The sequence below is a fragment of the Citrus clementina genome, unplaced genomic scaffold, assembly GCF_000493195.1.
Source record: "Citrus clementina cultivar Clemenules unplaced genomic scaffold, Citrus_clementina_v1.0 scaffold_5, whole genome shotgun sequence".
NCBI classification, from domain to species: Eukaryota; Viridiplantae; Streptophyta; class Magnoliopsida; order Sapindales; family Rutaceae; genus Citrus; species Citrus x clementina.
In genome coordinates, this window is record NW_006262201.1 from 4,932,836 (window position 1) to 5,077,014 (window position 144,179).

A 144,179-nucleotide genomic window follows, 5' to 3' on the forward strand; every position below is an offset into this window, starting at 1 on the left:
AGAATGTATTTTGGGCAGATCCGAGGAGTAAGGTAGCTTACAAATATTTTGGGGGATGTTGTCACATTTGACACCATGTGTCTTACAAAGAAGTATGACATGCCGTTCACCCCTTTTGTCAGAGTTAATCGTCACGAGCAGTCTATTTTATTAGGATGCGGATTGATTTCTCACGAGGATACAAAGACATTTACGTGGCTATTTGAGGCGTGGCTATCATGCATGTTCGGTTCTCCTCCCATTGGTATTATTACAGACCAAGATAAAGCAATGCAAAAGGCAATTGAGAATGTTTTTCCTACGACTAGGCATCAATGGTGTTTTTGGCATATAATGAAGAAGGTACCTAAGAAGTTAGGGGCTTTTAAAGAAAGTGAATGTATTATTTCTTTGCTACTTTCTGTTGTTTATGATTCGTTGAGCCCTGTTGCATTTGAGGAAGCTTGACATGACATGATTACAACATATGATTTATGGGATAATGATTAGTTAAATGGTTTATATGATGAGAGGCATCGTTGGGTTCCATGCTATTTGAAAGGCAATTTTTGGGCGGGAATGTGAACAACTCAGCGAAGTGAAAGTATGAATGCATTTTTTGATGGGTTTGTTAACCCAAAAAAAATTTAAAGCAGTTTGTGAAGTAATATGAAAATGCATTGTGAAGGAAAGTTGAATTGGAATGGCAAGCATATGCCAAGTGTTTTAATAAAAATACTCCATGTGTTACAAGATATGAGATGGAAAAGCAAGTTAAGAAGATGTACACTATTTCGAAGTTCAAAGAATTCCAGCAAGAATTAACTGCACGGATGTATTGTGATACATTGGATTCTGTTGGGTCAATATATGAAATCAATGAATCATATGGGCAAGGAAAGAAAAAAAGCTTTGAGGTTGTTTTTGAGGAAACTGAATGTAAAGTTAGTTGAATCTGCTCAAAATTTCAATTTAGGGGGATTTTTTGTAGACATGCCCTTACAGTGCTAATACGTCACGGTGTTGAAATACTTCCAGAGATGTACATTTTATCAAGGTGGAGGAACGATGTGAGGAGATGTATTAGTAAGGTGAAAGTTAGTTATGGTGTGCAGAATTTATGCATTCAGCAGGAGAGATATGACAAAATGTGTATTGATTTCACAGAGGTTGCAAACATAGCTGCTGATGATGAGAGTAGTTACAAATTTGTGTTGGATTGGTTAATAAAATAATGAAGGATCTGCCCAAACAAATTTGGTGTGCAAATGTGGAAACAACTGCTATTGGTGGTGAAGTAAGTTGTAGCAGCAACAATATTGAACATGTAATTAATGATCCAATAGTGGCACATCGTAAAGGTCGTCGTCCTTATTTGAGAAAACAATCTTCACTTAAAAAAAAAAACTACCCAAAAGAACAAGACTGCCAAAAAAATAAGGTTTGTTTAAATGCATATATATGTTTTCTAATTTCATTTTATCTTCATTTTATTGTATATTATAATTTTATAGGATTTGCAAGAAAATGCTTCAACATCTTTTAAAATGACTAATGAAATCTCCACACAGCAGAACAACATGGTCATGGTATATTTTTGTGAGTTTTTATTATTAATGTTTGCTCAACTATTTTGAACATATGTAACTAAGTATGTTGTTGAGTATATGTAGACGTTTCAGGAAGGAAGTATTGTTAATGCAAATCTCAATCAGTACGGGAGTTTAGGCTATTATAATGTAAGAATCAAATTCACGAGTAAATTTTAATATGAATTTTACATATTTTTTTTTGTTTAGGTACATGTATACCCAGTTCAAGTTAGTGGAAATAATATTTACCAGCCATTTCCTTATAGCTGGCACACAGTAAGTATACTTATATTTTTAAATTTCAATAAATACTTATATTTTACGTTGTCAAATTTTTAAAATGTATAATGATATTTTAAATTCTTGTGTATTATAACAACCAGTCCCACCGTATGCTTTGCAATTGCATTATTTTTCTCCTTTGATGACGTATGAAGGATCTGGAAGTGGGAATTTTCAACAATTGTTACATCAACAATGTAACGAAGACAACAATCGCCGCAATTGATGTTTGACTTGTATTTGTTTCGATTATTTTCACTATCATTTCAATTAGATTTGGTTTGAGACAACAAATTGATGTTTGACTTGAATTTGTTTCAATTATTTTCACTATTATTTCACTTAGATTTGGCTTGAGACGACAAATTGCAGTAATGAATTAATGATATGAGAATATTATGTTTTTGTTGACATCATTCATTGCACTATTGTTTAATCTTTTGATAATTTTTGTTGGTTTAGTGATTATTTCAACATTATTCTGTGTTGTTAAACTTATTGTTATTAATTTTATTAAGGCATTTGAATCTAATTTCAAACTTAATAAAGCTTATATTTCGAAAGAAAATGTTATTATATTTGTCTACAAGTTTTTTCAGTACATAGTACAACTTAAAACAACGACTTTAAAAAAAATCTTGAATATAAAACATAGTAAAATAATCACAAGAATTCTAATGAAATCATAACATGGTGTTTGTCTTCTTCGAAGTTCATCATCAAACAATCACCTTTGCACTTCACATTCTTGTATATGCTCAAGTTCTTTATTAAATAATTGAAACTTAACAAACAAGCATTCAATCTCCAATGCCAACTTTCTAACTTACTCCACTAACAAATCAATTTTCTCTTCATTGGCTTTACGGTCTTTTGCCCATTAAAAGTTCTTACATCCTTTACATTTCCAAAATTTGTGATTTGGATTCTTTGTAGTATGTGACGTTAACAACTCCATTTGCTCATCGTATTCATTATATATTAGCAATGAATTTCGGGTTTCATTTGTACTAGATGACATCGTCGGTAGTAAACTACTTAAACTACCAAAATATAAATAAAAAAAAGCATTAAAACACAAAGCACTCATAAGACAAAGTATAAAAGCCTTTCCCTCTTAAAATTCCAAAGTTAATAACAAGCAGCGAAAATTACAGTGGGATAACAGGTAATTTAGTACAAAATTAACGTTAATAAAGTTTAATTACTGCCAATTTACTACGATACCAACATTATAAGAGTAGCAGACATTAAATAGAACACATAAATGGGCCACTGATTAATGTAAGACAATACATATTGTGCTATATTAAGGGAGAGAAGGGTAGCATACACACGTAAATAATTATATGTAATAAAAACTCAATGCTAATACATATTAAGATTACCAATCAGTAATAAAGTGGATAAATTTTCTCCGTTGGAGAAGTAACACACATAAGCTTGATGATTAACAATATAATTGCGTTACTAAGGCTAGGAGAAGAAAATTCACTTTAAATTTTGAGCTAATCTTCTTAGTTTTCTTTCACTAAGCTTGCAAACCAAAATTCACAGTAATTCTACCCAACTTTTCCAATTCTGCACAAAAACCACCCGACGAGACCCAAAAAAAAAAAACCCCCAAATCCAAAACACCCACCAAAAACCAAATCTTTCACAGAAATGTCAAACAGAAATTCAGACATCAATCAATTATTTTTCAATTAGTTTCGAACCTGCAGAAGAAATGTCAAAAAAAAAATTCCAGAAGCTTATTACACAAAATCATAGCAGCTTATCATATCTTGCATTGCTTAAATTCCAGAAGCTTATTACATTCAATTACATTGCTTAAATTCCATTTATTTATTGTTTGCCGAGAAAATGCAAGAAAAGTAAAAGAAAAAGAACAAGTTGAAAAAAAGGCACCATTTTGCTTACTCAATGTTTGCCGAGAGAGCCCAGAGAAAGGGGGAAACAGTGTTGCTTGCCGTGAACGATGATGGTGATTTTTCATGAAGCGAGACGAGTGGATGAAGAAGCGTGCTTTGCTGTGAATGATGATGGTGCGTCACCGTGAGCGGTTGCTTCCGTGAACGATGATGGTGATTTGCGTGAGGAAAGAGGAGAGTGGAAGAGGAAAACCTGGCTGGAGATAAGCCGTGAGCAATTGCTACCGTGAACGATGATGGTGAATTGCATGAGGAGAGAGAGGAGAGTGGAAGAGGAAAGCCTGGCTGAAGATAAAGTTTGGATTTCAATCTGCACGCACCCATTTCTTTATTCATTATTTTTATTTTTTTATTGTTTCAATGGGCGAGAGAAATGAGGAATTGCAGCCGTTTCTCTTGTGGTTCTCTCATTTCTCTCGCTCCCTAGCACTACTCATGAGAGAATAATGGAAAATTAGTTTTTATGCATTAATTTATAATTTATCAGTTATCAACTCGTTCTACTCTACAATTTTACATTTACCAACTTCTCCTCGAGCTCTATTTCTGTTTGTGCTTGAACGTATGCATATGCAACAAAGATACCAATGAAAATGAAATTCCATAAATTGCAGAAGTCACCCAAAATACGTACTCTCTAGAAGCAGCCTAATGAGAATTACTTGAATCACAATGACTCCTACTACTATGTGGCAATCCTTTCACTAATATATATGGTATATTCATACTTAAACATAATCTTGAAGTTGCCACTTGAGCTTTGGGCCAGTGGTGAACCACTACTGTCAAAGTTAAGCAGGATTATGAGAGTAGTGGTTCGAGTCTGTATAGGCTCAACTCTCCTCAATTAAGAAAAAAATTGTGCAAACTTAATTTGTAAGTCTTTCTCCCTTGCGAAATGCGAGTGGAGTAGAGACATCCCTCGTCTGTGCATGTACTTTATAGAATTAATGTAATAATGTAAGTCTTAGTTATATATCTAATTATAAATATCAGTGTAATGTCTTCTCTAATAGCAGTTATAAATATCTGTGTAATATAGTAATCTAATATATAATCAGTATTAAAAAAAAAGTAGTCTTGAAGTTAAAATTTTTATCTTAATTTTATTCAAATATGCAAATAGCATATTTCCAGTGCTAGAGAAAAACAAACATATAAAAACATACAAACAAGTGAAATAGATTATTATTCCATGTACTTACCAAAAAAAAAAAGATTATTATTCCATGTAATTGTTAGGAGAAAAAAAATCTCTTACTTAAAAAAACTCGTGAAATTAGGCACAACAAATGACGTGTTGCTTGTATAAGAAAGGTCAATACATCATTTCATCGATAAAAGTATAATATAGAAGAAACGTTTTTTGTCTAAAAATATAAACAACGTCGTCAATAGTATGCATTGTCAAATACTCTATACGCATGTCGGCTACGTGAATGCAGGGAGACGACATGTCAACCTAATCTATTTTAAGTGAATTCCATGTCGTCTTTAAATTAAGTTAATAGATGATGCATCATTTATCCCACTCTCTCTTTTTTTTTTAATTTATTTTTTAAATATGCGACATGTCATTTATGTTAAAAACCTTTTAATATTTATTGATGTTATGTCCATTTTATCATTTTAATTAATTGTACTTATTCATCACGAAAATCAATCATATAAAGCATTAAGTTTTCATTTTTCAATCCCTATATTTTGTTTTCAAAATAATTTCTTTAATCTCATTGCTCCAACAAAAAATTCATGTACATGAAATTATTTTTACTATTACTAAATTGTATTGAGAAATTATTTTATATGATTAACAAAAAATTACCACATGGATCTCTTTTTGAACAATTATTTCCAAACGAATACACCTAAGTCACTAATCAAAGGGTACAGTTATCCAAAAAGAGATATATATGATCATTAATGAAAATAGAGGGAATTTCTTTTGACGGTTTTGTGAAATCACATGTGTTGTTATCTTTTCCTATAAAGGGAATAGAGATTTTAATGATAACTATCAACGTTACTCAACCTGGAGATGGTGTTTGGTTGTAAAAGTGAGAGGAAATCAAAATAATAGAGAGGAGATGATAAAGTGAAATTTAAATCTATTATTTGATTTGTTATAGAAGTCTACAACGAAAGTTGAAAAGGAAATTATTCAATATTTATTGAGACAATTTCACCCTTCTGTGTTGTGCTTTGAATATTTATTATAAAGTAAAATTAAAAAAATAAACTTTGATGTAATTTAATCTAAATAAATTAATTATTCTAAGTTATACCTAAATTTATTGAAACCGACAAGTATAAACATTATGAGTCGACTCATCATTTGGATGATTCATTGTTTATTATTCTTTTAGTAATCGATATGATATGCACCTATCAAAGAGAAAGACGACATGGCAACCATCTCAAGTTTTGAAACCAATAAATATAGATAATATGCATGAGTACATTTAGATGTTGAAACATCGTTTATCTTTTATTCAGGAAATGATATCTATTATCTTTTAACAAACTAGTGTCACTGTCCTCTCCTTTCTAAGAAGTAAAAAGTATTATTGTTGAGCAATAATTAAAAATAATTTAAACTGTGCCATTCACTGTGATTTATCAAAATTGTAGGGGTCCAAATGTTATTAAACAAACGAAATTTGTCCCTCTTTGAAAGAGGTTTAAAATAAGAAACTGAAAACCTTAAACCCTATGAACAAATCCATGCTCCCTTTGCCTTAAACCCTGCGAGCAAATCCATGTTCTCTTTATTTTAAATTGAATAACATTTTTTAATTAAACTGAACCGAATCGATCGGTTTTTCGGTTCGGTTCTGGAAAACCAAACCGTAACCTTCTCTCTTTAAATTAAATAATATTTTTTACAAAAACATGTCTTCTGTTCTGAGTCTCTCTTCCTGTTCCTGATAAAGAGGGTGATAGAGGGTATGCAGGCGGTGTTTTTTTAACCGAACTGAACCGAACGGACAGCCAAACCGACCGTTTCTTTAAAAAATATTGTTTAATTTAAAATATAAAATCAGAAATCAAATTCAATTCCTAATTTCCAATCCACTTCCAAACCCTAGATCCGCGGCAATCTATCTCAGACTTTCACACTCACGTCGCGGACTCACGGTCTCACTCTCACCAAACACGATTCAGGCGTCGTCACCACCATCTGCCACCGCTCGTCTCCTGCAGTCATCTTTGCCGGCCGCCGCTGAAGCATCAACCACCCATTACTAACTATTCAAGCCGTCACGACCGCTGCCGCTCGTCTCCTGCCGTCATCTTCGCCAGCCGCCGCTTGTTACTCATTCGACACTCACGGTTCAAGCATCCACCACTGTCAACCGCCGCTCGTCTACTGTCTCATCTTCGCCAGCCGCGGCTCGGCAGTCGTCACCTCATTCATATCGCCAGCTCTTGCAGCCTCTCTCCGTCGCTGCTGTCGCGGCCGGTGAAGGTGAGTACTGAGTTGTCAGTTGAGTTCAATGATCGTAGCATTTGTTAGATTTGACAAATTTATGGTCTGTTTTTTCAAACTATGAAGGCTTTGTTTAGAAGTACTTTTGACATTGTAAAAAGTGCTTTGATGGGACATTGTTATAGATGTTCTTGCGTTGTCTGTCTGTCTTGAAGTATTTGTTTTCAAAATGATTTTTCCAGGGACTGAGAATATTCGATAATTCTTTTTTTTTTTTTCAAAATGCATAATTAGATACATTTGTTGGAAATGTTTTGGAGAATATTTCTTTTAGAAATGCCATTTAGTCGTAAACCTAGTAGCTAACAGCGAGCTCCTTTTCCATATGGTTTTGGAGTCGCCTATTTTCATTCTAAAGTTAGTTCAATGGGTTAAGTCTTTTGGATGGTACAAGAAGTCTTAGAATCAAATCCTATGTTCAGGATGTGATTTTAGTTTATTATTTTCTTAGAATCAAATCATATGCACTGGATATGATTTAGTTATATTTCACCGAACTGATTTCAAAATTGATTTCTTAAAATTTGGTTCGGTTCGGTTCTAAATTCAGTTTGATTTTGATTCCAGAACTGGACCGAACCGAGCTGTATTCTGCCCACCTCTTAGAGTGTGAACAAAACTGAAATTTATTCTAATCTCAGACCCATTTTGTTCCAAAACAGTTTCACAATATGGCTTGCACAAGCTACTGTCTTTCTCCTTGTGTGAAGCTTTGCAGCAGCAGCAGCAAGTGCTTTCAGTTTCCGAAGCCATTTGCTTCATCAAATAATCTTAGATTCTCTGTGGGACCCAATTTCAGCATCAGTTTTAATCCCCAGGGTAGTAAAAGTTCATTGTTTAGCACTTTCAAGTGCCTTGCCCAGAAATCACAGCCGTCCGTTTCAGTTAATGCACCCACCAATGCCGGTAAGTAAGTTAATTAATGAGAATCTTTTTTTTCCCACCACGGGGGGGGGGGGGGGGGGGGGGGGGGGGGGTTTAATTTATGGGTTTTGTTTATTTTGGTTCTAATGTTATCTTGTCAGATGGGTCATTGTTTTTGTGTAGTATAATGTTTTATTGATAAAAATGTCAATTTTTATCAGTGTGAAAATATTGGGAAAGAGATTATATGCAGGCTGTACAAATAGTTTTTGATATTTCAGTTGCTAGGATTATGGTATTTGCTAGTTCTCGTGTTGGTCTAATGCCATAATTAATTGATCTGTTTCAATTTCTATGGCGAAGCATGGAAGAATACTGAAAGCATTGAATTTTGTAATTATAGTGATAAGATTGTAATGTGGAAGTGTTACTTCAATTTAACAATTTTGTTTATGCATCGATTGAAGGAAAAAACAGAATTATGAATGATTTTTTTTTAATTTGTTGATAAATTAAGCCTTTCTAGTTTGCTATTGGTGCAGGGCAGAGGGTGGTAGTGTTGGTCATTGGTGGAGGGGGAAGGGAACATGCACTTTGCTATGCTTTGAAGAGATCTCACTCATGTGATGCTGTATTTTGTGCGCCTGGTAATGCGGGGATATCCAACTCAGGTGATGCTACTTGTATCCCGGACCTAGACGTTTTGGACGGCGATGCTGTGATATCTTTCTGTCGCAAATGGAGTGTGGGACTAGTTGTTGTTGGACCAGAGGCTCCTCTGGTTTCAGGTCTTGCCAACAAACTAGTGAAAGCTGGAATCCCTACTTTTGGCCCATCTTCAGAAGCTGCTGCTTTGGAAGGCTCTAAAAACTTTATGAAGAATTTGTGTGACAAATATGGGATTCCTACTGCTAAGGTTTTTGCTTCTGGCTTTGATCTCAATTAGAAGTTTGATTTTACCAGACCAGGGAAATGACCATGATCACTGCTGATTCAATAATGATGTTGCCATTTCTTATTCTATTGGTTTCTTTTTCCTTTTAACTTTTATGAAAAAGTTGAACTATTATTTGGCAGGAAAATCATTGTTTTGCCTTTTTTTTTTTGGCCTCCTTTTTTTCCTGGTCAACTAATATTTTAAGGTCCTTGGTCTCTTAACTTTCTCATTCCTGTGCAAAAGAAACACTCAGCTGATGTTTTGATTTTTTGCTGCAGTATAAAACATTTACGGACCCAAATGCTGCAAAGCAGTATATTCAAGAGGAAGGGGCACCTATTGTTGTCAAAGCAGATGGATTGGCTGCTGGAAAAGGAGTTATTGTTGCTATGACGTTGGAGGAGGCATATGAAGCTGTTGATTCAATGCTACTGAAAAATGCTTTTGGTTCTGCCGGGTGTCGTGTCATTATTGAAGAATTTCTTGAAGGAGAAGAAGCATCCTTTTTTGCCCTTGTCGATGGAGAGAATGCCATACCTCTAGAGTCTGCTCAGGATCATAAACGAGTTGGTGATGGTGATACTGGGCCCAACACTGGTGGGATGGGGGCTTACTCTCCAGCACCTGTCTTAACGAAAGAACTTCAGTCTGTGGTCATGGAGTCTATAATTCTCCCCACAGTGAAAGGAATGTCAGCTGAGGGATGCAAGTTTGTTGGGGTCCTATATGCTGGTCTCATGATTGAGAAGAAGTCTGGCTTACCTAAGCTAATTGAGTACAACGTACGATTTGGAGATCCAGAGTGTCAGGTGAGTTGAAAATCTTCTTGGCATAATTGTCTCATGTGATCCAGCTTAATCTTAAATATTGGTTCAAGGAATGTTTGTTCGAAGAATTGGTTCTACCACAAGGCAGATCTTTTTTCTTAATTTTTTTTTTATTTTGTTACCCACCCAGATTTAAATCAAACTTGTCCTGATTATCAGTGTGAATGAAATTCCATCCCAAGGGACTATTCACTAGTGTGCCATGTCTTGATGTTTATTCATATTAGATTAAGGTTGTGAAAGTATATGGAGTATGTCAATGTTCACACACGGTAGTGAGGGGAGAGTTTGTGAAATGGAAAGGGATTAACTTTTAGACGTACAAAAGATGTTGATATGCTTGAATTTGTTATTGCACTTGTAGTTGCCCGAAAAATATGAGTCGGACTCTTCTTTACCTTTGGAAAAACATCTGCTTTGTCAGTTGAGGCTCAACGAAATGGACTTGCTTTACACTGTTTTCTTATTAAAAGCGGCATGATATAGGTTCGTGCATGTAGCTTTTGTATGTCCTACTTAAATCATAGCCCTGTAATTAGAATAATAGTATTATCTATTTTATATGATTTATGAAGTAATCATGCCAAAATGCGGTTGTGGCCATCTTTTTGGTGCATGTACATGATTGTTTGTTGATGCTCAAACTAAGATTTAGGCTACTGCTGGCTGCAAATTTTACTTGCGTAGCAGCTTGTATAATTTTGTTAAACACTGACATTGGTTTTGCCTTAACCTGTGCCTTGTCCCATTAATAATGATACACAGGTTTTGATGGTGAGGTTGGAGTCTGATCTGGCAGAAGTTCTACTTGCCGCTTGCAGAGGAGAGTTAACTGGGGTAACACTGAACTGGTCCCCAGGATCTGCCATGGTTGTAGTAATGGCGAGCAAAGGTTACCCCGGATCCTATGAGAAAGGATCTGTGATCCAGAACCTCGAAGAAGCAGAACAAGTTGCTCCTTCTGTAAAGATATTTCATGCAGGGACAGCACTTGACGCGGATGGCAACTTCATTGCCACTGGTGGCCGTGTTCTTGGGGTTACTGCAAAGGGAAAAGATGTTGAAGAGGCACGAGATAGAGCTTACCTAGCAGTGGAGGAAATCAACTGGCCAGGAGGGTTCTACCGGCGAGATATTGGATGGAGAGCACTTCCTCAAAAGCAATTTGCTACAAGAGAGTAAAACTAACGTCCAGATCCCAGAAATTAGCACTTTTTTTTTATCCGTTTCTAACGTTTGAGATGGATCATGTATTACCGAATCATGTACCAAAGGAAAATGCAGTCGATGAGGTTCTCAGCCTTGTTACCCAAGGAGTCTTCATTGTTTATTCTAACTGACATCAATCAAACGAAAGTGTATTCTAACTGACATGAATCAAACAAAGATGTGCAGCAATTTCTTAATAATGCAATACTAAGAGAATTACGGTTGTGCGAATTGTATACCCACAAGCTGTAATTGGTTCAGCTATGACTCCGAATTTTAGACCCTTAAACCTGTTGTTTCACTGGCTTATTGCCTTGCCATGTGCCTTTTTGTGTGTAACATATGAGACTTGACTCTTTGAATTAACTTATAAGAGATAGTTTAAATTATGTGCCCTTTTGTGTGTTACATAATAGATGACTTGTTATTTTTATATTCAAGATAAAGGACATGTTCTACGATATTTATTATGGAGTAAATAATGAATGATTTATTGTTTATAAATTTATCATTTAGATGACATGTTTACTCTAGACTAAATACATGACTTGTTTTTATATTCACGATAAAAATTTTCCATGAGATACAATTTTTTTATATATTTATCTTATTAAAATATAAGTTAATCACAATTTCTTTTATTATATTTTATCAAATGGTAATGAATCATCCCACCCATATGAGTGGAATTCAAACCCATAGCTCTCTTATTTTTAAATTGAGATTTTTATTATGTTGGCCAAATTTTGTTTTCACTAAACATGAGATGGGAATGAATTTTTTTTTTAAATAATTCCATCCCAAACATTTTATCCCTCAACCAAATGCATCCTTTTAAAATAATTAATTTATATACTCTAATTAATAATTTTGAAAAGGAAAAAATTCAATCAAAATGAAATGACACGAACACATTATTTTAAATTTATATTTAACATATCCAGTTAAAAAATAAATTTAAAAAAATTTTAATTGAATAATAGTAAAAAAAAAAAAAAGAATTGTATTTGAAATATACAATAATTGATTTCTCTTGCAGTACATAAAACCCTAGGGGTTTCCAATTTCTCTTCACCCACTCCAACGCCCACCAAATACAAACCCTTATCTTCTCCACCAAAAGAAAGTCAACATTTTCACAGACCCACAATCACAAACATGGCGACGTTTTCAACAACCCAAATTCACTCTCTGGGTAACATTCCTTTGTCTTCAAGAAGGATTAAAGCCGCTAGTTTTCAATCATCCGCTCCGAGAACCGCCTTTTTCGGCCAAGCACTGGGCAGAAAACCGCATTTTGGCCTCCCAAACGCGGCTTTTTTGAAGTTAAACAATGAAAAAAACAATACTAGAAGAAGGTGTAACGTGGGTCCGGTGAGAGTGGTGAATGAGAAGGTGGTGGGGATTGATTTGGGGACGACGAATTCGGCGGTGGCGGCGATGGAAGGGGGGAAGCCGACGATAGTGACGAATGCCGAGGGGCAACGGACGACGCCGTCTGTGGTTGCGTATACGAAGATTGGGGATAGGTTGGTGGGTCAAATTGCGAAGAGGCAGGCGGTTGTGAACCCGGAGAACACCTTCTTTTCAGTGAAGAGGTTTATTGGGAGGAAGATGTCGGAGGTTGATGATGAATCGAAGCAAGTTTCGTATAGAGTTGTGAGAGATGAGAATGGGAATGTGAAGTTGGATTGCCCTGCTATCGGTAAGCAGTTTGCTGCTGAAGAGATTTCGGCTCAGGTATAAGGGTGTTATGAAGTTTTTGTGTAATGGGTTTGTTGAAAGTTTCGATTTTATTTATTTATTTATTTATTTTTGCGTTGTTTGGCTTATGATGGAATGATGAATTTGTGTCATGTTGCTGACATGTGGCTATTCACCACATAGCCATGCGTTTAAAATTAAGCAGAAGTGAAACAGTAACTGACATACTAAAATTTACTGGTATCCTATTGTTATGGGTGTAGACCTGTAGTTGAAGTTGGAATTTGGGCTCATGATGGTATTTTTGTTTTACATTGGGATAATGTGATGTGGATTTTGGATATGAGAATGTTTGAATTGAATTTTTTTTTTCCAGGGTGGGTTGGAGCTTTTTAGTTTCTAGAATGTAATAGGAAAAGAAAGAAAGAGTTGATAGTTGCATAGGAGTTAATTTTTCTTTTGGGGATGAATTAGGGTTTTTGGGTGGGATTGATGAGCTCTTTTTTTTTTTTTTCAAATTTTTTGTTTGTTCTCATATTTATTTCTGTGACAGCATTTTCTTCCGCAAGGAAAATTGTTATAATGCATGTAAACCCACTTGTGCATAATCTTATAGTACTTGCTATGTTGTTATTCTGCAATGTGCAAGATGCACTTACCTGCAACCTGCGAGGAACTTCTTAAGGCTCAAAGAAACAAATATAGTTATTCTTTATTATTATTTTTTTGAATTACATTGAAGTAGTTCATTCTAATTGGTCAACTTGAAATTGCACCGTGCATTTGTCTTCCTTTTAGGTGTATTAACTCATTTTACATATGTAGAGTACTTGCTGATGGTTAATTTATTCTGTTTTTCTATATCAGGTCTTGAGAAAGCTTGTGGATGATGCATCCAAGTTCTTAAATGATAAAATAACTAAAGCTGTGGTCACAGTGCCTGCTTACTTCAATGATTCCCAGAGGACAGCGACAAAGGATGCTGGTCGTATAGCTGGCTTAGAAGTTCTGCGTATCATCAATGAGCCTACCGCTGCCTCGCTTGCCTATGGATTTGAAAGGAAAAACAATGAGACCATCCTAGTGTTTGACCTTGGTGGTGGTACTTTTGATGTTTCAGGTACTCTTTCAGAAGTTCATTTTTGTTCTGTCTTCTGCAGATATCTTAGGGAATTTATTTTAATTGCAGCTTAAGTAATGCGGCTGGAAATTGATCTTGGTGACTATCAAATTATTTTGAATGGAAAGGTCTGTTCATTCTTAAATATCTTATTTCTTTCTATTCCAGTGCTTGAGGTTGGAGATGGAGTGTTTGAAGTGCTTTCAACTTCAGGAGATACACATTTGGGTGGGGACGACTTTGATAAGGTTGGAATACCTTTATAATATAGTGCCTTCAATTTTGTTTGTACCTATGTGTAAGAGCAAAGTAATTTGGATTTACTTATGTGATTAATGGACATGCAATTATCATATGCTATATGAAGAGAGTTGTTGATTGGCTTGCTGAAAACTTCAAAAGAGATGAAGGTGTCGTTCTTTTGAATGACAAACAAGCTCTTCAGCGACTAACAGAAGCAGCTGAGAAAGCTAAAATGGAGCTGTCATCTTTGACTCAGGCAAACATCAGGTATGTTATTTGTATCTATTTAACTCTTTTTTTTATTCAGGTGCATATCATCCTCTTGGCTGTTTGTTGTACTAATAATTTTTTGTTTTTCCAGCTTGCCTTTCATTACTGCTACTGCAGATGGGCCTAAGCATATCGAGACTACCCTTACAAGGGCCAAGTTTGAGGAATTGTGTTCTGATCTACTTGACAGGTTAGCTTATTTTACACTAGTTCTTTCAACATGGCGGTGCATGTTTTAACGGAATATTTGCTTTTGAGCCCTTGCTGTAACGGTAGATGTTTCTATTATCTCGTGGCCTCTTCTGTGTAACCATTGGGGTCCTAAATGCTTCATTTTTTAAATGCTTCATTTTTAGTCTCATCTACTTGATTTGCCTTGATAGGCTAAAGAAACCTGTTGAAACTGCCTTGAGGGATGCAAAACTTTCATTCAACGATCTAGATGAGGTTATCCTTGTTGGTGGATCAACCCGTATTCCGGCTGTTCAGGAGCTGGTGAAAAAGATGACTGGGAAGGATCCAAATGTCACTGTTAATCCTGATGAAGTGGTTGCCTTAGGAGCTGCTGTTCAGGTAGGTTCAATACTTACCAAAATATATTCTGCTCTGTGCATTTTTGAGTTCATTAAATTTGTAAAGGGGAATTTTATAATCCTGATTTCGTGGTGGATATTATTTCACAACTATCTTCGGCTGAATTTGTGGTCGATTATTTTTCTTACTCCATTTAGTTACATAGTCTTATGAAATATTTTATGACTTTAGGGAGGTGTTCTTGCTGGAGATGTCAGTGACATTGTCCTATTGGATGTTACACCACTATCTATTGGTTTAGAAACCCTCGGTGGTGTTATGACAAAGATCATCCCAAGAAACACAACTCTTCCTACCTCCAAATCAGAGGTGTTCTCCACTGCTGGAGATGGACAAACAAGTGTTGAGATCAATGTCCTTCAAGGTGAAAGAGAGTTTGTTAGGGATAACAAATCACTGGGCAGCTTCCGTCTAGATGGTATCCCACCAGCTCCACGTGGGGTCCCCCAAATTGAGGTCAAATTTGACATCGACGCCAATGGAATTCTCTCTGTCACTGCTGTTGACAAAGGCTCGGGGAAGAAACAAGACATCATCATTACTGGTGCTAGTACCTTGCCCAGTGATGAGGTCAGTTTGATATACTCTAGCTAACTGGGTGCTTGTTTAAAACTACTATTTTTCTTCATCTTGCAGTGCCTTCAATAAAATCGTTAATTGTTGCAGAATTTATGTTGCTTTTTCAGGAGTGGTTAACGCAGCTTAATATATTTGTGCTAAGTTTATTTTCTTTCTACTTTACCTTGCATCCATTACTACTTTGTAGTTAAGAGCCAATTATGTTGCAGCCTTTGTACATTTCGGCGTTTCAAGTCAGAAGGCAGAAGCTACAGGATACCCAGTCATTTTCTGTGGCTGAATTATTTATGACCAGTCTTACAATGTGTTTGACCGTTGGCTGTTTTAATGGAACTTGCTCATATGAATTTAAAAGTTGCATGATTGCTACAATTATTGTCTTGTAAATGAAATTTTTTCTTAAGATGGGACCTATATCATTCAACGAATTGTGCTGTACTAATGTCTCTATCAAAATCTGCAGGTGGAGAGAATGGTGAAAGAAGCTGAGAAGTTCGCGAAGGAGGACAAGGAAAGGAGGGATGCCATTGACACAAAGAACCAAGCTGATTCCCTCGTGTATCAGACAGAGAAACAGCTGAAGGAGCTGGGAGAAAAAGTTCCAGCACCAGTCAAGGAGAAGGTTGAAGGAAAACTTCAGGATCTGAAGGATTCCATTTCAGAAGAGTCAACTCAAAAGATGAAGGACGCCATGGCCGCCCTTAACCAAGAAGTCATGCAGCTTGGCCAGTCTCTATACAACCAACCAGGTGCTGGACCTGCTCCCGGTGCGGAAGCTGGGCCGTCGGATTCGTCCAACAAGGGACCTGATAGTGATGTTATTGATGCCGATTTTTCTGACAGCAAATGAGTACCTTACAGCTTTCTGTTCCCATTCCTGGTATCATTTTTGTTGCATGGGCAAAGGACACAACGTTGTTTTTAGAAATATAGAAGATATTGGTGACAGCTACAGATGGTAGGAAACCCCCATTTGCAAACGAAACTAGTTTTATTTCTTGTGTATAAAACGCACTTCAACAATAGTTCATTTATTAAATGCAGAATATGGTTTTTATGATGAATTTTAGAGTTAATTTTGAATATTTATGTGTGATATGTTGTCATTCTCAAAAAAAAAAAAAATGTGTGATATGTTGTCAATAATGCTGGGATCTCAATGTTGTATGTGTGAATTTGTTATTGTTATGGGGATGAAGTAACGATCTGACTTCTGAGATTGAGTGGACAGAGAGAATCAGAGAACTGCACATTAAAAATATCATTGAAATTTTCAGTGCAAAGCAAAGGTGATTGCACTGGAAAATGTCCTAAAAATGCCCTGAGAAAAAGTGTGCTTCTGGCAACTGCCGTTGCGTTTGCAATTAATGCTTCGAGCTTGAGGATAAAGATGCTAATTTTGTCATCTATAATTACAATAAACTACTAAATTTCATCTGCCATTCATTTTTTTCTTTTTCAAGCTTTAGGCCACGTAGAAGTCTTTCAAAGTGACTAATTTCGTGATATCGTTTATATAACGTCATTCAACCTCTGTCATTTTTCTATCTTAAATGCGTCAACAAAAAGAAAAAGAAAGCTGTAAACTATTAGGTCTACTAAGTGAGTGTTTGTGGTGCTTTTAACTTTGTTTTGAAAGCAAACCAGCACAAGACACTTTCATTTGGTAATAAATGTATTACCACTCATCCAATGCTTATAGTTTACAGCTAGTGAGTGTGGCTTAAAAAACAACACTTCCGTTCCAACATGCTGCTTTGAATTTGAAATATAAAGTTTGTATTTCGTAAAAAATGACTAATAAAATGATAATATCAGCATCTGTGATCCATTAGGTAAAACCTATATATCAAAAAGATCTTTATGAAATGAAAGTGTGATATGGCTTTTATAGAACATTGGTGATCGACCATATGCCTAATAAAAAGTTCATCAATTGGAAAAGGAATAGGGATGGCAATGGAGAGGGGAGGGGAGGGGAGGGGATCGACATCTCCACACTCATTCCCGATATTTTACATATATTCCTGTCCCCTCCCAATCTCCATTAGAATTGATTGAGGAGATCACCGTTCCCTCCCCGAATGATAAGAGGGGATTTCTGAGGGGTCCACAAACCTCGAATAACTAATACGTTTTATATTTAAATTTTGAACTTGATTAATCATATTAAAATAAAAATTTAAACAAAAGTAAGGTTTGACAATATATCTTACACTAACATTAATCCATTACAAAAATCGTACTACAAAATATAAATGATCAGAATAATTATCTTCGTCAATCTTCATAATCTTATGAAAAAAAGAAATTGTTTTATATCAATAATGAAATAAATGAAATGGGTATAGATACTAAAATTAATATTTTTAATAAAAGCGTTTACTCTTGTACCTCATACTCCTCCTGTTCTTCCTCAAGAAATGTGACAAATTGAGAGATGATATCAGGTTTCAAATCTAAAACAATAAAAAAATCTAAACAATATGACTCATTATCTGAAATAGTTTTGGGCCAAGATATTTAGAATAAGGTCTGGTTGAATAGTAATTCAGGACTACAACTAGTTAAGTAGGTTCGAAATTTTTATAACAGATTTGTATAAATATTTTGATATTTGTTATTTAAACTAATATTTAATATAATTTAAATTTCATTATTCATTTATTAATAATTCTAAAAAATAGAACCAAAATTAAAAATTAATATGAGGAAATGGGGAAATGGGTACGGGATGGAGATTTCACCTTATCCCCATCCCTTTTCCGAATAAAAAACTGGGTAAAAAATTATCCACATTCCCTTCCCGAATAAGAAATTAGGTATCAAATTGTCCTCATACCCTCCACGAATAGGGAAAATCCCCAAAGATTCCCATCCCCGTAAGAATTTTCTGTGGCTGAATTATTTATGACCAGTCTTACAATATGTTTTGACCGTTGGCTGTTTTAATGGAACTTGCTCATATGAATTTAAAAGTTGCATGATTGCTACAATTATTGTCTTGTAAATGAAATTTTTTCTTAAGCTGGGACCTATATCATTCAGCGAATTGTGCTGTACTAATGTCTCTATCAAAATCTGCAGGTGGAGAGAATGGTGAAAGAAGCTGAGAAGTTCGCGAAGGAGGACAAGGAAAGGAGGGATGCCATTGACACAAAGAACCAAGCTGATTCCCTCGTGTATCAGACAGAGAAACAGCTGAAGGAGCTGGCAGAAAAAGTTCCAGCACCAGTCAAGGAGAAGGTTGAAGGGAAACTTCAGGATCTGAAGGATTCCATTTCAGAAGAGTCAACTCAAAAGATGAAGGACGCCATGGCCGCCCTTAACCAAGAAGTCATGCAGCTTGGCCAGTCTCTATACAACCAACCAGGTGCTGGACCTGCTCCCGGTGCGGAAGCTGGGCCGTCGGATTCGTCCAACAAGGGACCTGATAGTGATGTTATTGATGCCGATTTTTCTGACAGCAAATGAGTACCTTACAGCTTTCTGTTCCCATTCCTGGTATCATTTTTGTTGCATGGGCAAAGGACACAACGTTGTTTTTAGAAATATAGAAGATATTGGTGACAGCTACAGATGGTAGGAAACCCCCATTTGCAAACGAAACTAGTTTTATTTCTTGTGTATGAAATGCACTTCAACAATAGTTCATTTATTAAATGCAGAATATGGTTTTTATGTTGAATTTTAGAGTTAATTTTGAATATTTATGTGTGATATGTTGTCAATAATGCTGGGATCTCAATGTTGTATGTGTGAATTTGTTATTGTTATGGGGATGAAGTAACGATCTGAGATTGAGTGGATAGAGAAGAGAGTACTGCACATTACAAATATCATTGAAATTTTCAGCGCAAAGCAAAGGTGATTGCACTGAAAAATGTCCTAAAAATGCCCTGAGCCATTGCGTTTGTAATTAATGCTTCGAGCTTGAGGATAAAGATGCTAATTTTGTCATCTATAATTACAATAAACTATTAAATTTCATCTGCCATTCATTTTTTTTCTTTTTAAGCTTTAGCCCCGTTTTTTAGGTAAAAGTCTTTCAAAGTGACTAATTTCGTAATATCGTTTATATAACGTCATTCAACCTTTGTCATTTTTCTATCTTAAATGTGTCAACAAAAAGAATAAGAAAGCTGTAAACTATTAGGTCTACTAAGTGAGTGTTTGTGGTGCTTTTAACTTTATTTGGTAATAAATGTTTTACCACTCATCCAATGCTTATAGTTTACAGCTAGTGAGTGTGGATTAAAAAACAACACTTCCGTTCCAATCATGCTGCTTTGAATTTGAAATACAAAGTTTGTATTTCGTAAAATATGACTAATAAAATGATACTATCAGCATGTGCGATGCATTAGGTAAAACCTATATATATAAAAGATTTTTATGAAATGAAAGTGTGACATGGCTTTTATAGAACATTGGCGATCGACTGCTTAATAAAAAGGTCATCAATTGGAAAAGGATTAAAGGAAAGATGCGAAGGAATAGCTTTTTTTTTTTTTTTTTTCCTCCAAATTTGGGAAATATTCATTTTCTTCTGCATAATAATTGCATTTGATCCAAAAGAGAACAATTACTTTTCCAAATGACCCCATGAGAGAAAATGAGGTTACGCAAATTGAGTGGAGGGGGAAATTGTTAGATTATATAAGTTATAAAACTAAATTCCTAAATTGTTATGGTACATCTTTTTAGATAATTTAATCGTTTTACGTTATAAGAGTAAAATGATTAAATTAAAATTAAGTAAAAGCAATCTTAGTAGTCAAAGATGGTCAATAAACTTAGGTCGAAAAAAATTATTTATTCATTAATTGTCAAAACGTTTTCTCTTTTTGAATTTTTTGAAAATAATATGAATTTTTCATAATTAGTTTTTGAAATGGGTGGATCTACACAGATTGTGGGTAAAAATATCCCAATTCCAGTACAAAATTTGTTAAAAGTAGTAATGACGACGCCTAATTTCATATAGTCCAAATAAAACTCAATCTAAAAATTTATTATCCAAGTAATGGAGAGCCCTACTTCAAAATAGAGATGACAAACGAGCCGTGCGAGCAAGAGGAAGGTGAATGACGGCCCGTGGGCTGGCATGGCACAACTCACCATGTGAACTGAATGGGTTGTGTCTGACTTTTTTAGCTTAGGCCCAGCACGACACACAACACGAGCCACGCATGTTGTGCTCGGTCGTGCCCAAGAAAGAGCACGATAAGTTTTTTTTTTTTTAAGAGGACGTGCCAAGCTGTTGGCAAGCTTTTTTCAAGCCCATGAATATTTTTTCGTTGAAAATATTCTTATAAAAAATTAATATAAGGTCACAATTTTAGACCTATTTACGACGAAATGTAAATTTCATCGTTAAATGTGTATTTTTAGTGAAGAACTTGTAATTTCATTGCTAAAATATTCGCTAAGGACCTAAAGAACCACCAAAATTTCATACCTTTTTTGGGATGAAATTTAAAGATTTAAAGTTGTTAATTTTTTGCCAAAGTTTTAGGTTTTTAGTGATGAGATTATAAGTTCGTCGCTAAAAATATTCAATTAAATATTTAAAATGGTTAATTTTTCACCAAAATTTTAGACCTTTCGCAATGAAATTTAAATTTCATCCCCAAATGTATTTTATAGCAACAATTTTCATTTTGCCACTAGACAACGTGAGAATTAAGTTTTAATGATGAATTTTAATTTTCATCGCTAAAAACTCTAGTTCTCTGTTTATATATCATTTACTTCATTTTTTTATTCTTTCTGATTCTCTCATTCTCTTAATTTTATTCTTTAATTCTCTTATCTCTAATATATAATTCTCATTCAGTCATTCTCTACTTCTTTACTCTCTTTTATTTTTAACATATTTGTAATTATTTTTGTATTTTTCATCAATAATAATAATTTTAAATTAATTACTTTTCATCTTATCATAATGATGTTAATTCTGATTGTAATTTAGTGTTGAAAATGATAATATTTTAACAATAATAATAATAATAATAATAATTAAATGTTAAAAAAATGATGTGTTCTAGCGATGAAATAATATCCATCGCTAAAAATACTTTCAGTGCCGAAATAGTTTGTTTACTAAAACTCATATTCACAGCACATAAATTAATGAACAGTTTATGCTTTTGGTGACAATTGTATTTATGGCTAAAAAAGAGACCTTTGGTAAGGAAACTTTTCATCGCCAAAAGTGTGTTTTTTTTGTACTCCTTTTGCTCCTTTCGCCTTTATCATTTTTGCGACGAAGCTAATTTTATTGCTAAAACATTCAGTGATGAAATTTGAATACTTCTCGCCAAAAATATGAAGTGACGCTCCTATTGCAACAAAATGTTAATGAAAAAAATCGTTGTAGTCTTTAGCGATGAAAATTATACGTTTTAGCGACGATTATTTCTGTCCTAAAGCCCCTTTTTGTGGCACTGAACATCTGGCAATGCATTGATCATATCTTGGGTATTGACTTTTGATCTGCATACGCTGAGATATCTAATTATAGAAGCCCCGATAGAGTTAGCACCAAGATTATTTGACTCAGTTGTTTGATGATTTCTTCATTCTAGCGGCCTTAATAAAGAAGTTTTAAAAATCTTGAAGTGCCATTTGTGAATATTTGCTATTCACTTTGGTATGATACTAATTGATGATGTTTAAAAATATTTATGCATTTGTAAGTAAATATTCTAATAATATACCAAAGTTTCCTTTTATTCACGTACATAAATATGGTCTTAATTTTATAGTAAACCTGAAAAAAAAATGGAATTCCTGTTGAAGGAAATAAGAATCCATTTATTGCCTGAAATGAATTATTTTACTGTGGTCCTTTGTTACTGTATTCAGCATGGTAAAAGTGTCCACGCTCTGTCCTTGCCACAATCCAACCTTTAGGATCAATTATTTCATCAAGAAAAGTTTGCGAGATTATTGTTCTTGAATATATAATTTCTCCGCGGTCATCCCATGTATGTCTCGATTGATGTTTGCTCTGAGAGAAGTCTTCTATGATTGTCTTTACATTCCCTTCAGTAGTTATGGTGCAATTATGAATGATTACTCCTCCATTTTCCCTTGCTTTTTCTCTTCCTTCGGCTGTGACCATCTTTACACTCCCACCAAGGAAACAACGAATGTAGATATTACAATTTTGAACACTTAACTTGCATCTCCAAATATAAAATCAATTACACCATAGACATCACACTCTTGATAGAACAGTTTATTGCTTCTAGCATAAAGGGCGCGCTGATACCCAGCAAACTTTTACCTCTAGAAGGCAGAGTCCACCTCACCACTGATGCTACTGCCTAGCTTGTTTCCTGTTATGGTCCAGTTGTCAAATGTTATATTAATTGTCACAAATCGAGCCACTTTAATCGTTACATTGATTTGAAAAAATAAAAATAAAAAAGCTAATCAATATATGTTAGAATATAACAAGATCATGTTTACTGATCTTATTTTTTGTTTGTTGTTAATTTAATGCATGTATACTACAATTTATAAGGAGAAAAAAGAGAATAAAATTACATAACTGATCACTCATTAACTGTAGCAGTCTTGTAAGTAGATAAATGATCCTTTTCCGTGGCTTTTATTCCAGGAAATTATTGTGTCTTTGATTTTATTGCTAATTTACACCAAATTCATTTTCTCTTTTCCAACAACAACATATTCAATAGAGATGGCCAATGGACTTGGAGGTAAGTGGCACGACATGTGTACAGCACGAGCACGACACATGTTTATACAATATGGCCTGACATGTGCACATTTTGATAGGATTGTGAATAATGCTGGACTGAGAATTTTAGACATGTGTGTCTCAAAGATAAGTCAAAATTAAAGATGAGCTAAAACATGACTTGTGACAAAACCCGCAATAAGCACACTTCTTTATTTATAGACCAATAGAAGAGTTGAGCTATTCATCAAATCTCTATTTTTATTTAGGATGTGATTATTTACACTCTAATATATTCTTTGCACATTCTAATTTTAGTAAAATTTTATATTACTAAAATAACCCTAATGTATTTATTAATTGATCATGAGTGTGGAGTAATAGAGCCTTACCCTTTTATTTATGATTTAGATTTACATATTTTGTCAAATAAATCCTCATACCATCGAAGTTTACCAAATATAAATATAGTCAACTTCTAGTCCGAGACGTGTTTACAATATTGCAAATAAAACTTGGACTTAAATAAAACACGGGATTCCTGGATTGAAAAAACTTCATATATTGTCAGATAAATACTCATTCCTCATTGAGCAAATTATAAATCTTTTTTGTTTATTAAAATGCAATTATCATCTTTCCTTGAAAGACTTCCATAATTTCTTTTCACAACACAAAATTTTCTTTTATTTCTATTCAATAATTAGATTATCATTTTCTATTAAATTTAATTAATCAGTGGAATTTTTCAACTGTAGTATGACTTAGGGCTCTTGAAAAGATAAAAGCTAATTTTAGTGTTTAGTAAATTTTTTTAGAAATCACTTTTGACAAAATCACCCCATCCTACAACCAATTTTTTAAAAGCAGGAAAGGAGTACCTTTTCAAAATTTGATTTTGAGAATTACTTTCATACTTAATACAATTCCATACATTTTTTTTCATATATATTAAAAAATCTAAAAGTATCCTTATTAATTAGGAAATAAAATCAATATGATTATTATTGAGATAATGAAATAAAAAATAAAACTAATAATATAAATATTTATTTTAGTTATGTTTATCAGTGTGTAAATAAATTTTATTCAACATTATGTCTAATTTAGTCATTTATATTCTTACAATAGTTTAACAGTAAATTTTACCAAACACACATAATTGTTTTTAATATTTGCAGCACTTTTAAAAATAAATGTTACTAAATATTTAATTGATTCTTTTCAGAGTTGATTACTTCTATAGCATAGCTAACAGTAATTATTTTAAAAGAATACAATATTATCAAACTAGGCCTTAGCAATAACATATTGATGACTTTGAAATAATTTTAAAAGACCAATTTTGACTAGTAGAAAAAAGAACATTCCTTATAATCAGAAAAAAAATTATTAAAAGTTTCTAATTTCATGAGTATTAATTTCTTAGTGCTTTTTCTAATTTAAAAGGTAATGTAGAACAAGAAGATAGTAAAATTCTAAAAAATGAATAGACTTGATAACATAATTTTCTTACAAAATATTAATAAAAACTTTGAGCAAATAAAATAGAAATACTATAGAGTGCAAGATGGATGATATTGTTAGCATAATAATAATCTAGCTCAATTATCCAACATAGGAACAATCATTTACTAAGCAACTATAGAAAGTCGAGTCCGCTTCACTCACTAATGCTACTGCCTGGCCTGTTTCCTGTTCTGGTCTGGTTATGTTCTCAAATGTTATATTCATTGTCACAAATCCAGCCCCTTAATCACTACATTAATTTGAAAAAAAGTAAAAAAAAAAGCTAATCAATATATGTTAGAATATAGCAAGACCATGTTTACTGATCTTATTTTTTGCTGCTTGTTAATTTAATGTATATATACTACAGTTCATAAGGTGAAAAGGAGAGAATAAAATTGCATAGCTGATCACTCACTAACTGTAGCAGTTTTGTAAGTAGATAAATGATCCTTTCCGTGCCTTTCATTCCAGGAAATGATTGTGTTGTTGATTCCATTGCCAATTTACACCAAATTCATTTTCTCTTTTCTAACAACAACTTATTCAGTAGAGATGCCCAATGGGTTAGGAGGCAAGTAGCACGACATGGGCACGGCACGAGCACAGCACATGTCCATACAACACAACACAACATGAGCATGTTTTGGTAGGACATGTAGTACAGCACGGTACATGTATGAACTATGTTGGGCCAAGAATATTAGGCATGTGGGTCTTAAAAACGCGTCACAATTAGAGATAGGATAAAGCACGGTCCATGAGAAACCCCACAATAAGCACACTTCATTGGAGGGCTAGCATGTAACCCGTGGACCATTAATAACATGCGGGCTAGGTATATTAATGAAAAATAAACTTAAAAGTTTATGATTTTATAAATAACTTGAAATTGAATCTTTTAACATATTTTATTGCCATAAATTTTTGAGTTCATTTAAGTCTTGATCTTATTCATTTATCATAGTTGTGATAAGTAATCGATGTTTTGTAATTGTGAATATGAAGCATGTAGAAACTGAAGGGCACTTTAGTTTGCTTAACACCTGCAGTTTCTGCCCAAGATCCAAGATCAGATTCCTAGATGCTTCTATAGATGACTCAAAGAAACTTCACCAAGAACTCTGAGTAACAAATCAATGGTTTAAGAATCACAAAAGATTAAAGACTCAAAGAATCAATGAAATAGAAAGAATAAAGAACATGAGTGATTTAACGTGGTTCAGCTAACTTCCATTAGCTTACATCCACGGAGGAACAAGACAACATTCCTTTATTGAATGAGCTCAAGGTTATAGAGAATTACAGAATATATCTCATGGAAATTACATACTCTCAATTGAGAGATTAACCCCCCTTATATACTCATGGTTCGTCACCAGCTTGCTGCACCAGAATCAGCTCCTTTCAGTTGCTGATAACCACCTGGAAACTAATTCCAGATGCTCACGTGCAAGCCATGCTTCATCAACAACTTTTAACAGCTTCTGTTATTAGAATCCCATTCACGTGCGTCTCACATGCTTCATTAATCCTGAAACGGCAGCCCATGACACCGTTTAAGAAGCATTGTATTTAAACACCAAAAACGCACTCTCTCAAGTCGTTTCGAAATCATTTGAATTGATTTCACTGGTTACTTTACAAATCTCCACCTTGAAACAATTCATCCATGTTCATCTTTCTCCTTAATTTCATGCAAGTTACAAACTGCATATTTCAGTTATGTCCAAGCAGGTCTTGAACTTAGCTGTAAGTACCACCTTTGTAAGCATATCAACAGGATTGTTGCTGGTATGTATTTTGACCATATTCACAACTCCTTTAGATATTACATTCCTTATGAAATGCAACTTAATGTCGATATGCTTGGTTTTCTCATGATGAGCTGGATTTCTGCTCAAGTAAATGGCACTTGAGTTGTCACAGTGGATATCAACAACCTTCTGAGGTATTCCCAACTCACTGATTAAGCCTTTAAGCCATAAAGCCTCCTTGACAGCTTCTGAGGCTGTAGTATACTCAGCCTCTGTTGTTGATAAGGCCACTACATGTTGCAAACTTGCTTTCCAGCTTATCAGGCATCCATTCAACATGAACATGTATCCAGTTTGTGACCTCCTTATGTCCAGATCTCCAGCATAATCAGAGTCAACATAGCCCCATAAACCAGCTTCATTTGTCTCTCGACCATTTCCATACAACAGCCCATAATCCAAGGTTCCATTTAGATACCTCAGCATCCATTTAGCTGCCCTCCAATGCTCTTTTCTAGGTGATGCCATATACCTGCTTATTAAGCTTAGAGAATGTGAAATATCTGGTCTTGTAAGGACCATTGCATACATCATACACCCTACTGCATTGGCATAGGGAACTTTGGACATCTCTTGCTTTTTTTCACTTGTCTTTGGACACTGCTGGTTTGAGAGTTTGAAATGAGAGGCCAAAGGTGTTATCACTGGTTTACAGTTGTTCATTCCAAAGGTGTTAAGTACTTTTTCCAAGTACTTCTTCTGAGACAAGAACATAGTTCCCTTCCTTCTATCTCTTGTGATTTCCATGCCCAAAATCTTCTTGGCATGTCCCAAATCTTTTATATCAAACTCAGAGTTCAGCATCTATTTTAAAGCTTCAATTTCTTCCCTCACTTTACAAGCAATCAACATATCATCAACATACAGTAGCAGGTATATATGATGATCTAAATCTATTTGCTTGTAGTATACACAACAATCAAAATTACACCTCATGAATCTATAAGATATCATGAACTCATCAAACCTGAGGTAACATTGTCTTGGGGATTGCTTTAAGCCATACAATGACTTCTTCAGCAAGCATACATGGTCAGGGTATTCAGAGCATACAAATCCTTCAGGTTGAGTCATCAAAATCTCCTCTTGTAATCTCCCATGTAAAAAGGCTGTTTTGACATCAAGTTGATCAAGCTCCATGTCATATACAGCTGTTAGAGCTAATAATACCCTTATTGAAACATGTCTGACCACTGGTGAGAAGACCTCCTTAAAATCAACCCCTTCCTTCTGTGTATACCCTTTTGCTACTAGCCTAGCTTTGAATCTCCTAGGCTCATCAGCTGTCAGTCCTTCTTTCAGCTTGAAAATCCATTTGCACCCCACAATCCTTCTTTTCTCAGGTTTCTTTACCAATTCCTAGGTGTTATTCTTGTATAGTGAGTCTATTTCATCATCCATAGCCCTTTGCTACTTTGATTTATATGAACTCTTCAGAGCTTCTCTGTAGCTTGTTGGCTCATCTTCATCAATCTCATGTGATGCAGCCAGAGCATATGCAATGAGGTCAGTATAACCATATCTTTGTGGAGGTTTTATATGTCTCCTTTCTCTGTCTCTGGCCAGATGGTAGTCTCTAAGTTGAGTTAGAGTGTGCTATTGAGATTGTGCCTCAGTGTTTCCACTACTGTCATCTTCATCTCCATCAGAATTTGCACCTTCTTGAGAAGACTTCTTATTTGGATGCTCCACCTCAAACTGTATACTCTCAAGTGTTTCATCCTGAGGTTCAGCATCATTTATTTGTGGTTTTTTTTTCTGAACACAGTTTCTTCATTAAAGATCACATCCCTGCTGATGATGCACCTTGGTGGGGATAAGTCTGTGCACCATAGCTTGTAACCCTTTACACCATCTGGATACCCAATAAACTTTCCCTTCAGAGCTCTTGGAGATAATTTCCCTTGCTTAACATGTGCATAAGCATCACATCCAAAAGCTTTAAGGTCTGCATAGTTACCAGGTTTTCCATACCACATTTCTAATGGTGTTTTAGAGTCAATTCCAGCAGATGGGATAAGGTTCACTAAAAGATAGGCTGTCAGCAAGGTTTCTGTCCATAGCCCCTTAGGAAGTTGTGACTGTATCATCATGCATCTGACTTTGTCCATTAAAGTCTTGTTCATCTTTTCAGCTAGGCCATTTTCCTGTGGGGTTAACCTTACTGTTCTATGTCTTGCAATCCCTTCATTAGCACAAAAACTATCAAACTCTTGATTGCAATATTCAAGGCCATTGTCTGTCCTTAGTTTTTTAACCCTTTTTTCAGTTTGATTCTCTACCAGAGCTTTCCACTCTTTAAATTTTCCAAACACCTTATCTTTACTTTTCAGCACATACACCCACACTCTCCTAAAGTAGTCATTTATCATGGTAATAAAGTATCTATTTCCACCCAGAGATAAAATCTGATATGGACCCTAAAGGTCTGAGTGTATATATTGCAAGATCTCAGTGGTCTTATGTATTGATTTCTTGAAGCTATTCCTAATAGATTTACCTAGGATGCATTCTTCACAGAAAACTAGCTCCTCAATTGTATCACTCCTCAAAACACCTTGTTTTTTAAGTTCTTTCAGACCTTTGATACTCATATGCCCAAACCTTAAGTGCCATAGTTTAGTTTTATCTATGGCAGTGCTTTCAATGGCATTAAAGACCCCTGTTACAGACTCCCCATCTAAGATATAAACTCCATTCTTTCTGGTTCCTTTCATAACCAGTGTGAATCCATTTAGAATCTTCAACACCCCTGATTCAAGCTTAATGCTACATCCCATTTTATCCATAATTCCTAAAGAAATCAAATTCCTTTTAAGTTCTGGAATATGTCTAACCTGTCTAATTTCTTTTATAGACCCATCATGTAGCTTAAGATGAATTTTACCAATCCCAATGACTTTACACACTGTGTTATTACCTATCATTACTCTTCCTCCATCAAGATCTTGATAATCAGAAAAATAACTCTTATATGGACTCATATGAAATATGCAACCAGAGTCAAGAATCCACTTACCCTTTTGCATATCCTCAATAGCAACACACACACATGCTGACTCATAGCCATCCTCTTCTTCAGCTGTAGCTGCATTCCCAATTCTCTCCTTATTCTTGTTCTTTAAATCTGGGCAATCCTTCTTGAAATGTCCTTCCTTATGGAAATGGAAGCATTTCAGGTCCTTTAGCTTGGTTTTAGGTTTGGATTGCTTCTGATTCTTGCTGCATTCTTATTCTTTTCAAACTTTCCCTTTACTGTTAACCCAACTCAATTTTCTATACTTACAGATTTTTCTTGCAACCCTCTAGTATTTAAGGCTGCCTTCACCTCATCCAAGGACAATGTCTGCCTCCCATACATTAGGGCATCCACAAAATTAGAGTATGATTGTGGAAGTGAACTTACCAAGAGCAGAGCTTTACTTTCATCACTGAGGCTTTCATCAATGGTCTCCAATGTGTCACACACTCTATTGAATTCATCGATATAATCATCAAGAGAGGATCCCTCTGCCATCTTTAGAGTAAACATCCTTTTCTTGATATGAAGTCTGTTGGTAAGAGACTTTGTCATATAGATAGTTTCCAGTTTTGCCCACAAATCAGCCACTGTTTTCTCCTTGGCAACTTCTCGAATAGCAGAGTCTCCAAGACTCAAGATTATTGTGCTTCTTGCCCTTTTGTCTATATCAGTAGCCTGTTGTGGTGTTAGTGATGATGAAGCTTCTATTCCCTCTTTCTTAGTGACTGGTTCTAAAGCATCTCCTAGTCCCTGAGTTATCAGTAGAGCCTTCATTTTCACTTTCCACATATTGAAGTCGTTCTTGCCTGTAAACTTCTCCAGATCAACTTTAGGATGAGCCATACTAGAATCTGATTAAAGAAACCCTGCTCTGATACCAATTGTAGAAACTGAAGGGCACTTTAGTTTTCTTAATACCTGCAGTTTCTACCCAAGATCCAAGATCAGATTCCTAGATGCTTCTATAGATGACTCAAAGAAACTTAACCAAGAACTCTGAGTAACAAATCAATGGTTTAAGAATCACAAAAGATTAAAGACTCAAAGAATCAATGAAACAGAAAGAATAAAGAACATGAGTGATTTAACGTGGTTCAGCTAACTCCCATTAGCTTACATCCACGGAGGAACAAGACAACATGCCTTTATTGAATGAGCTCAAGGTTACAGAGAATTACAGAATATATCTCATGGAAATTACATACTTTCAATTGAGAGATTAACCCCCCTTATATACTCATGGTTCGTCACCAGCTTGCTGCACCAGAATCAGCTCCTTTTAGTTGCTGATAACCACCTGGAAACTAATTCCAGATGCTCACGTGCAAGCCATGCTTCATCAACAACTTTTAACAGCTTCTGTTATTAGAATCCCATTCACGTGCGTCTCACATGCTTCATTAATCCTGAAACGGTAGCCCATGACACCGTTTAAGAAGCATTGTATTTGAACACCAAAAACGCACTCTCTCAAGTCATTTCGAAATCATTTGAATTGATTTCACTGGTTACTTTACAAAGCATTTGCTAAATGATAGGACTGATTCTTTAAGGTACATGCTAGTAGGGACTGTGAGGTTAAAGGGCATTGAGCTACCCTAGCTAAGAGGATAGTTGCCAAGATTGCAGGGGATTAATCGAAGCAGCATATTTAAAAAGGCGAGATATTATAGTCCCTATATGTGTCTATTCATATAAGTTTGAAAAAGTTCAAAACGCTTCTTTTTCAAGGGTCCGGCTATGGTGCAACTGTAGTACCATACTACAGTTTCTTCTAGCCGTTGGATCAACTTATGATAACAATTGTAGCTAAATCTAACGGCTGAATGCAACTGTGGTATGGTACCACAGTTGCACCATAGTTTTGCCCCTTTTTCAATCTGTACAAGACAAGCCTGATTTTTGCTCCCAAAAAATTGCTGGAGCACCAGGTCATTTGTACCAACATGTTATTAATTATGCACGTACGCGTGGCTTTGTCATGATTTGATGCTACACCAAAAGAGATATTTATAGCTATAATTTTTAAACTGCACCGTGATATTTGGTAAATAATAGCCGTTAAGGTTTAGAAAGTAAGTTGATTTTCTTTCACATTTGTATGATTAAAAATCAATAGTATCTTATTATTTTTATCAAAACTCTTATTGAAAAGACTTATTCATCATACACTATCAAATTTTATTTCATAGTTATGAATTTTTTTTACAACAACTATTGTTTAAAAATTAATCCTCTGAGTACAAAACAATACCTTGACTTGTTAATTGTGATGGCGTTGCAGCCCAAGGAGTTCTTTAGGAGTTTGAGAGGTAGAAAGAAAAGTAGTATTAGTATTTTACCAACTAAAAGTTATTAATTTAATTTTATGTTCTGCATTTTGCTCTGATAGATTTTGTGTTTATTAGGCTATGAATTTTTTTAGAAATAAAGTGTGCATTTCTATGTTCTTCATTTTTATGTTCATGCGGGCTACCATAACTCAAATTGTATGACTATTTCTCCCCAAGTCAAAAAAATATATATAATGTTAATTAGGAGTGTTAATTCATGCAATCGTGTCATGTCAAATTTAAGCAAACACAGATACGATCCATTTATTTTAATGTATTCTTTTTAATCTCTCGTATGATAGGAAAAACATAAATTTTAATATTGTTTTATTGTTTAGAAGATTAGAACTCGTGTTGGGTAAAACCCAAGTCAATTATTTTAACCCCTATACCTCTCCAGAATTTGAACTCCAGTGACCGATCAAGTAAGACGACTTAAAAATTGCTAATAACTTATATATTCCACATGATAGAATAGCAATGAATAGAATTATTGATTTATTTATTTTATTTTGGATTACCCCCAGGACTATTATTGACCCAAGTTGAACAACTATAATATCCAAATTAACCGTAGAAAGGTTATTCAAACAATTATTTCTATCATTACTGGCGACTTCGGAATTTCTGAAAATTCTGAAAAAAGAACTGTCACAAGTATCACATTCAATTATTTCATCCTCTGCATATCGGCCGGCAGAATCATGATCACCACTCTCCATATATTTTATAGCCGTGGGGATTTCATCAATAGCTAGATCATTAACTCGAAAGCAAACATCGAGACAGATTTTCATAGCCTTATCTTCGGTTTCATTAAGCAACTTCTTGATTTGTTCATACGTAATATTACAGCATGCTGGTGCAGATTCAAGTATGATGTGAGCTAGACATTTGAAACAGACCTCAAGGATCCGGACATTTATTATCCTAAAGTAATCTGAATATTATCAGGAGTATGTTATATTTTCTACTATTTTAATTTCCTATTGAATAAACTTTTTCTTATACTGAGGTCGTCCCCCTCCCCCACATATTGGTTGATAGTTTGCTGGACAAATAGTAGTGGTTGAAAAACGTTTTATTTTGGTGAAAGGATTTACCCAGAGTATGTAACATCGCACTTGGCTTTGGAAGAATGTGACTTCCCTTGCATGGTCCATCTATTTTCATTAATATCTTTGTTGCATATCTAGGTTCAAGCACAAATACAAGCAGAGCAATATTGATGCCATTCATAGATATTTAAGACAATGAGGAGCAAAAGGTGATATACTATACTTGCTGCATAATGACCAAATCTCCATCGCTCTCTCATTGTAACTTGATACGCAATTTGATTGTCAACGAATAATTATTAACCAAGAATGCAGGGTATCAAAAGAAGCAGCATACTTGAAAAGGCATTATATTCTGGAGGCTATGTGTCAATTCATATAAGTTTCAATAAGTTGAATAAGTTTAATAGTTGAGCTCTGTTAGCTCGCCCATTTTTTTTTTTTTTACAATTCGCGCATTCAGGTACTATCAAAGTTTGCTTACACTACTGGGTTCGGAGCATCACTGGCTGTGGTTCTAGACTTCAGGTTTTTATTAGTTAACTCTCTGTCCCTTATGTGTACACACACACATATCATGTTTTTTCAAGTTCTGAAACTCACAAGATTTAATTGTATTAAAAATGTTTTGGTCGTCTGCATTGTCAGGTTAAGGATACCGAGCAATGTATTAAGGCAAATGTCAGAGTTTTGTTAGTTTCCAAGAAACCGATCCTTGTGTGGCGCCAAGGATACTAAGAGCCTATTTGGAATTTAGGTGCTGTAACTTTACAGTTGTTGTAGAAAAAAAAAATTATAATTATGAAATAAAAGTTAATAGTGTATAGTAAATATAAATTTTTAATAATGATTTTACTAAAATTATTTAAAATATAATAAATTTTTCATCATACAAGTGAAAAATCATATAAAAATAGCTTTCAAGTTACAGCAGTTAGTGTTTATCAAATATTTTAGTACTGTATCTTTTAAGTTACAGCTATCCAACCTCAATTCCAAACGCACCATAAGTACCAAGATTATCTTTATGTGAGATTTGCATTTGATCGAGTGAATTTTGAGAGCTAGGGTGAGAGAATTTTTAGGATATTGGGATTTGGGTTGGGGTATATTATTGTTCAAAATTTATACCGTCCTATATTTTTTTATAGTTAAATTATCTTCATGCGTTCGCCCCGTGGATACAGACTGAGAATCGAACCATGTAAAATTATTATGTTCTTTCTTCGCAATTGTTTACTATATAGTATTTGAGATTGTATCTCCAAGGTGTGCTTAAAGTTATTTTGTTATTATTAATAATAGGGAAAGAACTTACAAAATCATGTTAATTTGGCACCGTAGGAATCCTGTTATTTTTAAAAGTAATTACGTATATCCTTTTTATGTTTATAGATAGTTACACAAGTCCTTAAGGTTTGTTTAAAAAGGTGGACATTAAAACAAATCTAAAGCTAATTGTGGCCTTCCAGTCTCATGTTGCTTTCTACCATATAATTTCAAATGAAAATTTTCTCCGTTATTTCTCTAGTTTGAAAACGGTATATAATTGATTCCAGTATAAAACTCTGAATGGTCATTGATTTGTCAGTACGTCTTTATAAAAAATTTGTGTGATCATTTCTAAGAATAATGAAGTCCATATGATCATTTCACTAAACCACAACATCTCACTATCAATTTCTCTTGCTAGCAAGGCTTCCACCTAATCATAGGCGGTGCCCGAATAATCATTTAAGGTACCAATTTGAGTCTTTTATATTTGGGTGATTTAAAATAATTTATTTCCCTTCCTATAACTATAGTTAGAGATAAATATCTTAATTTCTAGTTATACTCTTGGTAGACCTTTAAACTGTGCTATGAGTGTATCGATGTAGATTCTGATCCCAAATTATAATATCAGGTAACAATTGAATATATATAAGGGATATTATCATTTTACTACTAAAGTTTTTCTGACATATCAAGTCAGTACTATACTTTGGTAAAAACTACATTTTACTACCAAACGTTTAATTGTTATCACTTTACTACTTTTCCGTTAAAAATAAGTTAATATTTAACGAAATATGAGTTAAAAGACTATTTTGGCCATGAAAAGGAAAGAAATAACAAAAAAGAAAACTACAAATTATTGTAGCAAGAATCCATTAATTAAAAGGATCCAACTACAACTACAGCTACAGCGTAACTGTGACACCGTATCACGTTTTTTGTCCTTATTGTAAAGTGTCGTTGGATGTAAAAAGATTGAATCCAACGATCAAAATCGCTTAATAGATTATTAAGGCATGAACTGTCGACCGTTGAAGCCAGTTATCATCAGAACCTTTCTCCAACTCTTGATCTTCATTCTCCTCTCCCTGACCATCAACTTTTTCTCCAGACCTCTCCTCTGACCTGGTCTCACCCTCATTGCTATCAGATTTCTTCTTACCATCATCCGAATCAGATTTGTTGCAAGCAATTAATTTATTCCCACAACTGGCTTTGAGTGCGAAGTAGAAGAAAGCTAAGTACAAACACACTCACAAGGCAAGCATTTCTTTAAACCGAATTATTTCCCACATCAGACATCCAATGACAGAGTCCCCTGGTTTCTCTATACGGCTTTCCCCTTAATCATTTTAACAAACAGCTTCAATACACAAAGATTAGAGCAAAAAAAGGAAAAACAATGGCTATGTCAACGCTAGGTGATGACGAATTAATGAAAACTAGTTGCCGAGGCAACTCTTGAGAGTCAAGAGTCGCCACGCAAACACAATCGTGGTCCCTTTTTGCTGTATATGTAGAAAAAAAAAGTAGAAGCTAGTAGCAAGTGGTGGGAGAAAAGAAAAGGTGGGAGAAATCTTTTATAAAAAAAAAAAGAGAAAAGAAAAGTTAGAGATTTGGCTTTGCAAAGATGCGGCTCCTGTGTGTGTTTGTGTTTTGTTTGTTGCTTCTTGTGCTTGGTTGACCGCGAGAGAGAAAGGGGCCATGAGAGAGAGAGAGAGAGCGATTGGAGATGGAGGGTTACAATTTTTTTACTTTTTTTAATTATTTACCTTGCAAGACTAAATGTTTATTTTCCAATTGCAAATGTAGCGTTTTGACTTCAGCCAAAAATGTCTTAAAAGTCCTTGTGACATCAGTAAATATTTAACTGTGTTAACGGAATAGTAGTAAAATGATAACAAATTAAATATTTAGTGATAAAATGTAGTTTTTACCAAAACATGGTACTGATTTGATTTGTCAGAAAAACTTTAATAGGAAAATGATAATAGGGAAATTTACAACTGTCCACCTATTTGTTTCCTCTTTTGCAAAAATACACAAACACTTTTTTTTTTCAACGCGCCACCTGAAGTTACCCTTTTATTTCACTTTTCCACTTCCGTCTATTCTCCATTGGAACATTGTTGATGTTAAAGGGGCAAAATCGATATTTCATTTGGATATTTAAAACTACACCGTATCGCAGTATTGTTTAAAAGAGTAAAACGACGTCGTTTTACTTCTATGGAAAAATTAAAAAAAAAAAGAAATCCACAATCGTTTAACGAAATTGATACATAGAATTTCCTAGGTCCAACAAGTAAGAAACATTTCCTAACATTCCCGGCATCCACCTTCGTCTTTGACTGTGTTGCTTGAAAAAGCTAAATCAAGCCAGTTAATCTCCAATTTCCATATATTTTCATCAAAGAAATAAGCTTGGGTTTCAATTTAGGAGGTTTCATACGAAGATTCAAAAGTGTTGACGAAACAGATGAATTGTTACAAGCCTGGACGTTTCGATTTAGGAGGTTTCAGCCAAATTTCAAGTGAGTTTCGTTGAATTTGTTTGCTATTAAGTCTCAATGTTTTGTTAATTATTGTTCCATTGGTGATTCTTGTTAATCATTGTTGTTGGAAACCCTAGAATTTATTTTCACAAAACTAAAAGAACATTTACTATAATGCATGTATTTTATAATCGTGTTACTGAATTTGCTAAATCGTTTTTGATGGGTTGCTTGGACCTGAATTTGCTAAATCGTTTAGGATGACACAACTGGAGTTAGTAATATCCTTTAGAGATAAGACGCAGAATTTTGGATTGCTTGGACCTGATTGTACCGTAACCAAAATAAAGGATGCTGCATTGACGATTACGGGTGCATACGGATTAGGCTCGAGCTCACAGATTCTGTTAAACGTTACAAACCCAGAGAATAAGGTTAAGATTGCGCTAGATTCAGACTTTGGGTTGGAGTGTTTGTTGGCACTATATAGGCGTTTGGGTGCCCGTGTATTTGAAGTTGACATTGTACCAGTTCTTTGCCCTCAGTTCAAAGATGCTGCTTTATTTCAGGCATTGTTGACTAACTTAGAAGTTGTATTATCTGATGAGCTTATTACTCAGGTAAATGACTCAATTGAGGGACATGCTTCTGTTGAGGAAAATGATGTTGTTAGGGAGCATGCTGCTATGGGGGGGCATGCTTCTGTGGTGGAACATGCTGCTGTTGAGAAAAATATTGTTGTTAAGGAAGATGACTCTGATGAGGATGCACTGCTATCTGATTGCTCGGACAGAAGGCTTAACAGTGATGATGATCTTAATGTGAACTTCATGCAAGCTGATCTTGATAGAGCTGTTGATGGAGCTAGTGGTGGAGCTACTGAAAGACTTAAAAGCTGCCACTTGGAAACTGATTCAGATGATAATTTATTTGATGTTGATAAAGAGGTAAAAAATGTGATTAACTCTTCTGATGATGACATTGAGCTGGGCACTGCCCAATTGACTAATTATATAGAGGAACATGAGTACAAAATAGGTGCTGATGGGAAATATAGGCTAAAAGTAGGGCATGTATTCAGAGATGTAGTTCATTTTAGAGAGATATTAAATGAGGTGATGGTTCAGAAAATGTTCGCTATTAAAATAATATATAGTGAGTCGAGACGATTTGTGGCTACTTGTAAGCAATCTGGCTGTCCATGGTATGTGGTTGGTGCAAAAATGAACAATGGAAGTGGTTTCATATTGCGAGAGTACAAAAAGACGCATAGCTGCAGACTTACTAATAAAACAGTGAAAGTAACTTCCACGTAGGTTGCTGGTAAAATAAAGAATCAAGTTGCTGTTGATCCCAATGTGAAGATTGATATCTTGAAGAATTATTTGGAAGAGACTTTTGGGTTGAATATTGGAAAGATGACATTGTATAGGGCTAGAGCGAAGGCAAGACTTGAGGTATTTGGGGATCATTCCAAGGGATATCAAAAACTGTTTCAGTATGCTGCAGCTATTCAGAAAGCTGATCCAGGAGCAATTTGCAAAGTGTTGTGTGATGCTGTCTCTATACCTGATAAAGTTTTATTCCAAAGGTTTTTTGTTTCCTTTCCTGCACAGAAAAATGCTTTTCTCAATGGCTGCAGGCCTTTTATTGGAGTGGATGGATGTCACCTGAAGGGTAAGTATTGTGGAGTGCTATTAGCTGCAGTTGGTATGGATGCTAACAATGGGATTGTTCCGTTGGCATTGTGTGTTTGTGAAATTGAGAATACGGAGACATGGGGCTGGTTTATGGAGCACCTGCATAATTACTTGGATGATGGCAGACTAATGACATTTATCAGTGACAGACAAAAGGGACTTGTTAATGCAATTGCAAACACATGGCCTACTGCCTATCATAGGGTATGTACTAGGCATGTTTATGCAAATTTTTCTAAGTTGTTTGCTGGTGCACAGTTGGAACAACTATTTTGGAGGGCTGCTAAGAGTGGTAACAAGCATGATTTCAACGAGGCAATGGCAGAGATCAAGGCTGAAAAAGAAGCTGCATATCAGTGGTTGGAAAAAGAGCTTTTGGGGTATAATTGGTCGATGCATACGTATGACAGAAATTGTATGGTAGATCGAACTGATAATAACGCATCAGAATGCTTCAACAGCTGGATATTAGCTTATCGAGACAGACCTTGCTTGACAATGCTTGAAGAAATCAGATGTAAACTTATGAAACGGTTTACAAAGAGAAAAAATAAAGCAGCCACTTAGAAAAGCCCTTTGACGCCTAAGGTGTTGAAACATCTGGACAAAAAAAGCACAATTGCACAAAAAATGATTGTGTAAGCTTCTGGCGATCTTAATTTTCAAGTAATGGATAAAGCTTATTATCCAGCTAGGAGGTTTATGGTGATGTTAGAGTGCAGAAAATGTGATTGTGGTTATTGGGAAATTGTCGGCCTCCCTTGTGCACATGCTATGGCTGCCATGGGATATGCAAGACATGAAGTTCAGGAGTATGTTCCAATATGCTTTAGCAAACAAGCTTACCTTAGCACATATTCGTTGATGTTTAATCCTATTCCAGACCAGTGTACATGGGAGCCTACTGGAAGACCATTAATTGATCCTCCAATTGTGCAAAGGAAGATTGGAAGGCCCAAGAAATGTAGAAAAAGAGCCACAAATGAGCCACATAAAGAAAAAAGAAAATTTTTTATCATTTGCTCATTCTGTGGTGGATCTAATTATAATGTCGGATCCTGCCCATTAAGGCCATCCGTTGCAAAGGCAGCTCGAGTTAGAAAAAAATAATTCCAATGTATGTTTATACTATTATTATTTATTACAAATAAATTATTACTATTTATTATGTTTATTGTTTAGCATTTACTACATTTATCATGTTTTGCAGGCATTACCTACAACAAATCAGCCACTGAATGCTTCAGAGCAGAGAATGAGGAGGAGAAAACAGGTGCTAATTTCCCATTTTTTATTTATTGTGCATTACTTGTGAAATTCGATACTCATTCACAACATGTTTCCCAAGCATCAGCATCACGTTCAAGTGCTTCAGGCCAACCAGCAACCTCATCTCAACCAGCAACCTTATCTCAACCAGCAACTGCCTCATCCCAAGCACTAACATCATCCCAACTAGCAACCTCATCTCAATCAGTAACTGCCTCATCCCAAGCACTAAGAAAGCGAAAACAGGTGCATATAAAAATGCTTCCATGTTCTCATATTTTTGTTGTTGTGATTGAGCTTGTTTAACTAACATTTCATGTATTTAGATACGAAGTGGTCCGGGAGAAACTTCTGAAGCTAGAACAAAGAAAAGAAAGGCTGGATCTAGCGGTGGACATGCTGGAACAAGAGGATGAACAACTTCGGCATGAGCAAAATGGAAGTAAACTTGACTTTTAACTTGTTTTGTAGGCTGTTGTTTAATACTATGATGGTTATTTTGGCTTCAGTTTGGATAATTATGATATGTTACTTTGGAAATCACATAGACTATTTATGATGTCTTAGTAGTTGCCCTCTTGGATAGTTACCATTTTGGATATTATGGTATGTTGGAACTTAGTTAAACAGTGATTTTGCTTCTTTTCTTACAAGGATTTTGCTGTTGTGTTAAAAAGCTTGCATTTGTTCAGTAGTTACCTTTTCGAGTTGCATCTGTTAACGTTGTTGATGCTAAAAGCATCACTAATTTATAGCTTATAAAACCAACATGACAGTTTTGGAGTATGCCACTTTTAAGTTTTAAGGTAAATTATAATTGTTTCATTAATTGTCAGTGATAGAAGTTAATTACATTAATGTATATAAAAAAAAGCTACATTACATTTTAAAAAGCACAATTGCACAGACACAAAGCAGCAGAATTATGATATATTTAAGCTTCCCCTCAATGAGCTTAAGTCTTTTCTTTATCTTCACTACATCATCATTCAGCTCCATCTTTTGATTATCCGCCATTTGATCAATACTAGGGTATATGAGAGCTTCAGTAGTAAACCATTGCCAAAACTTGCATTTATTCAACTTACATGACCAAAACATTGCATTAGGATTCTATTGTGTAGTGGAAACCATAGCACATGCCTGCACACCACACCAACAGTTATTAGGAATGCATTTAACTTTTCTATGTGGCTGTCCACTAACTGCAGAACTTGAGCTATAACTCGATGCCATTTGTAAAAGAGAAAAGGAAAAGTTGTGAGCTTGAATGTGTGGATTATGTATAAGCAGGTTTTTAAGTTCAATTTGGCTGGTAATGGTTGTAATTAGGACAAATGGATGGCATAATTGTTTGCTTTAATGTGCAGTTATGGGTTTGATGGATTATATGAGGCAAATTAGGTTGATGTATAAGCAGGTTTTTGGTTTCAATTTGGTTGGTTCTGAGCTTTAAAAATGGCAAATGAATGGTATAAATGATGTGTTGGAAGATAACGTCTTTGAGCATTGTGAGTTGTTTGACATGTTTCTTGTTATTTCTTGTGTTTATATATAGCCGAAATTGTAGTCGTTTGAGAGCTAACGGTTACATTTTTTGAATCTTATTTTCTTGTCTTTTATTTCAGTTAAATTGTAATTTTCCCTTGAGGGGCAAAAAAGTCATTTCATTAATATCTGTTAACTCTATTAACGGAGAATAGACGGAAGTGGAAAAGTGAAATAAAAACGTAACTTCAAGTGGCGCGTTAAAAAAAAAAATATTTGTGTATTTTTATAAAAGAGGAAACAAATAGGTAGGCGGCTGTAAATTTCATAATATCCTATATATATAAAGAAGGTCAAGATTTTCTAGTCAATATTGTATTTTTTTTTACCAAGAATTAATTAAACGAGCCCAGCCCAACTACTCATCGGACCAATGATTACCCATGACTTGTGTGTACCACTGGTGCCACAGAGGTCTCTGGCGGTCTTATTGGCTCACACCACAGTGGGGTCTTCGACTGGAAAACTCAATCCAACGCGCAGACAAAACTAACCCGAACGCGAACATCCTCGATCTTTCTATCACCGATCATACGGCCGCAAATCACCCTCTCCCCCCAGAAGACCATTCTAGAATCCTTACACGTGTCACCACCTAACCCTCACCTGTACTCTCTCTCTATCTACCCCCTAAACCCTTCTCTCTTTATCTTCTTCCTTCTTCTTCGCAGTCTTCAAGAACTAAAACTGAACTCTCTGTCTCTCTCTGACACACACACACACACACACCCACACACACACACCCACACACACACACAAACACAAATAAGCCCGCATTCAAATTCCCACATATCTCACTGAAATAACAAAAGGGCTTGTTTAATTTTCTGAAATATAAGCATGGCTTGTTCATCGGCAGCTCAAATTCATTTCCTCGGTAATATTTCATTTTCGTCGAGAAAAAACAGTAAAACCGGTCGTGAGAACACGGCGGGGTCGAGAAATTTGTTTTTTGGGCAAAGGGTTGGCGGGAACCGATTCGGGTCGGTCCCAAGCGCTGCGTTTTTGAGGTTGAAGAGTGAGAACAGAGGGAGAAGGTATGTCGGGCCGGTGAGGGTGGTGAATGAGAAGGTGGTGGGGATTGATTTGGGGACGACGAATTCGGCTGTCGCGGCTATGGAAGGAGGGAAGCCGACTATAGTGACGAATGCTGAGGGGCAAAGAACGACGCCGTCTGTGGTGGCGTACACGAAGAATGGGGATAGGTTGGTGGGTCAGATTGCGAAGAGGCAGGCGGTTGTGAACCCGGAGAACACCTTCTTTTCTGTGAAGAGGTTTATTGGGAGGAAGATGGTGGAGGTTGATGAGGAATCGAAGCAGGTTTCGTATAGAGTTGTGAGAGATGAGAATGGGAATGTGAAGTTGGAGTGTCCTGCTATCGGCAAGCAGTTTGCTGCTGAAGAGATTTCGGCCCAGGTAAATAATATATGTGAGATGAAATGTGTTGTATTTTTAGGGGTATTGTTGAATTTTTGTTTATGTTATTTTTTTTTTTTGTTTAGTTTGCTTTGGAATTACTTGTGGTTTTTTTTTATTTCTATTGAGAATTTGAGATTTTGGAATGTGTTGTTTGGGTGTTTGGATTGGGTGCTAATTAGTTTAGTGATGGTTTTTAGTTTGAGTTGGAAATTTCTGGTTTTAGGAAGTGATTCTGCAGTGAAAGAAAATGTAGGTGTCTGCATCTTGTTGAATTTTGGTTTTTGGATTAGGGAAATAGGTTTTGGTTAATGTTGGCTTCTATATGGAACAATAATTTCTTCTTGCAAGTTGAAGAGACAAGTACTTTTATGTTGATTAGTTAGGTGTGTCAATGGGTGGTTCTATAAACTTTGTTTACATATTTAGGGAATTTTGTTTGGCAGCAGATGTGGTCACACTGAAGATTGGTTTTCGAAGACATTCATATATGTGCATGAATACATGTGAAAGTGTGAACAATTTGTATTCACATGCATTTGTAATCTGTGATATGCGTGCTGGCTATGAATTAATAAACAACATGATTACTTCATCTTAATTGGTCTATTTGAAGGGTACCTTATATCATTTGTTTACTCTTTGTTACTGATTTAGGTCTTGAGAAAGCTTGTCGATGATGCGTCCAAGTTCTTAAATGATAGTGTGACTAAAGCAGTGGTCACAGTGCCTGCTTACTTCAATGATTCCCAGAGAACAGCAACAAAGGATGCTGGTCGAATTGCTGGCTTAGATGTTCTGCGTATAATTAATGAGCCTACTGCTGCTTCGTTGGCATATGGATTTGAAAAGAAAAACAACGAGACCATCCTAGTGTTTGACCTTGGTGGTGGTACTTTTGATGTTTCAGGTACTGTTGAGAAGTATTCGAGGTTTATCTATTATATTGTTTTCTGTAGTTACACGTGTTGCACTTTGAATTGAAAGAACTGCCTGTATTTGAACATTTGAGCATTGTCTCATTCATTTCACTTTGATTGCAGTCCTTGAGGTCGGTGATGGAGTGTTTGAAGTGCTCTCCACCTCAGGCGATACGCATTTGGGTGGTGATGATTTTGATAAGGTTTGAATTCTTCGTCTCGTCTCTGATTAACATTTTTATTCGCGTGTGTTGAGTCTGATTAGGTGCTAAATGGACTGACATTTATCACCTGACGTATGCAGAGGATTGTTGATTGGCTTGCTTCAAACTTCAAGAGAGATGAAGGCATAGATCTTTTGAAGGACAAACAAGCTCTTCAGCGTCTAACTGAGACGGCTGAGAAGGCTAAGATGGAGCTGTCATCTTTGACTCAAACAAACATCAGGTATGTTGCATGTACATGAGTAACTCTGTTTGTACATGGACACATTCTCCCACCGGGCAGTATGTTGTACTGATGATTTTGTGCTTGTCCAGCTTGCCTTTCATTACTGCTACTGCAGATGGGCCGAAGCATATTGACACCACCCTTACGAGGGTTAAGTTTGAGGAATTGTGTTCAGACCTACTGGACAGGTACCTTTTGTTGCTTGACAAGCTTGTTCATTTCTACGCCTATGCATTATGTGATGGGAGAGTTGGATTGGTGCTTGTCGGTTTAAGTATTAGTTTGAATAGTTATATGTTCTTCCTATCACTTCTTGGCTATTTTTACTCTATTTGGGTAATAATGCTTATTAGACTCATCTTTGCTATTTGCATTTAATAGGCTCAAGACGCCTGTTGAAACTTCTTTGCGGGATGCAAAACTTTCCTTCAAGGATCTTGATGAGGTTATTCTTGTCGGTGGATCAACACGTATTCCAGCTGTTCAGGAGCTGGTGAAGAAGATGACTGGAAGGGAACCAAATGTTACAGTCAATCCTGATGAAGTTGTTGCCCTAGGAGCTGCCGTTCAGGTAGGTTCAATGCTAGTGCAATAATACCTCTTAATGTTGTAAATTTTCGATGTGGTTAAAACGTAAATTGGGGAAATGAATCATGTGTGAATAACATCATCTCTATAAACTTACGACATGTTTTATATTTTTTCATCTTAGGCTGGTGTTCTTGCTGGTGATGTCAGTGACATTGTTCTGTTGGATGTGACCCCATTATCTCTTGGTTTGGAAACCTTGGGTGGTGTGATGACCAAAATTATTCCTAGAAATACAACTTTGCCCACTTCCAAGTCAGAGGTGTTCTCAACAGCTGCTGATGGTCAGACCAGTGTCGAGATCAATGTTCTCCAAGGTGAAAGAGAATTCGTGAGGGACAACAAATCTCTTGGCAGCTTCCGTCTTGATGGCATCCCTCCAGCACCGCGTGGGGTTCCTCAAATTGAGGTTAAATTTGACATCGATGCCAATGGTATTCTTTCTGTCTCTGCTGTTGACAAAGGCACCGGAAAGAAACAAGACATCACCATTACTGGTGCCAGCACTTTACCCAATGATGAGGTATGTTTGATGTTTGCTAATTGAGCAATTCTTAATTGTCTCTGACTTATGCCTCATCTGGGGCCACATTTTAGCCTCAACAGCTTATTGTTACCGAATCTAGTTTATTTTCTAACAAGCTCTTGTGTTCAGTAGAGTTAATTGTGCTTTCGGGTCCTCCATAATTTGTATGCTTGATGGTCTAAATCGGAAGCTATTAGTCATTCCACTGTATTGACATTGATGGATTGCATTTTTTAGATGTTATGATTATGTTTATGGTGGAATCGTGCTGAAAATGTCTGGATTGTGATATTCAGGTGCAAAGAATGGTGCAAGAAGCTGAGAGATTTGCCAAGGAGGATAAAGAGAAAAGAGATGCTATTGACACCAAGAACCAGGCGGATTCTGTCGTATACCAAACGGAGAAACAGCTGAAGGAGCTGGGAGACAAGGTTCCAGCCGAAGTGAAGGGGAAGGTTGAAGGAAAACTCAAGGAGCTCAAGGATGCAATTGCAGAGGGTTCAACCCAAGCAATGAAGGACACTATGTCCGCCCTAAACCAAGAAGTTATGCAGCTTGGCCAGTCCCTTTACAACCAACCAGGAGCTGGGGCTGCACCTGGCGCTGGACCTACTCCTGGTGCTGAGGCTGGAGCTTCAGACTCATCCAACAAAGGACAGGATGGTGATGTCATCGATGCAGATTTCACTGACAGCAAGTGAAAATCTGCCTAGTTTTTGTCTTCCTAATTTATTGGATGTGTATAAGAATTTGATTTTGGCGGGATGTGATATAACTTGGGTTATGTCTCCAGTCATTTTTGATGCATGGATAACAGAGTTGAATTGATTTTAGGAATATCGAGGATGGTAGAGATACTAAGTAGGAACACAAAAAGCAGAACCATTGCCGTTACGGCCAAAGCTGTTTTTATTTAAAGCATATTGAGAATGATAAAGCTTCGCTTGCATTACACAACTGTTCAGCAGTTTGTTTTCCACATATTTATATTTTGATAGATGGGTAATCGCTTGGTTGCTTTTTACCCATTAAGATTCAAGAAGCTGTGCGGTTGATAATTTGCTTTTGAAGCAGGAGAGAGCCACAATATATTGAAAATATATATGTACATCTGTGTATACACACATAAGGGCTGATAGTTTTTGGGATTTTAACAAATTCAAGATTTTAAATTCAAGATCTTAGATTATATAGATTATAAATTGGGGGTGAGGGAATTCTTTTCTCAGATTTTAACAAACTCAAAACATTGGATCAGAGCATATGTATTAGGGAAGGTGAATCTATGTTCGTTATTCTCTTGTTTCCTCAAAATATGCCTCCTGTAATTGACAATTCCTTCTATAAATGCTCCATTTTGATGAATCGAATTGAAATACTAGATCCTTCTTGTTTCTATGAGAGATTTTACGAACATTGCTTGATTTTAAGATTTAGGACTGGATAGAGAAGCTAAATACCAAGCTTCCGCTAAAAATTCTGTCTTCAACACTCTTCATTACTCATGATTGTATGGTTTTTACACAAGTAACATTAATAGAACCTAGTCACGATGCGGGGCAACAATTTACAGCAGCAAAACTGGGGAGGATGCACAAATTTAATGTACCGAACAGAAAACAGAATCATATTTACCAACGTTTCAGTTGTTTAATTCGTGTGTTTAAGATTTCACCCTGATCCCTTGCCTTCATAAAAATTGCTTTTCTTTGGACTATGGGGTAGACTCCCTGCTGTCTCTGACCTCCTACACCCGTACATCGACTCATCAAAGCCTGCGTATTTGTTGTGGGTTCCAAGTCCTAAATAGTTTCTACTTGCTGAGTAACTTCTGGAGTGGTAGAGGGCTTGACCATGTCCCATCGGACCTCTCGACAAGTCAACTGGACCTGTTGAAACAGGTAGTGGTGCTGGTCTGTGAGGTTGGTAAGGAGGGTGAGGTTGATGGTGGTTCTGGTAGTAATGCTGAGGATTCTGGTAAAAATGATGAGGGCTAACACTGCTGCTTTGGAGGTGGGGATTGCTGAGATTGTAAAGACTAGGAGAGCTTTGAACTTTATGCATGGATAGTCTACTATTCTGGTAGCCATCCATCAATATGGATTCGTGAGGCATGGATTCAACAGCCATGCTGTCGGGGGAGCCCGATTTCGGGGAAGAACAAGCAGAGGAAAGGCATGATGAACGTGTCGCTTTGATTGGGGTGAGCCTCCCATTAGTAGTTGTACGAACAATGCCATTGATTGCATCAATGTAACGCTGCTCAACCGCTAGGGGATCCATGGGGGGTATTTGGCTTTCAACTACAACAGGAGTGGAGGGGAACAAGAAGGCTCTGAGTCTTGGAGTGCCTTCGCTTCCATGACGATCATATTCCTCCATCATATGCTTCACATCTTCATCGTTTCTAACAGACACCAAGGAATCTAGATCCTCAGGAATCAGCTGGTACTTGAGAACTATGTCACCATCATCTATTGTGCTAAGCTTCTTCATTAGCTCTGCATTCCAAAAAAAGAGGAACTGGATGTCATATAAAAGATGAGTAAAAGATATTCTAGTACTGTCTGAAGCAAAAAGCTTCGTACATAATTTCTCTATTGTTAACCAGCACCCATAACTCTTTACTAAAACGGGCAAGCCTACATGATTTTCGAAACATAAAATGTTGCACACGATACAATTAACTTATACATAGCTTGTCAGTAGCACAAAATGGTGACTAAGGTGTCGTTCACAATAATATTACTTCACAAAATGTGTTTCCAGATATGTCAATTCTATTCTATAGGCGTTAAATTCTTCGTAGTTCAAAGTTAATAAGATACAAAAACAACTACATATATATTCAATTAACAAGATCATTTTCTAGCTCAATTTACCCATATAGTCATTTGTGACATATGACGTATCATTTATTTAGGAGTCATTCTACAGTATCAATCAATATATCGAGAATCATTGAGAGAGATCACTCCATTTTCATTAATCTTTATCTATGATTCATAAAAAGCCAGTAACAGTATGGATGCACATGAAAAGTTTCCAATACATGATCCAAAAATGCATCATTCATCATTCCTCAGCAATTTGGGAGTCCACATTTCCTAAAATGATCGAATCTAAACCGTTCATTTTCCAAAAACCACAATGGAACTCGAATGGTTCTGGCGAATTTAATAACATTCATACACATTTATCAATAAAATATAAAAGATTAAATTTTATACCTGAAAAATTGATCTCACGAGGAACAGCAACGACGCGTGTCTCACCACCCACGTACTTAAGATTTCCATCTACTGCTCTGGGCAAGATTTTCCCGCCATGACTGCACAAAAACTTAACCCTGCTCCTCGGCGAATTCAAAGACGACAACGCTTCATCCCCACCACCTTCAGACATTTTATTTTATTTTTTTGTAACCCAATCAAATCAAATTCTAATAATTAAAAGCAAAAAAAAAGATTATTTTTTTTAAATTTCTTATCAAAAGGGGATGAAACGATGCTTTCTCGGATTCAGATGAATAAAAGATGAAAATGGAAGCTTGGAAAAATGGGTAGAGATTGAACGTGAAGATAATTTCTGGGTAATTTCTAAAAATAGCTGAAAATTTGAGGAGACCGCAGGTAAGTTGTTTGGCTGTTGGCTATTTCTTGGGGTACTGTGTCTCTGTGGTCTTTCAAATTTTTTATTCTTCAGTTTCTTCATGTATATTGCTATTTTCCAGGGAAGTTTAGTTTATAGTGAATTTATCAATATGCCCTTCATGGGGGAATATACTCTACTCTTTATTCTTTTAGATAATTGTTGCTAATTTTGGTATTTTGATTTGGTTATTCGATATACATAATGGAGAAAAAATTGGGTATGTTTTATAATTGAAGCACCTTTGATATGATACTTTTAAAGTGAAGTTAAAACTCACAATAATGGAAATTTTCTAAAGATAAAAATAAAGTTATGTTTAAAATTGAAGTGTTGTGGTTTTTAATTAGATAAGAGATAAAATTATTAAGCATTTATTATTACTAATTCATGGTTCTCTCGTTTGTATGATTAATCAAAATTTTTGAAGAGTTGAATCTTTTCTTACTTATAAGAGGTGAATTAGAAATGTTCTTACTTTAAAATTTAGATCACAAGATGAATCATTGTATTTAACAATACAACATATAATTTATTGAGTTTAATTAGCTTAATTCAATTTCAAAGACTTGTAATATATGGAATAAGTAGCATTTACTAACATCACCATCTAGAGTGCGCTAACTATCGATATGATGTCAAAAATAGGCCGATTTTATATCACCCAAGATGGACCAAGAATCTCTTCTTCTAGAGCCAAAAACTCCGGGGATTACGTCAAAAAAAAAAAGAACTATACCATTTGATCCCTCTATTAGCCAAAAAATTGGATATTTGTGTTTGCAGTTGTGATGGCGTACTTCTCTTGTTCGAACCGATTCGCAGGCATAAAGTTACCCATTTTCTATTTTAAAAAAAAAAATCTTATGTCAAAGAGGTTTGTGCTTCTTTTGTTGAAGTACGTACAAATGGTCTGATTCGAGATTTATCAACTAACCTTAAAACCCACATAAATGGTTGCAACTCCTGAACCCGTGGAAGCACCACCAGAGGAACCAAAACCCCCATTCCCTCGCTTTTCTTTTTTTATTTCTTTTTTTTTTATTATTGGTTTGAAGTTATCGACAAAAAAGATTTGTCTAAGCCAATTCCTTTCTTTTTGTCTAAATTTCTTTTCTTTTTGTCTAACTCCTCCCTCACTTGCGGGAAGGGATTTCTTGGTCTCCAAGAAAGTTCGAAGCTTTCTATGATTATTTAATCAAAATCTATTAGATGAGGTGCAATAATTCAGGCGTAGCAAATTTTTTTTTAAAATTATTAAAATAAATGTTTGAATAATTAGATCCAAGAAATTAACTTTTTTTTTGTTTACATGTAAACACATTAAGGAAATTAATTAGGAAACTAAATAAGAATTTCATGCCTGAAAGGATGTTAATCACACGTGTCGTGTGGATTGGAATATATACGACATAATTATCATCATAACTTGATGAGAAAGGAGCAACAATCGGACAACCCATGAAAGCTTGATGTCATTTGCACCTAAAAGGTAGGGATGGCAATGGGGAGGGGAGGGGACCGATCTCCCTGTACCCATCCCTGATATTTTGCGTATGTTCCCGTCTTGTTCCCGTCCCCATTAGAATTACTTGAGAGAATCTTCATCTCCTCCCCGAATAATAACAGGGGATCCCTGAGGGTCCCCGATCCCCGAATAACTAATACATTTTTTTTTTGATTTTGAGTTAATCATATTAAAATAAAAAATTCAAATAAAAGTAAAGTTCGAAATATATCTTATATTAATATCTATTACAAAAGTCACATACATTAAATTAGTAAGTAACGCAACATGCAAGGGATACAAACTTCTTTTACAAACTATCATGAACAAATTAATAGTCTAATACAAAATTGTTACAAATAAAATCGAATTTAGATTCAAAATTAACTTTTTCAATGGTGGCGTGGACACTTTATAAATGTGAACTATTCCCTTTACAACACAATAGTTAAATCGGAGTAAATCAAGAGCAAATATTAGATTAGATATTAAAATTGTGATTCGCTGTGGGTAATTATAACATCTAAAAATAAATAAAAAATAGATTTCAGTTTAAAATATTTAAAGAATATTAAAATAAAAAAAAAATGTTGGGCTAATAGAATCTATTCGGTCTTTTTAATATTCTAAATAAAAATTTAGGACTTTAATTAGTTAATTAGGCCTAAAAGTTTAGTAATATAAATATTTTGATATTTTTTATTTTTACCAATATTTATAATTTTATAATTTATTTACTAGTAATTTTAAAAAATTAAAATAAAATTAAAAATTAAAAATTAAAATGGGGAAATAGGTAGGGGACAGGGATTCCACCTCATCCCCGTCCCCTCCCCGAATAAAAAATTGGGTAAAAAAATTTTCTCGAATAAGAAATTGGGTATGAAATTATCCCCATACCCTCTCTGAATAGAGAAAATTCCCGAGGGTACCCGTCTCCATGAGAATTTTTGTCATCCCTACTAAAAGGGCATTTATGGAATTTGAAAAATAAAATTAGAAAAATTCAGTGTATAACCTCAACGAGCCTGGAGCACATACGTCGTGTCGTCCTCGCGTCGGTTGATTAGACCTCACGTCGTTATCACACCACAAAAAGAACTGAAGACACGTGTCGGGCACAGGGGGTCCACGAATCTTTTCATCTCGGTGACCGAGGTAAGCTGGCGTGGCACAATTTATGCCACCTTTTTCCCATTTTTATTCTTATTTGTGGACCTTACGAATTAAAAAGTGGAAAATCTTATAATTCGGTCCGTGTGATAATATAGCATTAATTAATTTCTTTTTCTTTTCTTTTTTCTTTTTTTGTTTTGTATTGCATGATGATACAGTTAATTGCGTCTCTCGTCGGTTTAATTTTTCTATTTAAATAGTAGTGCTCTTGAAAAATAAAGTATTTTACTAAAAAAAAATTAATGATAGCGTACTAATAAGAAATGAGATAAAACTGATTACTTTCAATTAATTAAGTAAATAGGCATTGATTTTATTTTATTTTTATTGATTTCAACTTATTTCGATTATGTCAAATTTTATATTTAAATGTCAATTTCACGAATATAAAACTGTTTTTTCGATTTAAAAATTTCGAGTACATATTAAAACAATGAAGCTTTAAAGGGAAATTGTGTAAGCCTCAGGTTTATTGGGTTCATATCTGTTGCACTTTACTTAAGTTAAAAGTATAAACATTACCAATAAAGTGTTGGCTTCACTGGCAATGGAGTCTCCTTAAGTGGTTTGACTGAGTTTGCTCCCCAGTTCGAGTCGCATGGAAGTCGCCTTTATTGGGAGGACTTGTGCCTCCCGGTTCGAGCGAGGACTTCTAATCTGGGTTGTGGTACAGGCTTAAAGGTGCTTCCCAGGACTTGTGCCTCCCGGTTCAAGCGAGGACTTCTAGTCTAGGTTGTGGTACAGGCTTAAAGGTGCTTTCCACAGTTGGGACTCTCCCCAAGATATTTCGTGGTTAAGACAAAAATATATATATATATAAACATTAGCTACAAAATAATTAATTACAAGAATATTTACAACTGTAAGACCAGATACAATAACACTCACATGGAAGTATTTAATATTTCACATGGAAGTCTTATATATCCTTCTCGTTATCACACACAAGCCACATATTGATAGTTATTATTATTTTGATATCACAAGCTCGTGTAATTGACTAAATTTTGCTTAAAAATGACTCAGACGAAGCTCTTGGAGGCTAATATTTATATAACCGATTATTACGTGCTTTCATTAGTAAGGAGGAGGAGATCGGTGGGACCTATTTGAAGAATTTAACTGATTTTTCGAGCCACTTCAAGTGAATGATAGTATGTGATCAACCAATCTCTGGCGGGATTGATAAGAAGAACCTCCTTTCTTCAAACAAACATCCACTTTCTCCTTCAACTGCAAAATCCTCTCTCTCATTTCGTGTCCTTCTGTAGCTTCTACCATTACTCTTCTGATTGCTCTTTCAATCTCTTTTCTCTGCAGCTTCCCCTCTAAGTGCAGCCCAATTCTCCAAACATGACTAACATATCTTGCATTCACCATTTGGTCACTAAGAAAAGGCTGACAAATCATGGGGACTCCTTCACATATACTCTCCAATGTTGAATTCCAGCCACTGTGTGTCCAAAACCCTCCAACAGCAGGATGAGCTAGTCCTCTTGCTGAGGAGCCCATTTCACTATGTATCCCCTTCCATCTACTTTTTTCAGGAACCCTTTTGGCAATGGTTCAAGCCATTCTGCTCCGCGGACTAGTCCTGGTCGAATCACCCAGAGAAAGGGAACCATACTATTGGCTAGTCCCCAAGCTATCTCCAAAAATTCTGTCTCGCTAATAGCAGCAACACTACCAAAGCTTACGTATATTACAGATTTAGGTGCTTGTTTTTCTAACCAAGAAATGGAGCTTTGATCTTGTGACCGTAAGCTACTTGAAGAGGCCGGAAAGTACTTGTGAAATGGGCCTACTACGAACCCCGAGATGGAATTATAGTACTGTTTGTGTATTGTGGTTAGTTGAACTTTTTCAAGGTCTTGAAAGGAGTTCCATATCATTCCGGAGGAGGCCTGTAATTGACTGTCGATGGCCAATAACAGTTTATGAAGATCTTCTGGATCTTTTGATTTAAAACTTGGAATGTCTTTGACTCTTAACGGTGGGAGCTCTATCACCGGTGCTTCTAATTGGGAATCTAATAAGCGGAGAAAGCAAATGAAAAATTGTATTAGTATGTAGATTTTTTAAAATAAAATAACGAGAACAAAATTTAGGGAGGACTTCTTGAGTCATACTCAGATTTAGACATCCATATGAATTTTTGTGCGAACACAATTACATCGATGGTAAATTAAAAATTGCGTACGTGCACAAAAATTTATGTAGACATCCAGACCAGAGCATTTTTAATTTCTTGTAACTCGAAAGCATTATCACCATCGCACCTTGTATAGGAAGGTAACCCTTTTCCCGTACAATTGGATAGGCAGCAAAAGCAAGATGGGCTGAGATACTACAGGACTGTAACACTAACGTGCGAAGCTTAAAGTCATTAGCAACAGCATGTGCGAAATGCCAGGCTGAATCTGTGATTAAGCAAGCAAAAGAATCATCCTCCTGTGTGTTTGACATCTACAACTTAGCCAAGCAATCCCAAAATGGCACGACGCACTTGGCATTGAGGGCCGCAAGAAAAGCTGGGATATCCTCTGTGGTTGCTTCAATTTCCGATACGCCATCTGAGAATGAATGGAAATCAAAATGAGGGTACTTACGAAAGTTTGGAGAGTTGAACTCGGTGTGGACAATGGTGATTGAAAATCCTTTGCTATAGAGGATGTTTGCAAGCTGAAGCATAGGGTTTATGTGGCCTTGGAATGGCAGAGGGAAAAGTATCACTCGCCTTCCATTCCTTGGTAGCATATTGCAAGATTCTTGCTGGGTCTCTATGCGTAGTTCGAATGGTCTCTTGTTGCTTTGTTAATCTCAGTTCTCACTCTATGGATATATATATTGGCAATTTTCATCCTCTTGTAATGAATATATATCATTTACTCTCCTACCGTTTTTATAGAAGCCAGTAACTCTCTGACGGCAATAATTCACAATATTGCCTTTATTTTCATTTGTACTTTTATTTATATTTATTATAGATTAAATAAATCACATGAATGAAAATTAAAATATAAAAATAAGTGTTAAAAGTAAGAAATATATATTGATATGAACACAAAAATTAACAATAAAATATTTTCTTGTATTTTTTATTTTGTAAACATTTTCTTATAATAAAAAATTTATAATATTTTAAAACTAAATGTAAAAAGTACAAGAAAAATATTTTATTATTAATTTTTTTCACATCAAAACATATATTTCTTATTTTTAATACTTGATTATTTTATTTTAATTTTCATGCTAGTGATTTATTTAATCTATAATAAATATAAATAATTTTTTTTTTTTGAAAATAAAGACGATAGTATAAACTTATGATATCAAGAGGTTATTGGCTATTATAAAAACAATAAGAGTGTAAATGGTATATAATGATTATAGTAGGGGGAGAAATCGGTAATTTCCCTATATATATACATATTTGTTTCCTTTTTCACGCATCATGTGGAAAATGAGATTATATATTATTTATTATTCGCTCACCTAAGTAAGAAAATGGACAAATTAAAAGTCAAATAATAATCACATATAAAATAATTAATCCTTCTATATATTTTATTAACGGCTTATATAGAATTTTTCATGTCTATTCGTTTTCATGATGTCTTTGGCTTCTACTAGCAAATGTTCAACGGTTCAAGTAGTTGTCCTCAAGTAGCAATCTTCTAACAACCCCGTTTATATCTAAAAACATATTTATATAGTTGGAGAGTCTTTCTCTAGTGTGAATATCTGGATAATTACATAATTTTTTATAACATCATAAAACGATGGTGTCTATACGCTAAAAATGCAAAGATCTGTAATTAGGTATTATTATATAGTTAAGTGTTCGTGATATTTACATCAATTTGGGGCTCCGCGAAATTAATTTAATTATTTTACTGAAGTGAATAAATATAACATTAAATTTGGGAGCTTCTATCGACTGACCTGGGGGTGTAAGGTTAATTAATGCAAATTCAAGAGACATTTTGCTCTGAATAAAGCATATAAATCAATAAATGGAGGCCTTGATTTTTAATCTAAGCTGATGAATGCAAGAAAACAAGCGCTTCAACAACATCTGTAGCAATCCGTAAACGCATTTCCTATGTAAGTGAAAGCTCTTTAGATGGATCATGAAGATATTGAAAGAAGGTTCCATTGGGAATGAACTCTTGTACGAGTAAAAGGAACCTCAACCTCTAAGCAACATCCCAAAAGCTTAACCACATGTTTATGGCTAATTTGCAAAAGAATTACAACCTCGTTAATGAACTCTTCAAGCTTTGATGATCATCAACTACTTTGGATTTCTTCACTGCAATGATTCCTCCATCTGTCAACATTCTTTTGTAAACAGTACCTTGACCTCCCCGGCCAGGAATTCTATTGACATTGAAATGATCAATGGCCTTGTCTAATTCTTGGAATTAAATTTCCTGCACCTGTTAGTGCTTGTGTCAAGTGAATTCAATTGTTTTTCTAAAAGCAGACCGCCATTCTGTTTTAAATTCTTCTCTTTTTGCTTGATTCTTTTTCTTATTATGATGCACAGCCATAATGTTCCAATAGCAAGAAACAAACCGCTAATGCTTGTGTCAAACTGTCAATGCCTGCAATATCATTCTCTATCTTGAGCCCGATCAAAACCATTTTATTATTGTCACTGATACTTTCATGCAAGTAATAAGAAGAAAAAATTAAATTATAATAAAAAATATTAATTTTAAGCCATTAAACACCTGTCTTGCATTTATAAGTACAGTCGAAGAGAATAGCCATACAGGTTTATAAGGTTCCTTCTTTTTGCTTCACCTTTATTCGTTTTTACATAAAATTTATACACTTAATTATCCCGCAAAAATCCTTAATATTGACTTGAATGTCAAAGGATTAATACCAGAGAAAATTTTAGTGTCCCAGACCGTTTTCCTTGTTGCAGATGCTCACCTGGACAGAATCGTGCTGGCCATTTCCTGCTTGCTGGGTTAGATTCTTAGTTAGTAACTTCTACTTAGGTTGTTAAATCAAGTCTAGAAATCGTCTCTCCACACAAACAAATTCAAACACTGGAGTTGGAATTTGGTGAGTGTCCCACACACTAACATGATCAGATTTTGGCGTCAACATTTTGGCGCTGTCTGGGGGGACAGTACAAGAAGCCACTCTACTAAATCAACATATGTGAGGGTTTAAGAGGAATAAGCGAGCACAAAGTGGGTGAATTAAGGATGAATATCAATGATGATGAAATGGAGAGAGAAAGGGAGACCTATGGTTAATGAAAATGCCATTTTACAAAAAACCGCCCATGAGGTTAGAGATAGGTGGTGAATTAAAGAATAGAATGGATGGAAAGACAAATGGATAGCTTGGCTATGCCATTACTGGAGCTAAGGGAAGGAAAAAGAGGCTTAATAAAAAGAATCATGTTAGGAATATGGACATGCCTGAGTTAAACCATAGAAGATAGGCACCGGAAAGACCACTAAAAATTATACCGATGCTACCAGGAATGGATGATCCCCTTCAGAAAAGCCCAAACCTCACGATAGGGGCACGAAGAGAGAAGAATATTAAGGAAAGAGTGTTGAGGTAACATCAGTCAAACACAGAGAGAAAACCTGAGCAAATAGTGGTACAGAATCCTGGTCACACTGGAGAGTTTGAAGCCAAGGTACGAAGGCTAGCATGAATCATCAAAGAGATGCAAGATTGAGGAAGAACTCAAAGTTAGAAGATAATGATGGATAATGAGTCCCCACTATTAGTAGAAATCATGAACACTATAATTCTAATAGTCTTCTTCTTACCAAACCAAGAGTGGCCCCTTGATCCACATAGAGCAATTTAATGAAATGAGAGGAGTGTAAAGCTTAAGTGCTTAATATCATTGTAGAGGTGTAGAGCATTTCCTTTGACACTAGGAGAACGAGCACGTGATTGGTAAAAAAAGTATCTCAAGGAAGTATAAGAACCTTTGACCAGTTATGTAGGGCATGTAATGGAACTTATGAGTCTAAAAAAAAGTAAGGAGGAAACCATTAAGGATTTTGTGAAAAGATACCATAAAACATCTTTGAAGCTTGGTGCTTTAAATTATCTTCAGGCTTTGAAGGGATTAAAAGAAGAAGTGAAGATAGCTAGGTCGTGGTATAATTTGAGGGCGCCAACGATCAGCTAAGTCTACAACCAAGTAAAGATAGATATATGGATTAAAAAAGAGAAAGTTGCTAGAGTCAAAAGCGAGCAACTTGAAGAGTTGAGAAGATGAGAAAGAAGAGCTTAAAAGGGAAGCATGCTAATTAGGTATCACGATAGAATGACAACGAGAGAAGTAACATGATAAGCACTACACCGTACTTACGGCAAAATGCTCAGGCTAGATTCTCCTCATTTCAACCAATGGAAATTAGTTGAGACCCAATCATCAAAAGAACACTCCATCAAACCTTAGGCCGATCATACCTGTTCGTCAATGATATGATGAAGAGAAGAAACAAAACAAATTGTTTAAGGCAAGTAAAATTTCAAGTTTTAAAATTTACTCAAGGTGAGACAAGAAGCCTAAACTTACTAATTCAGCTCGATCGTGAGACGATAAAAGCATGAAATCGTTTTAAGCAAGTAAAGATTTCAAGTCTCCAAATCTGCTTGATGTGAGATAAGAAGCCTAAACTTACTAATTCAGCTCAGCTATGAGTAGGCGAAGAAAAAGGTAAAAGCTCAAAATTATTTTAAGGCAAGTTAAGATTTCAAGTCTTTAAAATTGCATAAGGTGAGACAAGAAGCTAAACTTGCTAATTTAGTTCAGCCATGAGTAGGCAAGAAGAAAGATAAAAGCCCAAAATCCTTTTAAAGCAAGTAAAGGTTTTAAGTTTCAAAACTTGCTTGAGATGAAACAAGAAGCCTAAACTTTCTAATTCAGTTCGGCCGTGAGTAAGCAAGTAAAAAGATAAAAGCATGAAAACTTTAAGGAAAGTAAAGGTTTCAAGTCTCAAAATCCACTAAAAGTGAGATAAGAAGCCTAAACTTACTACCAACAAAGTGTTGGCTCCACTGGCAATGGAGTCCCCTTAAGTGGCTTGACTGGGTTTGCTCCCCAGTTCGAGTCGCAGGGAAGTCGCATTTGTTGGGAGAACCTGTGCCTCCCGGTTCGAGCGGGGACTTCTAATCTGGGTTGTGGTACGGGCTTAAAGGTGCCTCCCACAATTGGGGCCCTCCCCAGGATACCTCGTGGATAAGACCCAAAAAAAAAAAAAAGCCTAAACTTACTAATTCGGCATGGCCATGAGTAGGCAAGTAGAAAGATGAAAGTACAAATTATTTTTAAGGCAAGTTAAAGTTTCAAGTCTCAAACTTGCTCGAAGAGAGACTAGGAATCAAAATTAACTAACTGGACTAGTTAGGACCAAATGAGAATCTGTAGACCTCGTCACGACTTGGTGAGAACACCTCTAAGACTGGTCAGGACTACATAAGAATTCGTGGACCTCATCAGGACAAGGCTAGAACTCCAAAAACCTATAAGAATCATCAGGACTAAGTGAGAATCTGTAGACCTTGTTAAGACTACGCGAGAACTCCGTAAACCTCTAAGATTCCTTAAGACTAAGTGAGAATCTGTAAACCTCGTCAGGATTAGGTGAGAATCTATAAACCTCGTTAGAACTAGGTGAGAACTCCATAGACCTATAAGACTCGTTAGGACTAGGCAAGAATCTGCATACCTCGCCAGGATTAAGTGAGAACTTTGAGTACATGTTGAACTCATCATTTGTAGGTGAGAACAAATAGAACTTGCAATGTATGACGAGAATAAATTGAACTTGCCATGTGTATGCGAGAACAAATAGAACTTGCCATGTGTAGGCAGGAACAAGTAGAGCTCACTATGTGTAGGCCAAAACAAGTAGAGCTCACCATATGTAGCCAAGAACAAGTAGAGCTCGCCATGTGTAGGCAAGAACAAGCAGTCCCTGTTCAGGTGAGAACAAATAGAACTCACCATGTAGGCGAGAACATATAAAACTCGTTCGTTCTCAACTCACCATAAGTAGGCAAGAACTTACTAAAACTCACCATAAATATGCAAGCAGAAAAAACCAAGGCATAAACTTGCTCAAAGTAAATAGAATTTCGTTTGAGCAACGATTTCATCCTCTACTCAAACGAAGGCTTTTGGTTGCCAAGCTGAGTCTTGAAGTCCTTTAATTCCGATTCAAACTTGTAAATTTCAACATTAAGTTTAGCTTCAAGAATCGTAGTCCTCTTTTTCCAAGTATGGATTTCGGTTTTCATCCTATTATCATCCTCTGCAATCTACTCTTTGTAGCTGGTCGCTATGCAATCCAACTAGTAGGAGCCAAATCAGAAGGCATTCATTAGTTCAGCAAGGGGGTAGCCTTCCATGTCCTCAATATCCTTCTTCTTGATTATTCTAGCAGCAAAACTTAAGCTTCGGCGAAAGAGGAGACATGGGCATTACACACAAAGAGATGGGTAACGGTGAGCAGGCTTGGTGAGGAGTATTGGTTGAAGGGGAATTTTTATACATGTAGTTTCTAATTTTGTTCGTTACACTCTCAATACTAAAAATTAAGGGACTCATGTTTGGGTGATAAAGCAGGACAACTAGAATTGAGCTTTCCTTTAAGCTTGATTATGCTCACCTCACCAGTTAAAACGGCCCAGAGGAAAAACTAGAGAGCAGCAGTAGGCAAGGAGGCGGTTGAAATTGGGGACAAACTCAGTCAAAACAACCTTTGCACTTCATTAAAAAAAAAAATCCAAGAATTGTGTTTTATCCGCAAAACCCATAACCCATGATCCTAGGGAGTAAAGGATGCGAAATCTTATCCAAAAACTCCATAATCCTAGAATTTATAGAGGATAAAGGGAAAACTCTATCCAAACCCTACTATAGCGTCATCCTTAGAGACAATTTTGATCCCTATAAAACTCCTAAGAATGCCAACAGTTGACAATTTTTTAAAAAACTTCATCTCATCTCATTCTCCATGGGATCTCAAAGGATTTACTTTTTGAACTGATTCTTCATCCTCACCCATCTCTATCCTTCCTTATCTTGTCTTTACTTCTTCCTCTTATTTTAAGGGAGAACTTCTTCTTACATTTTTCTTTTTGGTTCTTTTTTTTTTCATTCTTGCACAAAATTTATACACTTGATTATTCCACAAAAATCCTTGCATATTAATTTAAGTATTGGAGGATTAACGCCGAAAACACTTCCGACACCCTAACTGTTTTTCTGGTTATAGATTCCTAGTTGCCAACTTTTGGTCAGGTTGTTAAATTAAGGCTAGTAACCGTCTCTTCAAACAAACAAATTCAAATGCTGGCATTGAAATTTAGTCGGTACCCCACACCCACCGACACAATCAGATTTTGGCATCAACAAGTTACGTACCTTTATCTTTGTTTCTAGAATAAGTGACCAATGTAATGCATAGAAAATATACAAAGGCATACCTAAAATGATCGTGTAAACCTTTGCTCTACGGGGATTAATGCAACGTAGCCTCCTTCAAAATTTTCACAATGCATATTTGCACTGCATTTGGCAGTTCCATCTTGACACTCATTAATATCTGACATGAAAAAAAGACCGAAAAATAAAAAATTCCTCAAGTCAAAGAGTTTCATTGTCCAACCAATTAAATATTTTGTATTCTGAAATAACTTCACTTAGGCTCCATTTATTATTGTGTCCAAACATAACTCTGAAAGTACTTGATAAATAATTATAATTTTTACCTTGAAGTAATTTAATTGATAAGCCTATATTTTATTATGCATTTCTATCAATTTTTTTCCACCACCACAGCTTCCATTTTATTATAACACCATAGTAATAAACAGAACCTCCATAATTGCCAAAAACTAAGCTCACTTTAAGAATCTATGCCTGTCAAAAGCTGGCTCTAGTATCATTCTTAACATTTTATGCCCATAAGACAAATACTTAGAACCCAAGTCACGTAGATTCCAGGATCAGATTAGTCAACTAGCAATTTAGAAAGAGATCATGAAACTAGCTTTTAGTTAGAATGTAATTTAGTCTATAAATTTACCTTGACACCCTAGGAGAAAAGAGGGATTCCCTTGGTATTTTTCTTTGCAAGAACAAATAAAAAATCCACTTTCATCACTTTTGCAATGAGATGATGTAAATGTTGGCGACTCATCCCTCTCTAACTTGCCAAATGTTGAATTGGGAATCCTCCAATCCAATATAACAGGAACTTGCTTCCAATTTTTAACACCTTGAGCCCCTCTTAAAGTTGCTAACAAACGAATTTTTTCTAAAATAATTGGAAATTTGCATTCCCCTTCCTGGTTGCTGCCGCTACTTGTTGAATTATTTATCCTGCTTATAGAAATATTGAAACTTTTGAGACCCCAAGTGACCTCTCTTGCAACGTTGGATGCCATTGCCGCTATCATCTTCTGACTTGTTTCTTGGATCACAAATGGATACGCAACCACCAAGAATCAAGTCTCCATCAGCTGACGACATTCAGGCAAGGTTGTTGCAGCCGATGCTAGCGAACTTATTGTCATGATAAGGGAAGTAAAACGGGAGATTTTCCAGGTTAACAAAACTTGTTTCTACAGTTTTATCCTGACAATAACTGATCACTGATTGATTTAATCGCATTGTACTGTTTTGGAGTTGGAATTCAAGCACTTCCAGGCTGATGATTCTGAGAATTGGCTTATTGGATTTGCAATCTATTGCGTAAGTTTGATCAAGGTGACAATTTCCTAAATTCCGAATGGAAATGGAATTATAACATTGTTTACGCAACTAGATGTGGACAATTTTGCTTTGTTAATGGTGGTGGTGCTGCTTTGTAACTTGAAAAAGCAACTGCAGAATCATTTTTCAATCTGTTGTCACTGTTTTGCAACTGTGAGAGAGAACTTACAATCTTTTTATTAGGGGTGTTCGAGGATCGGATTTTACAGATTAGACATCAATCCATATCCGATCCACAATTTTACGGATTATAATTTTTCAATCCAATCTAATCCACAGATTGATTAAACTCAATCCAAATCCAATCCATACATCTGCGGATTGGATGCGGATTTGACTCAATCCATATCCAATCCATACGTCTACGGATCGGATGCGGATTTAACTTAATCTACATCCAATCCACCATTTTGCGCATTAGTTTCCGAATTAAAAATTTTTAGTTCTCCCCAATCCATGAACTAATGAAATTAAAAAAAAAATCTAATATAAAAATAAATTTACTACCAATTAAATTTAAAATTGAATAAAATTTAAACAAATTAATTGTTTGAATAAAATTTAAACAAATTAATTTAAATAAAACTAAAATAATACATTCAAAGTTTCAAAATATAGCACATCGAGATTAATTGTTCAAATAAAGCTACAATAATACATTTAAAGTTTCAAAATATAACACAATAAGATTAATTGTTCAAATAAAGTTACAATAATACATTAATATAACACCGAAATTAATTATTCAAATAAAGCCACAATTAATTCAAATGACGAAGTTTCTAAATCTAAACACAATCTAATCCTTCACCAGGGCTATTGCACTTGTCGAAAAGTGGTGATTACGGAGCCGTCAACGATGGGAACCAAGAGAAGTACGGGTGGCGATCTTGAAGATTGTGATGGTGCAATTGTTTGGCTGGAACTAGTGATTGTGAAGTGGCTCGATGGACTTGGGGAAGAAGATGGCTTGCTCTCGCTGGAATCACGAGGCCGACGTCCTTCAAATCGGTGTCGAGAGTGTATCGAACCAGTATTGGGTGTTGCTAGTGCGTGTGACGGCAGGGATGCTTAGGGTTTTTTGTTTGCAAATTGTTGGTGACTTGACATTACATTACTTTGCTTTTGGGTGCCTTTGCAAATGTGGTAACTTAGCGTTATGTTACTTTGCTTTTGCTAGTGCGTGTGACTTTGCTTTTATTTTGTTTTACAATTTTTACAAGTTATATTTGTATATTTGATTATTTAATATTATTATTGAGTAATGGCTAAGATATGTTATAGTGCTTATGTAACTATGTAATGTCACATTCATAATATTCTTTAATTAAATTTATAATAATTTTTTAACTATATATATATATATATATTGGCGGATTTACAGATTTTTATGGATTTACAAAAGTAAATCTATATCTAATCCATCGACTGCAGATTTTTAAATTTTCAATTCATATCCAATCCACGGATCCACGGATCGGATTTATACGGATCGGATTTTCACGGATTAGACGGATTGAGCGGATCGAATTGGATTCTGAACACCCCTACTTTTTATAACTTAGCTTCATTGAACACTTGTTGATAGGTATAACTGTGTCGGCATCTTATGGGAACATCAAGTATTTGTAATCCACGTTAGGTTTATTCGTGTTGGCATCTCTTGGCGATTGGTGAAGAAAAAAAATCTCACGCGGGCTGAGAATAATTCTTGGACTAATAACATAAACTTGTGGTAACCTCCAACTTTAGAGCTAACATAGATTATGTATTTTATTGTGACGGTGTTCAAGTTTCGTTGTAATACAAAGCCGTCGCTCTAATTAGGTGCAAGGGAAGATTTTGTAATTTTTTTGGGCATAAAGAAGTTGGAAATAATGTTTTAAAAGAAAAAATATATATATATTACCTAGGATTTGAGGTGTTGCCTGTGGGGCAGCTGTAAAGAGCTCCATTATTTGAAGACTTTTCCCTTAATAAAGTGATTTGGTGTGTATGGCTTTAAGGAAACAATCTATTGAATCTCAAAACAAGGTTAACATGTAACTGATACAAACCTTAGAATTATCAAGGAAATGGATAGAGACTAGAGAGCAATTCATGCAAACATTAGAATTCTAGGAAGGTGGGCGCATATCACATACGACAATATCTTTAGTCTTCAGCTTTCTTATGTCTATCTTAAGACTTTATTGTGCTTAAGATCTTTGGAAGAAATTTTATTGATTTATTGAGTCAAAGGCGATTTTAAGGAAGCAGTAAAGAATTTTATATTATTTAAGAAGTAATAAAAAATTAAAGACAAGTGGTGTTCGCTGAACAAGTAACCTTTAATTACTTGGTGTTCCTAATAGATGAGCGAGATCTCGCGGACACACGTAAAAGTCATTTGTCTCCTTTATTATTATTATTTTTTTGCTGCTTTTGGTAACCAATGCAATTAAGTTTAGCCTAATTGATAAAGCAGATCTTAAATTCTGTTGGTATTCAATTCTAAATATGAATCTAGAATTGTTTATAGCTTTTAAAGATGAATCTAGAACTTATTTTGAATCAACTAGTCACTGTAAATTTTTTTTATTCAGAACTTCAGTGCAAGTAAATTATTGATGGATCATTTTCGTTGCTTTTCTTTGTTAAACTTGACCCCCAAAAAAAAATTATTTTAATTAGTAGATCCCTCTTCCCCTCCTCAATTATTTCATAAAATTCACTTATAATCATATTATTTATTTAATAAATAATATTAATTTAATTAATTAATTAATAATAATAATATATGAATTAATTATAATAATTATATTAATAATTATTATAATAGATATTAATTAATTAATTACAATAATAATATATTAATTATTGTGATTATTTATTCAGGAACACATAATTATTAATATATTATTGTTAATAATATATTAATATATTTATTAATAGTAATAATTATATTAATTCATTAATAATAATATATAAATTAATTATATTAATAATTATTATAATAGTATATTAATTAATTAATTAAAATGACAATAATAACTTATTCAAAAATGATCATTATTAATAATATGTTAATATATTAATTAATAGTAATAATTAATTAATTAACTATAATAATAATATATTAATTATTGTGATTATTTATTCAAGAACTATAATTTTTATTAATTATAGTTAATAATATATTTATATATTAATTAATTAATTATTATATTATATTAATTAATTATAAAAGAGGACAAAGTGAGCATTTTTAATTTTGGGGAGGGTCAAATGGTCAATCCCGGGAATGGGAGACTCATTCCCACCTCCCCTCATGGGAATCAATCTCTGATTCCCCATTCCCAAATAGTGGTGGAATCTACCATTCCGATTCCGATTTCTGCTCCATATTTGCGAAGTAAAAACCATCAATCATTCCGATTCCGAATTTTGATTTTCCAATATGGCAAGTAAACTCACCGAAGAAATTTTTCCGAGTCATTTTCTGCTTTTTAATTAGAAAGCATCTTGATTACTTGTACGAAAGCACTTGCTTGATTGAAAAAAAAAAAAAAACAGGGTTATCTACTAATTTAAGTAAAACAGTAAAATACTACAAATCAAAGCAAAAGATAATGACTTGAACTAAATTTATTTTGGATGCGACTATACTAATACTAATGCACTACATTTCATCAAAATTCTGTGGGCAAGAGTAGTGTTAAAAAAGAACTTGCATTTGTGGAAAGGAAAAAAAAATGAGGATTATATATCTACTAATTTGATCAGCTTCACCACGGGAGACTGGGAACTTGTGACTTGTGTTTAATTGTTTATAAATAATTGTTAATTGATAAAGTGAAAAACTCATTGTTAATCGAAAGATTCTAATTTAAGTTAAAAATACCAAAAAAAAGAAAAGTAAAAGTTAGGTGGTGTTTGTTTTTTCTCTGAAATTTAAATAAACCAGAATTAATTTGAATTCTAAATTGAATTAAATGTTTAAGTCTAAATTATATGCTTTTTTTGTCTGAATTGCTAAAAAGAAATATTAAATTTATTTTTTAACTTAAAAAATCTAAAAATTAGTAATTTTACAGTTGTGCTCTTACAAATTATAAATGTTGAATAAATAATAAACATTAAGAAGAACTTAAATAATATAATATATTATCGTAATATAAATCATATTTAGTTGAAAACAACCTTTATATTCTAAATTGGTATATCTTAATTAATTTTATTGTAGTTTATGATATTTTTATATGAAAAATATTTGAAAAATTTGCGAAAATAAATAACATTAATTTTTAAAAAGATAAAAGTAATAATAATCTACCACTATATTATCACAAGTTATAGAGATGGGTAATAACGCTAATAATTAAGTTTTATTTATGTAAGGATGAAAATTAATTAACTACGTAGGGAGATTTTGGAGAATATTTTAATGATATTAGTAAGATTTTTTAGATTAAGCAAAAAGCTAAAGAAATTGGCTTAATGATTGAAAATTTTCATTAAGTTGAAAAAAAATTGGACTCAATGACTTAACTGGCTGAAGTTCAGTCAATTAAATTATTAAGTAAAAAGAATAAATGGCACTTTAGTGAAAAGCTACCTTAAAATCTTTGGAATAGAGAAAATTCACGGAATCGCTACATTTAAAGCCAATTATGTTGGTGGATTGCCTTCATAATGCATAATAATCTTTGTTAAATCATCGCATTTTTTAATATTGAGGTTAGATAACTGTAACTTTTAAGATATAATATTAAAATATTTGATAAACACTAATTACTGTGTTTTGAAAATTAAATTAAATTGATCTATCACTTATATGATGAAAAGTTATAATATCTCTATTATTTTTGTTAAAATTATTATTTAAAAATTATATTTATCATACATTATTAACTTTTTTGTAATTACAATTTTCTTTTTATAGCGACTGTAATTTACTTCAATACCACCAAATAGAACATTGCATCGCTTATTGTCTATTTCTTAAATTAAATACTTGTATAGTACAATAATTTATTGGCCGTAAGCTTTTCCTGCATTCAAATTAGAGATGGCAAAATCCCGGGCCGGGTCCGGGTATTGCCATGACCGGACCCTGCCCGGATGCAACCGGTCTGGGTCCGGGTCCGGGCCGGGTTTTAATCCGGGTACCCGGATTTTATATTTTTTAATATTTTATGTGTATATATTTTTTATTTTTTGATAATTTTATAAGTTTTAAATTTATTTCAATAAAATTTGACATGAAAATATAAACTTTAAGTGTTTAAAACTTTATATATGTATAATAAATAAGTCAAATAAATATAAAATATTTAAAATAATATATATTTTATAATTTTTTTTAATAAAATCCGGGTTCCGGGTTTATCAGGTGATGCCCAAGACCGACCCGGCTTCATACCCGGGCCGGGTATTACCCGGCCCGCAACACCCGGGTACGGTCCGGGTCCGGACCGGACGGGTATTTTTGCCACCTCTAATTCAAATGCGTGCACACGAAACCAATCAAACAATTGTTTATTTCTCACTGGCAAAGTAATTAGAGTAACGAGGATATTCTAAAATTCATCTCAAATTGTATCTTAAATAATGTGGTATGTGATGCGTCATACATAAAATTAGTTGATGATTTTTCATAAAATCCAAGTAAATTAATTATAATTTCTCAGCAACTAATGTATGGCTACTACATTATTTAAGATGAGATATTAGAATATGTAGCCCTACTAAAAAATTAGTACTTATAAAAAAAAGAAAGAGTACAAAGCAAAGAACCGTATATGTGAAATAAGGAAAGTCTTGAAATACTAAAAGTTAAAAAAGGTTCAGAAAGGAAGTAGAAAAAAGGAGTGTCGAGAGATAAAATATGAAACCATTACTCTAATGTTTATTCATTTGATCATTTCTAGCTTAGAGCCGTGATTTAATGATTTTTAAGTAATTTTATTTAACTAATTATTTGATTTTAAAGTTAATATTGTCTTGGCTCATTGTTGAGGCAAGGATGTAAGTTTCTCTGTGACAGTATTATTATTTTCTCCTAACTTAGGAGTACACCTCTCATGCATAGACCTGACCACAAGGGGTTCTGACTGTGATTTGCGTTGGTTAAAAAACCCTCTGCGTTATTTTTTTCATCAGCTGTAAAATTTGATTTGACCCGTCGTTGATCCTCCGGCTCACAACCAAACGACGGAAAGATAAAATATGGAAAGAATGTTTAGAGCTAAAAAATTTCCTTTGGCTAATATAAGTCATTAATTTGAGATAAACCTTAATTATGTTTAGGATAACAAAATCTTTTCGCGATAAAGAGAACGGGCTAGGTCACTTGCAAGGATGAGAATTTAAGAGAAGTTTCTGAAATGTATAGAAGATAATCTGAAATAACAAGAAAGCATAATATATACTTTATACAATCAAATAAAGTGCATACAACAACATATCTTTTGTTTGTTTATTTATCGATCAGATTGCATCTGTTATAACTAGATGACAATAGAATTTGGAGAGGTAGAAACGATATCCCAAGGTTCAATTACTTCGGTTCTCACATATATATTCAACCTTTCCATAACATCTCTGAATATTGTTCTCATCATCTCGTGAGTTCGCTCTTATTCTTTCTAGTTCCATTGCAACTTCTTTCATTGTAGGTCTGTTCCTCCCATATGAATTTAAGCATCTTTTCGCAACGTCAGAAACGGCCATAATCTCTTCTGCCTCTCCTGATTTTCTTACTTGATCATCAATAATATCAAACAAACAATTCTCCTCTATACATTCAACAAAATATGTTGTCAAATTTCGACCCTCATTTGCCCAAATAGAAGATATTGGTTTTTGTCCTGTTAAAAGCTCAACAAGCACAACTCCAAAGCTGTAGACATCACTTTTATCAGTGAATCGGCTTGAACGAAAGTACTCAGGATCTAAATATCCAAAAGTTCCTTGTACTTTGGTGCTCACATGAGTTTGATCAATGGCAATTGATCTTGAAGTTCCAAAATCAGCTATCTTCGCTCTATATTTTTCATCCAAGAGTATGTTGGTTGACTTGATGTCCCGATGGTAAATGGGCAAGTGAGCTGATGAATGCAAGTAAGCAAGAGCTTCAGCAACTTCTGTAGCAATCCGTAACCGCATTTCCCACGTCAGTGAAAGATCTTCATATGGATCATGAAGATACTGAAAAAGGGTTCCATTGGGAATGAACTCGTATACGAGTAAGGGAGCCTCAACCTCTAAGCAACATCCCAAAAGCTTAACCACGTTTCTGTGGTTAATTTGCGAAAGAATTACAACCTCGTTAATGAATTCTTCAAGCTTTGATTCATCAACTACTTTGGATTTCTTCACTGCAATGATTCTTCCATCTGCCAACATTCCTTTGTAAACAGTACCTTGGCCTCCCTGGCCAATAATTCTATTCATATTGAAATAGTCAGTGGCCTTGTCTAATTCCTTGGAGTTGAATATTCTGCATCTATCAATGCTACGGTCAATTGAATTCAACTGTTGTTGTAAAAGCAAACCACCATTTTTTTTGAAATTCTTCTCTTTCTGCTTGATTCTTTTTCTTATTATGATGCACAGCCACAATGCTCCAATAGAAAGAAATAAACCGCCAAGGCCTGTGCCAATTCCTGCAAATATCATTTTTTTTTCAAATTAGTTATTAGGGCTTGTATCTCACTCTCTAATATTGAGGCTGATCTGAACCATTTTATTGGTTTTGTTGATATTTCCAAAAATAAGCTGTAAGAAGAAAGATATCACATTGAAAATAAATCGTATATCATATATATGCAATGTGATGTTTTTATATGGCTCAGATTTGGCCCGTCAAAATTCGGCCTGAACTTTCAAAGCATTGAGATTCCCTGAAAACCTTAGGCTTGGTCAAGCCCGGCGCCACTCATTTTCCATCCCCATACGCTATAGAAAAGAATTCCCTCAGGTCTCTGTGTATTACGTAGTCAGAGTCATATCTTCTTTACAATTTATTAGCCATTAGACACCTCATACTTTGCATTCAAAATATTATCTAGGGAATAGCCATAAAGTTTGTAAGGTTCCGAACTTGTACAAAAGCTTACATTTCTCTCACAATAACTGAAAACTTTAACAGAAGAATTCAAACCTTTTTTACATAAAAAGTGTAACATAAAAATGCAAACCTTTGACATAAAATTTGAAACTTGATCAGTATAGAAGTGAATAGTGATTGTCTATAAACTTTTCAACGAGGGTTCCTACACTCTATTAAAATGTGGGAATGTTATTATATTATATGGTGTAATTGTATTTTCGCACTTTAGTAAGTACGGGAACCTCACCAAATAATAAATCAGAGAATGTCTAATTTAATTATAAAAATATCTCCAGAAAAGACATACCTAAGATGATCGTGTGAACCTTTGGTCTTTTGGGATTAACGCAACGGTAGCCTCCTTCATAGTTTTCACAATGCAGATTCCCACTGCAGTTGGCAATACCATCCCTACACTCATCAATATCTGTCATGAAAAAGAATACCCGAATAAAAAAAGGTACATATCTATATCTGTCATGAAAAAGAATACCGAACTAACAAGAAATCTAATTCGGCTTCATTTACTATTGCTGTCTGGCACAACCCTAAATTATTTGATTAATTAACACTTGCAACTCTAGTTTTCATGTTGAGATGATTTTATCTGTCAATAAAAAAAAAAAAAAACTTATATTAATTTTATTAATTTTCTCAAAATTATCATATAAAAATTATATTTAATTATTTAATAATATTGACTTTTATTTTACAGATATAACTTTCATTTCATAACAATCATGGCCTGAATGCTAAAATACCAATGGGAGCCTTAATTGACAAAAACTAAGCCAGCTTTAAGAATCCAAACCTGTCACAAACTGGCTCTAGTATCATTCATAACATTTTATACCCAAAATATACTTAAAGAACCGATGCCATGGAGAAGATTCCAAGCTCAGATTAGTTAAGTTAGACTATAATTTAATTAAGAAATTTACCTAGACATCCATGGAGGAAATAGGGATTCCCATGGTATTTTTCCTTGCACGAACATCCAAAAAGCCCACTTTCATCACTTCTACAATGAGATGTTGATCTAAATTCTGGAGATTTATCCTTTTCTAACTCGCCAAAAGATGAATTGGGAATCCTCCAATCCAATATAACAGGTACTTGATTCCAATCTTGAACAGCTTCAGCACTCTTCAAATTGCTTTCAAACCATTCTTTTTCTACCATAAATGCATATTTGCATTTCCCCTCCTCCTGGCTGCTGCTCCTGCTACTTGCTGCATTATTTATGCTGCTTATAGAAATATTAAAACTTTTGAGAGCCCAAGGGACCCCTGCTTTGCAACACGCAATTCCATTGCAGCTATCATCATCTGTCTTGTTTCTTGGATCACAAATAGAGAAGCAACCACCAAGAATAAAGTCATGATCAGCTGATGACATTGAGGCAAGGTTGTTGCAGCCGATGCCGGAGAATATATTGTCATAATATGAGAAGTAAAAAGGGAGCTTCTCCAGGTTTACAAAACTTGCTTCTTTAGTTTTATCCTGACAAGATCTGATCACTGATTGATTTACTCTCATTGTGCTCTTTTCAAGTAAGAATTCAAGCACTTCCAGGTTGATGCTTCTCAGGATTGGCTTATTGGATCTGCAGTCTATTGCATAACGTTGATCAAAGTAACAATTTTCTCCAATTCCGAATGGAAATGGAATTGTAACATTGTTTCCACAACTGGATGGACAATTTGGCTTCGTTAAATGTGGTGTCGGTGGTGCTTTAGCTATTGATTTTATTGGCCTTGGAAGCAGCAATATTATAACTTGAAACAGCAACTGCAGATTCATTTTTCAATCTGCTGTCACCGTTTTTTGCTACTGGTTGGATTGGGATTTGATGGGTGGGGGGGGTGGGGGGGTGGCTAGGGGGAGATTTTATCAGAGCAAAACAGAGCAGCTTCTCTGCTGCTTCTTAGATGCAGCAGCCCTTTGATTTACAATCAAGTTGCACAGAACACTTGAAAATTAGAGTCATCTTACAGTGCAGGGCTGTATCTTATACGGCCGCTGCCAAAAACTAGAGCAACCGGTATTTTACCGGTTGTTCATTAAATAATTTTTAAAATTTGTTTTTAATGCTTAAAAAAATATAATAAAATGAAAAAAATATGAAAATTTTATATCTGAAACATAAAAAATCAATTAAATGAGAAAAATATTTTAAATTTTTTTAACATAAATAAATGTTAAGAAATTATAAAAATAATTATATTCCAATTTTTTTGGTTAAATACCAATTTAATGGGCGGATGTTTCAAGTTTATTTTGTATGTCTCTAATTTCGGTTAGTCTTTCTCATTTATTGGTTCATTTATTTCATTTTATCAATCCACTAGTTTTGTGTTTAATGTTCCAACTAAATTCATTAAATACCAATATTTTGGGTTAAATTACAAGTAAATTTCAGTTCTCGTAGGATGAGTTTCTAATTTTGGTTAAGCTTTCTCTCTTATTGGTATAAGGGTTTCAGCTAATAATTTCACTAGCTTTGTGTTGAATGTTCCTATTATCTAGGTAAGATTTTAATTATTTGGGTTAAGTACCAAATTACTTAGTAGCGTTTAATTTTTGGTTGTATTTGTATCAAATTTTGGTTAAACTTTCTCAATTTAAGGTTAATATATTTCAACTTTTCAATCCATTAGTTTTGTGTTTATTATTCCTACTAAAATCGTTAAAAATCAATAGTTTGGGTTAAATTCCAAGTAAATTTCATTTCTCGTTGGAATAGTTCCTTATTTTGGTTAAACTTTCTCCATTATGGGTTCATATATTTCAACTAATAATTCTAGTGATTTTGTGTTGAATCTTCCTATTATCGAGATAAGATTTCAATAATTTGGGTTAGATACCGATTTTACTTTATAAAATTTTATTTTTGGTTCTATTGGTTCCTGATTTGGTTAATCTTTCTCAACTATAGCTTTATATGTTTCAACTTTTCAATCCACTAGTTTTGTGTTTAGTATTCCTACTAAAATCGTTAAATACCAATATTTTGCGTTAAATTCTAAGTATATATTATTTCTCATTGGATAATTTTCCTGATTTTGGTTAAGTTTTCTCTCATATAGGTTCATTTATTTCAACTAATAATTCCACTAGTTTTATGTTGAGTGTTCCTATTATCTAGTTAAGATTCCAATAACTTGGGTTAAATACTAAATATATTTTGTAAGATTTTATTTTTGGTTGGACTAATCCCTAATTTTGGTTAATCTTTTTCAATTATAGGTTAATATATTTCAACTTTCCAATCCATGAGTTTTGTGTTTAATATTTCTATTAAATTCGTTAAGTAACAATATATTGGGTTAAATTATAAGTAAATTTCATTTCTCGTTGGACTAATCCCTACATTTGGTTAAACTTTCTCCTTTATTGGTACATGAGTTTCAACTAATAATTTCACTAGTATTGTGTTGAATATTCCGATTATTTATGTAAGATTTTAATAAATTGGGTTAGATACCAAATTTACTTTTTAGATTTTATATATGGTTAGATAAGTTTCATATTTTGGTTAAACTTTCTCACTTATGGGTTCAATTACTTCAATTAATTAGTTCACTACTTCTGTGTTTGAAGTTCTCAGTGCCTACGTTATGTTTCAACATTATTGGTTAAATTTCAAGTCGATATTATAAAATTCAAAGGTACCTTTATTACGAAAAATAAATAATATTATTAAGGTGAATCTCATTTTACTCCTCTTATTTAAGTAAATATCAACTTACAACAATATATTAAAATTTCACTATTGTAACCCCTATTCAATTTTCTATAAATCACAATCAACATTGTAAGTTAAAAGATTAGGAACTTACCTAATCTAATTATGTTGGAACATTTTGTTTTTCTTTTTAATCTTCTTGACTTCATGAGATTTCTTAAACTCAACTTATTTATACTTGAGCTTTTGATCATTATAGATATGCCTATTTTATTAATTCAAATTAATTGTACTCATTTTCTTTCCAAAATAAATTCTTTGATATCTCATCACTTCAACCAAAATTTCATTTTTAACAATTGCATATGCAATTTGTACAGCTCAAATTTTTATTTTTCAAATGTTTAAGATAAAACAAATTATTTATTTATTATATGATTATCACAGGGATAGTGAAAATTAATTTTTATATTGAAATTTTAAGATTTGGAAATTAGCATTTACTTTGAATCAAATTCAACTAAGTCACCATTTATTTATCTTTAATTAATGCTTTAAGCACAGTAAATGCATTTCAAATTAAATAATATTTTGTATAAAAAAAACACATTAGGAAATTAATGCAATCAAGAAAAAAGAAAAATATATTAAAACATTAATTTTGCTTCCTCAATTAAGTATTAAAAGGAAAATTTTCCCTTACAGATAAATTCAACATTATAATCTAACAATAATGTTGACTACAATTTTAAAACTATTTATTTATTGCTCCAAATTGCAATAGTTTTTTTATGAGTCATAAAAATTAAATGTATTTAACATTATACTTATATAGTTGGATACGTAATTTATACCTTAATCCAAATTGCAATAGTTTTTTTCAATTATTATATTTTAGTGATAGTTTATTTCATTGTATACTAATAGTGTAATAAATTTGTAATAATTGATTATACATCATATTTTTCATTGATTACTACTCGAATTATATCATATCTATTTTATAAGTGAGTATTACTCAAATTAATATATTATACTTTAAAATTTTAATTATTATACTTAAATCATATAATCACATATGCAATTAAGTGTAAATAATGAAAAGGTCACTTCCCAAGGCTTGGGAAAATAATCATGTAGATCCCTGAGTTTTCACTAAGAGACACTAAAACCCCTTTTAACTATAATGCTTTTGACTTTATTAATTCAAAAAAATTGACTCTAAAGTTTTATAATAAGTAGAAATATAATATTAAAATAAATGTAACAATATATACATTTTAAAATAATTAATATATAAAAAATATTTTAGTACTTTACAATCTTATATTATATTAAACTAAAATTTTTTAATAAATAGAAACATAATATTAAAATAAATATTTAAAAATTTAAATTATTTTCAATATTGTATACAAAATTTGAATACTATTAATACATGAGATATATTCTATTTAACCTAAAGATTTATTTAAAAATTTTCTAACAAATACACATATATAATTAAAATAAATATCATAATTTACATTTTAAAAATTATTTTATATATTAAAAAATATTTTAATATTATTAATTTATTAGACAAATTAAACTATTTAAATTATATTTGTACTTATTAAAAATCTAAAAGTCAATTTTTTTGAATCAATAAATCCAAATTGTATTATAGTCAAAGGGGTCTTAGGGTCCCTGGGTGAAAACATGAGGTTTTATATGATCGTTTTTCCAAATCTCGGGGGTGTAGGTATCTTTTTCCCTAAATTATTTAATTCTCGGTGTTGCACTAAAATTATAGTTTTCTAGTTACATTGTTAATTTAGTTAAGGGTACAATAAAATGTCAATAACAATTATTGTAATAATACCTAAAAAATTATGCTTGATATTATTAAAAATTTAATTTTTAACAAATTGTACCTTGTTGACTTGATTGAGTGGTTTTCAAGCGGGGTTAAAAAATAAAATCAAATTATACACACTTTAGAAAAACACATTCAATTGGACTATGTATATAAACATTATTAAAACTTTTATTATTATAGAAAATAAAATCATATAGACTATACAAGACATTTCATTAAAAATATATAATATCGTAAAAAATATCATCAGTTGAATTTAGTTTAATCATAATAATAATTACTATAATGACAGTTATTAACAATATAAAAAAAAAACAAAGATTATCCTTTGTTGTTTAGAAAAACGAAAAACCCTCTCGTGTTTTAAAATAAGTTCAAATTCTCCTGCAACTCTAACTGTGTTAGCTTTATATATCATTGTACTATTTGACACATAGTTTTGATGTTAGCCATAAAATTTAAATATTTTTAGAGTATAAATAAAGTGAAATGACTTATATAACCCTAATGATTAAATAAATTTAATAATAAATTATCGAGAAAAAATTACTTAACACACACACACACACACACACACACACACACACATATTGTGGATATATATAACCAAATGTTATTCCAATTTAAATGGATAATTTACAACTATTAGGGATATTTTCCCCACTTGTAATTTTTCTCTATAATTTACAATTTATTATAAAATAAAATTTGATCATTAAGGATATATAAGTTATTTTACTTAATTTGTATTTTCAAAATATTTAAATTTTATAGCTAACAGTAAGATTAGGGGTAGAATAGTAAAATGATATATAAAGCTAACGTTATTATAACTTTGGGAGGGGGGGCAGTAGGAGGTAATTCTCATTTTCTCTTAACTATAATTAATTATAGTACTAGTAATAACTCAAGATCAAATATGTTACATGCGATAATTTAATAATGTAGCAAAATAAAAAAATTAAACAAAGTATGCAATAATTTAATTAATTTGTGATAAATTTGTATGAAGTAATTTGTGTAAGAGAAACTTTGTGAGCATAATCCAAATATCAACTATATGGTACATTATATACGCCTTGTATACAGTACAAATTTATACCATTAATATTAGTCACTATTTCAACTAATATTGAGAATAACAATATTTGATGATTAATAAGGATATTTGGTACTATGAATAATTATAATTATTTGAAAACTATCCAATAGTTAAATGGAAAATAAGAAAAAAATATACTTAGTTTACACTAATATAAATATTATTCTCACTAATATAGACATTACATGTTTCAAAGTAATTTTTTCAGCCATAAGAAAATGCAAATTTTTCATGCTGAGGAGGGTGTCTTTGACATTTTTCCTAATTTAAATTGATAATTTTGATATTTAGATAAAATTAGTGTAGCTATGTGATAATTGCTACTGATATTTGCCAGTTCCCACTTCCAATTCTTTCATTCGGTAGCAGGTTTCATGCGTAAAAAATAAAAGCCGTTGGATTGCTTGAATAGGTTTCAAAATAAAAAATAAAAACGGCTGTATGGCATGCAGTGGCTGTATTATAAGCGGACCCTGAAAATTAAAAAAGAAAAGCAATCCAATCACCAAAAAGGAATAGTTTTCCACATGACGTGAAAGGTGCATCAAGACCAGTGCACATACTTTACACGTTGGAGAATTAGACAAAAGATATTTAAATTCAATGAATGCTGATGTTTTTAATTACAGTGAAATTGTGGATGCTGGTAGTTATTAGATTGGACTTATTTAATAATTCTAAGTATTTATTTAATTTTAAATATTTTAAATATTTTTTTATTTTTTTATAATAAAATTTTTAAAATTTAAATAAATTATATTTATTTTTATTAATAAAAATTTAAATTTTTAAATTTTAAAAATAAATTTTAAAAATAAATATTAAAAGATTTTTTTTTAAATATTAAAATATATAAAATATTATTTATTTATTTAATTATTTTATTTTATTCTTTTGATATATAGTATAATTTTAAAAAATTATTTATTAAAATAATTTTATAAATTTCTAATAAAATTTTCATTAACAACTAAAAAATTAAAATTTTTAAATAAAAATTTTATTTAAAAAATTATATCAAACGGAGCTTAAGGTACATATATATATATATATATATATATATAATAAGAGACTCGCCTATGTTGTAAGAGTTACAACGTACTAAACTTTTTGTCTTCGTTTAAAGCTGCCGTTAGATATAAAATGAGTTCATCTAACGGTTGAGATGGGTCAGTGGCTAATTAAAATAGTCGGTTGCTTCAAAGAGGCTGTAAAAAACTATATATTAAATAAATAAAGATCCAAACACAGTACAGGTTCTGTTTTTGATTTGTTTTGATTGGCCCTTATCGATATCCAGAACCCATAAATTTCTGAGTTCTTTTCCACACAAAATTTCGATAATCCAAATCTTTTCCCAATGGAATCGCAATCGTATCAGGTGGATGTAATTCTGAAATGAATATAGTTTTGTTTCAGGCAACTGCAGCCGACTTTGGGTGGAGCTGGAACTCTAGGAATTATGCATATCTGATTATCTGAGAAAAGAGTTGAAAGATGGGTGTTTGATCCGGTGATGAGGCGTTCATGAATTCTCTCTTTTACTTCCTCTTCGAACTGACTCCATTACAACCCGACATGTAGGTTTATTAATAAGATCCATGTTATTTTCTAGAGAGATTAGCGGAGATTCTAACCAGCTTCGAGTTCTCAAGGTTGAGCTTACGCGCGTCCATCGCCAGAGCTTTGTGATCATCGGCTTGGTTTCTGATCTGTTCCAGCCGCGGCATACAAAGGATCTAATTTTAGCGCCGATACGGATCTCGAATAGATCCGATTCCGTACGAGCCTCAATTCAAACCCTAAATGAATCACAAAAACAAACACTTGACGACAGAGTGCCTTTTTTTCTTTTTCTTTTTCTTTTTTTGTGCTTCTCACTGAACAATAAACAACCGGCTCGAACGGTTGTAAGTTGCAGCTTTAAATATCTAAAAAATAATTGAAGCCGTTAGATTAAGATTTGCACCATCTAATGGATACATTAGATAAGGACAAAAAGTATGGTATCATACTACAGTTGTAGCATATGTGAATCCTATAATCAGATGTCAATTGTATATTACTATAAACCATCAGACAATTTTTCAAAAATTCCATTTTTTATCTTAGTTTGAAAATTTTTGCCTAATTTTTAGGCTTCTTTATGGATTTTTAATTTTATTTCCAGAACTTAAAATTGCATGCCATTTTTCTATTCTTTTATTTCAGGCATTAGAAATTTTTTTATTTATTTAGTTTTGTTTTATGTATAGAAGTGAGTAAAGCCGTAGTTTGTCAACAACTTTTTGTCAATAATCAATTATTTTTCCAAAACGGTGCTCTTTTACTATTTCCATTTCGTCCGTCGCAAAACCTTCAAATGATTAGCGCAACTCAAATCAGCACTGAATTCAAATTAGTTTTAAAACTCTAGTTAGATTTTTGTGCCGATCTTTTTATTACAAGTTGTGATGAAAAGGCATTGACAGGGGCGGCTCAACTAATTTTAAGGTTTTAGGCGAATTGTTTTAATTAAGCTTTTTAAAAAATTTGAGGTTAAATATATTATTAGTTTTATTAAAAAATTATTTATTTAAAATTAATTTTTCTAACTTTTTTAGGTACAAAATTATTGATCAAGTTTTTATATTCTAATTTTGCTAATATTTTTTTCTCAATATAGCTAAATCATTTAACTTTTCTTTTGAATTAGTTGATCTTAAATAAGTTTTTATCAATTTTAATTTTGAAAAATTTCGTCAATTGCTAATTCTTCACTCTAATTCCCATTTTTTTTACTATTTTTGACAAACTTATGAAAAGCTCCTTTTTGAGATCGAACTAATTTTTTTATTCTTTTTTTTTTTTGAATTTTTTGTATCTTGATGCACATTTTCTATTAGTCATTTTTTCTTTTTTTAGTGAAAGAAGAGTAAACAAGCAAACGGTGATGCTTGATAATTAAAAGAAAACAACTATAATATTTAAAAAAGAAACAACAACAATTGAATAACACAACTAATTAAGAACAGAATAGGAAGAAAAAATCTGGATATTTGAAACTTTAATTTTGATGGATTGAAATTTTAAACAACAATGATCAATGAAAATAGTTGATTTTGTTTTTCTCAAGCAAAAATTAAAGAAAGCTTTTTTTTTTCCTTATGCATTAAAGCATTGAATGTGTCGTGCCTTTTTATTTTAATTGATAAAAATAATAATGGATAATAAGTTAACAAATATGTGACTTTTATAGAGTTTTAAATGAAATAACATTAAATAGAGATTTTGTAAGAATTTGATAATTTATTTGAGCAAAGATTATATAATAATAATAATATAATAATAAATATAAATAAATAATTTAATAACTATAATGTTGGAGAAAAATTTGAGACCTTAATATATAGTGGGGCTCTAGGCAACTACATAGAGAGGAAGAGCCGCCCCTAAATATTGAATAAAAATATATATAAATATACACTACTATAAATACACACGAGTCAACTTTAAAGAATAGACATCATATTTAAATTGAAATTGAATAATAATTCTATTATTACTATTTTAATTAGTCGATCCCACCGCACCTCCCACTACAAGAATATCGGTCCGTAGCAACGGTGCTTTTAGCAACGAAAGTGTACAGTTTTATTGACGAAATATTTTATCGCTAAGATCCTTTTCTCTTGTAGTCTCCCCTTTATTTTATATGATTTTCTTTTCCAGCGATTCCTTTTTTCCCCACTTTATTTCATGAAACACTCGATCAGACTTACTTTCTTCTGTTATTTTATTTTGTTTCTTCTAACAGTGGAACTATGCACTTTTCAAGTGGTCTACCTCTTTTTCCTACTTAGGGATGAATTAGTGGGTTAAATTAATATTAACGATTGCACTTGTTTTTAATTATTTATAGTGAAAATAGCTTTTCAAAACTTTATAATGTCTGATTTGTAATAGGAATATTCAATGCAAAACTATAAGAGAACAATGTACGTATAGTTAATGCATTCAATCCTACTTTGAACAAGTTTATTAATTTGACGGCAAAAAACTTTCAAACAACTTATAAAAAATATTTTTTTAGCAGGGATTATTTATTGATTTGAACTTCTTAAGACCATACATAGTAGATCTAGCTAGAAGCTTATGATTTAGGCTTAATTATTAGATCAAAATTTAAACTAATAAATAATTTAATTACATATGCATCCAATATGGGTTACGTTCTCAACACCTCATTCCATATAAACTGGCCTTTCCTATAGTCTACTCTCACGTGGACTGGTGAGTGGGCAGTATGATCCCACTAGTACATTTGTTAGACTCTAGAAGCTCATGAATCTAGCTTATGCTCAAGATTTGAGAATTACCTCAAATTTATTTAGTCCAAAATTCAATGTGACTTAATAACTATAATATGTATGATAATATTTTTAAAAACCACAGGTAAAGAGAATATTCTAATTTCATAAGTAAACGCAGCAAAGCAAAAATAAATGAGAAACTTCTAACCAAATTTATCAAAAATCTTTAGACCACATAGCACTCACAGAACTATTGAATTTAAAACCGCATATGTCTGCGCCATGTCCAAAAAAATGTAGAATAATCTGAGTTTTTAAATCAGGTTAATTATTGGTTATGCTCTTCCACTAGTGGCCAGCATGTCTGTTTCTTAACTTATCTAAATAATTAGAGCTTTTTACAAGCCAATTTGCCACAAGCCCAATCAAATGCACTTGAAACGAATCAAATCGTTGTTTATTCCTTAGTGGGAAATGAAATCAATCAAATAAGGAAAATGGTAAATAGACGAAAGCGCGACAATTGGCTGCCGTTTCACGCCTCTCCTCATTCAATTTTCTTTTTTTGTGGGACCGATAACAATTATTAAAATAAAGAATAAAAATGAAAAAACAAATGCTCTTTCACGCCTGCTCTCATCCAATTTTTTTGTGGGACCGACAACAAATAGTATAATAAAGAATAAAAAATAAAAAAAATCTCAAATATCTTTATTAGTTCTCCACTCACTTTATCCCCTCTACTCATTCTCGTTACTTATTTAGTTCCTTCCACTTGTTCTTCACGTGTTCCTTTCTCCACTCGTCCCGTTTAACTCTCTCTATCTCTCAGTCATACAAAATCAATATTTTGTATCAATTTTTATTAAATAATTAAAAAAATAATATTTTGTGATTTGAATTATGTGATATATTTTATTTGTGTATGATAGTTGTGTGAAAAGAATAATGATAATTATGTAAAAAAAAATTAATTACTTGATTTGTGATAATTTTTGTGAGATAAGTTGATTTGGGAAATATTGTATTAATGCTTAAATGCATCAAATTTTTGGCTCTGAAATGCACCAAATTTTTGCATAATATTTGATTTGAATATTAATTTTGCATTTTGCATAATTTTTAATTTAAATGCAGATATTGATCAATTTATACCTATTAAGAAAGGACAAAATTATTGTTATGTATGAATTGTAATCTTTAACCGTAAGAAGGATGGACATTTCCCTTTGGACCATATGCACGTCTAGAGATATTATGTGTACCAAAAGAAACAACAATAATGCAATGATACACAAGTCGCTAAATCTAACATATATCATTGACCCATCACTACAATTTAAAGCCAAAATACAAGTCAAGCATCATGATTGTTATCTTTTTTTTTTTTGCTAAAACAAAGAACCCTAGCAAAAGCTAAGGCTTACAAGCACAAGGAAACGCAGTTCCTAACCCATCATTTCGAAGCCAGGTCTTGACGCCCAGTGGAGGGATAGTAAAATAGTGAATGCCAAGAGGGAGAGTAAGAGCATGGCTAGCCATGAAATCTGCCGCGAAATTAGCTTCGCGATAAACATGATGAACAGACACCTGCCACTCCCGAGAGAGAAGACCAAGAATATCATTAACAAGAGGCAAGGTAGCATTAAGACTTTTCTTGTTTAGCAACTGAGTAACACAGAGGCTATCTATCTCTACCACCAACAATCTTATACCCATTTTCCAAGCCAATATCAATCCCTGATACAAACCCCAAAGCTCTGCAATTGTTACCGAACAAATACCAATATTCATGCAGAAACCACCATGCCATCTGCCAGTAGCATCTCTAATTAAGCCCCCTGCACCCGCCAAACCGGATCCCTTCCTTGCACCATCAGAGTTTAATTTATAATACGGCCATCGAGGAGGCAACCAACCAAACATATCTTGAACTCTCAGCCTGCTATCACTTTGAAAAGCCTCAGAAGTACGAAGTATCTCCTCAGCTCGTATCTTGATATCCCGAACCATGCTTTCCGCATTCACAACTTTATTTTCAAAAAGCAATTGATTCCTTGCCACCCATATACACCAGATGGCTACTCCGAATATGCAACTCCATTCTCGATTGCTACCATGATTACCTATACCTTGAATATTGGCGAAAATCCAGTCACGGGTTGGCAACGTGAAGAAAGAACCACTCTCATGACCTGCTAACAACATATTCCAGATTCTCCTAGATGTGACACAGTCACGAAGAGCATGAGCCGTATCCTCTACAGCATAACCACATCGCATGCATATCATATCCACCCCAATATGTCTTCTATAAAGTTCGGCTTTGCATTTAATTCTTTCCTTTGCAGCAAGCCAAAGGAAAGTCCGAATTCTGTGAGGCCCTCTCCATTTCCAGATACTCTTCCATCTCACCTCCTCATCCTGAGCAAAGTTTCCAAGAATCGAGTTATAAGCTGTTCTTGCCGTGAACACTCCCGAATTTGATGATCCCCAATAAAACTGATCAGCCGTACTAACCGGGGTAGGAGGCTTAATAGCTGCAATCATTAAGACCACATTATGAGGGAGAAGAAAACCAAAACGGCTCCAATTCCATGAACCATCAAAACTAATGGCATCAGCGACCCAATCATGTAAAATAGCTTCAGGAATAGGAGCCACCGCAAGATGAAAGAGCGGCCCAACATCCGCAACCCAAGCATCCTGCCAAAAACGAATCCGTTTACCGTCCCTCACATTCCATCGTAGCCCCTGCAAAACCTTTGGCCAAACCCGACCAATAGCCTTCCACAAATATGAGCCATATTTTGTAGGCAAGGAAGTTGACATAGTGGTAGGATCAAAGCCATACTTCGAGCAGAGAACCTGTGCCCAGTAGCTATTACTATTGACTAGCAAGCCCCAACCAAGTTTCATTAATAGTTCTTCATTCATAATCGTTAAATTCTTCAATCCCAGACCTCCGGACAGTTTCGGAAGACACACCTCAGCCCAATTAATCAGATGAATCTTTTGAACCTCCGAGTTTCCACTCCAAATAAATTTGCGGCATTGCTGCTCAAGTTTAGTTATAATCGCTGTAGGCAGTCTCGTTGTTTGCATTGGAAAAATCGACAACGCCTGCAGCACAGTCTGCGTGAGAGTGACTCTACCAGCAAGAGATAAATGTTTAGTACTCCAAACATTTAGTTTACGCTCCACCTTCTCTAATATGCCATGATAAGTTGCTTTACTAACCCTCGAGTGCAAAAGCGACATACCCAAATAATTACCTAAATTCGTAGTCACAGAGAAACCAAGAGTTGTGCCAATATTACGCACTTTACACGGTTTAACATTCTTAGAAAAGAAAACTTGAGACTTTTGTTTATTGACCTTCGCCCCCGAGCTCACGCAGAACGTATTAAGAACATCATTGATCACAGCAGCTTGATTGCAAGAAGCTTCAGTAAAAAGTAATAAATCATCAGCAAAAAATACATGAGTGATAGGGGTACCTCGCTTAGAAAGCCGAATTGGCCGCCAAGTGCCAGCATTAACCGCACGAAGAATTCCGTGGCTAAGTCTCTCGATACAAAGGACAAAAATATACGGAGAAATAGGGTCTCCTTGTCTAATCCCCCGTGATGGAACAAAATCCTCAGTACATTCCTCGTTCCACAAAATCTGCATAGATGCTGAAGTGATACAATTCATTGTGATACGGATAAGATCTGACGGAAGCCCCGCTTCACATAGAGTTTCCAAGATGAAATCCCAACTCAGCCTATCATAAGTTTTCTCCAGATCCACTTTAATTAGCATCTGGCCAATCTTTCCTGACTTCCGACGCATGGTATGAATAACTTCTTGGGCAATAATAATATTCTCCGTTATGTGCCTTCCAGGGACAAAACTAGTCTGCATTGGCCCTATCAAGTCAGAGAGGATGCCCTTTAGTCTATTCGCCACAATCTTCGTAATTGCTTTATATATGACAGGGCACAGACTTATAGGTCGATATAATCGGAGGCTATCCGGATGCTCAACTTTCGGAATAAACACAATTAGAGTTTTATTAATTTCACTAGGAATTCGTTGTCCATTAAAAATCCCCTGCACCAAATTACAAACCGAACTTCCCACAGTATCCCATTGTGTCTGATAAAAAACAGCATGCAGGCCATCAATCCCCGGAGCCTTAAAAGGATGCATACTAAAAATTGCCTCCCTAATTTCGTCCTCACATACTTCCGCATTAAGTTTGCCAATATTAATCTCATCAACTCTAGGAAATATACTCACCAGAAGGTAAGGGATATGCTCCCCAGGCTCTTTTGTATAAAGATTCTTAAAAAATGTTACAGCATGAGCTTTGATAACATCCACATCCTCAATCCAATTACCATGTTCATCTTTAAGCATCACTATTTGGTTCTGTCTTCTCCTCTTGATCGTCTGGCGATGAAAATACTTAGTATTTCGATCCCCAAACTCAATCCAATCACGCCTAGATTTTTGATACCACAAAATCTCCTCCTGACTCAAAATACTCTCCAATTCCCTCTTTAGGTTCATCTCTAGATCCATCAAGTTTCTAGATTTGTGCCACTCTATAGCACGTTGAATTCCGGCCAATCTTGCTAAGATATTATTTTTCCGTTTGTGTATGTACCCAAAGACCTCCTTGTTCCATTTCCGCACTTCCGTAATAAAATGGCCAGCCGAGTTCACATAATCTCCACTCCCTCGCCACGTCTCAGAAACAAAGGTTTTAAACCTGCTGTCAGTGAGCCAAGACGCCAAGAAGCGGAACGGCTTAACACCACTAGCTTGCCGACTTCCCCTTTCAAAATTAACTAGAATAGGGCGATGGTCCGAGTTGAGTTTAGGCAAGTGCATGACATGGGAATTTGCAAATTTCTGAACCTACTCATCATTACAAAAACTTCTATCTAGGCGCTTCAGCAAGTTTCCTCTCTCCCAAGTGAATTTCGGCCCACTGAATTCAAGATCACAAAACTGATTCCGATGAACCAATCACTAAACCGCTGACAAACACCATTTAAGCGAGTCGAACCACCTCTCCTCTCTGAGGGATGTAAAATAGAATTAAAATCACCTCCAAGGAGCCAAGGTCCCGGCACACTACGAGCCACTGCTTCAAGGTCCTTCCATAGAAGGTTCCTAATATGTTTATTTGGACTTGCATAAACTGTAGTAACCCAAGAGATGAAACCAATATCATTAGCAATACGAAAATGAATGAACTGCTTATGGTTTATGATCACCTCCACTTTAACACAGTCTTTCCACATTAACCAAATACCTCCGAAGAAACCTTCGGCCTCAATTCTATGCGACCGCTCAAAACCACTTCGAAAAATAAACTCATCAGCCTTTTTCCCGCTTATCCTTGGTTCAAACAATGCAACCATGGAAGGATTATACTTCTGAATAAGGGCTTTGAAAGTCCTTCGAAATTCAGGGGCAAGTGCACCTTGGCAGTTCCAAAACATAATGGAAAAAATCATTAAACAAAAATATTAGAGAAAAGAACCAAAGCCCTTACTGACGAAAGGTGTGAGCTTGAAGCTCCAACTCCATATCCGTCTCTTCCTCTAGAGACCCTCCAGATTCTGAATCATCTCGGGACTCGTCAACACCATCTCGAGCCACATAAGTGCTTCATTCCGATTCCTCATCTTCACAAATCCCATTGCATCCCCCATTATCAGGTGGTTCACCCATAGGATTGTTCCTATTATCCTTTGTCATATTGACAAAAAGAGGGTTCGCTCTAGCAAACTGAGTCAGCATGTCCGCACCATCAGGGGGATTAGCAAAGGAGTACACCGAATGTTTAAGAGGATCAAGGGAAGTACTTGCGAGGTGGGGCTGGTTGGCTCTGGTAGTGGCTGACTGATTCTGTAATGTGGCAAGGGCTGGGTTAATATTGTGTATGTCTGGTGATAAAAGTTTGTTTTGGACTGCATGGTTTGCATGGGGAGGGCGGGGACGTAGCTGGACCAGGCTAGGGCTGGGAGGATGAGCAACGTTGCCACGGTTTGACCTTTGACTGTGTTTACGTAAGGAATATCTATGGTTAGGTTGCATGGGCTGATTGCTATTTTGGTTTTCATCTTGCACATCCAGGCTGATCTCAAGTGCATGATTGCTAGGAATCCTTTCACTGATTTCGCGCTCATTATCCATATTATCTTTAGCATTGAGGAGCGAAAAACGGGAACCAGATCGAACATTACCATTCTGGGCTTGATTATAATTTCCTTGGATCGTACCTTCCTTAGCCTTCCGTGGCCTTCCTTTTTTAGCAACAATCATCCAAGGACCAAAAAGCGAAATATTCGGGTTATCAACGGTTGCAGGATCCACCGTTACTCCCGTCGCTTCACCCTCCGGTTGATATACTCCGTCGCAGCCTTGCCTTCTCGGCACCCCCTGCTTGCTTTGACAGGTATCAGTTGTGTGCCCATACTTGCCACACTTAAAACATATAGTGGGGAGCCCCTCATATTCAATCCTTTGAATCTTGGCATTCAACTGAAATTGTGAGACTAAAGGCTTATTCAAACAGATTTCAACAGCAATTCGAGCAAATTTTCCACGTTTTGCAGCCTCCGTATTGTAATCTATCCTTATAACACGACCAACCACTTCCCCCAGGATTCGAAGAACCGTTTTATGATAGTAATGCAATGGCATGCCTGGAAGTCTGATCCACGCCACTATGGTTTCAATCTTATCGGATAAGCAATCAAAGGATGGAGACCACTTTTGAACAGTTAAGTAATGCCCAAAGATAGTCCAAGGGCCTTGCGTGAGAGCAAATTCCACATCCTCCTCTGCTCTGAATCGAACAAGATAATAGTCATTTTCTAAGTCAATTACTGTAAACCCTCTTTCCACTCTCCACAAGGATTCCAGTTTAGTACATAATGATCTATAGCCAATGAAACGCCCCAATAGTTTCACAATCACTGTGTTTTTCCATGGCCGAACCAACTGTTCCTGCATCTTCTGTGAAAACACAACCGAAGGAATACATCCATCTGTTTCAATGATTACATCCTCATCTGCAATAGCTAGGTCATCCATACCTTCATTCATCTCAGTGGCATCCCCTGCCTGATCTTTCATTAAGCTATCCTTAAAAGATATAACAGGCGGATTATCTTCAACGGACCCCTGTTCCCTGAAGCGTGCCTTCTTAGTCGTGCGGTCTTCCTCCAACAGGGGAGGGGCCGCTTTTAGCAAGTTAGGGTTTGGTTCCATTACAAACTCATTCTTTCCGCAATTTTTCACTTTTTAATGCTATGTAAGTTTTTGTGTGTGTCATGATTGTTATCTTCATTACACTGCTGCTGTAGTAACTGTTGGAAATTCTCATTTTGCGATCTTTGATAGGTCATTGAAGGAGAAGACTGATAAATACACATTTTTTCATATCTTTCTTGCTGGATGGACAAATTCTGTACACTATAACTAACTTTAATCTTACTATAACACCTCCTCACATCTTTCCTCCACCTTGATAAAATGTATACTTCTGGAAGTACTTCAACTGAGTTACGTATCAACACTGCAAGGGCATGTTTGCAAAGAATTCCCCTAAACTGGAACTTTGAACAGATACAATTAACTTCACACTCAGCTTCTTCAAAAACAACCTCAAAGATTTTTTTCTTTCCTTGCCCATATGATTCACTTATTTTATATATTGATCCCATATTCTAATATATCACAATGCATTAGTGCAATTAATTCTTGTTGGAATTCTTTGAACTTAGAAATGATGTACACCTCTTCAACTTGCTTGCCTTTCTAATTCAGCTTTCCTTCTCAATGCATTTTCATATTGCTTCACAAACTACTTCAAATTTGTTTTTGAGTTAACAAACTGATCAAAAAATGCATTCATACTTTCACTTCGCTGAGTAGTTGACATTCCTGCCCAAAAATAGTCTTTTAAATAGCATGGAACCCAACGATACCTCTCATCGTATAAACCATTTAACCAGTCATTATCCCATAAATCATATTCTGTAATCATGTCATGCCAAGCTTCCTTGAATGCAGAAGAACCCAATGAATCATAAACAGTAGAAAGCAGCGAAGAAACAATACCTTCACATTCTTTAAATGCCTCTAACTTCTCAGGCACCTTCTTCATTATATAAACACCACCGATGCCTAGTAGTAGGAAAAACATTTTCAATTGCCTTTTGCATTGCCTTGTCTTGGTCTGTAATGATACCAAGAGGAGGAGTCAGACATGCATGATAGCCACGCCTCAAATAACCACATAAATGTCTCAGTATTCTCATGTGAAATCAATCTGCATCCTAACAAAATAGACTGACCATGGTGATTAACTCCGACAAAAGGGGCGAATGACATGTCATGCTTGTTGGTTGGATATGTATTGTTAAATGTGATGACATCTCCAAAATATTTGTAAGCTACTCTACTCCTTGAATTTGCCCAAAATACATTCTTTAATCGATCCTCCTTATCCAAATCAATGCTAAAAAAAAACCCTTACATTCTGCTTGCTTTTTCTAGAAGAACTTCAAAAGTGCCATAGTATCTCCTTCCCTAAGCTATAATCGCCTTGTTTTGTCAACAAAATTTCTGCAATCTTTTTCTAAGAACGAGACATTTTCATGCCCACTAGGTTCAACAACAATAGAATTGAAATTTTGGGCAATTCTAATTCCCACATAATCATTCATTTCAATTTGCTTTTTAACACTTGCACTAATTCTATGATTGCAAGGGAAATAGCTAGCTTTGTCTGGACTCAATCCATGGTTGTGTTGAAGATTTAAAATTCGAAAAACTTATTTTCTATATTCATTTAGACAACCTCTAATTTTTGCATCACAACCATTTTTCACATTAGGTTTCGGCTTCAGTGCATTAGCATATTTACTTTTTGACTTGCCGCTATGACCACATGCAAATATCGCATATTTGACAACCCTATCAGTCCCTTTCTTAGTACTTCGAACCTTCACAGGCTTTGTAAAATGGAAACATTTCCTCATGACTATCGAATAACACTCTAAGAGTTGGCTCATATTTTTTCGATTGCACAATTCCAACTACATTGTCGGCTCCTATTTCTTGTAACTCTTCAAATGCATGCCCATTTTCCAAATTCTCCATTTCTACAAAATAATTAACATATGTATTAAGAATAAGTAATTATAAATTTTTATTACATTTTTGTCCAGTAACAAAAATCCTAACAATTTAAATATACAAAACACATCCACAATTTTTTTATAAATTTATTCCATTATTTCCAACAATCTAAATTAAAAAAAATCTTTACAATTTAAATATATAAAACATATCCACAAATTTTTATAATTTACTCCATCATTTTCAGCAATTAAAATTAAAAAAATCCTAACAATTTAAATGTATAAAACACATGATAAATTTGTTATAAATTTAATACATTACTTTCTAACAATTTAAATTAAAAAATCCTAACAATTTAAATGTATAAAATGATTGAATTTTTTTTACAAATTTAATACATTACTTTTTTATCAATTCAAACTAAAATAATAATAACAATTTAGAACAATTTAAACATGTAAAACGCATGCATCCAAGAATTTTTACAAATTTAATCCTTCACTTTCTAACAATTTAAACTGAAAAAAAACTAACAATTTAAATATATACAACACAGCCAAAAACTAATTTTATTTTAACATGATGGGAAAGTGAAAGTTACCAATTATCCGGCTACAATTTCATCATCGTTGTTGGTGACTGACTGACTTCTCACTAACATTTTCACTCTATGTGTTTAAATTCTCTAAGCTTTATTATGTGTGTTTTATTATGACCTAAGTATTTTATGTATTTTAGGAATATTTTGGCTATTTCATGATAATGAGAAGTCAGTCGGTGAAACGGATGGCATTTTTAAACTTGGAACAATCGAAAACCTTAGGAGGATCATAAAAGGGTATTCGGTACTATTCACAAGTACGACACTGTTCACATATATGGTATAATGACATGGAATTGACCGACGATGTGGTAGGATGCTATTAGACCAAAACATTGATTTGATGTTGGCCGATGACGTGGCAACATTTTATTGGACCGAAATGCTGATGTGGTGTTGACTGATAATGTGTTCCAATCAATCAAAACTTGCCACGTGGCGCAATCTTGAGCATTCGAATTATTTTCATCCAATGGCCATGATTTACCCATTGTATCTATAAATAGATGGCTTCTCCTTAATATGACACCCCTGAATCCATTTTCGAGCTCTATTTTCTATAATTCTCTCTCTATCTTATTTTTTTTTTACGTATTTTAATAAAATTATCATTTTACCCTTAGTTCAATTATAAGTGGCTAGTTTAGTTTCAAGGTTAGGTTGCAGGTGAAGCCTCAACATGATCCATGAACTTAATTAGGTAAGTTTATTTTCTTTTCCTCTCGGATTTATGTGGTTGTTTTGACTCATTGTCGACATATAGTATATCTTGTCCAGATTTTGCATGATATATCGACTCTCTAGTGAATGATAGTTACTGTTTTGCATAATGAGCACTTAGTACCATATTAATTAGAGATAAAATTCCCCTATAGTATTTTGTGAGTCGCCTTGACTCAGTGTCGACAGAGAGTATATATAAGCTATTTAGTGGATGGTCTTACCACTTTGTCGACAAAAGGATTATTCGCACAACGTGTTTTTGACACCACACTTATTATCTCTGGTTCTTGATACCATATTTATTAGAGTGATGATTATGATGAGTGGAAATACCTCTCTCATGAATTAATTGGAATTAAAAAAAGAAAATATTAAGCCCATGGTGAATGTTGAATGTGAATCTAAAGACTTAAGCGTTTCATTTGCATTACTTTCATCTTTAGTTCATTCCCGCCATTTCATTTTAAATTTTAAGAAAAAATTCTTCCAACGAACTCACATATACACCTAGAAAATTAATCCTACATATAATTAAATCTATCTCTTCATGGGATCGACACTCGTCACCATAGAATCTATTATACAATAGATTCGCGCTCTTTCAAGTACAATAAAATTTGCACAACACTGTCACTACCTTGGTCAACATATCTATGAGATTATCTATACTCTTGATTTTCTAAAGAAGAATCTTCCCTTCATCAATAATTTCTCACACAAAGTGAAATTGTACATCGATATCTTCATACATGCATGATAAACTTGATTCTTTGCTAAGTGAATAGTATTTTGACTATTACAATACACATTAACATGTTCCTGGACTAATCCCAAGTTTTAAAGCAGGCTTGTAACCAAATAGTATTTTTTACAACCTCTGTAATTGTGATGTACTCGGCCTCTATGGCCAACAGTACAACTGTAGATTGTCATTTAGACTTCCAACTAATTGGCCTTTTAGTAAAAGTAAATACATATCCGGTGATTGATTGTCGTTTGTCTAAATCACCAGCATAAATCAGAATCAATGTATCCAATCACACCTTGACTAAGTGTATCATCCCCCTCAAACAATAAACCAACATCCACGGTTTTCTGAACATACCGTAGAATACATTTCACAGCTTGCCAATGTCTTTTGCCAGGATTATGCATATACCTACTTACTATACTAATTGCATGTGAAATGTCAGGCCTTGTACACACCATTGCATACATCAAGCTACCCACTTTATTTGAACACGAAACTTATAACAAGTATTCTCATTCTGTATCTGTAAAAAGAGATAGTTGTGTAGAAAGTTTGAAATGAGAAGCCAATGGGGTACTCATAGGTTTTGTTTGCTCAGTCATGTAAAACTATTGTAGCACCTTTTTTAAATATTGCTTCTGAAACAAGTTGAGTTTGCCATGAGCTCGATTTTTGCGTATCTCCATGCCGAGACTCTTCTTAGCTTTATCCAGTTCGTTCATCTCAAACTCTTGACAGAGTTGAGTCTTCAACTTCTCAATCTAATCTTTACTCTTGGATACTATTAGTATATCATCAATATACAAGAGGAAATATATGAAGGATCCTTCTTGTAACTTATGAAAAAATATACACGATGATCAAATTTATTTCTTGTGTACCTTTGCCCTTTCATAAACCGATTAAATCGCTTGTACCACTACCTCATAGATTATTTTAATCCATAAAGTGATTTTGTCAATTTGCGAACTTAATTTTCTTTTCCAGCAACCTTGAATCCATCTATATGAGTCATGTAGATTTACTCTTCCAAATCACCTTGTAAAAATGTAGTTTCCACCTCAAGCTAAAATAGTTCAAGATCAAATTGTGCAACCATAGCCAACAAAATTCGAATAGACGAGTGTTTCACAACTGGAGCAAAATACTTTGTTGCAGTTTATTCTTTCTTTCTGAGCGTAATCCTTTGCTATTAATCTTGTCTTATATCAAATTAATCTTGCCTTATATCAAATTTCATTCTTATAACGAAATCCTTCCCTCTTTGCATATACCCATTTGCACTCAATTGTCTTCTTTTCCTTGAGCAGTGTAACTAACTTTCAAGTTCTATTTTTATGAAGAGACTGCATTTCTTCATCCATTATTCTCTTCCACTGTACATTTTTCAGGTTACTCATTGTTTCTTTGTAAGTGGAAGGAACATCATCATTTACAACCGAAAGTGTGTAGGCCATCAATATGGTGAGCAAGTTTACGAATTTCTCTGTGTGGCCTTCTATGTGCAATTGAATCTTGTTGTTGTGAAGGTTCTTGGGCCAGAACCTCTTTTTATCTTCGGTCAATGGAGAATCACTATTTATTTCCTCAACATTGGCTGAATCATTTTTAACATTTTCAAACTTCACCTGCTGCAAAGTACCACTGGTTTTGTTATCTTTTTATAAATCTTTTTGTTTCAACATGGTTGATTAATCAAAAGTCACAATTTTACTAAAAATAATCTTATTTATACTAGGACATCAGAGACGATATCATTTTGCTCCACCAGTTATACCCATGAATAATGTTTTCTTTGCTTTTGGGGCTAACTTAGATTCCTTTATATAATAATAAGCAGTGGAATCAAAAGCATATAAAAAATCATAATCAATAGCAGGTTTACCAGTCCACATTTATATGAGTGTTTTGCCCCCAATTGTAGCTGATGACAAGCAGTTGATCAGATGGCACGCATATACAATTGACTTAGCCCAAAATTCTTTAGACAACATGAACCGAACTTTCTCCAATATAGCCTTGTTCATGCGTTCTGCCACCCCGTTCTGTTGTAGTGTATCTCAAACAATGACGTGTCTCACAATACTCTTATCTTGTCATACTATAGAAACATATCATTCTTATATTCACCATCATTGTCTGAGCGAAGTCTTTTAACATTTAACTAGTCTGAGTCTCTACCATCTTTTTCCATTTCAGAAATGTGCCTAAAACTTTATTCTTTTTCTTTATTAAATACAACCCACACTTTTCTCCAATAATCATCAATAAAAGTAACAAAATAGTACATACCTCTCAAAGAAGCTATTCTAGTAGGTCTCACACATCATTGTGAACATAGTCTAGAATCTTTTTTGTAGCGTGAATTGTTGAACCAAACTTTACCCTTATCTGGTTGCCTAGAACAAAATATTCATAAAATTCTAATTTGTAAGAATTTGCACCTTTCAATAAGCATTGCTTTATTAAAGTGTGCAAAGCTTTTTCACCAGCATGTCCTAAACGCATATGCCACAACTTGGTTGCTTTTGAATCTGTATCTTTTCCAGAGACTGTTTATGCTTATCCAATAACTTTACTTTCTTGGAAATAATACAAGTTATTTCTTCTTGTGTCTTTAATCACCGTCAGTGCACCAGGTACTACCTTTAAGAATCCATCTTTTAGATTGATTGTGAGCCCTTTAGATTCTAGGACTTCTAATGAGATGAGATTTGTCTTCAAGCTTGGTATATAGCATACATCTATCAAGATTTAGATTGATCTGTCATGATTCTTCAATTGGATTGAACCTATTCTCATGGATTTATAAGCACTGACATTGCCCATGAAAATAACTCCACTGTCCAGCTCTTTGAAACTAGAAAATAAGTCTTTATTAGGACATATATGATAAGTATAACCTAAATCCAAAATCCACTCATCTAAGTGACATGTTAATGTCATGCCAACTAAACTAAAGTTTGAATCTTCATCATGTTTTGGTACACATGCATTAGAAATAGTCTTACCATTTTGTAACTTAGGACAATTCTTTTTCCAATGCCCTTTCTTACAATAAAAAATACATTCATCTTTGGCAGGCCTCCTTTTAAATTTGCTTCTTTCTAGGTTTACGGCTTTGTGAACGGCCTTTTGTTGCCAATACTTCTACAACTATATCTCTACAATCCTTTTTATCTTTCTTTATAGTCTTAGAGTTGTACAATGCACTGCACACAACATCGAATGTGACATTATCCTTCCCATAAAGCAAAGTGGTGGTGAGATGGTTATATTTATCAGGCAGAGAATTTAACAGTAATAAAGTCTTATCTTTATCTTTAAATTTCTCATCCAGATTTGCTAAACCGCCAATATCTTGTTGAATGAGTTTACATGGTCATTCATTGACATACTAAATGCATATGTAAATCAATAAAGTTTTTTCCTCATATATAACTTATTTTCAAGGCTTTTCTTCGTGTATTTTCTTCCAATGTCTTCCATAATTTCTTTTCCAATGTCTCCTTTATGACAGATTATTTCTAATCTTTAGCCAGACAGAGACGAATATACCACATGTCTATCTATTAATCTTTGTCTAGTCATTGTCATCTATCTTGTCAAGCTTTTGCTCAAGAGCAAGCTCCAACTCTTATTGACATAAGACATCCAAAACCTCATATTGCCACATACAAAAATAATTGGTAGTATCAAATTTCTCCAATTCAAAATTTGTATTAGTTACAATAGTCCTTGCCAATAAAGATGACGATAACGATGCCTCTGCCATCCATCTTAACCCAATTGACTAGTGCCTTCAACAACTATTTATACTTGAAAGAATAACCTTTATGATTTTAATTTTGCGTGAATAAATACACCAAGAAAGTTCCTAGTATGGAGGAGTCAAAACGATTCCACTTAAAACACAAAATCCTTAGGCTCTTATCGTCTTATTAACAGAACTTTCCTAGACATGCAAATATACACACTACTTACAATAGACTATCTCCCAAACAAAATGGTCATCTTCATTGTATCGGTGAACAGTACCATATACGTGAACAGTACTGTATCTATGAATAATACCATATACGTGAACAATGACCAGTACCATATACCGAAGTGAATAGTGACCGTATTTATGAATAGTACTATATATGTGAACAGTGACAAGTATGACCCTTCGACTCTGATACCAATTGTTGTAGAAGCGCAGATTGAGCAAATATGTGAATATTACGATAACTGCGACTTCTGGAAAAATATAAATGTGGTGATAAACAAATGCAATGAAAATAGGACACAATAATTTACGTGGTTCGACGTAAAGTCTATGTCCACGAGCAAAGACTGGAAGATAATTTCACTAATAAATGGGACTTTACAAAAGTGGGAAAAACTTTCAAAACCCAATAACTTAATGCATCCAAATGGATCTTCACTAGAGCACTCAAGTAGAAGCTCTCTCAAATTGCTTGACTTGCAATTATTCTCAACTCTTACAATTTGGATTATTTAAAACACTTCCACTCCTCTCTATTTATAGACAAGTAATGCTTACCTATCGTTTTCCAAATTGGCAACAATTTGTCAAATTGGCAAATGGAGTTTAAAAGAAAAAGGTCAACTTTGGTGGGCATTGAAATCTTCATGCATGCATGGCTTCAACTTGTCAAATATTTGTGCCACCAACCTCCAATTTGTCAAGCCAAATTGTATGGAAAAATCAACTTTGTGGGCACTAAATTCGATGCCCAAAAGACTGAATTTTCAATACCTTTCCTCATAAAGACCCCACTCTGTTTGTATAAATTCAACACTATGCATCAATAAAATACAAGAGTTAATGTCTTGTTTGGTATTAAGATGCTGTAATCTTTAAAATTAATAGCATACAGTAAATCTAATTTTTAAATACTAATTTTGACAAAAATAATAAAATATTATCGGTTTTTCATTATATAAGTACAAAATCAACTCAACCTAACTTTCAAGCTACAACAAATAATATTTATCAAACATTTTAATTCTATAGTTCTTATATTATAACTGCCTAGTCTCAATACCAAAAAAGGACTGAATTATTATAAAGATCCAAAAGCATAATATATTCATATAATATTATCAGTTGTAATTAAGCAACTCACTTGACTAAGATGAACAAATGTTTCTTGATGAGTCCATCGATCTCAGCTCTTATTCCTGAGGAGCTCTCATTGGCTGTGAGTAGTCAACTAAAATGACCCGCTTAGACACAAGGGACGCATAGTAGTTCTCATGACCAAAACATCGGTGTGCACTTTGGAACATAGTACAGACTAGGCTAGAGCATCCTGCCAAACACATCTGAGTAGTTAATACAACAACGACTATTACTTTAATACATGACTCTTATTTCCTCTCCTAATTAAAAATTAGGTAGAGGTAGGCATCTTCTTCAATAATTTGTCCATGAAATTGATGTCTCTCTAATATTTATAAGAATAAGAAGTTGGAGTGATTATAATATTATTGATTTCTGTAGTGCTAGAAAATAACCGATATAATAATTGGTATGTTAAAAGTCCAACACCAATTTCATGATCCAATCCATCTACATTAGTCTAAGCCCAAGTTCAAAGTTCAATCCATGGAAGATTCAAGAATTGTGTAGAGATTATGTGATATTTCTAACCTAAAAATATCTAATGGCGCTAAAAAAAATCTAATTCTAGAAATCTCTTGGATATTTAGAGATATTTTGTAAAATATGATCATCAAATTTTTGTAATTTAATATTTCATGGTTTGTATTAATTCTATGATACTATAAATATCCTAAGCTCTTTGTTATAAGCATCAAGTGAGAAGTGAAGAATTAAAAGAGAGAAAGAAGAGTGAGGGGTGAGTGTTGTAGTGTTTCTCATGTAAAATATCAACAAAGTTCTTCAGTTTAGTAAAATTATGTTGCCTAAATAGTTTCAGATTTATACAATTTAGTCCTCCTCTGTGAAGTATAATACATGTAAAGAATGTATTGGGGAGGTTTTGGGCCGAAGGTATAAAGATAGTAACTCATATGATCAATAGACTTCCTGAACCAAAATTAGTATTCATATCACCTTAAGAAAAGTTGTGGAATGTGAAGCATATAGTTAGCCACTTTTGTGTATCCGGATGTGTGTGCTATGTTTTCATGCCAAGCTACTTGCAAACAAATTTGACAAGAAAGCAATACGTTGTATCTTTGTCGGATATGACAGCTAGAGAAAATGGAGGTATTGTGATCTTACAAGTGGACAATGTTACACAGCAAGAAATATGGTGTTTGATGAAGTATCTTCGTAGCGGTCTTCAAAAAAAAAAGATATACCAGATTTAAAAGAAATTGAAGATCAAATAAAGGAACAAGTTGCTGAAATCTGCCCAAGTAAAGAAGAATCTAAAGATTATATGATCCAAGGGATGATGATATTGAGCATGATAAGACACAAGTTCCTTGGAAAATAAGTGTTCACCAGAGCCCTATTGACGACGAAGAACCAAGTGAACCAGAACCAAGAACCCTGAATTTCAACTTAAAGATTCAAAAGAATAAGGAAGCCAAATCTCAAGTATGCTAATGCAGTGGCTGCAGAAGAAGAAAAAATAAAAGAACTTGAGACGTTTGAAGAAGCAGTAGAAAATTCTCTTTGGAAGAAGGCGATGGAAGAAAAACTTACTGCACTGAAGTAGAATTAGGCTTGGGATTTGGTTCTGAAACCAAAGAGTACAAAACCGATATCTTGCGAGTGGGTGTTCAAGATTAAGAAGTTCCCAGATGGTTCAGTTGAAAAGTATAAGGCTCGGTTGGTAGCTTGAGGATTCTTATAATGATACGAGCTAGACTATGATGAAACGTTTAGTTCGATGGAAAAGCTCACAACACTAAGAGTTTTACTTGCATTCATAGCGAGTAAGGAATGAAAATTATGGCAAATGGATGTAAAAAATATCTTCCTACATGGAGAATTGGATCAAGAGATCTATATAAACAAACTGAGAGGATTTGAGAATCAAGCTCGTCCAGAGTATGTATACAAGCTGAGAAAGACATTTTACGATTTAAAGTAAGCACCAAGGGCATGGTATGATAAGATTGCTGAATTTCTAACTCAAAGTGGTCATTGAGTAGCACATGCAGACTCTAGCTTGTTTGTCAAAACCAATGAAGGAAATTACCAACTATACTGATGTACGTTGATGATTTAATTCTTTTCGATGATGATGAAAAAAAGATTCGGTGAACAAGGGAGAACTTATAAATTTATTTTCAGATGAAAGAGCTTAGTTAGTTTAAGCACTTCCTTGGTCTGGAGGTTGATTAAACAAAAAAAGGGATATTTCTTTGCCAGTAGAAATATGCCAAAGACTTGCTGAATAATTTCAAAATGTTAGAATGCAAGCAAATTTCAACTCTAATGGAGGTCAATGCAAAATTGTGCACATGAAGGTAAATATTTACAAGATGGAATTATATATCGACAATTGGTATGTAGTTTAATCTCTTAATGCTGATGCAACCAAACATTTCATATGTAGTAGGAGTAATAAGTCGGTAGATGCAAAATCCAAAGAAACCTCACATGGAAGCGGCTCGATGGATACTAGGCCATGTGAAAAGTACAATCGACTACAGTGTATTGTGTAAGAAAGGTGAAAGTTACAAGCTGACTGGCTATTATGATGCTTACTACACCAGAGATCATAATCTAATAAGATCAACTACTGGGTATGTTTTCAGAATTGGAGTTGAAGTAATTTCTTGGTGTAGTAAGAGACAACCAACTATATCACTATCAACCACAGAAGTGAGTATAGAGTAGCCACGATGTAGCTCAAGAAAGCACTTGGTTGATGCTGTTGATGAAGGATCTACACCAACCAGTAGATAACGCAATAGTATTGTATTACGATAATCAATCGTCAAACAACTAGACTGAAAATCTAGTTTTTCATGCAAGAATTAAGCATGTGGGGGTCCATTATCACTTCATTAGGGAAACATTATTACAAGATGAAATTGAGATGTGGTACGTCAAGACAAACGAGCAAGTTGTAGATTTGTTTACAAAAGGTCTTAGCACCGTGAAGTTTGAAGAGATCCGTCAGAAACTCAATATGCATCAAAGGATGAAAATTTGTGTTGAAGGGGAGTGTTAAAAGTTCAACATCAATTTCATGGTCCAATCCAACTACATTAGTCGAAACCCAAGTTCAAAGCACAATCCATGGAAGATTCAAGAATTATGTAGAGATTAGGATATATTTCTAACCTAAAAATATCTAATGGTGCTAAAAAATCTCTTAGATATTTAGAGAAATTTTGTAAAATGTGGTTATTAAATTTTTGTAAGTTAATATTTGTGTGGTTTGTATTAGTTTTAGTATACTATAAATATCCTTAAACTCTTTATTGTAGGCTTCAAGTGAGGAGTGAAGAATTAGAAGAGAGAAAGAAGACTAAGCCATGATTGTTGTAGTGTCTCTCTCTTGTAAAATATCAATAAAGTCTTTTAATTTAATAAAATTCTTTTATTCTCTAAATAGCTTCAGTCTTGTGCATTTTAATCTCCTCTGTTTTCAACGTTGTAGCCATCTGATTATACCACATATATTAGTAATTCAAAAAAATAAAAATACAGTACTAAAAGTCGATGGTGTAACTAAATCACGTATGCAACCTTTATTATAATAAGCTCAGCTTTCTCGAAGAAATTAATGATCATTTTGGTCGTTATCTTCATAGGATAATCAACCAATTCTTTTATACTGCTAAATTAACTTCGTACAAATTTCCGCCCAAAATCAGAACTTAAAGAAATTGAAATTGAACTGCGTAACTTGTTGGAGCCTATAAAGTAGAAACCAAATAATATAAAAATATATATATTAGTCATAAACAACTTAGACATTCAAGCAAATCCAAGAATGTGTTTGCTAACGATTTTATAATAACTAAGTTAATTAATTAACTATATAATATTAAACAATATTTAAGCTTTGACTATCAATACACGGCTTTTTCTATGCCACTTTGACCTGATGACTTAAATTTCTATTCACTTTGCTTTTCATTATTTCTATTCTAGCTCGTACTACATTATTCATTTGGTTCATGTCTTGCAAACTTTAATATATTTTCCAAAGTTGAAATTAATTACTAGCTAAAAAGTTGTTCATGAATACTTACCATCCGGTTCTACCACTTCTCCAAGTTTGTTTTGATCAGCTATTATTGTAATGATAATTTTAATCTTATGATGGCTTTTCTTGGTACCCTTTTTAGTAAATATCCTTGGTATCGAAATGTTCTTAGTTTCCTGCCAATTTCATGGCGATCAGCAACTGTTACTTCAAATGAAAAACAGTCTCAGATTTTATTCAACTTCTACTAAACTGATCTAGTGGAATCAAAGCAGAGATTATAGTGATTGGAACAATGTACATTGTGATGAGGCTGGTCATGTTATTGGTCTTGACTTAAGCATGCTATCAATCTTTGGCGGAATTGAGAATGCTACCGGTCTTTAAGTCGTCAATACCTGCGGAGCTTAAATTTGGCTTCCAATTAGTTGTATGAAGTTCAAGTGCCACCTAGATTGGGCAATCTCACAAATTTGACTTACTCAAGCTAGCTTCGCGGGGCAAATTCCTATCTAGATTTCAAGCATGACAAGGTTGGTTACTCTTGATTTATCAACTCCTCATTTCGAAGGACCTTTCTGCTTGAAACTTGAGAACCCAAATTTGAGCTCATTTCTAAAGAATTTTACACAGCTTTGAGAACTGTGTCTTGATGGTGTAAGCATATCAGCCCACGGAAATGCATGGTATCAATCTTTGTCATCATCCTTGCCTACGGAAGTGATTGGATCGTTGACTTAAAGTATTCAAATCACATGACTGATGATGGAAAGAAGCTAGAAGAAATGACCGAGTGAAGGACAAAATTTGTCCATGAGGTTCCTAAAAATGCAACTTTTGTGCAGTAAAATTAAAACAGATGGTGAAATCTCTAGAAACCTCGAATCGGCTTCACTCGAAAACAAAAATCAAGAGGAAAGATTAAAGTTTATTTACCTTACTTGTAGTTTCAGAGACGACCTCGTGAGGTAGGAGAAAATGATTGAAAACAGCAAGGTACGAACACTATCCAGGAAATAGACCACTGCACAAACAGCTTCTGTTTTAGCATGATTTGAGATCCTTAAAGCACCCTAATTATGATGCCTCTAATAGTTCCACACTTAGAAATGTTCTAGGAGTTCATATGATTTGGAATCACCAAATTTCGTTTTGAAATGAGAGAGATAATGAAGAAAAATGAATGCTAGTTCATAATCATTCATTTCACCAAATAAAGCCACCATTATATTTCCAATAATGGCACCAAACATTATCATGAGCTAGGCCCACCCACTAAACCATTCTTTATTGAATGTGATCTTATCACTTCAATAATTTATTTAATCAAATTAATATTAAATAAATAAATAGCTAAATTAATTAATTTTATCTTTAATTAATTAAGCCCATTTTGATCAAATCAAATGGTTAATTGTGGGCCTCTTTTGTGACACATTCTTACGTCTTTTCCTAATCCTTATTAAGTACAATAAAAGCCCAAAATTCTAAACCCAAAATTGGTCTAGAAGTCCATTAACATTTATGAACTGAAACATGTCTAATATGGTCATTTTACATGCTTAATCTTATGCATAATGTTTAATTGAAGATTTATGAAATTTATTTTGTTCCTTAAACTATTTATGGAACATCAAATATTTAAGATAGATTTATATATATTCATTCTTAATGAATTATAATATAAATATCGATTTTCCTAAAATTATGAAATTTAAATTCTCATTTTCTAATAACTTCTTTTTCATTTCTATTAGGTGTGTGACCTTTTAGGTTCTTTATCATAAGGTAGTAGAATTATTTTAATGATAACTCTTTATTCATTAAATGATGTTAAACTCTTTAGTCATCAATTAGAACCTTTCTAATGACCTTAAAATGCATTGCTAATACCCTTTACCAATAATGATCTTAAGGTTTCTACAAGTCATGAGTGACACCTAGCAGTACTTCACAACAACCCAAATAACAAGAATTGTTGTTAGAACTTATTCCATTGTATCTCTTCATCATCCATGTTCAGAGAAAAGAACGACTTATGGTTTAGTGTGTTAACTATTTATGCTTTATGTAAAAAAAAATCTAAATGAACTTGGCCAAGGATTTCTCATGCCAATTCATATTATCTCATAGGGACATCTTTTTTGTATATTACAAAGTGATGAATTCCATATTGGCCATACATTTGTCTCTATACATAGCCAACCATGACAGCTATTGTTAGATCTCTTCCTTGATTAAGAATCAATCCTTATGCTTTCACATATCAAAAATGTCTATGTATAAGACATATGTGATGCCTCAGGTCTAAAGACTATTACGAAACATAGTGTCTATCACAATATATAATAATAAGTCATTAACACTCAAAACCATGTGGCTTATTATGTTTGGTCAAGTTCAGTAAACTCGTTCTCGCAACAAGTACCTATGTGTTTGACTTGACATCTTGTATCAATGATATGAAACTCACCATTCATTTTAGTATCACATACTATAAATAAGTCATAACACAAACTAGCGTTAATTAATAGGGATTTATGACGTCCAATCATAAATCCACCACTAAGAACGATTTTAGAAGTATAGTATAAAGGATACACATTTCATATTTTTGACAAATTCAAGAATGTGTTCTTTAGCTATTTTACTTCTTGAATTATATTCATTAAATTAATTTATGAATGTTGATAACTTTGCCATTTTATAAATATCAAAATGCTAATAAAATACAATAATTCCCTAAAAGCAAACACCATTCGATTGGCCTTTAGGGCATATCACTAACACTAAGTACAAAGGAGGTTGCGTGGTAGAAACAACAAATAACTCACAACTGCCAATAACTTACGTTGGTACTACCGTTCTTACACCTTAAGATGGTCCATACAATTCATCACTTCAAAATGTGCATTATGTCCCAGGTTTGAAGAGAATTACTCTCAGTATCACAACAACATCATCAAGCAACTATGTATTGTATAGTTCTTAAGTTATGAAGGTGTATCAAGAAGTAAATATCTCAGGGGCACCTATTAAAAAAAGATAAAGATTAAAGTCAGTCTACCTATTATCAACAGAGTCTGCTTATGTAGATAAGACTCCAAAGAATAAGACAGTATATTTATGCCATGCTCGGTTGGGACATGTCATTTGTCACAAGTTGAAAATGATGATGAACAAGTTAATACTTAGAGGTTTATCTCAATATGATGTGAGAATAGACACGATGTGTGTAGGATGTCAATATGACAAGGCTCATTAACTCCTATATGATGAGTTGTAGTTCAAAATAAAAAACCCATTAGAGTTGGTATACTTTGACATGTTTGGGTCTATCAAGCAACCTTCTATTAGTGACATTTGATACATGGTTAGATTTATCAATGACTTTCCTAGGTATGCCTGAGTCTTTTTTATGAAAGAAAAATTTGACATTTTTTCAAAGTTTAAGGAATTCAGAGACATAGCCGAAGGAAAAGTAAGAAAGAATGTCTATTATCTATGAACAAACAACAAAAGATAGTATACATCACATGATTTCTCCCAATATCTTAAAAACTATAAGATATGTCATTAGTTCACTTGTGCCAATACATCACAAGAAAGCAATGTAACAGAACGAAAGAACTAGATCTAACAGAGATCTATTAGTGTGTGATGCATGTGAAGAATATACTAGGAAAGTTTTGAGTCGAAGCTGTGAAGATAATACCTCATTAATCAATAGAATTTCTCAATCAAAACTAGGGTTCATATCACCTTATAAGAAACTATGGAATGTGAAACCTACAGTGAGCCACTTTTGTGTATCTTGCTTTGTGTGCAATGTCGTCAAGCCAAGCCACTTACAAAGTAAATTTAAAAAGAAAGTGATTATATCTTTGTCAGGTATGATAGCCAGAGGAAAGGATAAAAGTGTTTTGATTCTACTAGTAGAGGATGCTACATGATACGAAATGTGGTGTTTGACGAAGCATTTTTATGTTGCTCTTCAAGAAAAGAAGGGCTAGCATATTCAAACGAAATTGAAGATCAAATGAAGAACAATTACCAAAATTAACTTGAGCCAGCAAGAATCTAAAGATTCTGATAATCCAAGGGATGATGATATTGAGCATGATAAGGTACAAAATCATTGGAAGATACATCTTCATAAAAGCCCTATTGAAGACGAAGAACCAAGTGAACCAAAATTAGAAGCTCCTGAACCTCAACTTAGAAAATTAAAAAAAAGGAGAAATCTAAATCTCAAGTACATTAATGTAGTAGCTACAGAAGAATAAATAAATAAATAATTGAGACATTTGAAGAAGTAACAAAGAATTCTCATTGGATGAAGGCAATTGCAGAAGAAATCACCAGACTTAAGCAAAATCAGACCTGGGATCTGGTTCTGAAATCAAATGATGCAAAACCAGTAGCTTGCAAATGAGTGTACATAAGAAGTGCCCAAATAGTTCAGTTGAAAGATATAAAGCTTGGTTAGTAGCTTGAGTAGTTGAAAGATACAAAGCTCGGTTGGTAGCTCGAGTTTTCTCACAACCATACAAGATAGACTATCATGAAACGTTTAGTCTGATGGAAAAGCTCACGACAGTAATAGCCTTACTTGGATGTGTAGCCAACAAGAAATGAAAATTGTGGCAAACGGATGTAAAAACTGCCTACATAGAAAATTAGATCAAGAGATCTACATGAATCAACCTAGAAGATTTGATGATAAAGCTCATCCAGAGTATGTGTGTAAGCTGAGAAAGACATTTTACTATTTAAAGTAAGCACTAAAGGCATGATATGGTAAGATTGCTGAATTTCCAACTCAGAGTTGTTATTTAGTAGTACATGCAGGTTTTAGCTTTTTTGCCAAAGCTAGTGAAAGAAAGTTAGCAATTATACTAGTGTATATAGATGATTTGATTCTTATTAGTGACGATGAAGAAGAGATTCAGCGAACAAGAGATAATTTATTAGTTTGCTTTTAGATGAAAGAGTTTGGTTAGCTTAAGCACTTCCTTGCTCTAGAGGTTGATCGAACATGAGAAGTTATATTTTTTTGCTAGTAGAAATATGCCAAAAACTTGCTGAAAATGTTTAAAATGTTGGAATGCAAGCCAATCTCAACTCTAATGGAAGTTAATGCAAAATTGTCGCACATAAAGGCAAAGATTATTAAATAGAATAATCTATTGATAATTAATAAGTAGTTTAATCTACCTAATGCTGACTTAACAAGACATTTCATATGCAATGGGTGTAATGAGTCAATACATGAAAAATTCAAAGAAGCCTCACTTGGAAGTAATTTAATAAATACTGAGATACGTGAAAAGTACAATTGACTATGGTCTATCGTATAAGAAAGGAGAAAGTTACAACCTAACTAGCTATTTTAACGTTGACCATGCCGAAGATCATGATACAAGAAAGATCAAATACTAGGTATATTTTTATAATTGGGTGTGGTGCAGTTTCTTGGTGTAGTAAGAGACAACCAACTGTATCATTATTAACCACAGAAGCGAAGTATAGAGCAATGACAATGGCAACTTAAGAAAGCACTTGGTTGATGCAGTTGATGAAAGATCTATACAAATAAGTAGATTAAGTTACGGATTTGTTTATAAAAAATCTTAAAACTAAAAAGTTTTAAGAGTTCTATTCGAAGCTCAATATGGATCATATGATGAAAATTGGTGTTGAGAGAGAGTGTTAAAAGTCCAACACCAATTTCATAATCTAATCCAATTATATTTTTTCAAGTCCAAGTTCAAAGTCCAATCCATGGAAGACTCAAAAATTGTGTAGAGAATGAGAGATATTTCTAATAAAAAAATATCTAATGAAGGTAAAAATATTTTAAGTCTAGATATCTCTGAAATATTTAGAGATATTTGTAAAATGTGGTTGTTATATTTTTGTAATTTAATATTTGTATAATTTGTATTAGTTTTTTTTTTTTTTGACCATGAGGTATTCTGAGTAGGGCCCCAACTGTGGGAGACACCTAGCTCTTTATTTTAGGTGAGGAGTGAAAAATTAGAAGAGAGAAAGAAGAGTGAGGCGTGAATTGTAAAATATCAATAAAATCCTTTAATTTAGTAAAAAAATTTATTATCTAAATAGTTTTAATGTTCAGCAATTTAGTCCTCCTCAGTTTTGAACTTTTTTTTTTTAATTGTCAACAGATTTGACCCGGTTGTTGATCATCGGGCTTACAACACCAACACAAAAAAATAACAAATAAAAAAAATGGAAAGAACGTTCAGACTGTAGAGTGAAAAATTTTGTTTTGGTCAATATAAGTACTACCAATTTGAGATAACTTATAGAGAGAACAAGCTAGGTCACTTCCAATTGATGAGAATTTAATAGAAGATTCTGAAATGTACAGAAGATAATCAGAAATAACAAGAAAGTAGAATACACACACACACTCTATACAATCAAGTAAAGTGTATACATGCAACAACACATCTTTTGTTTATTTTTTTATCGATCAAATTGCATGAGTTTTAACTAGATGACAATAGGATTTGTAGAGGTAGAAACGATATCCCAAGGCTCAATTACTTCACTTCTCACCTACTCAACTCTTCATAACATTTCTGAATATTATCATCATCATCTTGTAAATTGCAAGCTCTTATTCTTTCCAATTCCATTGCAACTTCCTTCATGGTAGGTCTGCTCCTCCCATTCGAATTCAAGCATCTTTTCGCGACGTCAGAAACTTCCATAATCTCTTCTGTCTTTCCTGATTTTCTCACTTGATCGTCAAGAATGTCAAACAAACAATTCTCCTCTACACATTCCACAAAATATGTTGCCAAATTTCGACCTTCATTTGCCCAAATATAAGATATTGGTTTTTGTCCCGTTAAAAGCTCAACAAGCACAACTCCAAAGCTATAGACATCACTTTTATCAGTGAATTGGCTTGAATGAAAGTACTCAGGATCCAAGTATCCAAAAGTTCCTTGTACTTTGGTGCTCACATGAGTTTGATCAATGGCAATCGATCTAGAAGTTCCAAAATCAGCTATCTTTGCTCTATATTTTTCATCCAAGAGTATGTTTGTTGACTTGATGTCACGATGGTAAATGGGTAAGTAAGCCGAAGAATGCAAGTAAGCAAGAGCTTCAGCAACTTCTGTAGCAATCCGTAAACGCATTTCCCATGTCAGTGAAAGCTCTTCAGAAGGATCATGAAGATACTGAAAAAGGGTTCCATTGGGAATGAACTCATATACAAGTAAAGGAACCTCAACCTCTAAGCAAGATCCCAAAAGCTTAACCACATTTCTGTGGCTAATTTGCGAAAGAATTACAACCTCGTTAATGAATTCTTCAAGCTTTGATTCATCAACTACTTTGGATTTCTTCACTGCAATGATTCTTCCATCTGCCAACATTCCTTTGTAAACCGTACCTTGGCCTCCCTGGCCAAGAATTCTGTTCACATTGAAATGGTCAGTGGCCTTGTCTAATTCCTTGGAGTTGAATATTTTGCATCTATCGATGCTACCATCAAGTGAATGCAACTGTTGTTCTAAAAGTAAGCCACCATTCTTTTTAAAATTCTCCTCTTTCTGCTTGATTCTTCTTATTATTATGATGCACAGCCACAATGCTCCAATAGAAAGTAACAAACCTCCGAGACCTGTGCCAATTCCTACAGAATCATTATTTTTAATTAATTATTCGGAATTGTTTCATTCTCTAATATTGAGCCTGATCGAAACCATTTTATTATTGTTATTGATGCTTCAAAAATAAGTTTTAAGAAGAAAGAAATCATAATAAAAGTAAATCATATATCATATATCAAGAATGATAGAGTGGCAACCACTTTTATACAAACTAATATATACGAACAAATCGGATGAAAAGTAATGTTTGTATATGATTTAGATATGGCCTGTCAAAATTGGGCCTGAACTTTTAAAGCATTAAGATTTTCTGAACCACTATTAGGCTTGGTAAAGCCCGGCCCGACTCATCATCCATCCCATAGACTGTACTGCTGTGGTTGAAAATCTCCTCAGGTCTCTACGTGTTACGTAGTTAGTCAAGATATTAATTCTTTATAATTTTATAAGCCATTAAACACCCTATGATTTGCATTATAAAAATATTATCTAAGGGGGTAGCCATGAAGTTTGTAAGGTTTCGAACTTGTACAAAAGATTACATTTTTCCAGCAATACTTGAAAACTTTAGCAGAAGAATTAAAACCTCTTTACATAAAAACAGTAACATAAAGATGCAAATCTTTGACATGAAATTTGAAACTATCTGTTAATGATGGCCATGTTTAGAAAAATTTTTAATAAGGGTCTCCGCAGTTTTATCAAAATGGAGGAATGTTATTATACTATATGGTGTTTATTACACTATTCTATATTATGTAGTAGTATTTTCGCACTTTATTAAAGTGTAGAAATCCTCACCAGATAACAACTAAATGAATGCAAAATTTGATTATAAAAATATACCCAACCAAGGCATACCTAAGATGATCGTGTAAACCTTTGGTCTTTTGGGATTAACGCAACGGTAGCCTCCTTCATAGTTTTCACAACGCAGATCTCCACTGCAATTGGCAGTTCCATCCCTACACTCATCAATATCTGTCACGAAAAAGAAGACCCAAATGACAATAGGTAAATATCTATACACCTAACAAGAAATGTTATTGGCATCATTTAATATTGCTTTCTGGCACAACTCTAAAGTACAACATTTGATTAATTAACACTTGCAACTCTAGTTTCATGTTAAGATGTTTTTACCTGTCAATGAAAAACTTATATTAATTTTACTAATTTTGTTAAAAATATCATTTAAAATTCATATTTAATTTTCTAATAATGTAGCCTTTTATTTTATAGATATGACTTTTATTTCACAACAATCATGGCTTGAAAGCAAAAACACCAACGTGAGCCTTAATTGACAAAAACTAAGCCTGCTTAAAGCATCCAAACCGGTCACAATCTGGCTCTAGTATCATTGATAACATTTTATACCAAAATATACTTAAGGAGCCCAAGCCATGTAAAAGATTCCAAGCTTAGTTAATTAAGTTACAACTTAATTTTATTAAGAAATTTACCTTGACATCCGTGGAGGAAATAGGGATTCCCATGGTATTTTTCCTTGCATGAACATCTAAAAAGCCCACCTTCATCACTCTCACAATGAGAAGTTGATGTAAATTTCGAAGATTCATCCCTTTCTAACTCGCCAAAGGATGAATTGGGAATCCTCCAATCCAATATAACCGGTACTTGATTCCAATTTTGAACACGCCTAGCACTCTTAAAGTTGCTTTCAAACCATTCTTTTTCTACCATAAATGCATATTTGCATTTCCCCTCCTCCTGGCTGCTGCTGCTGCTACTTGTTGCATTATTTATGCTGCTTATAGAAATATTAAAACTTTTGAGAGCCCAAGGGACCCCTGCTTTGCAACACTCAATTCCATTGCAGCTATCATCTTCTGTCTTGTTTCTTGGATCACAAATAGAGAAGCAACCACCAAGAATGAAGTCATGATCAGCTGATGACATTGAGGCAAGGTTGTTGCAGCCGATGCCAGAGAATATGTTGTCATAGTATGAGAAGTAAAAAGGAAGCTTCTCCAGGTTTACAAAACTTGCTTCTGTAGTTTTGTCCTGACAAGAACTGATCACTGATTGATTTACTCTCATTGTACTCTTTTCAAGTAAGAATTCAAGCACTTCCAGGTTGATGCTTCTCAGGATTGGCTTACTGGATTTGCAATCTATTGCATAAAGTTTATCAAAATAGCAATTTTCTCCAATTCCGAATGGAAATGGAATTGTAACATTGTTTCCACAACTGTATGGACAATTTGGTTTTGTTAAAGGTGGTGGTGGTGGTGGTGCTTTAGCTACTGATTTTATTGGCCATAGAAGCAGCAATATTATAACTTGTAACAGCAACTGCAGATTCATTTTCAATCTGCTGTCACGGTTTTTGCTACTAAGAGAAAAAGAGAGAGAGAGAGAGAGAGATTTTATCAGAGCAAAGCAGAGTAGTTTCTCTGCTGCTTCTTAGATGCAGCAGTTCTTTAATTTACAACCAAGTTGCGCAGAACACTTGAAAATTAAAAAGGAAAAGCAATCCAATCACCAAAAAGGAATGGTTTCCCAAGTGATCTGAAACGTGTGTCAAGACCAAAGCGACAGACTTTACACATAAGAGAATATAGCATAAATTTATTGATTCTTGTATTTAAATTCAGTGCTGATGTTTTTAATTACAAGGCTATGAAATTGTGGGTATTGTTAGTTATTGACCAAGACACATATGTAATCAGATATTAATTTTACATTACTGTAAACCGTCTGCAAATTTTTCAGAAATTCCATTTTTTTGTGCCGCAAATTATAATAACTTTTGCCTAATTTTTAGGCTTCTTTCCGGATTTTTAATTTTATTTCTAGAACCCAGAATTGCATGCCATTTTTTTAATCTTTTTATTTCAGGAATTAGATTTTTTTTTTTTGGTTCTTTAATCCCTAGTTTGTCGGTAACTATCAATAATCAATTACCGATCCAAAACGTTGCTCTTTAATTGTTTCCATTTCGTCACAAAACCTTTAAAAAATTGGCACAACTCAAATCAGCACTGTAGGAATGGCAATGGATTGGATCTGACCCATGATCCACATGATCCAAATCTAATTGGATCGGATTTGGGTCAGTTTAAAATGAATTTGGATCGAATTTGAATATTGATGTACGGATCTAAGACGGATCTGGGGCAAGTCTGGATCTATCTTAATATCTAAATCCATATCCATATCCACCCATCTTTTAATTTATTTTATTTAAAAGTTTTTTAACAATTGTGAAATTATAATGATAATAAATTTTATTCATAGCATATTAGTGGTATTTATCATGCATTTAAACTCTTAAAACTTAAAGGTTAGTTTTGTAAATCTAAAGGTCAGCCAGCCCCAAAGCATGTACATGAAAAATTCAAATTGCAAGCCAAGTAATACAACCTGGCAATTTATTTTATTATATTGGCCAAATAATTTTTAAGGAATATATGTATTCATATATTTAGTTAAATATTGTCACAATAAAAATAATAAAGGACTGAATATAAATCATATTTAAGTTATATGTCATTATCTAATGTTATAGGAATGATGATGGGTGTGTCGTGGATATTAGAATGATGAATGAGACAATAGAATATTAGACTGATCTTACTCCTGCAATTACTTTTAAAAAATATTTTATTATCTTATTTGTTGTTTTGGTGTAAAAGTATAAGCTACAATATTTATTATATTTTATTTGAAAAATTATATAATTTATTTGTTATCAATACATTTTAACCTTCAATTTTCATTCTAAAAAATTATTACTTTTTAATTGCTGAGTTTTAGAATTCATGACAGATTTAGAGCAGATTTGGATTTTAATTTTTTTTCGGATTTGGAGCAGATATAGATATTTATTTATTTATTTGATCTGGATATGGAGCGAAAAATATGGATTCATAACGGATCTGAAGCAGATACGGATCTTGATTTTTATTATGGATCTGGATCTGGAGCAGAGTAGATCCAACCCTTATCTGCCCCATTGCCATCCTACAACACTGTATCCAAACTGACTTAAAAACTCAAGTTAGACTTTTGTGCTAGTCTTTTTATTATATGTTGTGATGAATAGCTATTGAATAAGAATATATATAAATATGTACTACTACAAATACACACAAGTAAGCTTTAAAGAATCAACATTATATTTAAATTGAAGTTGAACAATAATACTATTATTACTATTTTAATTAGTATATCCCACCACAACTCCATTATAAGAATATTGGTCTTTAGCAACGACACTTTTAGTGACAAAATGTATAATTTTAGCAATGAAATATTTCATCACTAAAATCCCTTTTTTCTTGTATTTCCTCTTTATTTCATATAATTTTCTTTTCTAGCTACTAATTTTTTCCCCTACTTTATTTCATAAAACAATCGATCAGACTTACTTTATTCTGTTATTTTATTTTGTTTCTTCTAATAGTGGAACTTTGCCTCCATACTTTTCAAATGGTCGTCTAACTTTTTTTCCCACTTAGGGATGAATGATCTTATGAATTAGTGGGTTAAATTAATATTAATGATTGCACTTGTTTAAAATTATTTATAGTGAAAATAGCTTTCCAAAACTTTATAATGTCTGACTTGTAATAGGCATATTCGGTGCAAAACTATGAGAGAACAATGTACGTATAGACATAATTAATGCATTCAATTCTACTTTGAACAAGTATATTAACTTGACGGCAAAAAGCCTTTCAATAACTTATAAAAAATATTTTTTTGGCAGGATTATCTATTAATTTAAACTTATTAAGAGATATATAGTAGATCTAGCTAGGAGTCTATGATTTAGGCTTAACTCTTAGGTAAAAATTTAAACGAATAAAATATTTAATGTATATGCGTTCAATATGGGTTTTGTTCTTAACACCTCATTCCATATAAATTGGCCTTTTTATAGTCTATTGTCACGTGGAATGGTGAAAGATTAGTATGATCCACAAGTGCATGCGTCAGACTCTAGAAACTTATGAATCTAGCTTATACTCAAGATTTGAGATTTACTTCAAACTTATATAATTCCTAAAATTCAACGTGAGTTAATATCTATAATATGTATTATAATTTTTTTAAAAACATTGGTAAAGGGAAAATCCTAATTTCATAAGTAAATGCAGCAAAGCAAAAATAAAGGAGAAACTTAATTCTAACCAAATTTATCAAAAATCTTTGGACCACAGGGTACTCACAGAACTGTTGAAGTAAAAATCACATATGTCCGCGGCATGTCCAAAAAAATGTAGAATAATCTGAGTTTTTAAATCAGGTTAATTATTGCTTATGCTATTCCACTAGTGGCCAGGATCCCTGTTTCTTAAAATATCCAATTAATTAGAGCTTTCTAAAAGCCAATTTGCCATAGGCCCAATCAAATGCACTAAAAATGAATCAAATCGTTGTTTATTCCTTAGTGGGAAAATGATATCAATCAAATAATTGTTTATTCCTGAGTGGAAAATATAAATTAAAAAATAAAAAAGAAGAAGAACCCCATATACATGTGAAATGAGGAACGTGCATTTTGGAATATAAAATTAATTTAAAAAAAAAAAAAGGCCACCCAGAACTTGGGTCTGAAATGATATAAAATAGAAAAAAGAAGAAGAAGAGCAAAGGCCACCCAGAACTCGAGCGACTTTAAGAAGAAGGATAAGGTAGAAGAATCTAGTAACTAAAATAAGAGTATATTTTACCCAAATTTAAATATTATAATTGTTAATGGGATAAAGTAGTTATTGAAAAATATCATCATTAAAAAGAAGGATAAGATAGTCTTTATGAGAAATAATATGTAATTAAAGTTCAGTTTAACTATTATTTTAAATAAATACATGCACAAGAAAATCATAAAAAATCTAGCACAACTTAATGTCCAAATTCTTAAAATCAATTACGTGTTTATGCATTTATAAAGTGAATTGCTCAAAGATTATGTGACATGATTAAAAAAATTAAATCAAAACAAATTATGACAAATTTGTCACTCAAATTTATATCGTTTTATTTCTTGCAATGAATTATCTAGATATAAATTATCAATAAAATTAGATGAACATCCTTATTATTAATATTCATGTACATGAAGATTTCATTTAAAATGATCATTTCCTCATAAAGACCCAACTTTATTTGTATAAAATCAACGCTATGCATCAATAAAATAGAAGAGTTAATGTGTTGTTTGGTATTAAAGTGCTGTAATTTTTAAAACTTAATAGTATATAGTACATTTAATTTTTAAGTAGTAATTTTGACAAAAATAATAAAAGTATTATAGATTTTTCATTACATATGCGGTCATTTTAACTTAACTTCTAAACTATAGCAACTAATATTTATCAAATATTTTAAAATTGTGGTCTTTAATTTATGTTTAATTATGATATTGATATCACGACTTTAATCACGGCATCATAGAATATCCTCTTATCTTAATACGAAACAGGGATTGAAAGATGTTAAAGATATGAAAGCATGATATATTCATATAATGCTATCTGCAATAAAGCAACTAGCTTGAGTGAGATGAACAAGTAATTAACGTATACGTATTTTCTCCTCAAGGATGGGAGTAATTCTCTTCGACTTTAGTGGTGAGATATTTGAATATCTGGAATGCAAACTCATCCCGAAAATGTTTCTTGATGAGTCCATCAATCTCAGCTCTTATTCCTCAGGAGCACTCATTGGCTGTGAGCAGTCTGCTGGATTCACCCGCTTAGACACAAGGGAAGTGCAGCGGCTGTCATGCCCGAAACATCGGTGTGCACTTTGGAACAGAGTACAGACTAGGCTAGGGCAGCCTGCCATACACATCTGAGTAGTTAGAACAACAATGGTTGTTACTTTAATATGGGACTAAACTAGGTAGAGGCTGGCATCTTCTTCGATAACTTGTGCATGGGGCTGATATCCCTCCCAATATTTATGGGAATAGAAATTTGGAGTGATTATAATACTACTGATTTATGTGGTGCTAGTAAATATCTGATATAATAATTAGTGGCCATCTGATTGGAGCATATATATTAGTAATTCAAAAAAATAAAATTATAGTACTGCAAAAGTCGAGGGTATAACTAAAATCTCGTACGCAACCTCTATTATAATAAACTCAGCTTTCTCGAAGAAATTAATTATCATTTTGGCCGCTATCTTCATAGGATAATCAATCAATTCTTTTATACTATTAAACTTCGTATGAATTTCCACCAAAATCAGAACTTGAAGAAATTGAAATTGAACTGCGTTACTTGTTAGAGCCTATAAAGTAGATACCAAATAATATAAGAAAAGAATATTAGCCATGAACAGCTTAGACATTCAAGCAAATCCAAGAATGCGTTTGGTAACGATTTTAAAATAACTAGGTTAATTAATTAACTATACAATATTAAACAATATTTAACCTTTGACTATCAGTACACGGCTTTTGCTACGCGACTTTTACCTGGTGACCTGAATTTCTATTCCCTTTGCTTTTTATTATTTCTATTTCATCTCTTCTACTGTATTATGCATTCGGTTCATGTCTTGCAAACTTCAATATATTTTCCAAGTTGAAATTAATTGCTAGCTAAAAAGTAGTTCATGAATACTTACCATCTGGTTTTACCACTTCTCCAAGTTTGATTTGATAAGCTATTATTGCAATAAGAATTTTAATCTTATCATGGCTTTTCTCGATATCCTTTTTAGCAAATTTCCTTGGTATGGATATGTTCTGACTTTCTTGCCAATGTTAGAGCGATCAGCTGTTGGGAAATTGATGGGTGTAGAACACATGTAACTAAAGTGAAATTGAAAAATAATGAGACAATAGAATCACACAGAGACACCAGAAATTACGTGGTTCAGCTTTTATCCTACGTCCACGGGTGAAAACAGAAAGAAAATATTTTATTATTGAAAATGAGTTACAAGTATTGCAGTATTTTAACTTACTACTCAAAACTTCAATACACCCAAACTCTCAAATCACTAGACTCTTAAAATCACTCTCTAAAAGAAGAAGAAGAACTGAAAATTGGATGCTCAAAATGAGGGGAAACGCCCCTCTAATTATAGCCATAAAAATGGCTATTGTGCATGAAATATATATATATTTTTTTTCACGCGGCCCGTCTCCTTTTTCTTCACGCGACCCGCCCCTTTTTCTTTTGTTTCTTCTTTTTTTTCCTTATGCCCTTTTTGATAGGGCGTTGACATTCTCCAACTTGGAGATTAGATTGAGAACCAATCAATCTCCACACCATCCTTTCTACTTCGCCTCTGTCATGTTGGTTTCTGCTAGGCCATGAGAGGATCTATTCCAAACAAACTTGTCAGCATTGATTGGCTTGGTCAAAACATCTGCTAGGTTCTCCTTAGTATGGATTTTATGCAAATCGACACTTCCATCTTCCACCACTTCTCGAATGAAGTGATACTAAACTCCTATGTGTTTTGTCCTATAATGAAAGGCTGGATTCCTTGCAATGTGCAAGGCACTCTGACGGTCACAAAACATAAAAATTTTCAAACCATATCACTATTCAAATCGCGTGGTCAAACCGCATCACTATTCAAACCATGTGGTCAAACTGTGTATTGTTGACACGCGGCGCAATCCTGAGCGTCTAAAATGTAATTAATCTGATGGCTATGATTTACTCAGTGTATCTATAAAAAGGGGGCTCCCCCCTAATTTGGCATCTCTGAATTCATTTTTGAGTTCCATTTTCTGTAATTCCTTCTCTATCTTGTATTTTCTACATATTTTAATAAATTATCATTTTACCCCTAGTTCAATTATGAGTAGCTAATTTTCTTTCAAGTTTGGGTTGAAGGTGAAATCTCAACATGTTCCATGAGCTTTATTTGGTAAATTTACTTTCTCTTGCCCTTTGATATATGTGGATGTTTTGACTTTTCGTCGACAGATAATAATCTTGTCTAGATACCGCACTGGTTTAACCGGCTCCCTAGTACAAGGTTATTATTATTTGACATGATAAGCCCTTAGCACCATATTGATTAGAGTGTGGTTTATAAAGAGTGTAAACCCCCCTCATGATTTAATTGGCATTAATAATGAATATTTAGCCCATGGTACATGTTGATGTAGATCCAGTTACCTAAGTGCTTCATTTCAATAGATTTCTCTTCAATTTATTCTCGCCATTTTAATTCAAATTTTAGGATAATCTAAGTCACTTTCACCACAAATCCAACCACCCACTAAAAAAATTAATTCTATACATAATTAAAATCCACCTTTTTGTAGGATCGACACTTGTCACCATTAATCTATTCTACAATATATTCGTGCACTTGCGAGTTCAATAAAATTTGCACAACATCATTACTTCCTTAAAATTTGAGCTTCTAGTCACTTACAATTATGCATATGATCTAACCACACAAATTATTCTAAATCAAACAAAATTGATTAAGAATAAACTAAGATAGATGTTTATGCAAAATATAACTAAAATTCAATAAAAACACATAATTTACTTTCTAAGTAATCGTGATTTAAGTCCAAAAGTGTCATGATAACCCTTATTTCATAGAGTTATCAAGTACACATAGTATGACGAGGAGAAAAGCAACCAGTGAGACATGACAAACCTTTTGAATCTCTAGACCTCTCAAATAGGGAAGTAAAACTATATTTACCATATATTGAATCACCCCCATTTTAGAATTAAATATTTTACCTTCACATTTAAAATATGTTTATCTTGGTAAAAATAATACACTCCCTGTAATTATTTCGTCATCTTTGACTGCAGATTAAGAGAAAAGCTTAGTGGAAGTGTTGGGGAGATACAAGAAAGTTATTGGATGGACCATGACAAATATAAAAAGAATCAGTCCATCCATATGCATGCACAAATTTCTACTGGAAGACTGCTACAGTAATTCAATAGAACAATAAAGGAGATTAAACCCTATCTTGAAGGAAGTTGTGAAGAAAAAGATCATAAAATGGCTTGATGCTGAGATCATCTATCCAATATTTGACAGTTCATGGGTGAGTCCAGTACAATGTGTTCTAAAGATGGGTGGTATGACTATTATAGCAAATGAAAAGAATGAACTTATTCCTATAAGAACAGTGACTGGATGGAGAGTTTACATAGATTATAGGAAGTTGAATAAAGCCACAAGGAAGGACCACTTTCTATTGCCCTTCATAGATCAAATGCTGGATAAACTTATTGGAAAAGAATACTACTGTTTCTTAGATGGTTATTCAAGCTATAACCAAATTGCTATAGCACCAGAGGATCAGGAGAAGACATTCACTTGTCCTTATAGAACCTTTGCTGTTAGAAGGATGCCATTTGGCTTGTGCAATGCTCCAATAACTTTCCAGAGATGTATGATGTCTATCTTTTCAGACATGGTCGAGCAAACACTAGAAGTGTTCATGGATGAGTTCTCAGTTTTTGGGAAAACATATAATGATTGCTTGCGTAATTTAGAAAATGTACTTAAGAGATGTAAAAAAACCAACTTAGTACTCAATTGGGAAAAGTGTCATTTTATGGTACAAGAAGGTATAGTCTTAGGACATAAAGTTTCTTAGAAGGGGATAGAGGTGGACAAGGAAAAAATAGAGGTGATAGATAAACCTCCACCCCCAACTTCAGTCAAGAGAATTAGAAGTTTTCTAGATCATGCTAGGTTTTACAAAAGGTTCATTAAAGACTTTTCCAAAATAGCTAAACCCTTATGCATACTGCTGGAGCATGATCGACCTTTCAACTTTGATGATGATTGCTTGAAGGCTTTTTGTGAATTAAAGAAAGCTCTTTTTACAGCACTTATTGTCACTGCACCAGATTGGAGTTTACCTTTCGAGTTGATGTATGACACCAGTGACCACTCTGTTGGAGCAGTGTTAGGACAAAAGAAGAACAAGATTTTTCACTCTATTTACTATGCCAGCAAAACCTTTGCAGAAGCTCAGATCAATTATACCATTACTGAGAAGGAATTGCTAGCAGTCGTATTTGTATTTGACAAATTCAGAGCCTATTTGGTGGGCCCAAAGGTGACAGTTTATACAGACCATGCAGCATTTGATTGCAAAGAAAAATGCCAAACCAAGGTTGATAAGGTGGATCCTCTTACTACAAGAATTTGACTTAGAGATTAAGGATAGAAAAGGGACTGAGAATCAAGTGGTAGACTATCTATCAAGGCTTAAAGCAAATGCGAGTACATTAACCAAGCAAGACATCATAGAAACATTTCCTGATGAGCAACTGCTAATGCTACTATATACACAGATGCTGCAGCATTCTGGACTCCCATGGTATGTAAATTTTGCGAATTACTTGGTAAATGGACTGTTACCACCTGACTTAAATTATCAACAAAATAAGAGATTCTTCCATGATATTAGAAGTTATCAAAGGGATGAATCATATCTATATAAGATGTGTCCAGACCAAGTGATAAGAAGGTGTGTACCAGATGAAGAAATTCCACACATATTGCATTCATGCCATGCTACAGCATATAGAGGACATTTTGGAGGCCACAAAACAATAGCCAAAATCCTACAGTCAAGTTATTTCTGGCCTTCTAATTTTAAAGATACTTATGAGTTTGTTAAATGTTGTGACAGGTGCCAAAGAACATGGAATATATCTCAAAAGCATGAAATGCCATTGATAAATGTTTTGGAAGTGGAAACTCATGGGTCCATTCCCACCATCCTGTGGAAACTTATATAATCTAGTTGTAGATTATGTGTCCAAATGGGTGGATGCTGCAACATTACCAACTAATGATACTAAAGCAGTAGTGAAATTCCTTCACAAGACCATCTTCTCAAGGTTCGGGACTCTAAGGACCATCATTAATGATGAGGCACTCATTTTTTTAATAAGATATTTGCTGCAGCAATGGTTAAGTATAGAATTAAACACAAGACTGCTACAACATATCATCCACAATCTAATGGTCAAGTAGTAGTATCCAACCGAGAGATCAAAAGGATTTTAGAGAAAATAGTGAGCCCTTCTAGAAAAGATTGGTTACTTAGATTACATGATTCTTTATGGGCTTAGCGTACAGCCTACAAGATGCCACTTGACACGTCTCCAAACAGAATTGTCTATGGAAAGGCTTGCCATTTTCCATTAGAGCTAGAGCATAAAGTATATTGAGCACTAAAACAACTCAACATGGACATGCATGCTGCAGCAGAACATCGAAAACTCCAACTTTATGAACTAGAAGAGTTGAGGCTATTCTCCTACGAAAATGCAAGGATTTACAAGGAAAAAACAAAACAATGGCATGACCAAAGAATTCAGCAAAGAAAATTTGTTGCAAGCAGTCAGGTTTTGCTTTACAACTCCAAACTAAAGTTCTTTCCAAGCAAATTAAAATCTATATGGTCATGACTTTTCAGCCCGCCATAATATATCCTCATGGGGTTGTGGACCTCTTAGATGAAAGAACAGGCTAAGAATTCAAGGTTTTATGGGCACAGAGTAAAGCATTACATGGATTCTGTTGTGGATCACTCAAATGAGGACTTGTTCATGAGGGATCCAACATTGTGAGCAATCAAGGAAGGTCAGGCTGAAAGACCTAAATCAAGCCCTAATTGGGAGGCAACCCAATGATGAGGGAATTATTTTGATTTCTTTTACATTAAGTTTAAATCTTGCATATTTTTCATTCACGGTTTTTGTCATTTTGAATTGAGAATTTACTTTTTTTTTAAAAAAAATGTGTGATGAGTTAAGAGACTGACGCGTGTTGCTGCAGTAGTACCAACTCACATGGCTCATTGAACTATGTTACTAGCAAACCCAGGAGACTTCATTGCATACTACTGTAGCATAAGATTTGTTGCTGCAACAACAAATATTACCCTTATAGTTATTTTATTATGGATAATTATCTTTTATTATTGGGAATCAATTTTGACAGCTAGCTTGGCAAATCAGGATAAAGATCAAAGGGGATTGCATAATCCCTAAATTTCTTGGCATATAATATATTGTTTCGAAGCTTGCAATAAGGCGAACAACAGATAGCATAAGTTGCTTTGGTTTGTGATCTAGCCATAAATTCCATTTCTATCCTGATTATTTTCTGGTTTGAATATTTTTTTTCTATTTTTCCTGATTCTTCTACTATTTTTATCTTTTTTTTCTAGAATTTGGATTTGAGTGCCATATATATATATTTTTTCATTTCTCATTTTGATTAAGAGAATTTAATTATCATATTATTTTTCAGATTTTCTTATTTTGGTAATTTTGTGATATTTAGGCTTATTATAAAAGGGGCATAAAACCTTAGTTTTACTCATTCAGGCTTATAATAAAATTTATCACTATTTATAAACCTAGTTTTTTTTATCAACAAGCTCAATAACATTTATGTTTCGTCAATCATCAAGAATATCAAACAAACAGTTCATTTTTATACATTCCACAACATATGTTGCTAAGGGCCAGTTTGGGATTGCGGAGACTGATGAAATAAGTTGCTTGTTCTGTGCAGATGAAATAAGCTGCTAATTAGAAAAATAGCTTGGTATTTGGTAAACTGTGCTGCTCCTGTTGTTGTGAGTTTGAAAAGTAGAGTATATGCGTTTGGTAAATTTTATTACAAAAGTATTGTTTTATTATTAAAATAGACATAAGTTTTAATTGCTTTTTATTTTTAGAGTATGTTTAATACAATTGTTTAGACATATCTTTTTTTTCCTTAAATATGTAAAATTACATTAAAAATTCAATTAAAAAAATCTAATGAACTTTATAATATGTTACATAAAATATGATAAAGATAAAAGTATTATTTATATATTAGGGTTTATGAATAAATAAGATATAATTGTCCTTTTATTAAAATGTAGGGTTATAATAGAAATTTTAAAAATGTATGGTAGCCTATTAAATAAACTGCTTATGAAAAGCAACCCCTACATGCTTTTAAAAGCTGCTGACAAAATATAGAAAATTATAAAATATGTTATTTTTATAAAATTTACCAAATACTATTTTTATCAAAAATTATGAAGTAAGCAACTTATTAAATTTTAACCGCAATCCCAAACTGGCCCTAAATTTCGTCCCTCTTTTGTGGAAATTGAACAGATATGATTTTATCCTATTAAAAGCTCAACAAGCACAACTCCAAAGCTATGGAAATCACTTTTATCAATAAATTGGCTTAAACAAAGTACTCAGGATCTAAGTATTAAAAGTTCCTTGTATTTTGATGCTCACATGAGTTTTGATCGATGGCAATTGATCTTGAAGTTCCAAATCAGCTATCTTTACTCTATATTTTTCATCCAATAGCATGTTTGTTGACTTGATGTTCCGATGGTTAATGGGTAAGTAAGCTGATGAATGCAAGTAAGCAAGAGCTTCAACAACTCCTGTAGCAATCTACAAACGCATTTTCTATGTCAGTGAAAACTCCTTCGATGGATCATAAAGATACTGAAAAATGGTTCTATTGGGAATGAACTCATATATAGTTAAAGGAAACTCAATCTCTGAGCAACATCCAAGCTTAGCAACATGTCTATAGCTAATTTGTGAAAGAATTGCAACCTCGTTAATGAACTCTTCAAGGATTTCAAAGAATTTACTTCTTCCTTTTAACATTTTTCTTTTTGGTTCATTTTTATTCATTCTTGCACAAAATTTATACACTTGGTTATCCCACAAAAATGCTTGGTATTGACTTAAGCGTTGATGGCTAACACCAGAGAAGCTTCCTGCATCATGACCCCTTTTTTTTTTTTTGTTGCAAGCGCTCGCCTGGATAGGATCATACTCGCCATTTACAACTTGCTGGGTTAGATTCCTAATTGCCAACTTTTGCTTAGGTTGCTAAATTAAGGCTAGAAACCATCTCTTCACACAGACAAATTCAAATGTTAGCGTTGAAATTTGGTAAGTACCCCACCCACCGATACAATTTGATTTTGGCATCAACAAGTAACGTACCTTTATCTTTGTTTCTAGAGTAAGTGACCAATTTAATGCATAGAAAATATACTTAACAAAGGCATACCCAATCAATTAAGTCATTGAGTTCACTTGTGCTTTTTTTTACCATGCTTTTTTATTTCATTGAATAGAGTTTTATCCTTAACCTCAGTATAAGAAAAAACCCTCTAAGTTGAAGTTTAAAGTAAAAGAACCATTAGAACTGGTACAGTCTGATGTGTTTGGGCCTATCAAGCAACATTCTATCAGTGGCATGCGATACATGGTTATATTTATTGATGAATTCTTTAGGTATATCTGGGCCTTTTTTACGAAAGAAAACTATGATACTTTTTCAAAGTTTAAGAAATTCTGACATATAACTATAAGAGAAGTAGGGAAGAAGGTTCGCTGCATACGAATAAACAACAGAGGAAAATACAAATCACATGAGTTCTTCTAATATATTCGAGACTATAAAATACACCAATAGTTCACTTGTGCTAATACACCGCAACAAAATGGCATAGCAGAACAAAAGAACCAGCATCTAGTGGAGATCCGTTAGAGTATGATACATACGAAGAATGTACTAGGGAGGCTTTGGGCAAAAGCTATAAAGACAACTGCTCATGTGATGAATAGATTTCCTCAACCGAAATTACAGTTCATATCACCTTACAAGAAGCTATGAAATGTGAAACCTACACTCAACCACTTTTGTGTATTTGGCTGTTTATGTTATGTCTTTGTGCTAAGCCACTTGCCAAGTAAATTTGACAAGTAGGTGATTCATTGTATCTTTGTTGGTTAGGACAGTTAAAGTAAAGAATAGAGGTTTATTATCCAACCAGTAGATGATGTTACACAACACAAAATGTGGTGTTTAATGAAGCATCTTTGTGGTAGTTATCAAAAAAACGAGAGCTACAAAAAAAATTAAAATTCAAATAAAGGAACATATTATTAAAATTCACATAAGTCAAGAAGAGTCTGAAGATTCCAATAGTCCAAGCGATAATGATATTAAGCATGACGAGGTGCAAAGTCCTTGGAAAATAGGTGTTCACTAGAACCCTACTGAAGACAAAGAAGCAAGTAAACTAAAGCCAAGAACCCCTAAACCTTAAATAAAAAGATTTAAAAGAGTAAAAAAGCTAAATCTCATGTATGCTAATACAACTGTTGCAGAAGAAGAAAAAATAAAAGAACTTGAGACATTTGAAGAATCAGTAGATAATTCTCAATGGATGAAGGTAATTGAGGAAGAAATCATTGTACTAAAGCAAAATCAGACTTGGGATCTGGTTCTTAAACTAAAGGATGAAAAACCAAAATCTTGCAAATGAGTTTACAAGATTAAGAGACATCCAGATAGTTTAGTTGAAAGGTACAAGGTTTGATTGGTAACTGAAGGATTTTCTCAACAATACGGGCTAGAATATGATGAAACATTTAGCCCAATAGCAAAGCTCTCAATAGTAAGAGTTCTATTTGCACTCGCACTTAGTAAGGAATGGAAATTATGGTAGGCGGATGTAAAAAATATCTTCCTACATGGAGAATTGGATTGAGAGATCAATATGAATTAATTGAGAAAATTTGAGAAAAAAGCTTATCTGGAGTATGTACGCAAGCTGAAAAAGGCTATTTACAGTTTAAAGCAAGCAGCAAGGGCATGGTGTAATAAGATTGTTAATTTTCTAACTTAGAGCGGTTATTCAATAGCATATACAGACTCTAGCTTGTTCATCAAAGCTAGTGAAGGAAAGTTAGCAACTACACTGGTGTATGTGGATGATTTTATTCTTATTAGTGACGATGAAGAAGAGATTCGGCAAACAAAAGAGAACTTACAGTTCATTTTCAGATGAAAGAGTTTGGTTAGCTGAAACACTTCCTTGATCTAAAGATTAATTGAACAGAAGAGAGGATATTTCTTTTTTTCTAATAGAAACATGCCAAAGATTGTTGAAGAAGTTTGGAATATCATAATGCAAGCCAATTTTAACTTCAATGGAGTTCAATGCAAAAGTTTGCACATATGAAGACAAAGATTTACAAGATGGAACTATGTATCAACAATTGTTAGGTAGTTTAATCTTTCTAATCTGATGTGACCAAACATTTTATATGCACTATGAGTAATGAGTCAATACATGTAAAATCCAAAGAAACTCACTTGAAAGCAGTTCGACGAATATTAAGATATGTGAAAAGTACAATTGACTATGGTCTATTATACAAGAAAGGTGAAACTTATAAGTTCACTGGCAATTGTGATGCTGGTTACGCCAGAGATCATGATACAAGAAGATTAACTACTAGGTATGTCTTCAGAATTGGATCTGGAGTAGTTTCTTAGTGCAGTAAGAGAAAACCAAATGTATCATTATCAACCACAGAAGGGAGTATAAAGCGGCAGTGATGGCAACTCAAGAAAGCACTTGATTGATGCAGCTGATAAAGTATCTGCACCAACGAGTGGATTATGCAGTACCATTATATTACGATAATCAATCGGCAGTTAGCTTAGTGGAAAATCCAGTTTTCTATGCAAGAACTAAACATGTGGAGGTCCATTATCACTTCATTAACGAAAATGTTTTACAAGATAAAGTTGAGATGCGGTATGTCAAGACAAGAGTTCCGCCAACAACTCAATATGGATCGAATGATGAAAGTTGGTACTGAGAAGGAGTGTTAAAAACCCAACACCAATTTCATGATCCAATCCAAGTACAGTAGTCCAAGCCTGTGATCAAAGCCAAATCCATGAAAGATTCCTGAATTGTATAGAGATTGGGAGATATTTCTAATTTAAAAATATCTAATGGTACTAGAAATATCTAATTGTAGAAACCTCTTGGATATTTAGAGAATATTGTAAAATGTGACTACCAAATTTTGGTAATTTAATATTTGTGTGGTTTGTATTAGCTCTGGGTTACTATAAATACCCTTAAGCACCAAGTAAGGAGTGAAGAATTAAGAGGAGGAAAGAAGAGGTATCTCTTTCTTATAAAACATGAATAAAGTCCTTTAGTTTAGTGAAATTCTTTTGTCACCCAAATAATTTTAGTTTTGAACAATTTAGTTCTCCTCCATTTTTTTTTCAACAACCACAGTGACAATGGCCCTGTTTCTTCTGTTACATCTCCTGGAAACTGTTTATTAATAAGAACTATAGATTTGAATGGAAATCAATTTGAAGGAATAGTCCCAAAATCTCTTGCCAAAATCAAAACGTTGGAGGCTTTAGACCCTGGTAACGACCAATTTACGGACAAGTTCCCATGCTGGTTATAGCAAGTAGGGCTGGGCAAACGGTTCAGTTTTTTTCCGAATCGAACCGAACGGAACCGAAAAAACTTAATTCAGTTCGGTTCGGCTCTAAGGTAAAAAAATGAATGGTTTGAAATTATAAGAACCGATTGGTTTACATTCGATTCGGTTCAAAACCGAACCGAACCGAAGAACCAATCGATTCAGTCCAATCATTTACAAATTAATTTAATCAAAATTCAAAATCAAAAATATAAAAAGCTAAATCCCAAATTCCCTTTTTTGAAATCCTAATTTCGTAACCCTAAATCCTAAACCTAAAGTCCAAAATCCAGCTATCTCCCTCGTTAGATCGGTGACTCGTGGCCTCTCCATGAGTCCCTTACATCACGGTCAGTGGTGGCACATCCCTTCAAGCGTGGTAATGTCGTCGAACCCCTCGGTCCCTCACGGCTTCACGCGTTCACTAGCTTGGTCCCTCACACTCACCGTCAAAGCCCTCGGTCTCTCACCCTCACACTAACGGTTTCACGTCGCTCGTCTTCGGGCCTCACTGTTCTAACCGCCACTAATCCAAACCTCCTACCATCAGTCCGCGTCTTTAATCTTCACTGCTGCAAGTTCTTTTTTTATTCATTTATGTTGTGGCCTTTGTGTTTGTTTTCTTTGTGTTTGAATTGAAGCTTATGTGGGGTTAAATTTGTGGAGGTGTTAGTGTATATCGGTTGCTGGAAGTCTGGAATTGTACAATGAGCAAATATAATGGGTAATTAGATATGGCCATTGCAAGTGAAATAGTTGTGTAATCGTATATTGTGAGAATATTGATATGTAAATATTAAATTATCATCACCCTTCATTGCTTTCGGAATTTGGATACAGAGAATATTTGTGGTCCTGTGACTTTTATTTAGTTCGAAAATGGATGAGAAAAAGTATATATCGTTTGGTGGTTGAAGACTTGAAGTTAATTAAATATCCCATTATTATCATGCTAACTAGTTGAATTTGAATTGCCAATGCCATAATTATGCAATTGTAAACAAATATTGCCGCATAGAAAATAAAATTCAAGAATAAATTTATAATTAATTAAAGTTGTTGTTTCAATTTTTTTCATTGAAAGTAAATCAAATTATTAAATAAATCTTGATTGCTTATTTCTTTTTATTTGATTTATTTTAGATGTCTAATTATTCAAGAGTTCAAGACAACCTTGATTGTGTAGCCTATTATTTTGAGCATGAAGTTGAAGTTAATGATAATGAAATTGAAAATGATTCGGCAACAATTGTCACCGGTGGAAACAAGCGGAAAAAGTCATCATCATCCAAACCACCACTACCAAGGAAAAAAATAGCTCCAAGATCATCAGTGTGGCAACATTTCACTAGACTTCCAAATGATCATACAAAGTGTAAATGCAACTACTGTGGTCAAGAATTTGAATGTGGGACGGTCGGGTACGGGACTAGCACTTTAAGAACTCATAACCGTGAAAGATGTCAAAAGTTCAAGGACTTGCAAAAAGACCAAACAACATTAACTCAAGATGTTGGTAGTGATGAAGTTGTAGCAAGAGGATTTAGTCAAGAAGCTTGCAAACGGGCAACCGTGAAAATGATTGTTCTTGATGAATTGTCTTCTTCTGTTGTGGAGAATCCGGGTTTTAGGCATTTTTGTAGTGTTGCAGCTCCAAGATATCTTCTCCCATCACAAAGAACCATTAGTAGGGATACTCTTGAGATGTATTTAAAGGCAAAGGCTAAGTTGAAGAGTTTATTGGCGGGGAATAAACAGAGAGTATCTTTGATCACAGATATTTGGACTTCCATTACAATAGCTAGCTACATGGTCATCACAGCTCATTTTATTGATAGAGATTGGAACTTACATAGGAAGATTATCATTTTTAACACTGTTAATGATCATTCATCGGAAACCATTGGTAAGCAACTTGAAAAATGTTTAATTGACTGGGGTATTGAGCGAGTGTTTACTGTAACTGTTGACAATGCAAGTCCAAATAAGGGTGCTCTTAAGTACTTGATTGATAGAGTGAAGACTTGGAGGGATGATGGCTTAGTGTTGAATGGAGATTATTTGCATGTTCGTTGTTGTGCACACATATTGAATTTGATCGTTACTGAAGGGTTGAAGGAAATAGAGTAGAGTATAGTTAGTGTTCAGAATGCGGTGAAGTATGTGAGATCTTCCACTGCCAAGATGCAAGCATTTCAAATTCGTGTGCAACAAGAGAATATTAATTGCCGAGGAAGTGTGACTTTGGATTGTCTCACTAGGTGGAATTCTACATATTCCATGTTGAATACGGCATTAAAATTTAAGCCGGCACTTGATCGAATGGCAATTGAAGATAAGCTTTATGATGCTTATTTCAATGAAAAAGAGGGTGGGAAGAAGAAAAGGGAGGGGCCGCCATTGTACAGTAATTGGGAAAATACTCGACGCATAGTCAAGTTTTTAAAGATGTTTCATAATGCGACTTCGCAGTTTTCTTCATCTTTGAAGGTAACATCAAATCTTTATTAAATTTTTTTAATTTTTTATATAAAATAATATGATGAAGTTTACTTTAGTTTTATTAACATTGTTTTTATTTATATAATAGAATACAAAAGACAATTAAAAAAAAAAAAGAAATTCTATAAGCTATATTTTCTATGAGCTATATTTTTTTTAATTTTTGATATATAATAATATGATGAAGTTTACTTTAGCTTTATTAACATTATTTTTTTTAGGTGACATCAAATATTTGTTACAATTTGATATGTCAAATTGAACAATCTTTAGGATCATTGTCCGCTAGTAATGGTAGTCTTTTGGGTTTCATGGCAATTAAAATGAAGGAAAAAATTGATAAGTATGGGGATGGTTGTTTCAAGATAAATAAGTTGTTGATTGTTGCTTTAGTACTTGATCCAAGGGGAAAAATGAAATTCACAACACATTGCTTTGAGAAATTATATGGCAAGGATAGTGCCAAATGTGTTGAGATGAAGGAAATGGTCAAGAATTTGTTGATTAAGCTTTATGAGTCTTATAATGCACAATACAAACCGGATGGAAGTAGGAGTGCAAGTGGAAGTGCAAGCGGAAGCACAAGTGGGAGCCAAAATTTAGCTATTGGAAGTGGAAGTGGTTTGAATTTTTGGGATTTGGGTGATGATGATGATGTTATGATTGAGGATCCTTTCTCCGAATTTAGTAAAGCGGTTGCGGTTAGTGAAGGTAGCCCGGAGTTGTCAAATGAGCTAGATCTTTACTTGATGGAGAAGACTGAAAAAATTGCAAAAAGTAATTTGGGCACTAAATTTGATATTTTATTATGATGGAGGGTGAATAGTGCCAATTACCCAATCTTATCAAGTATAGCAAGGGATGTTCTTGCTATTCCGGTGTCTATTGTTGCCTTTGAGTCTGCCTTTAGTACTGGACGTTGTATACTAGATCAGTATAGAAGCTCTTTGACTCTAGACATGGTGGAAGCATTGGTATTGTTACAGAATTGGTTGCAGAATTCTCTTTTCATGGATACAACAGCGGACCTAAATAAATTAGTTGAAGACAATGAGTTTATGGATCAACTTGTGGAAGGTATATTTTGTAAAACTTTAATTTAAATTTACTTTTTAAGTATTACTAACCTTGTTCAATTTGTCCAATTTTTTTATGTAGAACTTCGCAAATCAACAATGGCCGACCAACTTTGTAGGTCAACATAAAAATTGCAGTTGAACATAAACCATTTTAGGTAATTAAATTGATATATATTTATTTGTTAATTATTAAATCACTTTATTTTATTTAGTTTAATTATTGAGTGCTTTGGCTCACTTTGAAAGTTTGAATTTTGATGTAGGTGATGTGGGTGGTGGATGAAATTGTTGCTTGTGTATTGAAGTTGAAGGCTTCTCTTATTTTGTTTTTTACTTGATGGCTTTGTATTTGAAGTTGTTGCTTGTGTATTGTAGACTTGTGTTTTTTTTTCTTGTTATGAACTTATAATTTGTAATAGATTTTAAATCTAGGTGTGTTTTTGAATTGTGACTATTTTGTATTAGGACTTTTGTTATTTTGTTTTTTACTTGAAGGTTTTGTATTTGAAGTTGTTGCTTGTGTATTGTAGACTTCTTGTATTTTATTTTTCTTATTATGAACTTATATTTTGTAAAATGGAGGTAAAAATTGTAAAATGCAGTCAAATTTGGTTAAAACTGTAAAATACAGGAATATGTACGAACCGAACCAAACCAAACCAAACCAAATTTTAGAACCGAACCGAAATATTTTTTTGGTTCGGATCGGTTCTAAAATTCGGTTTGAGTTTTTTAGAACCGATCGGTTTCGGTTCGGTTCGGTTCGGGACCGGAAAATGCCCACCCCTAACAGCAAGCATCAAGTTTCCACGTTCTAGTTTTCCGATCGAGCAACTTTTCCGGAAGCCTTGGTTGTCGGGGAAATTATAATGTCTCAAGGCTGATGCTTTTAATTATGGACTTAGCTTCCAACAGATTTAACGGATGAGTATCCAAGAAGTGGTTACTAAACTTCAAGGGGATAAAGATGATGGTTGGTATAACCAAATCCCGATCAGAGTTCAAACACCTTCAATATGAACTCATGGGAAGCAGTAGTCAATTGTACCAGGATGCGGTAACAGTCACAATAAAAGGTCTAGAGATCAAGCTACAGAAGATCCTTATTCACCTCCATTGACTTTTCAAACAACAATTTGGAAGGGTCAATAAATGAGGAGATGGGACTAGTCAGTTCGCTCTATGGTTTGAACTTGTCGCATAACGCCCTCACAGGCTCCATCCCAATAGCTTTTGCGAACATGAAAGAGATAGTCATTGGATCTCTCAATGAACAACCTGAGTGGAGCAATCCCTTCAGAGCTTGCAAGCCTAACTACTTTTCTGTCCTGAATCTCTCATATAACCACTTTTGGTGGGAAAGTTTCCAACAGGTACTCACCTCCAATCATTTCTGCCAACTTCTTTTGAAGGCAAGTAGGCGACCAAGGATTATGCGGACCTCCGTTGATGAATAATTGCCAAACAAATTCCAGCGAGTTGCCATCTTCAGCATCAACTTCAAGCGATGAAACGGATTGGTTCTTCATTGTTATGGCAACTGGTTTTACGGTTGACTTTGGAGCAGTTGTTACACCGCTAACATTTTCCAAGAAATTGAACAAATGGTATGGCCATCTCATCTACAGAATTTTGAACCGCTGATAAATTCTTTAGGTGGAGTGATTTCTATTATATGCATCACCTTTCAACAATCTTGGATGCATTACTGTTTTATTATTTTTCCAACTGCTGTTGTTATTGTGTGAAACAAAGAAATTTCAAGTAACAAGGGACTTCGAATAATATTCCGCAATCGATGAGTGGATTTTTTTTTTTTTTCCTCTTTGATGCAAACAACAAAACTTTGTATAGGTGTTAAGTGACACTAAAAATAGAGAAAAAAAAAATTAGAGAAATCCACTGGCTAAAATGAATTATATGTTAATTCATTTATAAGCTGGACAGTTTAAACAACAATCACTTCATTGATATTTAGCGAATAAGTTTTATCATCTTAATCTTAAAAAATAAATTGTATATAAAATAAATGGATTGCTTTTAAGAAGACAAAAGTGATGTTGAAAAGTTAAAAATTAATTTTAATTTTTGGTAAAATTTTTTTAAAAATTATTTTTAACAAGTTCACTGCATATTACAACAGATTTTAAAAAATAAAGAGTAGCTTTACTTGTAAATATGAGCCACTTTAGATGAGTATATTTCAATATAATATATATATGAATGACTTTGGATAAAGAAGGTTAAAGTAGCAACATCTCGTAATTAAAATAAATTACACGCTAATGCTGTTATGCAAATATTACATGAACAGCTCAAAAAGATTTGGATTTTGGTGCCTAACTAAACAGAAATTTTAAATCAAAACAAAAATATAAATTTGGCTATGACTAATATGTTACTCAAATTTATATCATTTTATTTCTTGTAACGTATAACGCTATCAGCTGCAACTAAGCAAACCGCTTGAGCGAGATGAACAAATTACTAACGTTACGTATTTTCTCCTCAATGATGGAGTAATTCTCTTCAACTTTGGTGGTGAAATAGTTGAATATCTCGTCTACAAACTCATCCCCAAAATGTTTCTTGATGAGTCCATCAATGCCAGCTCTTATTCCTGAGGCGTACTCATTGGCTGTAATTCGTCTCCTGGGTTGACTCAATTTCTCCATTTTCTCAATGGTGAAATTTCCATTTGTTCTGATGATTGCTTCCAACTCTTTGGGGGTCGCATTGTATGTCGGCAAGTTGAATGAGTCCACTTTTTCTTCACTAAGCACTCCCTGAAATATTTATAAGAATCGGGTTACCAAAAAGATGTAGTTAATCAAACGTAACCGTTCTCAAGTGCAAATGTCAGCACTCTATAAAGTACAGATTCACTTTAAATCTGGAATTTAGTGTTGGTGTTTAAACAATAACAAGAAAAAATAAACTGTTGGAAGGTAAATGGGACCTCTAAGTATAAAACTTGATTAGTTATAATTTATATTTATACGTGCCGAATTTTTATTTTGCGCATGTTAAGAGGTCGTATTTATTCTTCAATAGTTTACTTTTTCATTAATGTTTAAACACCATGACTATATGAGCTATTACAAATTTATATGGAAGGACTTGGGTGGTAAAAATAATTTCTACAGGAAATGAAAGTGTCATTCTCATTTCTCGCTTAACAAAATGGGCAGCAAATTTTACTAGATCATGTGTATACAAATGTTGTGTCTGTACGTGTGTGCCTTTCACTGTATCTACTTCCATTTAGCAGTCATTTATTCTTACCATTTTGGCCAAGTCATTGAAGCAAGATCCCAAAATATTATTGAACACGCCCACATAAGAGTTTGACAGAGGTATCCCATCTGGAACCACAGCTGCTAAAATCAACACCATCAACCCTCCAGGCACAAGCTCTTCTGCTCTGGCATTCAAAAAGGACTCCATATCATTCTTGTACTGTGTTGAATATGCCCTAACAACTTCAATATTTGATTCACTGCATTGTATGCTTCCTTTATTCCATGCAGGAGAACAAGGATCCACAATTTCTTTAGGAACCTTGGAGAGCCAATGCAAGGCATAGGAGGTGTGCACAAAATGTATAGATGACCTGGGAAACAACCGACTGTGAAAAGAACCCGGCACGCCGGCAGCAAAATATTTACGAGCATGAGGAAGGGATTTAAATAGTGTGTTGAAGTCGTTGTCGGAGTGATCATTCAAGAACACTTGAAATTCTAAGGCTGAAGGTTTTTGGTGTAAATTAGTGGTTCGTTGAAATTTCAGCTCTATGGCTTCAATGATATTTTGCACAGCCAAAAGGGTATTGGGTCCAACAGAACAACCCAAATCTGCTATTTTAAATGGCTTTAAAGTATCATCAAATCCCAAAATTTTCAAGTCAAGTTTATCGGCTATGGCTTCGCTGATTAATTCCTTTGCAGCGTCCACAACTCCTCTCTGCAGTCACCTTAAATAGTTGTATCAGTTGCAAAAGATTTCTTGTATGCATATAATAACTTAATAATAGATTGTCAACGAGTTCGAAGAATAAATATTGACACAATCGACAAGTTTTTGAGGCATATTGGAGCATTTTACACGAATTAAATTTCATAATTTCTGTCGGCTGTCATCAAATTTCAACTGCATAGATGTTTAATGATCTCCAAAACATCCAATAATCACGAATCAGCCTCATTAATTCTTTAAATTCTAATCCAAAAACAAAGCATATCATCAAAAAAAAAAAAAAAGAGAAAAATCAAGAAACTTTAATTTTTTTTTCCTTCTCAAATCATCGAATTGATGCAATTTAATATGAACAGAAATTTGGAAAACTAGTAAATATTAAACTTATATACATCATATACCTGGTAGGTTGAATTTTGGGCATAGCTGTAAGCATCATTTCCACCAACCATAGGATATGCTTCGGTCAAATTATTGCTCTGCATGTGAGCCAATTTCTCTTGCTCTGTCTAAGCTACAGGCAGATACTGCTGCGTTTGATCTGCTTCAAACCTCAAGAACTTTACACAAGTTCCTTGACTTTTTATTTGGAAAATTGTCTGGTACCCCTGTATTTTAGTCAAATATCCAACCTTTCCCTATCTTTCTATAAATTCCTCTAGACCCCTTGCTTTAAAAAAAAATACAAATATGTTTTTATAGACATAAGTTGCCAATCTGCTTATGCTTACAATATGCGGAAAATTTTGATGGGACTAACCTAAATCAATTTTATTATAAATCAGTTTGGATTTCAATTCCTATATTAGGATATATTTGTCCGCACTAATATTCAAAATAATATAACTACTATACCTTTATTTTCTGGATACCTACCCTTAATCTATTATGTAAAGAGAATGAAATCACAGCACAGCTCTGCCACTCAAATTTGTGATCCCTTTGCATTTAAAGAAATATGTCAAAACTCAAATCCTCCAAGCACCTAAATATGTGATATAACTTGATAATTTTGTCCTTAAAAATGAGTATAAATTTTGGATAATAAATTTGAACCAAAACTCACCTACTTGCCTTTTCATACTTAACGAATCTATGGATTAGGAAATTAAGAAGTAAGATATATTATTGTATAAAAAGGAGAAGAATCTATTGTTAGTAAATTGTTGGGTAAAGTACACACACAATTAAAGTGAAATTAAGAAAATTAAGGCACAAGGATCATTCAGTGAACACTAGAATTTATGTGTTTCGGCTTTTAACCTACGTTTATAGATGAAAACAAAAGAATAAAACTTAACTGATGAAATAAAAATTATAAGTATTGAAATATTTTAACTCACTATCCAGAACTTAATAGTCCAATACATCCGATTTTTCTATACTCACTCAAGAGTTTAATTCTCTCTCTCAACTCTTTCTAGAAATTGATTTGAGAATCGAAGAATGGGATAATGAAGAGGGGAAATGAAGCCCACTCTTTTTTGTAATTTTTTTAATAGTAATTATTATTTTATTATAATATTGAATGACTGGGCACTGAAAGGCAATCCACATCTATCAAACTTTTTTTTTTACTTTCTTCTTTTAAATCTTGCTCACAATAGAATAGACAGAGATGACTTGCATCCATCATGCTGGTATTGATACTAATCTTGATTTAATAAAAGTGAAATTATCAAATTGAAAGTAAAGGCAACATGCTCCAATTATTGACGTGGTCGAGAAGGAAAAAACTGCATATATTGCTTCTACTATAATAAAAATTGATTAATGCAATTTTCATAACATCATTTCCCCCTTTAGCTAGCATTTTTGCAACAACAAATTTCTCTCCACTTTGTAATCCAAAATTATTCACCATGGTTGATGCGATTGTTTCCCCTCTCTTGGAGCTGCTAATTTGCTTTGCTGTCGAAGTGGTTAAGCAACAGGTGAAGTTAGTGGTGGGTGTGAAACAAGAAGTGAAAAAGCTTACAAGCCATCTTCAAGCCATTCAAGATGTGCTCAATGATGCAGAGCAAAGGCAAGTGAAGGAGGAATTCGTCAGACTTTGGCTGGGTCGGATCAAGGACATTTCCTACGACATTGAGGATGTGTTGGATGAGTGGATCACTGTAAGACGCAAATTGTAGAATCAGGGCGACGCTGATGACAATGTTGTTGTACTTGCTCCTCAAAAGAAGAAGAAAGAATGTTCCTACTTTCTTGCCACTTGCTTTGGTTTTAAACAAGTCTTTATACGTCATGACATTGCTATCAAGATCAAAGAAATCAATGAAGAGGTAGACGATATTGCCACTCAAAAAAATATGTTCAAATTTGTTGAGAGTGTGAGAAAAGGAAATGAGAAACCAGGGCGAGTGCAAGGTACTTCATTGATTGATGAGGAAGAGATTTGTGGCATAGTTGATGAGAAGAATGAACTCTTAAGTAAACTATTGTGTGAGAGCAGTGAGCAACAAAAAGGCCTTCATATCATCTCAATTGTTGGTATGGGAGGCATTGGGAAAAATACTCTTGCACAACTAACTTCTAATCACGATGAGGTGAAAAGAAAGTTTGACAAAATTTTATGGGTATGTGTATCAGACACTTTTGATGAGTTTAGGGTTGCCAAAGCGATGGTTGAAGCTTTGGATGGTCATGAATCTCGTTTAGGTGAATTTTAATCTCTTCTTAAACATATTTATGAGTCTATTGGAGGGAAAAGATTTCTTCTTGTCTTAGATGACGTGTGGGATGGAGATTACATTAAATGGAAACCATTCTACCATTGCTTGAAGAATGGTCTTCATGAAAGTAAAATTTTAGTTACCACACGTAAGGGGTCGGTGACGTCCATGATGGGATCCACAGATATTATCTCTGTAAAGGAATTAACAAAAGAATGATGTTGGTTATTGTTTAATAGGATGGTTATTCCTCCAAACCACGACTTTGGAGGAATTGGAAATTGTAGATAGTGATATTCTGGTAGAACGCTACAGAGAGGAGGAGGGAGAGGATTGGCCTAAGATATCTCACATTCCCAACACCTTTATTTCGTAATTAAGAGGACGCGAAAGGAGGCCCTTGACAAAATTCTCAAGCGGCTGCAAGAGAGTAAGTAATTTCTTCTTTTACTCTGATTTTCTTTGTTGCTGTTTGTAATCTAGTTAAGAAGCATAAATAGCATTTTGAATCAAACTCTATTTCGGGAGTATGCCATATTTAAATATCAAGAAGCATAATTTAAGTATTTGCCGCAGGTAATTTCTTCTTTTCTTTGCAGTTATTTGTAATCCAATTAAGAAGCATAAAGTACTTTGAATCAAATGCAAGAAAATGTTGATGTTCAATGTGAGTATAGTTATGTTGACTAGTATTTATACAATATGTGTAGCCCCTATTTCGTCTGTCATTGAAAGTAAGATAATTATTTTTCATGAAAACTCTTTGATTGATCATCCTTGACAATTTGCAGGTCAAGTGATCAAGGGTGAGAATGGAGTTACACTGGTGAGACTAACAGGCCAGTTCAAAGATGAATGAATAAGGCTCAGGTGCGTGTTTACTTGCTTGCTTCTGTAGCGTACTGTCGCACGTTTTAATTCGGCTGATTTATCTAATTCATCAAACTTCATTCCCATAACTTCCATTGATATATATCTTTGTTGCATATCAAGCAGAAACCGAGAAAGCAAAATGTCAGCTCTAGTTCATATTTGTGCGAGTTCATGTTTTCATTTTGATTATGAAACCATTTCCAGGCAGCAGTACCGGGCAGCAATTATGAAGTTAGTTGCCAAGAATGCAGGGGATCTAAAGAAGCATTGGATTTTTTAAGGTATGCAACTCCGGTGGCTATATGTCAATTCATAAATATAAGCTTGAATAAATTTGACAATTTGATTATTGTATTGGAGCAAGCAGCTTCTGTTGCCAAGACTTTCCTCAGATCACAAGCTCCGGAGCTGAACCTGCTGCTATGGATATCTTAGGTTTTTATTATCAATTGTCAACCACTGTTTTGATATTCTCAAGAGTCAAGATTAAACTTTACTAAAGTTGTTTCGGTTGTCTATAATTTTTTCAGGAATATACCATATATATTTTTCTCATATTCTGAATTTCATATCTTTTGAATATCCACATGAGAGTAAAACAATCAGCATCAACTCTGATTACTAAGGTTGTAAAATTCTATTGCAAAACATGATCAATATAATGCGACTAATTCTTTTGCTTTGATGTGATAGAAATTTTTTATTTTGACAACTCGCTGGACAAGTGATCTAAGGGTAAGAATGGTGCTTGATTGGTAAGATTGGATAGGGTTCAAACAAGTACCATTGAATATAGCTATGGACATGGTGGATGTGGACATGGTAGCTCGACTTAGGTTGATGTAAAATTGAAGCGGATATTGTTAAAAGGGCGTTAAGCTACGGTACCACCCTATGAAGTTAGTTGCCCATAATGCAAGCATTTTATTTAAAAAGGCACGAGATTCTAATGGCTATATGTAAATTCCTATATTTATCATTAATGGTTAATCAATGGTTAGCTTCTTGTTATTCATTTTGTGCATTCAGGTGCCATCAATTGACAGCCGCAAGTATGGTTGCATTAAGCTGCAGCTAGGAAATTTGAGGATATGACGGCTGCCGCTACTATTGTCTAAGAGCAAACAGCTACAAGACTTTCCCCATCACATCTGATCCTGCTTAACCTGAACCTGTGGCTATGGATAATCCCAGGTTCTTATTATCAACTACATAATCTTTTGCATTGTTTTGAAACCCTCAAGATTAAATTTTGGTAAAATTGTTTCATTTATCTATGTAATCATGTTAGGTATGGATAGTGACCGACATCATTTTGGCTGTGCCGGTTCTGGCATTGTAGCTTTCCTGAAAATTTACCAAGTGAAGGTAAAGGTTCTATGTCAGAATTCAGTTTGTCGTCCAACATTTGTAGTTCATTTCTTTTTCAGTAAAACTATCTTCTAATCTTTCTCTGTGGATGGAGGCAAAGAAGCAAGCCATGTAAACCGGATTGAGTGTGTTTTCTTCCCCCCTCAATAATATTTAAGCACCATCCATAATTGGTTTAATGGAGTGCTCTCATTCGCAGTGGATATTCGAGGGGTTCCTAGAATAGCCTAGTGGGAGCATGAGATCAAGGGCAAGATCAATGCATTGACAGTACATCTAGGCCATTGATCAAGGGTTGATTCAGCTGTAACCAAATACAATGTCAATGAATAACACTACTTTGACAAAAATTAATTCTACAAAATGTTGATGTTCAATGTGAGTATAATTATGTTGACTTGTGCCCATACAATATGTGTTTAATGATTGTAATTTCTCTCTTTCGTCTGTTAGAATGTAAGATAATTAATTTTCATGAAAACTTTTCAATTGAATCTTTTTCCCCAACTTTGGAGGACAAGTGATGATAGGGTGAGAATGGAGTCAACACTGGAAAGACAGGCCAGTTCAAAGACCAATGACTAAAACTCTGGTATGCGTTTACTTGCTTGCTTCTATAGTGCATGGGTATGTTTTAATTTAGCCGATTAATCTAATTCATGGAACCTCAGTTCCGTATGTTTCCACTGATACATATCTTGTGCTGCATATCAACCAGAAACAGAGCAAGCAGAATGTCAGGCTGCAATTCATATTTGTGTGAATTCAGGGCATTGAGCTGAGCTACCTTATGAAGTTGGTTGCCAAGAATGCAGGGAGCCTGAAAGAGTCAAGATTAAACTTCACTGAAATTGTGATTCGGTTGTAATGTATTTAGGATAAGGATACTGAGCGAGCAAATGTCATCAGAATTCACTTTGTTCCCCAGAAACTGGCATTTGGCTCCCAGAAAAAATATTCTTATAAAATTAAAGCATTTTTTTTCTTTTTCCACATAGTTACATTTATGTTCATTATCACATTTGTACCGGTCCATCATTGGATGTCGATGCCTTGATGGTCTTATTATATGCCAAAAATTGGAGAACCCAAACAAAAAGAATCCAATGCTGACTGACCTTATGCCTACAAAAAAAAACTAAAAATATGCAGAAGGGATTGATGACAGCTTTGTGACCATGACATGTTTTGGACTATTGAGAAATCTAGGCAATAAAAAATAAACAATATATTTTATTCTTGGAGAAATGGTGTGTCCAAGTCTCTTCCACATATTGCCACAGTTATTGGGATCAGGTTACGGTGCAACTGTGGTACCGTGTCATAGTTGCATCTAGCCGTTGGATGCACTTAAATTGGTAGGGTCTATTGACATCTAACGGTTGGATGCAACTGTAACACGGTACCACAATTGCACCACAAATTTCTCCCAATTATTATTACCACTACAGTAACCACGAATAAATTACTATAATTATTTTTTTTTTGGAGATAACATTCTAAAAATTTAAGTGATCTCATAAGATGTGTAATTTTTAAGGAGTATGATCCTAATGTTATCGTTGGATGAACCGGGGTACCCTTTTTTTTAAAATCGGAAGAAGTTATAGAACTCGTTGGATCATCTGTAACTACTAAATCAACGACTTTTCCGGAATGCTAAAAAGATCGATTACTTTTCCTTTTTCATTTTTTTATTAACTTGATTTTCTTTTAATAATATATGCCTAAATTTATTTTTTTTTCATCGATTTGATTCCTTTTTAAATGGATACCAAGATTCATATTGAAACTAATGAAAAAATCAATAAATTTGAAATCATAAGAGCAGTTTTTTTATTATTTCAGATTGATTAGAATAAGCAAAAAGAAAATCCAAATACAGGAAGCAATGAAATAGAATTTAGATTCTATCTATATATTAAAATTAACCTATACATTAAAAATTGAAGTAATTCATAATTTTGTTAGACACCATATTCAGTTTTCAATCATTCATAACTTTTTTTTTTTGGAAGGAAATCATGATTAATAACTTCAATCGAATAATTTTTCAGAAGTGAAAGTACAAAAAATTAACTTCACCCCAATCAGAATCCAATGATGAAAAAGCCAGCACTTGCTGCATGAACAGCACCAGACAAAAGAAATAAAGAATAAAATAATTGATCCTGTGTACCTAAAGCTGACTTTTATGCCATGAAATAACAAACAAGATCCATCATATTATTAGGTAAAATCTGATTCAAAAATATTTTCCACATGTTCTAACTCTGAAAAAACATTCGAAGCTTGACTTTAACTTAACCAAATTCAACAACTTAATTGAAAATTTTACTTGAGAAAAAAAAAAAGGAAAAAGAAAAAAGAACCCAAAAGTTGGGTTGAAAAATACAAAAGAAAAAGTAAAATAAAAATGAGAGTTTTCAGCAACTTTAGATCAATGAAAGAAAAAATAACTAGAGTCCAAAAAGTTTCTTACAGGCTTTAATGATCTTGCTTTTGCTAATCTTCGTCTTCTTCTTCCTCTTCTTCTTCTCAGCAAGATCTTCATCTTCAAAGGGTGATGTTACAGTCACAGACTGGTCATGGATCCTGCTATATCTTTCAGAAACAGAAGAAGATCTTCTCATGGAGAAAGCTCTCTTAACTGTATATTGAAGTGCATGAGAAGCAGCTGATGAAGCAGAAACTGTGCTGTTTCTTCTCAGCTTTATATGGCTACCAAACTTCTCTCCATCGTTATTATTGTTATTATAATTGATGTTGCATACTTGATCTTCTTCTTCTTCTTCTTCTTGCTCTGAAAATGAAAATGAATCTTGTGTTTTGTTTCTGTTACTGGTGGTATTGTTAGTTTTTGTGAGAGGATTGCTCTTGATCAACTCCTCAAGATTGGATTCTGGGATTTCGGGTTTCGGGTTCCGGGTCTCAGAAAGTGATGGAGATGATGGAAAAAGATCCGACGAAAAATCTATGGATCTTGATTTGGTATCACCAATGATTTTCATCTTAGAATACCCATTCATTTTTTGCCTTCCTTGCTAGATTTGTTTTAGAGAAAACTTTCTTAGGGCAGATGGGATAAGATATGGCAAGATTTTCAAAGGGATAGAGAGCTTGGAAAAAGAGTAGGGAAGGAATTTATTTATATGCATCACTAGAGAGGCAAAGACAACGTAGGTTTTGGAAATGGGGTCAAATTATGAGTGTGATTGAGGGGCCACATAGAGGTCAGAAAATATGAGCTACAGTTCAATAACATGGTCAGTTTACTTTAAGAGAATAAATAATTAATTTGGGAAATTTGAGGTATACAATAATAATAAAGACGACAATAATATATAATTGTTGGATCAGGATGTCTGAATTTTGTAGAATGCGAATTTGTGTAGGGTTAAAAAAAAAATTGACATTGGGTTCAAGTAATTACATATAATAAGTTGTTATATATTAAAAAAAAGTTTCTATAAATCGCTCTATTTAATATTAAAGTTAAATAGTCGTAGCTTACTGGAAAAAAAAACACTTAAATGTTAATAAAATGAAACATTTACAAGTAATTAATCAAATCGATATAATTTATAAGTCACAGTAATTAGTATTTATCAAACACTTTAACATTATAGTTTTTAAGTTATAATTATTCAATCTCAATACTAACATAACCATAATTTTACACACATATGGTAGATTTAAGGATTAAAGCGTATTTTTACTTTAAAATGCTTTTTAATTTTGTAATTTGTTCTCAAATGCTTTCTTTAGAAGCATGCAAATGCATTTGTTTTCTTTTTGACACATACGGTAGACTCATGGAAGCTTACAAGAAATCTCGGAAATGCGAAAGTGATTACTTAATTATTGTGGTTGATTTTTAAAAGGTTCCTTAGTTTTTAATCTCGGCTTTTTTTTTCTTTTTTTTTTAAAGGGGCTTTTGAACATTTG

The 144,179-nt window shown here is 33.8% G+C and overlaps 9 protein-coding genes and 2 pseudogenes across 11 annotated transcripts; 4 read left to right on the forward strand and 7 right to left on the reverse strand.

Moving 5' to 3' along the window:
* The first annotated feature begins 6,598 nt into the window (after window positions 1-6,598).
* Window positions 6,599-11,272, forward strand: LOC18041267 (phosphoribosylamine--glycine ligase, chloroplastic). 2 transcript variants are annotated; one of them, XM_006431551.2, is made up of 5 exons: window positions 6,599-7,256; window positions 7,940-8,183; window positions 8,684-9,057; window positions 9,357-9,887; window positions 10,671-11,272. In XM_006431551.2, exons 2-5 carry the CDS (start codon window positions 7,949-7,951, stop codon window positions 11,085-11,087), a joined length of 1,557 nt encoding a protein of 518 aa, XP_006431614.1. In that variant the 5' UTR covers window positions 6,599-7,256; window positions 7,940-7,948; the 3' UTR covers window positions 11,088-11,272. The 2 variants fall into 2 exon arrangements, with proteins under 2 accessions (XP_006431614.1, XP_024040362.1); XM_024184594.1 differs by lacking the exon at window positions 6,599-7,256 and having other exon boundaries at window positions 8,104-8,183; window positions 8,689-9,057.
* Window positions 11,273-12,134: 862 nt separating this feature from the next.
* LOC18041268 (stromal 70 kDa heat shock-related protein, chloroplastic) lies at window positions 12,135-19,196 on the forward strand. Of its 2 annotated transcripts, XM_024183278.1 has the most exons (9): window positions 12,135-12,854; window positions 13,686-13,938; window positions 14,107-14,186; window positions 14,306-14,448; window positions 14,543-14,641; window positions 14,835-15,024; window positions 15,217-15,615; window positions 16,088-16,391; window positions 18,998-19,196. In XM_024183278.1, the coding sequence occupies exons 1-9, from the start codon at window positions 12,273-12,275 to the stop codon at window positions 19,096-19,098; spliced, it is 2,151 nt and encodes a 716-aa protein (XP_024039046.1). In that variant the 5' UTR covers window positions 12,135-12,272; the 3' UTR covers window positions 19,099-19,196. The 2 variants fall into 2 exon arrangements, with proteins under 2 accessions (XP_024039046.1, XP_006431615.2); XM_006431552.2 differs by lacking the exon at window positions 18,998-19,196 and having other exon boundaries at window positions 12,136-12,854; window positions 16,088-16,684.
* A 22,613-nt stretch (window positions 19,197-41,809) lies between these two features.
* On the forward strand, window positions 41,810-46,222 carry LOC18042733 (heat shock 70 kDa protein 6, chloroplastic). Its single transcript, XM_006431554.2, has 8 exons — window positions 41,810-42,780; window positions 43,438-43,690; window positions 43,824-43,903; window positions 44,005-44,147; window positions 44,240-44,338; window positions 44,532-44,721; window positions 44,863-45,261; window positions 45,561-46,222. The coding sequence occupies exons 1-8, from the start codon at window positions 42,205-42,207 to the stop codon at window positions 45,963-45,965; spliced, it is 2,145 nt and encodes a 714-aa protein (XP_006431617.1). The 5' UTR covers window positions 41,810-42,204; the 3' UTR covers window positions 45,966-46,222.
* A 486-nt stretch (window positions 46,223-46,708) lies between these two features.
* Window positions 46,709-48,678, reverse strand: LOC18042734. The gene is made up of 2 exons (XM_006431555.2): window positions 48,495-48,678; window positions 46,709-47,765 (listed from the first exon to the last, which is right to left on the reverse strand). Exons 1-2 carry the CDS (start codon window positions 48,667-48,669, stop codon window positions 46,936-46,938), a joined length of 1,005 nt encoding a protein of 334 aa, XP_006431618.1. The 5' UTR covers window positions 48,670-48,678; the 3' UTR covers window positions 46,709-46,935.
* Window positions 48,679-52,591: 3,913 nt separating this feature from the next.
* LOC18042102 lies at window positions 52,592-54,507 on the reverse strand (annotated as a pseudogene).
* A 1,128-nt stretch (window positions 54,508-55,635) lies between these two features.
* LOC18042104 lies at window positions 55,636-64,333 on the reverse strand (annotated as a pseudogene).
* A 4,489-nt stretch (window positions 64,334-68,822) lies between these two features.
* LOC18042482 (wall-associated receptor kinase-like 1) lies at window positions 68,823-72,319 on the reverse strand. Its single transcript, XM_006431559.2, has 3 exons — window positions 71,415-72,319; window positions 70,781-70,900; window positions 68,823-70,027 (listed from the first exon to the last, which is right to left on the reverse strand). The coding sequence occupies exons 1-3, from the start codon at window positions 72,274-72,276 to the stop codon at window positions 68,916-68,918; spliced, it is 2,094 nt and encodes a 697-aa protein (XP_006431622.1). The 5' UTR covers window positions 72,277-72,319; the 3' UTR covers window positions 68,823-68,915.
* Window positions 72,320-87,086: 14,767 nt separating this feature from the next.
* On the reverse strand, window positions 87,087-88,694 carry LOC112097812. The gene has a single exon (XM_024183393.1). It carries the CDS (start codon window positions 88,692-88,694, stop codon window positions 87,087-87,089), a length of 1,608 nt encoding a protein of 535 aa, XP_024039161.1.
* Window positions 88,695-108,380: 19,686 nt separating this feature from the next.
* LOC18042484 (wall-associated receptor kinase-like 1) lies at window positions 108,381-111,782 on the reverse strand. Its single transcript, XM_024183394.1, has 3 exons — window positions 110,918-111,782; window positions 110,313-110,432; window positions 108,381-109,474 (listed from the first exon to the last, which is right to left on the reverse strand). Exons 1-3 carry the CDS (start codon window positions 111,780-111,782, stop codon window positions 108,381-108,383), a joined length of 2,079 nt encoding a protein of 692 aa, XP_024039162.1.
* An 18,158-nt stretch (window positions 111,783-129,940) lies between these two features.
* Window positions 129,941-131,620, forward strand: LOC112097813 (zinc finger BED domain-containing protein RICESLEEPER 2-like). The gene is made up of 4 exons (XM_024183395.1): window positions 129,941-130,246; window positions 130,480-131,035; window positions 131,114-131,335; window positions 131,601-131,620. Exons 1-4 carry the CDS (start codon window positions 129,941-129,943, stop codon window positions 131,618-131,620), a joined length of 1,104 nt encoding a protein of 367 aa, XP_024039163.1.
* A 2,079-nt stretch (window positions 131,621-133,699) lies between these two features.
* LOC18042485 (probable S-adenosylmethionine-dependent methyltransferase At5g38780) lies at window positions 133,700-135,852 on the reverse strand. Its single transcript, XM_006431562.2, has 3 exons — window positions 135,714-135,852; window positions 134,623-135,300; window positions 133,700-134,123 (listed from the first exon to the last, which is right to left on the reverse strand). The coding sequence occupies exons 1-3, from the start codon at window positions 135,795-135,797 to the stop codon at window positions 133,791-133,793; spliced, it is 1,095 nt and encodes a 364-aa protein (XP_006431625.2). The 5' UTR covers window positions 135,798-135,852; the 3' UTR covers window positions 133,700-133,790.
* Window positions 135,853-144,179: the final 8,327 nt, after the last annotated feature.

Bases quoted from the DNA above. Each gene is read 5' to 3' on its own strand.
- LOC18041267 (XM_006431551.2), top strand. From the start codon at position 7,949: ATGGCTTGCACAAGCTACTGTCTTTCTCCTTGTGTGAAGCTTTGCAGC. The intron at 9,058-9,356 runs GTTTTTGCTTCT...TTTTTGCTGCAG, and splicing joins ATGGGATTCCTACTGCTAAG to TATAAAACATTTACGGACCC. The intron at 9,888-10,670 runs GTGAGTTGAAAA...AATGATACACAG, and splicing joins TTGGAGATCCAGAGTGTCAG to GTTTTGATGGTGAGGTTGGA.
- LOC18041268 (XM_024183278.1), top strand. From the start codon at position 12,273: ATGGCGACGTTTTCAACAACCCAAATTCACTCTCTGGGTAACATTCCT. The intron at 13,939-14,106 runs GTACTCTTTCAG...TTTCTATTCCAG, and splicing joins TGGTACTTTTGATGTTTCAG to TGCTTGAGGTTGGAGATGGA. The intron at 16,392-18,997 runs GTGCGGAAGCTG...ACAACCAACCAG, and splicing joins AGGTGCTGGACCTGCTCCCG to GTGCTGGACCTGCTCCCGGT.
- LOC18042733 (XM_006431554.2), top strand. From the start codon at position 42,205: ATGGCTTGTTCATCGGCAGCTCAAATTCATTTCCTCGGTAATATTTCA. The intron at 44,339-44,531 runs GTACCTTTTGTT...TGCATTTAATAG, and splicing joins TGTTCAGACCTACTGGACAG to GCTCAAGACGCCTGTTGAAA. The intron at 45,262-45,560 runs GTATGTTTGATG...TGTGATATTCAG, and splicing joins GCACTTTACCCAATGATGAG to GTGCAAAGAATGGTGCAAGA.
- LOC18042734 (XM_006431555.2), bottom strand. From the start codon at position 48,669: ATGTCTGAAGGTGGTGGGGATGAAGCGTTGTCGTCTTTGAATTCGCCG. The intron at 47,766-48,494 runs GTATAAAATTTA...TTTGGAATGCAG, and splicing joins TCGTGAGATCAATTTTTCAG to AGCTAATGAAGAAGCTTAGC.
- LOC18042482 (XM_006431559.2), bottom strand. From the start codon at position 72,276: ATGAATCTGCAGTTGCTGTTTCAAGTTATAATATTGCTGCTTCCAAGG. The intron at 70,901-71,414 runs GTAAATTTCTTA...TTTTCATGACAG, and splicing joins TTTCCTCCATGGATGTCTAG to ATATTGATGAGTGTAGGGAT. The intron at 70,028-70,780 runs GTATGTCTTTTC...TGATATTTGCAG, and splicing joins GGTTCACACGATCATCTTAG to GAATTGGCACAGGCCTTGGC.
- LOC112097812 (XM_024183393.1), bottom strand. From the start codon at position 88,694: ATGGAACCAAACCCTAACTTGCTAAAAGCGGCCCCTCCCCTGTTGGAG.
- LOC18042484 (XM_024183394.1), bottom strand. From the start codon at position 111,782: ATGAATCTGCAGTTGCTGTTACAAGTTATAATATTGCTGCTTCTATGG. The intron at 110,433-110,917 runs GTAAATTTCTTA...TTTTCGTGACAG, and splicing joins TTTCCTCCACGGATGTCAAG to ATATTGATGAGTGTAGGGAT. The intron at 109,475-110,312 runs GTATGCCTTGGT...ATGATTCTGTAG, and splicing joins GGTTTACACGATCATCTTAG to GAATTGGCACAGGTCTCGGA.
- LOC112097813 (XM_024183395.1), top strand. From the start codon at position 129,941: ATGCAAGCATTTCAAATTCGTGTGCAACAAGAGAATATTAATTGCCGA. The intron at 130,247-130,479 runs GTAACATCAAAT...TATTTTTTTTAG, and splicing joins AGTTTTCTTCATCTTTGAAG to GTGACATCAAATATTTGTTA. The intron at 131,036-131,113 runs GTAATTTGGGCA...TATCAAGTATAG, and splicing joins GACTGAAAAAATTGCAAAAA to CAAGGGATGTTCTTGCTATT.
- LOC18042485 (XM_006431562.2), bottom strand. From the start codon at position 135,797: ATGCAGAGCAATAATTTGACCGAAGCATATCCTATGGTTGGTGGAAAT. The intron at 135,301-135,713 runs GTATATGATGTA...AGGTGACTGCAG, and splicing joins CCCAAAATTCAACCTACCAG to AGAGGAGTTGTGGACGCTGC. The intron at 134,124-134,622 runs GTAAGAATAAAT...TAAATATTTCAG, and splicing joins TCAATGACTTGGCCAAAATG to GGAGTGCTTAGTGAAGAAAA.